The sequence below is a fragment of the Ammodytes marinus genome (assembly GCF_949987685.1).
Source record: "Ammodytes marinus genome assembly, chromosome: 14".
NCBI classification, from domain to species: domain Eukaryota; kingdom Metazoa; phylum Chordata; class Actinopteri; order Uranoscopiformes; family Ammodytidae; genus Ammodytes; species Ammodytes marinus.
The window spans coordinates 7,838,763-7,982,941 of NC_137218.1; the positions used below are offsets into that span (position 1 = coordinate 7,838,763).

The 144,179-nt window shown below is 40.3% G+C and overlaps 1 protein-coding gene across 1 annotated transcript; it reads left to right on the top strand.

Annotated features, from left to right (window-relative positions):
* Positions 1 to 5,832: 5,832 nt before the first annotated feature.
* sgcd (sarcoglycan, delta (dystrophin-associated glycoprotein)) lies at positions 5,833 to 114,807 on the top strand. The gene is made up of 8 exons (XM_080041036.1): positions 5,833 to 6,169; positions 24,559 to 24,744; positions 49,677 to 49,778; positions 58,662 to 58,749; positions 60,599 to 60,718; positions 94,757 to 94,829; positions 103,637 to 103,760; positions 110,448 to 114,807. Exons 1-8 carry the CDS (start codon positions 6,167 to 6,169, stop codon positions 110,631 to 110,633), a joined length of 882 nt encoding a protein of 293 aa, XP_079897162.1. The 5' UTR covers positions 5,833 to 6,166; the 3' UTR covers positions 110,634 to 114,807.
* The last annotated feature ends 29,372 nt before the right edge of the window (positions 114,808 to 144,179 follow it).

Here is a 144,179-nt window from a genome sequence, read left to right on the forward strand (position 1 = left end):
GCTTCTTAAAAATACATTTTCCCTGAAGCAAACCCGGCGGCTTCCTAGCTGCATCCATGTGAGCACGTTACGTTTGATGTGGTACACAGGTGCGAAGTCGGACTCGTTCTGACTCGTGCACTACAGTGCAATTCGGCCAGGTATACATCCGCGCTAAAATAAGAGGAATAAGAGATTAACGGCGATATTTTTTTTATCGCCGATAAGAGTCTGGCGTTAACGCAGCACGTTAACGCCGTTATCGGCCCACCACTAGAAAAAATATACCTCCCGGTGAAGAGGAAGGCAAGAAAGGGGAAGAGACAGAGAACATAGAGCACCACCATCAAACCTTAGATGAGGAATAATGTATGTAAATGCTTTAAATAATACAGCAACATTAATAAATTAATAAATATTGAATATTTTTTCATAAAAACTTGCATTTATTATTAACATAGCACTTTACATCACTTTACAACATATACATTTTCTTCACATTCCCCTGTCAGGCATATCTAGGTGAGCTGTCGCCACTTGCGACAAAAAAAATAAGTTAACTTATTTTTGGTGAGGTGACTTTCTAGAGGACGCCATGTTGCACTGCCATGTGTCTACAGTAAAACAGAATAGACACACTTAATCTTATGCATTATACTGTCGGAAATACTTTAGAATCCATAACTAAATTAATCTTCACCTCACCAGTTGATATTGTGGAAAGACTTGACACAGTGGTAGATAATGCCGGACTTGGTAAACTGCTTCTTGTCCTTGAAGGTCACCATATATTCTGTAAATTCTCAGAAACAGAGGGGTAAACACGGAGCTTTGTAATCTAGAACTTTCCCCACTAGATGATGCCAAAATACACGTTATTACACACTGAACCCTTAAAGTCTATGCAAGAGATTTTGGTTGGGTACTATTCTGCATTAAATACATATTCACATTGGCTCACTGAATTCATTTTATGGCCATGGACACAGGAGTCTTTTTATTGCAGGTCTTAGATCCTCCTTTATTTAAAAAAAGAAAAAAATAATCTGTTTAGAATCATCAAATATACAGAGCGAGGATTATGAGGTAATCATTTTCATCCAGAATGAAAATATGGATTTACTTTTGGAATAAACAACCACTTATGCCTCATGCTCAAATAAGATTGAACAGTAAAACTCAAGGACCCACAAAAGATGTTTAGGATAATCAGTAAATCTCCACACCACTTCCCATGGGATTATGATAATCACCTCTTCTCCTCCAGTGTCGCTTCGTGTTCTGGCAACATTTGATCTTTTCGTTATCACAAAAAGGAGAAAATGAGAGAAAAGTTGTCATTTTGATGCATTTGGGTTCCTTGTCTTGTAACACTGTCTGAACTGCGAGTCCAAATTTAAGTAGAGAGGCGGATAAGACTGTCACCTGAAGGAAACGTTTATTTTTTTCGATTTTAGTTGGAGTTTGAAATAGAGCGCCATATTTATTCATGATGACATCTGTGACACAATCCATATTCAAGCAAGGTTACCTGCATTTGGACCGTCTATCAAACCCAGCCTTCTGGCCTTCCGACTAATTGGCTGTTTGCATTCAAAGAGTGAAGCAGGCTGGATATGATCCATGCACTGAAACTGAGGGGAAGGTTGGGGATTTTCTGCCTTTTGGTAGGATTCACATGAGTAAACAATACAAAACAACAATATTCATTATATATCACTATGGGAATGGCGTACAGACATAGCTGGAGGGACACACAGACAGATGGGGGAGCAGACAGTTGAATGATGGACAAACAAAAGAGAATGGAATGTAATCTCTGACATGCCATCCCATTAGCACTCCAACATATACACTAACAAACAGTGAGACAGCCTTTCTGACGGACATGGATTTACAGAGACTGACCAAACTGCAAAGACAGAGAAATTAGTCTAAATATGTGTTATTCTAACGTTTCTCAGCCACAAACGTCAAAAGGGCAGAGCCTTAAAAGCATAGGGTTTCCGCACGAGCAACCTCAGATTGAACCATGCGGAACTGTAGCTGTCCACTGGACTTTAATGGCTATAATGAGAAGGCTGATTAAAAATCAGGAGTGACTTGTGTAACTGTGTTTAGTTTTTTATCTTTTAAAGCGGATACGAGTAACATTTAAATATCTTTTAAACAACCTCATGTTTCCTCTGATAATCATAAATTACCTTTAACAGCAAACGAGACCATCAGTGCAAAGAAAGACGTTTTTATATAGTTTTTATTACTGCTTTTGGTCTGGTCGCACACCCAGTCCGATTTTCGGTTCGCTCGTGCAGGCTCTATGGTCACATATCCGTATTGGTTGCAGATTTCAGTGTGGCGCTGCAACGCGATTTGAGAAGCCTATCCCTCCAGGTGAGGGAAGGGGAGCGGGAGCCTTGTTTGAGACAGTTATTTGTCGTCATAAATGACTGATAACGGGGCTGAACCATCAAAGAAAAAAAAGAGAATGCAATGAAGAAAAGCGAAAAGGGAGAGTGAGTGATAGGCGGGCGGGAGGACGTTGCCAAGCAACGTGTATACAATTTCACGAGAGCGAAACTAGACTGCTAAATGAATGAGCGGTTGGTACTAACACAAAGTTTGCTTTGCTTCACCATCATCAGATAACCATTATCTGAAATAGTCATTATTTACATCAACAACACAAACACATTACCTCATCGTGATCCATAGTCTACTAACTGCCGTCTCTCATTCATTCGCTTTCTGTGAGGACACAGCTCCGTGAGAGAGAGAGTAGTTAGGTGACGCTGCTGAATCAACTCATTGCAAGCAGGTGTGTGTACTGACTGGCATTAGTTGATGCAGTGTCAAAACCACTCTCACGGAGCCGAAAAGAGTCCTCACACTTTCAACACACGAACATGCACTATATTGCGCCCTTCTCAGTCCACGCTCACGCGCCTGGCACGAGCATTTGCGACAGCGGGCGTCGTAAAAATACTACCGCTTTTGTCCAAAGGGGACGCCAACGTGCCATCTTACTCGTAGTGCCTTTAAGTTCCATTGTTGCTATCTTGAAAAATACTATGTTTAATACGAGTATAGGCGCTGTACTGGTTAAATGAGGAACAGGCATACCTAATTTTGGATTAACCACATTTGTTTGTGTTTTTTAATAACCTATAGTGTCAACCAGACTAAGCATATTTAGCTGCCATTGACCTTGTGAATATTGTAAGTATTCAACACATTTAAATTCTGAATTGATTGTGGTTTTAGATCAAAAGTCCATGAATTTCACCACATTTCATGGCAATCCATCCAATGGTTGTTGATATATGGCCCTAGTGGTAGACCAACCAATCAAGTATCAGACAACAATTGTCATCCCTAGAGACATTTAGATTTTACAGTTTAACAGTACATATTTCCCAGCATTTGCTGATGGAATATGCCACCATTGCCAAGGTAAGCCAGTTATACCAGACATACAAACAGATACAAACCTTTAACCATATTTTTAATTTATTTATTTTTTTTCATGCTGCATTCATCTTTTAGTCTACTGACTGCAAATACCCTTGTAATTATGAGTAAAAAGGGATTTCTGACTCGTATTATTTTCTCCCAGTTTGAAAGAAATAACCACATGAGTGAATATAAAAGTGTGTTTTTACATGCCATACTAAAGCTGGATTTATTGTGTTGAGCTTTTTGGACCTTTTTTTATTTATTGTTTTATTCTGATCGCTTGTATTGGAGCATGAAAACAGAGCCCAATTAATTGGACTAATGACTTGTAAATACAACATTGGCCCACCGCAGGCACTACCTTTTTATAAACTGCAGTGACCAGACGGAAAATGTAAATCTTTCAGATGGTACTTGTACTGCCTGGTCAGTCATATTTCTAATTTAAAAAAATTAAAAATAAAATGTACTTCAAAACTTAAACAAAAATTCCAGTGTGCCTGAAAACAGGCTGTTGTTTAGAAATGTGCAGATATATTCGGCTTAGAACAAAACTACCCCCATTGACATTTAACTCAAACAATGAGTCTTTTTATTTTTCCCCTACACGTCAGCTCTGCTCAGCTGCTTTAAATACACCCCTCCTCCCGCACTATCCTCCATCTGTTTTTTTTTAACTCTTGTTTAAAAATCTATCCGAGTATGAGATCTTCTGCCTGGCCTCCCCTGCGTATTGGCTTACAGCACGTCTTCATTAGGAAGAGTCTCGTCAGATGCCTATTAGGGCTTTTCCCTTTTATTCATTGATTAATACATCATCAAGTGGACCTCCAGCCGCAGCCTAGAGAACAATACTGAGTTTCTCCTGCTGACTGAAGCCTACGCCACGGCTGCCCACTTAAAATTCAGAAGCTGGCTCTCCTGTTACACAATGATTGTTATTATTCCTTCCTTCTTCTACTTTGCAATTTTCGTAGTGAGAGAGTGGCTGTATGTTCATTGTTGCTTATGGAGAAGATCACAAAAAAATAAAAATAAAAAAACTTAGAACAAGAATCAGAGTTGTTGGACTCATCTGGCTTAATAATGTTGGGGGAATTTGGGGCGCTGACATATATCTGCAGGTACTTGTATAGGCATGTAAAAGGATTGTTGACCTCTTTTAATGTTACAGCACCTTGTTTTGTTTGTATCAAAGGCGCAGTGCTGGGTGTAACATCAAAGCATGAAGTATTCCCCAAACCTACAAAGTCAGTCTCACCGCAAACAAGCAGGCAGGGAGAATGGGATCAATGTGGCAGTGAAGAGAGGAAGGGAAGAGAGGAGGAGAGAAAAGAAAGTGCAGCTTTGTAAGAGAAGCTTTGTGAGGCTTTTTCCTCCTTCACTGGCAGGCCACAGAACCTCAAACTGGAGAGAGGAATTTGCACTCTAAATAGCTCCCGTTCTCTCTCTCTCTCTCTCTGTCTCTCTGAACACACATGCTGACTGTCATGCACATGCAATCACACATGCATGATCTCCTACAGTTATGTAAATGTACATATATGAATGCAATACATACACACAACTATAGGGTCAACTGAATATCGTAAACTCAAACTACAGTGTCCCATACGCAACTATAAGAATTGACTCACTTTAGAGGCAAAGATAGGATTTGTTCGGAAAGCGAGCAAGTAATAACAGTTTACAGACTGTGATGAGTACAAAATAAGTCATTTTAAGAAGTTGTCGGTTTAAACACACCTAAACCTAACTAAGAAAGTAGCCTTGCCAACAATAACGACACAAAATACAAAAACAAAACCAAAAAATGTCTGCAAAACCAATAATCCTCCACCTTCTCACCCATGGGGCAGAAAGGACAGGATGAAATATGAATAAAACATATTTTCAAATTAATAAATAATCCGTCATTCACCTTAATGGATGAAATGTGTAATGAAAAAAATATATTTATTTAATAGAACGTATTTCAGCACCACCGTGAGCCGCCATAAATAGTGCTGGAGGAGCCTGGAACTTGATTTAAACATAAGTGCCATTCGCCGGGTCTTTACATGACAATGTAATATTTTGGCCTTCACACAATACACACATGGAAAAAGAGAAGAAAAAAAGCATGCCAATACACTCCTCCTATATAGTGAAACCAAGGAGGGGCAAGGCTCAGGCAGCTGGAGAAGGAGGGGTCGTCATAACAACAAAGCACTCTCCGGCAATGTCTCCGCCTCTTCCAAACTTCAAACCAGAGGCCCACATGTGTCTTTGCTTCTAAATCTGGCAGGAAGGCTGGGCTGCAACGTAGACACCCAGACAGACACACAGAGGGCCGGAGCAACAAGCAAGACTCTCCACAGCAGAGCAGAAAGCTTAAAAAAAAAGGAAAGAGGTAGACAGACGGGTCATAGGAGTCCAGCAAAGCGTCCCGGAAACAGCTCCCAGCTCAGGGGGCTCGGCCAAAAGAGGCAGGCAGCAGTTTGTTATTGGAAAAGCTGACAGGAGAGCAAGGCAAGCGAGCGGGTAGAGGGAGAAAGAGAGAAAGACTTTTGACTTGGTCAGTGAAGGCCTCACGCAGCTTCTAAGCAGCAACTCAATTCCATTTTTATCTGCCTGACACACCTCAACTTTGAGGCACAGCTCACCGGGAGTCCCAAACAGAGGGGAATAGTAGAAGTACAGAGGAGGACAAAGAGGATATAGGAGGGAAAAGACAACAGGAAGAGACAAAATGGTAAGTTTTGTTTCACACTCTTGTTTGGATAGCACATTGAGTGAGTGGGAGGTTCGACTGAGCCTGGCTACTACTGTATTACTTCAACAAAGTGGAGCAAGTTATTTTGGTTTGCTAGCTTGCTGTTTGATTGTCTCTTTTGGTAGTATTGTATTTTTTATTCCACTTTCTGCGCGCCAGCCTGGTGCAACAAAATTAAAAACATTTTAACTTATTTACAAATGCAGAGCCCTCCGAGACTGAAGCAGTTGAATACATGAATAAGTTGGGAAGAAATGAAGATACAAGAAAATGTATTTCAAAGGTCGGATTGCCCCTAATCATACCCCCATTCTAGGATCTTTGTGTATGGAGAGAGAGAGAGGGAGAAGAAGGGTGTGTGGGTGGGTTGGGTGGGCTGACCGCCATATTTCCCCATATCAGTCCCGGCAACACATTTGGTTTCAATTACTTTGTCCCTCTGGGGAACAAGCTGCTATAAATAGCTAACAAGAAGCTGTGTGGACGGACTGCAGCCTACTGTTGGGTTCCACTGTAGAGGAGGAGGAGACGCATGCCTAAACATTGACTCTGGTTCTGCTCTGGGACATGGGGGGAGTGGTTGGCTCAGTTGTGGTCAAGAGGCTTGTGTGTATCGGAGGCCAGGTCATTCCAAAGGGGCCAAATCATTAAACTGTGTGGCTAAGCAAGGTCAGCCTGTTGCTGACTTATTCATGGATTACTCTCCTGGGATTGTCTAAGAGCCAATCTTCAGTCTTGGCCCTCTTTTCCCTACAGATTGTAATTGGCTTGAGATTTGGAAGCAAAACATTCAAGTCTCTATGCAGGTCAAGTGTTCAGTCGCACAGTAGTCAAATTCAAGTTGGTCCTTATTGTCATGCTTTACCTAAGGCTTGAGTCCATGTCTTACATGTATGCACATATACAATGTTTGATTTCAATGTGATCAGTTAAAATGATTCCAAGTGTGACAGACACTTTTGAACAGTTGGAAAGTGTCTTACAAACAATGACGATCAACAATTAAAATATTGTTTTTTAAACTCCACTGGTGAGAACTTGTTTATATCCAGACAGAAAACCAATGAGTAAGGCCTTTCCCAGAAGACATTTCAATCTCAGAATCGCTGCCTCATGTTTTTCAAAGGTCTCATTATCCAAATTTGTGTTGACAAGATTTTCTGCAGACTGCCATGAGTGTGACAAGACAGCAGTCTGGCTACTTTTGATTACACTTATTGAGATGCAACAGATTTGCCCTTTTTGCTGAGAATGGTCACAAACATAACATTTACAAACATATCTTCTGTTTTGAGCTCATGTTCATAAAAAGCCATATTCTGTTGCAACATAACATTACGTTTCACTGCAACATCAGGACTAGACACGTTGTGTTTTCCTATTGTTGGGATAAACAAGGGGTTGCAAAATGTTATACTGTATTTTTTTTATACATTACTCGATAGTTTTATGTTTTTAGGTATCTAAAAAAATTAAAATTAAATAAGTTATATTACCCTTACATGTGTGCTTTTTTGGACTTTGGGTTCCATGTAGACATTTCTACATTTATTTATTTATATTGTCAAACTCTTAAATGTCCTTTCCCAGAAAGTTAGACCATTCAGCCTGTTAGTACAGCAATGTTTTCAGTGAGGGGCAGTTATTCAAATGTTTCAATTTAATATACATATATCTTTATACATTTATTGAAATGTCACACCATTCACACAAATAAGTGGTTGAAGCTGTGATTACCAGCTGTGAGTTTTTACAATGACTCTGTAAACAAAGTCCGGCCTATAGGATCGGACAGGTTTCATTTTTGTTTCACATTCATTGGAAACAAAGAACATCAGGAAGCGATGACGGAAATTGGCAGCAACCCTGTTGTCTTAGTGACAGCCAGCAGCCACTTTCAGTCTCTGCACTTGTTCATACATTGATTACATCCATCTGAGGTATCCTCTGCCACAAGGAAACTCCTGAGTCCATTCCCTCACACTGTGCCTGTGATATGTAACACAGCCCACCTGCTTCATGACATAGAGCAGCTGTCGTTTCACACAAAGTTATATCAGGAACAGAGCTCCAAATATCCCTAGACCTTCCGGCCCCCAACCCCGACTCTCTGTCTATTCATAGGCTTTTAACTGTCTGCCTGAAGCTTCCAACTGTTTACTGTTCCCTCTTAACATGCGTTGCCAATAGTGTGCCAAAAACGACAAAATAGTCATAATAATAATACTCTTCAACGTTTGAAATCTAATTTGTTTCCTAGATGCTTGAACTGTTGACACTTTCAAATAGATTGCCATACGAGTTAAGCCATGATGGCAGCATGTTTCTAAGGAAGGCAGTGTTGGTCAAATGGTCTGTCCGTCCAACACTTTTGTCCGGACTGAACTGAAACTAACTGGATGGATTGCCAATGTGCCACATCAGCATCTTAGTATTGTTATTATAAGAATATTGGTGTATCAGTGCCGTAGCGCAATGCCATTACACACTGCCTTTTACTGTGTTTACCTTAACTAAATCACATGCAAGCGGCTACAAAATAACCACACACATATCAACGCAGTGGTCGGTTATGACTCGATATTCTGTTGTTTCATGTAGTTTCAATTCCATCAATCAATTTGTGTCATTGTGACTGTTGAAAAAAACAACACATGTGGTGCTCTGTGTTCACAGTGTACAAAGTCTGCACCATAGATAACACTTTGATTTCCTGGACAAGAATCTTTCCAATCGTTGAACCATTGTTGTCCTGCCTCGCAGTGAATGGCATAGCTGTTTGATGAGTTTCCTCACCATCTATATTCACCTCAAGCAACATTTTGCACATGAACCAAAATAGCAGGTTAATATTAAATATGGATGGATGTTGTATTATTATTGACTGTATATACAATATTTTTTTAATAAACCCCAAACTAAGGAGCTTTGGACATACAATGAATGCTGTATTAAGGTCCCTGATTTTAACAAAGTGCACATGCAGAAGCTGTGGCGACTCCATGCATCTTTTCACTTTTTATTTGTTGCTTCTTTTATGTAAGTCGTTCGCCAGATGGTTTGTGTCAGAAAGATCTCTGTTGCTCTGTTTCCTTGGCAGTGTTTCCACCGACTGAGCTTCACAGGAGAACATTCCAGCACAAGCGCTATAAAAGTCAACAGAGTATCTCCTCTGTTCACTACTGAGAGCTGGCTTCTGTTTGCCGAGTGTCTGGAGGCTTTATTCTTTCCGACAGATCTTTGCAACAGCAGTTTGGCCCATTAGAGAAGCACTGCTTTTAAATATTAGCCCTTTTCCCAACTGATCAACATTTTGCATCCAAACATGCGCTCTGCAATGAGGTTTTTCACCACTCTGCTGAACCGGTACAACTATAGTTTTAGCTTTCCAAAAAAATATATCTCCAGAACCATTACCATTAGTACAAAACTGCTTGGTTTTGCAATTTGTTGAAGGCTGTGAGAATGACTGTTTTTTTGTGAGTGCAAGAAAGTGTGAGCTGTTAGCAAGAACAAACTGTGAGAGATATAAGGGGACTGGGATGGAGACAACACAGAAATCCATAGCATCCATAGAACTAACGACATAAGCAACATACTGATTCAATTAATTTAAACAAATTTGAATGAAGACTTTGACTTCTGCTTGCTCAGACTTTGTGTATTGCATTTAGGTTGAGTTTAATCATACAGTCAAACCATACCACACATCTTCCATACAGTACCTCTGAGTATGGACCATACCCCATGTGACTCTGATCAAGGACACCGTCACCATCTTCAGGATCGCTTTTTAAGCAACATGGCAGCCCATTCACAGGTCTATATTTAGCAGCTGGCAACATGCCTTGTCCCTTGTATTACTCATACTTCAGCTTTCTGCGGCCATAAAAGCACTACACATCTGGAAATGATGAGGAATGACTAATCAGACCTTTAGATTTAGGTGCTGGTGAGAGTTGACACCTTTTGCTTATTACAATTTCATGTCCATGCAGGCATAATAGTGTTATCAATATTATCCTCCAACACATAAAAAAAGAGAATTTGTGTATTTCCCAAATTGAAATATATTATGTTAAAATCTAACAAATATGATATATGCATTTCCCACCTAATTAAACTATTAGCTGGGCATTTAATGTGTTCTTCCTTCTGCACTTGCTGGTTGAACAAATGATGCAAATGACACAGAACATTTTCTTGAAAACATTGCTCACCGATGGTTTAAGATCTAAAGGTTACATTTTATTGTCCCTCCAAGAGAGATGTGTGACTACAATGCATCACCATATCAGTTTATCCTTTGTGTTAAACATCGTCACAGTTCACCAAACTCTTTCTTTCACCCAGTTAGATGAGTTTTTTGTTTACTTGGAAGACTGTATACTTCATTGGAGGCGACTGATTGAAATTTGTGTCATGGCATTCAACGAAACAACTCTGGGGGATTTATTTTACAGGTAGTTCTTCTTTCACGCTGTGTTTCTGTTATTTTCTCCACCCTCCTGCCGGCAGATAGATAGGTAAAGCTGTGGGGGGGCCTTTTTAAATGAAAGATGAGAGTCAGATGAGTCTGAGAAAAGGCGTTGAAAAGAGCGAGACAAGTAAGGAAGGAGTGGAGAGTGGGATTTGCTGTGTGAGTGATCATTTGGGGATAATACTTTGGCCCAGGAATCAAGCTGTGATGAGCCAAACACTTCCCACATCTGCTTGGCATGGCGCTGCAAGGTCATTTCAATGGGAATTAAGACCCCACTCCTGTTGTGTGTGGCCATTTTTTCTGTAAACCCTCGAAAGCAGTGTTTATTACAAAAAAAAACAACAGGTACACAGACTCTGAAATTATCTTCCATATATATCTTTGTTTGCATGATTCCCTCTGTGGGGGTTTTACTCACCATTTAATGAGTGACATCTTTAACACCGACTGGACACACAGGGTTCCATCTATTACTGTCTTCTTAGTATTTATTTTCTTTCAAAATGTGATCCAGCCATCAGGCAGGTCAATTAAGAGTGCAAGTTATAATTCACAGGGACTCACAGAGCCTGCTGTCTTTTTACATCATTACAGGTTCTGAGACCTCTGTCAAACTGAGAGATAGGTATAATTACCACTGGTCAATCAGTGTCTCTGGCTTTAATGGTACAAGATGCCTCAACAAAATTATTCTTACAGAAAGGAGTCAATACTGAAACACGTTGGGAACAAGTGTTGTTCCCTTAAATTCAAACTGTAATACTCAAAGTGTTGAGTGTTTTTCGTGATTGGGCTTTGTCTGCTTTTTTTTCAGAAAAAATATATTTTTACTTATTACTTACCTGATTGTCCACAGTGTGTGTTCCCAGATTGCGACTTCACATTTGAAACATGAAAATCATGTATTTAACACATTCAATGTAATTTATTTTAAAGATGCCTCCATAAGCCTCTCTCATATTCTTAATTGAGGACTGCAGTATTCTAAAACTGCAGTAAAAAATGTATCATCTGCATACAATATATTGTGTACTAACTTCACTCTGAGCAAAAACAGTTTCTTATGAGGCAAATAAGACTGACTGAAAATATGTTGTTGGTTGCCGACACCCAGATGAACTTGTGTTTGATTGAAATGTGCTTGGTCTTTTGGTTTTATTATGCTAACTGATGGTGTTGCTCACTGTATCACCTTGACATTTGGGTCCAGGTTTTAGCAGCTTGATTCATTTATCAGACAGTTTGTTAAGCATTCAACAATATGGTAGTTAAACAGGCTACAAAACGTCTCAAAATGCAGAAGCATTCTCTCTAGTTGTTGGACCGTCCCTTAGTTTCTTCACATAACCCACACGATAAGATGATGTCATGTTGAGATACAGCTTCCTGCACCGTGACGACAATGAAGTCCAAAGTTAACAAGTTGGCATCTGTTGTCTTGGGCTTTTGGAAGTCATTAACGAGAGTCAAGGAAAACAGTTTTGGCATTTAGACTTTACTTTGCTGTTAACATGACTTTGAGGCTGATTACAGTCACAGCCTAGCACAATAAGGGATTTCAAGGACTGTGTTTAATTGGCAAGGTGATTGTCATATTTTAGTACCAATTAAGAGCAGACAAGTGTTGTGTTAGGGGGTAGTTTGTCCTCTACGACAGATGATACGAGTGTTGGGGAGTGTCTCATTGGCCAAGCAGTGGCCAACTTTCTCTGTCTGTCCATTTCCATGTTGTCAGGGCTTATGAAGCTTGATATCCGTTCGTACCTGCAGGTTTTGAAGAATAGTTTTGGACTTATTTAATATGATAAGTTTGTCACACAGTCATTCCCGGTGGTAATGGTGGCCATCAAGCTACATCCCTCCCTAGTGTTAGGAATAGATGACAACATATGTACGTGGTCGCATGTACAAGTAAAGGACATCTGTTGATTGTGGTTCACACCCTGCTTGGAGTTACCTAAACATAAGTTGTTGATAGTCGTTGATAATGTAATACAATCAGCATAATGCATGTTTCCCTAAGATATTTAGGGTATGTTATCATTGTACTATGATGGAATTTAAAAAAAAACTTGCAAATATCCCTTTACTGTCTTTCATGTTCAACTTCATGTTCAAGGTTATGCTCTCTTTGTTTCTTTACTTTTCTATCTAACACTCTGATGTAGCTTTCTCTACCTCTATCTCTATATCTGACTCTTTGTCTTGCCTCTTTCATTATGTCTCTTGGTGTCTCCTCCCATGTGCAGTCGCTCTGTCCTCTCCACTCCCTTTTGATTTGTTTATTTTTTATCATTCTGCAAGTTTTCTATACAGTATTTCAACCTCTCCCTCTTTACCTCTCTCAGTTTATCTCCCTCTGTCTCTTCCACTTTTGTCTCTCATTTCTCTGTTTATCTCTCTCTCTCCCTCTCTATAAACTTATCTGTTGTTTTATTTTTTATTTCCTTTACTCCATCACGTCCCTGAGAGAGTACAGTGTGACCGATTGGCACTTACCATAAACATTGTTGTTCTAAATAGTCCCAGACTACCAAACAGCCCAGTGCTCTGCATACATATGAGTGTTCAGTGTGCATCAGAGAAGATGGACAACTGCAGCCAAGCATCTATAATGATGATGCTGTGGATGAGCGCTGTGTGCAAATACCACAGATGTTTACCGGAAGCCATGTTTGAAGTGCAGAGAAGTCAAAGCCGCCATCAGTCAACTTGTAACTTGACTGCTGAGGAAATGAAAGCAAAGAAGTTAAGTCTAAAATGATATTACACATCAGATGTACAATCCTGATACGCCAAGTTAGACTATATGGATGTTGACCTATTTTATAAATAAACACGTAATTTCCTGGGCTAATTCCTATCAGACTATAAACTAGACAATGCAAAAACAGTGAGTTCATAATGTAAGTCACAACCCGTTAGTTGGTGTGGTTGGTCACACAAATCCTTTCCCCAGCCCCTGACCTAAACCTTTCTTGATTATACGCTAGCAAAGAGTTAGTGCCACACAAGTTTTCCTGGGCGGCAGCAAGTTATTTTGCTGTCAACATACAAAAAAGAACAGCCCTCAAACTCCCTGGGTGGAAAAGGGGTTAGTATTGCCCTGCGTGTCTTTCGGATATATCCATTCGATTTTGTGATATATTAAAATAACTACATACTGTGTTGGCTCATCTTTAATTCCAATGTAAGTTGCTCACTGATATGTGTATGTTGGCCCTGTGCATGTAAGCCTTGGGAGTTCTTGTCTGACTGAATAAGTTGTATTCATTGCACAAAATAATTTACCACAACAATTCTTGGAGACCTAGTGGGTCAAACTGTGGTAATGCAATGAATTAGCTCGGAATGTGTGTGCTATGCTTTTAAGCTCTTCTATTCTTAGCGAATATGAATGGGGATACAATACGCACACTTAGGAATTCCTCGTCAGATGTGTCACAACATTCTACTTGGTATCATCTAAGGGCTAAAAATAAATTGAAACTTCAGACGAAGGTCACCCAGGGTGGTGAAATCTTCAGACGACAACATCGTCAGTATCTCACCATCATCTTGAGACATATTTCGATCTTGAAGGACTTTCATACTGCAGACTTCCTTTTATTTTGTTGCATTCCACTACAGCGTCTTAATCCCTTTATTATGTACTATTATGTCCATTTGTTCCTGGGCAACACTACAGGGTCAGTGGGTTCTTTATTTGTGAAGGGAAAGTTGATGTTGGTCGATTTTCTGCTTTAGGTTTTTTTTTCCTCAGGCTATTTCTTCAGTTTATGATTTGAGGACTGTCAAATTGTAATTATACAAGACTTACTTTTGTACCACAGTGACTCATTGCAGACATCAGGGGGAAACAACATTTCAGTTTCTATTTGTGGTGAACAATGAGTATTTGTCCGATAAATGGTTATTGCTATTCAAGTAATTGCTATTAACTAATAACAGACTATTATATGTTTTGACACAAGTGTATCGCGTGTCAAATTGACAGATCATGAAACCATTTCAGACTAAACTCAAAGCAGTTATTTCAGTGGAGAGTCATCTTTCTTTTTTTCCTATGGTAGCACAATGTATGAAGGTAGTTAGCGCTTGGTTGGTGTCAATCAACTTTCCAATTGATTCACAGTGGGTATGTAGCAGCAGCCTGTACTGTTCGCTTCAATTCATAACCAGTCGATGTGGCTGCAAAACTGCATCTTGGTGCATAAACCAGTGCCGTTTGTTGGCATCAATAACCTCAGTGACTATAGACCCATTGCACCAACACCAGTGGTTGCAAAATGTTTTGAGAGGCTTATGACTCATCACATAAAATAATGCCTCCCTCCAACCTTTGACCCCTTCCAATTTCCATACAAAGCAAACCGATCAACTGATGATGCCATCTCCACAGCCCTCCACACAGCACTCAGCCACCTAGAACACCTGGGGTGTTCTAGGTGGCGGGGGGAACCCCTGGATTTCCTTGGGCAATCAGGACACTCAACTCTCATAAAACATTAAACAGACATACACATAGGCTACCTCACTTTCCACAAGTGCAATATGCGTTCTGCCTTTTATATTTATTTATTATGACATTGCCTGTCCTTGTCTTGTTTTTTTGTTATTTCTGCGTCTTGTTTTTATACTGTTATTAACTTACATTGCTAAGTAATGCACCTTCAGTTGGCACTTCCAATTTCATTGTATAGGTGACTGTACAATGACAAGTTATGGAGGGATATATGGATATGGATATGCCCTGATTAAAAGCCATAGACAGTGTTTTTGATCCGTGAAGACCCCAGCTGATCTCCAAAGAATTGCAGAAAAAAATGAAAACACAACAGACTTGCTTCCAAGGATCTGTCTCCAAGAAGCTTCTTTTTGGCAGTGGGCTTAATGTTTATTTACTGGGCTTTTGGAAAGTGAAGTTGCATGCCATCTGGTTGAGCCCTAGAAAATCTACAAGCTTCCTCTGAGAAGTCCCCCACAGACTCTTCCAGTAGGCAGAGAGATTCTGCTAACGAACGGGCAGATAAGCTAGTAGAAGCTGCGTGATATTTTTTTGGATCACCGACAAACCCTGTGTAATACAGAGGAAATACTGATAAATCAATGAGACGGGGCAGTGAACCAAACACATCTCTACTAGAGAGGATTCTTTATCATAGTGCCAACAGTACCTTCATCTAACAGCTCAGAGCAAAACTATGCCTCGTCGTGCAACCACATCAGATTATTATTATTTAGGTCATGTTGCAGTAGCATTCATATTTCAACCACTGAAGGAATGTGAATAATGATGCTGAAACATCCTCTGACTTAATATGTACAGCATACAGTGGATGGATCTTTATCGATCATCCAATGACAACTAGACACAAATATAGGACTGCTTTCAAAGGATGCTGCACAACAAACTACTGCATTTCAAAATAAAAACAACATTAAGACCTAGGCTACAACAAACCAAGTGGCGGGGAAGCATCACAGAAATATGGAAATCTAATATGTAAAGCACATTTAGTGGATACTTTTTTATTTTGTATTAAAACAACTATACAAACTCATATTGTATGAAATTGAACCCGTCATTCTGAAATGCAAAAGAAAAAAAAATACAGAGACCCTTGACTATCGGCACCGTATTGAACTCATAAATACTAGTGACAGCAGGTGAGCAAACATTCCCTACCTCTCAGCCACTGGATTTCTATGAATGCAGTTTTTTTAATGTATTAGCTCTGTCTTGTCGTTCTTCATTTTATTTGAACAGAAATAAGCTGTGAAAAGTCCCTACACAAGTGGGTTGCAAATAAAGTTATTGTTACAATCCAGCACCATAACTTCCCCCGAGGCTGCCTCCACAGCCAAGCGTATGAGTGTTTATGGCTCATGACACAATTATGATTAAGATGTTAGCCTCTCCCAGTAAGGGAAGGACAGAGGGAGGGAGATAAAGAGAAAGGGAGGGGGAGAGAGAGCAAGGAAAGGAGACAGGCAATTTAGCATCAGTGTCTCTCTCCTGGGATAAAGGCGAGCAGCCCAGCACTGACCTGTCACTGTGCTCGGTCTGATCGAAGAGGGCTCTTTACATCTCTATCCCTCTCTCTCTCTCTCTCTCTCTCTCTCTCTCTCTCTCTCTCTCTCTCACTCTCACCCTCAAACATAAGGCCCCTTTCATTGTTCTTTAACCTAACCATTCTACAGTCCCCATCTCCATTTCTTGAAAGCCATATTTTTCATTAAACTCTGATGTACTGTAGATGCAGGCAGTTAACTGTTATTTCAAATTTATTGTCGGCGTAATTGTGTCTTGGGGATAATTTTGATGGATCGTGACAAACAATTTTATAATGTAACGACATAGGGCAGTCGATTGTAGGCTTTGGCACAAAGGCTAGTGATTAATGATTCGATTGATTTATGTCCGTCAGTACATAGTGCCAGTCTGTGAACGTACAGAATATTATACAAGAAGTAAATAGAAGCTACGCAATGCACAGTTTCACAAACTCAAAAAGAAAACTTTTTTTAATAAAATGATTGACATAGAAATATCACATGGTACACCGTCTCGGTCGTGATGTCTTTTTTTTTAAAGATCTTGAATGAGCAAAAACCGGCCAATTAAATAGCCAGCTAAACACATTAACTTCTAAACTGACCAGGTACATGATTCTGATAACATAACATTTCAAAGACGACTGAGCCTGTGCAGTTTGATTGAAAGAAAACAACGGGGAAAGGAAATGTTTTTCCACTAAATCCTTTGAAAACTTAAAGTTACACAAGTTTGTTCTCCTTTTGAAAATAACTTCCTATTTCAGGCATGACTGGACTGTGGATTCTCTCTTTAATGTTCTCTATCTCTGCTTTCTTACTGCCAACAGAGACATCATGTAACTTGGGCATCCGGGGGGGAAATGGTGTAAATTTAAGGACCTCTTTGTTATTTTTTTCGAAATATGTGCAAGCGTGTACTGGGCGGTGAGAGCAGTGCATGTCGTTCCCTGGAGCCTCTCTGTACAGCAGAAAGGAAGTGCCTCCTTGTCTTTATCTCCTTCATGATTGTTTCTCTGTCTAATTTCTGCCATCTTCTGAACATTTCCTGTATTCTTCCCTTCATTCCTAACCTTGATTCAAACCTCACCAATTTCCCCCCTCCCTAAACTCTCTTTGCCATTGCTGCCTGTGTGAGTAAGCTATGGAGGGTTGTCTGCTCTGCCTGGTTGAAGTCCAAAGAATCGGCATCATTTGGTGGTGCCGATCCAAATTCTGAGCTTGGCAGAGTTATCCCCACTACCTTCTCTCCTGCTCAAATTATAATAGTTTTTTTCCGTTATTTCTTCTTTCCTGTAATGTTGTGCTCTCTGGTTGTACATTGAGCCTATGATTATTAAACCCTTTCCTATTTAATAAAGTCATTCTAATAGACACTTTGAAAGCTCTGGCGACATTATAATTAGACGTTAATCATACTTGAAAAGTATCACCACAGGGTTCACAGGAAAACAGCAAAAAAGATAGGTGATGGAAATCCGTTCTGATTGGCTTGAATGAACCTTGCCTTAGGACACTTTTTCAGCTACCGTCACGTGGGACTCATCAAACTATTCAGGGACCCCTCACTCTGTTTGGCAGTGTCTGCATTTGAGATGGTTCTCCAGTCATTTATTCAGGATTTTCGTAACATTGTTCACCCATCTGTTTGTAATATTTGTAGACCAAGGAAAAATGGTACATGGTCAAATGGACTGCAATTATATTGCTCCAAACAGACAAGGTATTTGTGTGTTGAACTTGTGGCTAGAAAATTCCAGCAGCAATATGTGTCATGTTTCTTAAATTTTTTTCATTTTGAACCTGTGCCTAACCCGATCTGACTGATATAATTATGATCTGGCCTGACTTGCGTCCCTGGGTAGTTCTTAGTCATTCGGGGCCAAGTACAATGTTTTCATAAGCGATAGAAAGACAAATATATAAAAAAATAAACTAAGAATGCACATATATTCAACCATCAGTTCACTCCGTCCTTAATGTCTTCTTAAGGATGCTTCTTGAACTTCCTTTCTCTCTCCACCACTCACTCCTGGTCATGACCTGCTAAGTGTATTTCAAAACCATTTTTAATATTTAAAAAAAAAATTATGAAACCTGATTATAGCAACACATATTGGAAGAGATTCTTCTCTCCATTTCAAATTAGTTCAGTATCACATATGCCTACCAGGCCCTCCAAGCACAAGTCACAGTGTAAGTAATGTTGTGAATATGTTTTGATCGAAATAAACTGAAACTGAATTTGTTCTACAGGGCTGTTGACGAGCATGCCACTTACAGAACAGAGAAAAAAAAAGAAGGCTTTTCTACACTGGTACGCAATTGAAAACAAAAGAGCCTAAAGTTACTCAGCTGTTTAAGTATTCATCACGCCCTCCAGTCTGGCTTGGCCCCAGGCCTGGCTTCACGCCTGCCCGGCAGAATTAAACCAGCAGAATAGGTTGTTTTCCTATGTGTGTCTCTTTTTTTTGTTCAATGACAAAAAAAGGAGCTTTGTCAGATACTGAACAGGTTGGAACTCTCATTAAATGTGTTTACTGTTATTCTGTGACCTTTTCAGTATCTGTAAGTACTAACCACACTTGTCTCATCTGTAATGGGCCAGTAAGCAGCCACAGCACACGACAATGAAGCACTGTAGCACTGTACTGAGATTGTGGTCTTAGTGTTAATGAGGGCCAACAAAATGGTACAGAGCTGCTGCACTCAGAATAAGTTGTAAAATAAAAACATGTATTTACCAAGTACGATAAATACACCAGCACTTGGTTGGTTTTGGCCATCATTCCTAGTGGTAATATTCTTAAAGTTTATTTACCGAAGATCTTGGAACAAAGGGACCTTGCAACAATGAAGTCAGAAGATATAGCAGTAGACAAACGGCCAGCAAGGCTGTAAAGAACCCGAGAGTTTACTCAGATTATCTAAACCACTTTATTTGGAGATAAAACTGAAAGTGAGAGCACCCCAAATAGTGATAATACATTTTTGTAAAGGTGAAATGTGAGTACCCACAACCATAGAAAGTAAATTACAGGTTAAAAGTTGCATTGTGAAAAGGTGAGCTGGAATTACTAGTGTCTTTAAAGCAACAATTTGCTCAACCATAACAACATATGAGGTTTATCATTGCCACCCAAAATAGTGGCAGTGGTAGTAGTATAATTAACAGCAATAGTGGGGGTAAAGGTAGTTTCTCATCAGCTTAACATTTTGAACACACTAAAACATATATATGTTAATGCATATTTTATGAAGCATTTGATCTGTTCTCCTTCTAAAAGGGTTTGCTGTTTAGATAAACAATGTGCAGTTGTTTTGGTGAGGAGGCTGTTTTCATCAGGGTTTCATCAGATTTCTTCCACTCATTGCCTCAGCTGGCCTGCAATGCTTTAATGCTACAGTCTGTTGTTGTTGTTAAGGGTAATAACAGGGGATGAACAAAAAAAAATATCTTGGGAGCTTTGGTGCTTCAACCATACAATAAAAAAATAATTGCAGTAGGGGCTCTCAAGGCGAAGGAACAAGACAGTTAATGGCAATTGGTGGAGTGGTGGGGAGCAATTCAGGACTGCTGTAGCATGCTGGATCTTTTCTCTTCCCGGTCAATAACAAAGGCTAGTAAACACTGTGTTAAAGAAAACAAGCACATAAGAATGAGCAGGAACACATCCCAACAAACATTCTGTTGTGAAACGACAAGTAGGAAGGAAGCATGCCTTTTAGCGCAGTGCATTCCAATAAAACGTTAAACCAATATAGCTTCTGTCTCAGCCTTTAGCTACTGGAGGTTATGTTCAATCACCCTAAACCAACAGTCAGTGCAATGTTTAGCAACTTTTTCTGTCGGCTGATTACATTTCCCGTCACTTGCCTCATTTACCCATGCATTGCAACAGCCGATAAAAGCTGGCTGGCGGACATTTTGTATATTCACACATTTGGAGAGTCATGCGGGCCCCAGTAATGGCATATCCATTGGCAGCAGCCTCCGGGTACTGGTACCGATCCACATGTTGTCTATAAAAGTCGTAATGGGGAGCGGCCGGGCTATTTGGCAGCAGGAATAACCAATAACATTTTGTAAAACCTCATTTCTCCCGCTAATCAACGACAGACTTTGTTTTTGGACCGTTGGGCTTTCTTCGGGCTCTCTGGATGAATAGTTGGCTGAACAAGAGGCACGGTTGGATGGCAACAGTGGAGGGAAAAAGACTCAAAGGCCGATGATTTGATTTGCCTCCAATTTGCCACTTATTTTCTTCCTCCTTCGCTCTTCAATTCTGCTTTCCTCACACACACACACCTCCACCCTTTTGAGAGTGGCCATTATTTAGCTTGGAACCAAGCACCGTTTTCTTTTTTCAGTCAGCCGGTAGCCTAAGAGCTTATTGGCAAGCTATCAGTACTCTTTGTGCATGGGCGAAGGGTCTGTGGAAAGCACAGAGGAGTTATATTTATTTTCTGAAACACATTTATGAAACACTTTGTGCGGCAAGTGAATCCACAATGTCATACAGTGAGTGCATGGAAATAATTTTTAAAAAAGCAATAAGAACACTCGTACTACTCTGAGAATCGTTATCAATTTGATATTGCGGTCGCTGTCTGTGTGTTAAGCCTCTGTAGAAGATGCATATTATTTTAGTCAAATATTTGTTATATAGTTGATGAAAAAAAATAAAAATAAGTTAGAACAGCTTACGTTCATATATTTTGAGCTATAAATGTAGTTTCCAAATTGTGTACATACATTTTTGCTACATAAAGTATACAAGCTCAGAGTTTAAAAGATTGATGGACATTGGAGCTACTGATCATATTAGATATGCGGTATATGCAAACCACTTGTCTGTCCCTTTAAATTCATACAGTATGTATGCAATGTTGTTGAGTTTACACAACTTCTCCTTAAAAAGTGTTTCATGTTTGAACCATAGACAGTGTATAATAAAAATTTGAACCATAGGTTTGCAATAGAGGCTACAACTGCCCCACAATGTTTGTTGGTAGGCCCACTGCATTGTAGTCTGAATCCGCAAGCTTGCAGAAAACGTGATGAAAACATGCAGACATGCCGACAAAATTAACGCAGAGTACAGATAAAAGGCTCAGTCCTTGTTAGTGAACACATTTTGTGGAAATATGAACATAATTATTTCCCGCTTTCTTATTTTGGGATCACATTATGTATTTATTATTATTCTTTCGGACAATTCTACACAATACACAATTTTTCTCTTTCGCATATTCATACATCTTACTTTGTGTTGTCCGAAGGGTGACGGAAGAAGCCTAAGGCTTATCAGGTCCCGCCCCCATTTTCATCATTAGGAAAACTCGTCACAATTCAGGATGAAAAAAAAATGTTCGGGGGTTTTGTTAAACACAATGGCGGTTTACTTTTGACCCTTAACACTCCACAAGGAATTTAAACTGCTGCCTCTTGCTCTCAAAACTTAGCTCTTCAATATATGCACTGAGTAGATTGTTTAAATTAGTTTTTGTTTTTTTTCTCACTGCCAATGGCGTACCAAATTTGCCGGGATCCATTTCATTTTGAAGTTTTCAGTTTCATATCAGTTTCAGGGTCAGCTATCTGAGCCTGTCACAACAGACAAGAAAATAATCCCAGCAAAAAAACTAATCTAGAGAGAGGAAATGGAAAACCTGTCCATCAGTCTTTGTACCGTGTGTACCGTTTTTCATAATCAAGCTTCTTGGTGTAAACAAAAGTCCGGGTAGCTCTGTCAGCTAAAATGGATCCTGTTCAAACGGGTGATTGGACAGGACAGCAGTTTGTTCCAGGGTGAACACACAGCGTGTTTGGAGGGTCCGTGTTGTGGCAGTTGATTGCAGATGGAAACAGAAGATAAAGTGTGATGCAGGATCAGCCTCGTTCTAAAATCCCCTCGCACACAAGGATTTTTCCAAAGTGCTGATCAAACAGGCTGGGATCCTTTTGGCTTATGTAGCTGTTGTCATTGCATTCATGTTTGTATTTGAATAAGTCTGAACTAAACACACAGCTTGAGTTCTCAGTCGCTGCAGCTAAAATGTGGGATCAACCCTAGACACTTCTGGGTGACAAGTCATACTGAAATCCAATGTTGAACTCTATTAAGAATTAGTTTGAAACAGAAGACGCCTTTAACAAACTTAGATCAAATTTATGATCATCTTCACATCCATTGCCATGACCTTAGGTGTATTCAGTATATTCACAATCCTGGAGGCACACATTACATGCGCATGCTCCCCAGAATCATGTCATGGCATTATAGCAGATTTTCTTTAGAAAAGGATCTGTCAACCTTTCAGTTTTGTACATTAGGTAACTTCACTGAGCAAATGATCTCTATCACCAAAAGGAGGAATTAGATTAATTTAGTCAATTGTATCAGCCCAATAAACCTTTCTTTATTTCATGTACTCATAAATGACTGTTCCACTACAACTTAACATTATGAGCAGTGAAACCGATAAGGTTCTGGAAAAAGTTTTGTATATACTGTTCTTACTTCAGGGCAATTTAAAAAAAGTGGTTAGTTGGTTAGTTAAACGTAATCTCACCCAGGTGAAAAAAGTCTCTCCATTGTAATGCTTTTGTTTTTAAGCTTTGTTTTCCCTCACAGCACTGATTTCCATTTTTTCCCATCAGCCAATACAAAGGCATTCCTCTTCATCTTTCTGCATCTGCCTGTTTTTGCTGACTGGTGCTCTGGAGTCTCATCTGTAGCTTTCAGCACTTTCTCACTGGTGCCCTGTCTTGTGCCATTTGTTTCAGTTAGATGGGAAATGTGTGTGGTTGTCAAAAGCGATTGTCTTTGGTGGTCTGAGGCACGCACTCTGAAGCATGGATGACAGTAAATTGTATTTTTCCAGAGTTATTAGGCCATTATTATGGCGCTTGAAGGGAACAATGCCTCCTTGTCTTCACAGGCAGACAATTAGAATCATCATTAATCGGCACTATCAGCACATCAATGGGGCAGAGGGTGTATAATGGACTTATAGGCCACTTATGAAGCAATCAATCAATGTGATTGCTAACTAAACTGCCTTTCATCGTGCCCAAACTGAGTGGCTGGTCAGTTTTGAAGTGGGATATGTGAGCGGACTGTTTATGGCATGTTATTTGCACTAATGTCCAGCTGTGCCCCATCTCTTATCTTCAGCTCTTTGTATCCAGAGTCGCTGTAGCTTCATCACAAATGTCCAAGCAATCATGGGTGGCTCCACTGTGGACGCCCAATGAGTTGCATAATGGCTGAATACATTAGCTTGGAAATCCAGACCTGCCGTCTGTTTTTTCTACATTATTTGCATGTGAAGAGCTGTAAAATGATCCATATCACTGCTTGAAATGGTGATTTGATTTGATTTTGATTTTGATTTACCAGTTATAACCGATAGCCACTCACTAACAAGTGAGCCGCTTGCTAACCAATAATGCTTGCTGATATAATAGGTCAACCGGAAAAGGGTCAAACTGTAAAATGCTGAAGGGGGACATATCGCCAAGTATCGTAGCAGTGTACGGAATACTTCGGTCAATACATCGATTCTCATCCCTTGCTTGTATACTGGGACAAGGACAGTATAGTCCCAATTAAATGACCTAGTCGAGCTATAACAGTAGCTTACCTTAACTATACATGTAAACCTACTGATTGAAAACCAGTCTTCGATTGTTCAAGAACCATTTAAATGATTGAAGGCAATAGTCAACAGCCTTTTTAATCCCTATGTAACCCAGGGGTCAAGATGTTGCCCCTCAGCCATAATCATTGATTTTTCTTTGTCTCTCTTTGTCTCATCTCAGATGACCCAAGAACAGTGCACTCATAGGAACAATGTCCAGAGTTCAGAGAAACCACAAGTGTACAAAGTGGGAATATACGGCTGGAGGAAACGCTGCCTTTACTTCTTCGTCCTGCTGCTGATGATCCTGATCCTGATCAACTTGGCTCTCACTATCTGGATCCTCAAGGTCATGAACTTCTCCATCGTAAGTCACCTAGTTTTATACTCAATGGGATCTTGGTGTGTGTGTGTGTGTGTGTGTGTGTGTGTGTGTGTGTGTGTGTGTATTTGATCTGTTAAATTGGTGTTGCCATTGAATGCAAGACAAAAGGGGGTTGTTACTACATGAAGTGGTAGTTGTAAAAGTGTGAGACTTGTCTTGGAAGCTGGCAGGGGAGGATTTGTCCAACCAGTGTATCATACAAGTACATTAACCCATTTACTGCAAGATGAATATTTTAGTTGCACACTCACATGTTCCTCTGTGATTTATCAAATGTTAAACATTGACCCTCTGAAAACATGTTCACACCTGCATCCTTAATGCTCCTATCTCCAGGCTACATTTACACCTCTTAATGAAATACATCTAGTTCACACTAGTGCCATATTTTGTTTATGATACATTTACACATATGTTAGTTTAATTGTGCTGTTTGGATAATGTGTGAACGTTTGTTTTGATGTTCTAACTGACTTTGTGTGATTTACTTGGTTGACAATGTAGTCATGTTCTTATAGCTTGATTTCTGTTGTTCTGTAGTTATACAGTTATTGACTGATACGTCTAGATAACTTTGTAGGTTAACGTTATGGCCCCGTCATTGTGCCTTGAATGTGTTTACCAATAGGATGCAAATCATTAGAAAGTAGACATTTTTATCATCCAATTTTCCAACTGTCATGCTCCTCTTTGCCAGTCTACTGTATGTATTATGTATGTAGTTCCTTGTGGATTGTATTGATCTGCACCTGGGATTGGTGCGATTACCGTTTAAGTATAAATCATTCCTCTGGACCCTGTACCTTCTTCCTTTGCTGTTTGTCAGTCTTCTAAACAAAGAAATAAGACAGCACACTTGTTTGAAATCTGTGGAGCATTTAGTCTCAGTGAACCAGAACTGAAGAATACAACCTTCATTATGTAGCTGTCACCCTCCTGCTGTCCTCTGAGCTACACCATGGTAATTCAACAGTACATCAAACCTTAGCAAAACAAATGGTGGGAGCTGAGCAGATATGCAATGTTTTAAAAGAAGATCATGGAATAGATGCTTTTTTAAATTTATTCCCATATTTTCCCTCCGTTGTGTGTGGTTGGTTATCACTGCTGGGTACTTTTTAAACTGCTCAACATGCTGAAAACAGGATCCTGATCCATAAAAGCAAAAAAAAACTTGGAAAGGGATTAATTTTAAACGACAAAATAAAATCAACATATAAAGGTAAACAAATGCTTCCAATTAAAAAAAAAAAAAAAAAGTATCCCGGAACCCTAACCAAAAGGTTGTTTATCAAAAAACTTGGTTTATAGTGCAAATTGAAAATCAATATACACAATTAGAATATACACAATTAGATGAAATCCTTAAACAAATAATATAATGGGTAGAGACGTGGGGTTCACTTCATGAAATACAACTAATTAGTCCAGCAATAGAAGGGCAAAATAAGCATTCACTCATATTACAGTAACATTGTGTTGTATTTACGATCAAAACTGTTTTACTCTCCATCCACTTGTGCAGTGCTACTGTCTCTCAGCCTAGCCATTTTTCCTCTCTTTTTTTCCAATTCTGCATCATTTAAGTCTCACCACTTTCTCCTGTCCCTGTCTGCCTTACACCCTGTCTGCCTGTCAGACACAGATGCTCCATTGCATCTGTGTCTGACACATCACAGGCCTAGTGGATTATCAAGCAGAGGGACCGAGTATGAAACACACACACACACATCCATATAGCACATACGTACAAACACACGGACATGGCCGCGGCTGTGAATAATACATGAGGTCTGCTTCACAGCGGGGCTTTAATAAGAGATCTACATAAATCAGAGAGCGTTTTCTCAGATGCTGCGCCGTATGTTCTGACAGAGCGCTCGACAGGGGTTGTAATGGTGTTAATGTGACTGGGAGCAGATGATGGAATGAGAGAAAAAAATGTGACGTGGTAGGTAAGTCTGAAAGGATGGGTGTCAAAGTCAAAACAAAGCAAGAAGTGGCACTTCTTCTTGTAGCACCGCCCATCACCAGGTGACTTTCTTTAGGTAATTTATAATACAAAGAATCACCTTCCATTACAGTCTTCTTCGCATGTCACATGGGTTTCCTTTCAGTTTAAAATAAGGACAGGAATGCTGCCATTTCCCTGTCTAAATAATATATATATATATATATATATATATATATATATATATATATATATATATATATATATATATATATATATATATATATAACATATTCAATACTTTGGTTTATGATAGCTCAAGGTATGCTATGCACAGTATTATGAAGCAGCTAGCATAGACATTGTAGACTCTTAGGCTGTGTCCAAATTCACCCCCCTGTTTTTTTTATACTCCCCATACGTTATAATGTCTCTGATGTTCCTAATGTTTACACAGTACCACCACCCTCTGAAAATCTGCAGTGTCAATATAGTTTGCTATTGGCATTAACATGTCCACGTTCAGCAATGTTATACCTTGCACATATTTCCCCCTGCTTCAGTAAGCTGGCTGTGTGGTTCAAAGCTTATGCACCTGTGATCAAAAGGGTGATAATGACCCAGCACTGGAGCTGTTTGGCAGAAAGCACAGCAGTAAACATCAGCCTACTGAAACACTAACGTTACTAATGAGGCACAATATCTCCTCTTTTCAAAGCAACTAAATATAAAAGCGGAGGAGGACGACTAGAGGTGGGAGACTTTAGAGTTATGAAGAGATGAACCACCTGCTATTACAGAGATGAATGTGAATAATGAATATGGACACTCAGTGGTCATTAGGTAAAGTAGTGTAGGTGTGGGAGGATGTGAGTCAACTGCATTAAAAACAATGTGTTTTCAAAAATGTCATCGGATGGGCTTGAACTTAGTTTGACCTGTGTCTTAGATCTCAATGCATGTATGTGGATGTGAAAATACCACTCTTGAATTTCAAAAGTTATTTAGAATATTAATGTGAATTTCCCATCGGCGCACATCCATTCAATTATTAAATATAGTTGTATTTAATGTGTATTCAATTTATCAAATGTTAATGTTTTCCATTTAAATTAGACCGGTCTTGGATATGTCTACTACATGTGAAGGTAAACACAATCGCTTCCGCAACATGTTTTATATCCGGAGTGCCACCTATATTTCAAACTCACAGACAAACACGCACAGAATTATGCATACACTTTTAAATGAATGCATTTTTTAAGTATCTCCTGCAATTACCCAAACTAAATCGGATCAGGCAGTTTTATATTGTGATAGTTGATTTCAAGATGCAAGTCCCAAACGTTTTGTCTGTTATCAAAGCAGGATTGCGTAGCCTCAAGTGCTTTCTAGTTTCAGTATGTGTGGCAACATGGATGAGCTCTCTCGCTATTGTCAACCAGCAAACACAGGCAATTGCGACTGTCTGCACTCAAAAGTGAGTAGAAGGTAGCACTTTGGGTAATCACCATGGTGGTGGATAGGAACTTTCAGCTGCAACACCCATGTGTCATGTGGCCTTGAAAGGTCCTTTTAAAGACAACAATTGGCTTTTTCAGCTATGTGTGCGGAGGCTTCCCGGAGGAAGCTTGAGTGAGAAGAAACCACAACAGCGTTCTACATGAATCTCCTACATGAGATTGAAGAAATTAGCAGTGATCCAATACATCCGTTAGAAAAATAAAAGCTAAACAAGCTAAACCCAAAGCATGAGCATGGTTGTGACACACACACACACACACACACACACACACACACACACTGCGTTGTGTCACAGCTGACTGCTATTGACACGTTAACATTATTTGACAATTATCCAAACTCTGTCTTACCTTTTAAACTTATTCTGTAGCTGCAAATACACATAATCTATTCTTCTTGCTAACGTTGAATCCATCCAGCTTATTACAGAAAGACCAAAAGTGACATCTACGAGCGATGCGAAAAGCCATTTCAATGACTGCACTGTCTATGTGTAGGCTACATCTGTTTCTGTGTCCCACTTTCATTAACAGGTTACATTTAAGCATGCACAAGCTACAACCTGCTTCCCAGGGGCACTGCACTAGTATTAAAAACAGCTACATGTGTTTTTTTTTCTTTTTCCAAACTCAAAACACTTCAGTTATTATGCATTAATTTTACTGTAGCAAATATGCAACATACAGTACAACTACAAGGTCCAAAGTTGTAGGGTTTTAACTTCCTGTCTGGTCCACCTTAACCACACATAAACAGCATCCCTTTTTTTACTTTGTATAAACGCGAGCAGCTGCATGTCAGATGATCAGATCCTTTATATGCAGATGAAGGTTATTAGACCAGAAACGGACATGTTGCATTTTCTCCATCCGGGGCCATGTTCCCCACTTGTATTTTGGGCAATTATGAAAATGTGCGTCAAGTCCAACGTTAAAGCTCCCCACTCTCCAAACGGCTTTTCGGAAATGTGCATTAGCATGGGTCAACAGTTCATCAGCTGACACTCACTGTGAGTACCGCAAAGCACACGCAAGCTGTACCAATACATTATTAGGGCCGTGCATGTGCTTATTCATGCACACTGTTTCTGTGCATTTAAATGGTTGACACAATGATTCAAAACTATGAAATAATTTGTAATGTAAATACGATGTTTGTCAAATGCACTTCATGCGCAGAAATGTAAGTGAACCTCTGACCTTTACACAGATGGAAACACACACATGTAGACTTTTGAGAGGATTAATCTATAAATTAAAGTGTAGTTTCTTTACTGTGTAAAAAAAACTAAGTATATACGAATTGTCAACATTTCAGAATGTGCAGAACTTAGATATCTGCATGAGTGAGGACATGATCCTGAACATAAAAGACGGTTTGAGTATGCAAGAGGAATTATACCAGTAATATGGATTATTTAGCTTGTAAATATTAAAGCTGCTAACTTTTTGCTGTCCAAAATGTAAACTTTTAAACAAGGTGACCCTTTCATCCGAGTGGATGTGTCCTGTTTCAATGTTCTTGTCACAACTGTTTAGCAAATAACTTTTTTGGTATCTTATAATAGCAGGAAACAAGTGTGCACATGATCGTACTAGGAGATCCGACTGCTTTCACTTATCTCTGTTTGTGTACTCTGAAATGTTGAATCACAGGATGAACAGTTGATTCTAGGAATTGTTTTGTACTTGTTTATATACTATCTAGTGTATATCATTCCATATTTTACATGCCTGAATAACTGTAGAGAGCTAGTTTGACCTGCTGTATTCATACTATTCATGTTTCAGTATATTCAACCTATGTGAAGTAGTCAAAACTGTTAAGAGTGTGTAATTGAAATAAGATTTTCTTTGTTCATATTTAGCTTCTCAAGGTTCAAGTCGTAGCCTTGTGGATAAGAGGAAAATACAAACTGTGCATGTGTATTCACTACGATCATGCACCAACAGAATGGTAGTGCCGGCCAAGACCTTCTTTGGAATTTATTTGCTTTCATAAAAACATGTCTTTGTCTATGAAATTATTAATTTTGGTACATCTATGCTGTTGGAAATGTGGTTATTTGACTTCCTTTGATAGCCCACACAACCTTTTCCACATAAAGCAGATCCTCCAACAGGCCGAGTGTAAGGCTGAATAGTAATACAGTTAATTAAATCAAGCCTGCAGTTGGGCGCAAAAGTCAGGGTCAGAAACTGAATGGAAGTTAAAATGAAGAGTTAAAAACATTCAAACTGACCATATGCTGGCACAGTCTTTGAATGGTTTCAAGTAGTGGAGATACAAGATATGTTTGTCTGTAGGATCGGCAGCTTCAGTCATAAAGTCAATCTAACTTTGATCTGTGGGTTTGTGTCTGTGATGAAAGTGTAGGTGCAGGTGTGCGATCCTTGCCGCTGTCTTCAGAGATCTACAGCTCATCCTGGTGCATTTTCTAGCCTCCCATCATGTTAAATAGGCCGGTTGTGGCAGCCGAGACAGCCGGGTGCCTTTAGAGTGAGACAGATTAGAGAGGCTGCACCTCATGTACATGGTGGACGTGTGTGTGTGTGTGTGTGTGTGTGTGTGTGTGTGTGTGTGTGTGTGTGTGTGTCTGTGTGTGTGTGTGTGAGAGAGATGTATTGGCTACCCTCTTTTCTGGGTCCTTCCACCTGGCTGCACCAGGCTTCTTTAGCAGCCAGGAAAGCGGCCTGGAGGGAGGAGGGAGCCGATGCAATGGTGAGATGCTAGTGCTGTTAAGATGTGAGCGTTCCAGTTGATTAGCTGAATTTGTCCGCTCTTTATCCAAACCTGAATTAGAAAAATACAAAGGGTGAGGACCCGATCCAATGTTGATTGTTGCTTCAATCACAGCTGATAGCAGGGCAAATACAGTATGTGATCCAATAATGTTCAGATTACACTACTTTGGCCAACCAGTGTCTGGTCAAAAATCTAATTGGGATGACCATAAAGAAATGTGTTCAGAAATTAAAAATAAACCAATGGAAATGTGAATTTGGCAAAAAATATTTTACATCACATTTTGTATTGAACATTTGTCAAATCAGCAACACAATTGTGTTTTTGATCCTTTTTCAACTACTTTTTTCTAGCAAAATTACATTACGAGCTGTACTCGGCACACCACTGACAAACTTTGCAAATATGAAAGCACTCGGCAGGAGGTGCTGGCATAAATGTGCGGATGCCCAACGTTTTTCTCTGGAGAACAAGAGGTGCTTTCCATTTTCAGTACCTATCCCCACTGGTTTTTGTTAGGTTAACTGTTGTGACTTTGTGATAAGGCTCACTGCTCCAGGGAGACAGGCGGAGGGGGACCGGGCTGTTAAACCAGGATTCCTCCCAATGAGTCCCACTAGGGGCCAAAGCCAGGTCAGCGGTACCAACGGCTGAGCCTCTGCAGTCCCAGACTGACCTTTCCCTTTTCGGCCAATCTGTCAGCTCTTATGACTCCCCAAATTCCCACTGCCGGATGTTGTTTATTCATGTTCACTGAATGCAGATTTACCAGAACATTTGGCAAGGTAAAGGTGATGTCTGAATTTGAACTATATGCTGCTGTCATATTTAGATTAAGAAAGATGTGATATGTGACATATTCCGACCCGGTATTCACAACATGCTTTTGCATCCAAGTGTACTTAAAGTGCATTAGCGCCCCCCATCTCCCGGTGTGTTTGAACTATATACACATTCTACAGGTATAAGGTGGTTAAGCACACAGTAAATGCATTAACCATTACCTCCACTTTTATGTAATGACTCATACTCTGATATGACAATACAGGCTTTGAAATGGTTTGTAATGTAAGCAGTCGGGACACGAGATAACCTCAGAGCTGCTGAAATGTTGAGAGGAGTGCCACCTATGTTTCAATCTCAGAGACAAACACGCACAGAATTATGCATACACTTTTAAATGAATGCATTTTTTAAGTATCTCCTGCAATTACCCAAACTAAATCAGATCAGGCAGTTTTATATTGTGATAGTTGATTTTGAGATGCAAGTCCCAAACGTTTTGTCTGTTATCAAAGTAGGATTGCGTAGCCTCAAGTGCTTTCTAGTTTCAGTATGTGTGGCAACATGGATGAGATCCCTCACTGTTTTCAACCAGCAAACACAGGCAATTGCGACTGTCTGCACTCAAAAGTGAGTAGAAGGTAGCACTTTGGGTAATCACTATGGTGGTGGATAGGAACTTTCAGCTGCAACACCCATGTGTCATGTGGCCTTGAAAGGTCCTTTTAAAGACAACAATTGGCTTTTTCAGCTGTGTGTGCGGAGGCTTCCCGGAGGAAGCTTGAGTGAGAAGAAACCACAACAGCGTTCTACATGGATCTCCTACATGAGATTGAAGAAATTAGCAGTGATCCAAACTCAATAGGTAATTCCTACAGGCGGTAGTTGTAGTTAATGATTAGTTAATGTGTAGCAAGCATTTCAAGCGTTGACTGTTAGGGGGCAGCATTTTTTTTTCAAAATGCCACTTAATATAGCCCTTTGAGTCCAACCCTTTTTTTTTACATTGAAAATCTACACAGTTATATCTTTTTTTATGTGGGGGTGGAAAAATGACAAGCGAGACCGTTTTTCTCTTTGTAGATAGCAGTTTAGTCATAATGCATTTGAAGGCTCTCTGTAGATTATCTGTTCTGTGGATTGTTGGTGAAAGGGTGAGGGGAAAAAAACTGTATTTTTTCCTCTGATTGCAGCCTGCCTTTCTTCAGGCAACTTTGATAAGCTTTTTTCACGGGTTTCACTCATGGAAACAAGGGGTGGGTAAAGAGAAGTCAAACAAAGAGAAGATGGAAGAGGAGTAGGAGGAGAGTAGGGAGCTGATGATTGCTTTTGACTACAGCGAAAATAATGATGTCCCCATTTTAGGGTTGCCAGACTATAATTTTACTCTGATATTACTGGCGTGGGATATTTATGATCCTACTGACTATTGGCTTTATATGGCAGCTGTTATCTGTTTTGTCCTCAGACATCAATCTTCTGACTGATTCTTCTGACTGAACCTTCTGAAAATCATCTACCGGATAATTTTGTTTTAATATACCTTAAAAAAAAAGGTGGTGAGAAAGTTGCATTTTAACAGTGAGAACTAATTTAAATAAAATAATATTTAAAAAAATAAAACTGACAATGAGCCAGGGTCAAGCCTATCAACAATGTTTCATCATTTTCACAGTGTTGACCTACCCCCATGAATGAGTCCCAAGGTGCTTCCAAACAGTCCATTCTTACCACTAGCCGACAAAATGCACAATTGTCTGCTGGGGAATTACATCCCCATGCTGTTGATGAGATTGGAGTTTCCGGCTCTCATTGTGGACAATTAAATCCAGTACCTCTAGCAGCCTGAACTGAAAGGTCAACAGAGATGGAAGATATAGCCACAGGGAATAAAAAAAGTCTAACCAAGGCCATCGATAGGCTGTGTTCACAGTTCTTGTGCAATTTATTGTACCAAATAAAAGGAATAATGAGTGTGGGACAAAAGGCATGCAGTGCATTCCAGGGTGTGAAATGGAGTTACAGTCCAAGACACTAATTACATTCTGAGTCTGCTAACTTCATGAATGCTTGTGCTCATGGGATGACTAATAAAGCTTAACTTCAAGATGTTATAGTCCCTAATGGGAAAATTAGCTCACTGCAAGGCACCCAACAAAATGCATAATTACAAAACATAAAGAGATACAAAATCACAGAAACATATGGAAGTGTCAAAGAATGGTCCAGCAACTTGCTCGCTGAGAGATAATTGAATGTTGCTGTGAAAATATTTAATTTCCGTCCTGCTGTTTAATGCCCCAGAATGAACAAGCAGGGGTTTTAATGAAATATTTAAAAAATAAACTAAATGAAGATGTGTATATGTGCTAGTGTTGTGCATTGGTAATAAGGCAGATGGGTGGACTGGATTAATTAACCACAAAAAAGTTAAAGTAAAAAAAAAAAAAAAAAGTTGATATCAATTTCAAAAAATAATCACACCAATGAAGATATACAGACCCCTTACATTACACATTACATAAAACATTAGGGAATACAATAGTTTTGTATCATGTCCAAGGCTTTATTGGAGACAGAGACATGTTGTAAACAGGGGTAGTGCAGCTCATCAATATGTTATTTGGACTCAACTCATCAGATGCCAAGAACAAATACAGTCTGGTGTCATCAACAGAAACCAATCTGGTCTTGTGTCCTGAGAATATGATCCGTACAGTCAACCATGTCCCTGTAGGCCTGAGAAGTTTGCACGATTTACCTTCAACAAATTACGCCATCACTGATCATTACACCTTCAGACAGACAATCACTTATCAGTGCAATCACCTGCAGATGGGATTGGCTTGGAGTGAATACCTGCAGACAGTTTGTCCCCTGGCACATGCCATTGCATACCTCTCCAAAAGAGAGCACATAAGAATTAAAAAGGCAAGGGATAGGATGCAAGCCTTCTGGCACAATGCATGTAGATGTGTTATTTCCTGGAAGTGCAATTAGCTGAGCCACTATAACAACCACCCCAGTCAGAAAAGACCTGAACAGTTGGGGAGCCAGTCAGGGAAGCTCAAACTATTTAGTCGGCCAAACAACAGTCAAGTGGTGATCTAAAGTGTTCTGAGACAGTCAATGAGTTAGTATTTGATTTCAATTTATGCTCTGGATTAGTCCTAGTGCTTGAATAAGAGCTGTTAATATGAAGGAATTAATTACTTATGTGTAATACAAAAACTATTACAAATGTATCCCTAATATCTATCAGGCTCTTTGCAGATCATGGAGAGGGGATTAAATTCCAAATTGGCACCATGAAATGGTGTGCACAAGTCTAGTATAACCAGTCTAGTAAATGCACTGGATTTAGGATTGATTCTCAAGTCACAAATGTAACAGCTGCCATCTCTGAGATCCATTGAGATGGCCCTCAATATGTCAACTTGTTTCCAGAGGTATATTGAATGCAGCAACTTTCTCCACTCTCCACTTTATTATTTTCCAAAAGTGAGAGTCATGACTTCTTCTGTCACTGTCTATAACAGATGGTTCCACATTACTTTGTTTGAGTCGGAGTCTATTTAAAAGGGTTTGGTCTGCCTCCAGGTCAGAGCCAAACGACTGACTGAAAGACATTAATAGAATACGGTTGTAATGGGTTCAAGACCAGTTCAAGATCTAAAAGGCATCAGAGTTTGTTGAAGATGTTAGACTCCAGAAACGATACATCCATCACACTGTCTGCTGTGGTCTGGATAGTTTTAAGTCTGGTATTGACAGTGCTGTGCTGTAAAAAAATAAATAAAATAAAAAATAAATCCCGTACTGAGGTCATTATGGTGTGATGTTGGAGTTTTATCACTGACAAAAACCATGCATACAAACACAAATGCTCTGCTAATGAGGCATCAGGTGGCTAATCTTAGAGATGAAATGATTGGGACCTGAAAGTCATTAGTTTGAGACTGACAGCCTGAAACAGCAGCGTTCCCTTTTCATAATTACTACTCCTGACATACCCTTGAGCAAGGTCCTTCACACCCGCTCCTGACATAATGACGTGTGACCAAATAACCAAACAAATATGGAATTGTTTCCTGCACTCTCTGTCAACCTGTCTTGATCAGGTTTCTGCAATGGGTTGATGCAATGTTTTCCTGGGTTAAGCAATAAATAGTTTATACTTAATGTTGAGACTATTTGCAACTGAAAATTGACCATGTAGTATAAAACAAAAGGTTTACCACCAAAGAAAACTGCGGAAATTGCGCAGAGGAAACACAAACAACAGGCTAAAATACTTTATGCTTTATATGAGCCTATAGGAAAATTATAGAATACACATCCCAAAGACACCATAATTAAAATCTCTGTTGATATAGTCACCGTAATGAGCAAAATCAGTTCAAAATATTTATTAATAATGCAACATTTTAGAAGTGTATTTGTTTCAGCATATTGTTAATAATTAAATCCTGTAATTGGACAGTGGTCGGTGCCGCCAGACAGTGGTTGATTTATCCATAGCTGCCAGACACGATACGTGGATATGATGTGCTCACGGCTGAAAAAAAATGACATGACAATTCTGGGCTCTGCAACTTTCTTGGCAAAAGAAAAATACGTAGATAAACCTAAGCACACAGCCTGCATCAAGTGGAAGAGCATCCATTTTACGAAAGTATCAAAGTCATAGACCTATTATCCAGGGACACAACTCTTCTCCGGCACTCTGACTTTGTCTCCTCTCTGTTATTACACTTCAAAAGGTATTTCGGTGTTATGCTTCGCAGGTAATGGTCAGAGTTACATCAGCCTTCCTTTTTTGAAGAAGTAAACCTTGCACAGCACATTTTATTCAGCTAACTGATGAGGTAAGGCTCCAAAATCTTACTCAACCACACGTCAAGAGGATTTGATGACACAAAATCCTTGTGCCTCGTGCTACATGACAACTTCACTTACTTATGGGAACCTGATTGATGGTGTTGTCTCACAAAACAAAGCTAGTTGATTAAACCTCTTGTTTCCATGAAGACAATGGAAGATACAAGCACAGGGGAAGAAGAGGGACAAATAAGAGGTAGTGGGCAAAAGACACAAGCGAATTGACAAAGAGGAAAGAGCTTATAACGTTTTTTTTTTTTGCAAGATTATGCAATAGGCATCAATCAGTGAGTCTAAAGATACTTAAAGAGGTTTACACAGCAGTAGAAGAACAGCAGATGAAGAGGAAAGGTTAGAGTTCCTTTGAAGTGGTGTGAGACTCCCGGTGGACTACAAAGCTTTTGCTCTTAATGGGGTGGATTGTTCTACTGCTGTGCTTCATTTAGTTTTGGTTGTTATTCAATTCACCTCAAGATTAACAAGGATCATACAAAGCAGTCTTCCATTTTTTTGTGGAAACACAATTAGTGTAAGTGTAAAATAACCACTGTAGGTTACAAATGTACCATATGCCCTGATATATTCAGACACACATCTACTGACTTTGTTGATGGTGTTGAAGCTGCATCATTCAATATTGCCTATGTTTGAATGTATTGAATTCAAAGGCTCTGCAATGTGAACGGTGGCTTATAGTGATGAACCCACATTGAATGATCACCAACTCTCCGGCCCTACAAAGCCTGTTAGCCTCGTTTAGCTCATAGTTTTGTTTTTTATGGCACACTTACTCAGTACGTCAGTCCCAGCACTCTCGTCAAACTTGTTTTCAGCAGCAGCAGCAGCAGCAGGCAGCTGTCTTCACAAAGCAAGCACTGATTGGGGTTCAAAACAGATTTTGAGATAAGAGAGCTTTATTCTTTTGCAGCCTTTTGAAAGGTGTAATGGTGGTAGAACCTGAAGTAAACAATGTGGACATGTTGAGGAGCAGTTCTGTCGTTATGCTGGCTGTGAGGAAGTCTTGAAAAGGGAATCTTATCTCCGGCTTCTTGAAGTGCCTCTGTCTGTGTTGCAATCTTGTTTCATGCAGTCAGTCTTTTTGACCCGCTGTGAAGATCGATATTAGCATCCACTGATTGGGCTCCTATTATGTTCAGCCGAACAGGGAAGACTTGACGCTTTTTGTGCTTCACACAGCAGGCGGTCCCTGTCAGAAAGAAGTCGAGTCTGTGAGTCGATGACGAAATGTCATGAGTGCTCAGGTTGAGGCGAAAGTGTACCTAAGATGAAAGCAGTTTCTTCTATTTCTGCCTATGGAGAAACAGCCTGTCATGCTGTGAAACTCGCTGAGTCTCTATCACTGTCTGTCCTATACAGTCTGTCTTTACTGTGTCCCTTACTTTGGGTGCAGTTATGAATGAAACACAAGGGGGGTGTGTGTGTGTGTTTGTGTGTGTGTGTGTGTGTGTCTTCGATACTGTTACTTTCACTTCCTGTCTCGATGCTTTCTCATCATTCAAATTCCCTCTCAAACGATTGTCTTATTGATCCTACCTTACTGAGATTATTATTGCCATTGTTTGATCATCCATTCCTGATTTATCTAATCTAAATATATTGTGCTTTGGATATATATATATATTTGTTTTGTTGCAAATACAGTTGTGAATAATTTCCATAAAGAACACATGTGATTGCTCCCCATTTTTGTCAGACTGTAAGCATTTTCCAGACTCCTAATCAGAAGATGACCAAGTTTACTATGCATTAATCATTGTTGTATGGCAGCAGGAAACAAATAAAAAAAAACTAAACGTAACTATTTTGAAAATGTGACATATATTGTCTAATGCCTCAAGGCTTTTACCTCAACACAAGCGAATAGTATTTGTGTTGCAAAACCCAACCTTTTCCGTTTAGCACTCTACTCACATCCCTCGCAATCTGACTGTGTGAAAAGTACCAGGGCTAGGTGGAAAGCAGAGGAGATGGCATCGCCTGTGGACCTGTTGGGGCAATTTGCAAGCCGCAGGGGGTTAAGTGAGGTTGTGAGACAGCAGTGCACGTTTGCTCTATAGCTTTGCTCCGATTTTAGACTTTTCCCGTGTGAGGTCATCTCTCTGTGTATGCATGCCTTCCTTTCATTCAGTAAAGACGCATACGGGGGAGATGAAAAAGGCAGGGGTGGCAGATAAAGCCGACAACTTCCAGTCCTACTCGCCCGACATTTTTCCCAGATCGGTCTTTGGAGGAAGATAACATTGGGCGAGTGCACATAGTATTCACCACACAACCCAGAGGACAAAACTGAGAGGAGAATAGGCTGCCAGGAACATTTTTCATGCATGACATACACATTTCAGACATATTTAATAAAAAGTCAACAAAGGAAGAGGGAAATAGACTTAACTCGTTGGCAATAGGCCTATCTGTACATTTTTCATATAAAAATAAATATATTGCAGCACTGCCACATGGCAAACCATCCGTTGGGACGCTATATATAAATATATGAATACCTAAACAGGTGGGCGGATTGGATATTTTCACATTTTTCCCACCCCATATCCCTGCAGAATGCTGGATAAAGCATCACCAACTCTCTCTTATCCACTTATAGATTTTTTTCCCGATTGAACTTCTATTCATCTAAAGAAGCCTCGCTCCACTGTCCTGGCCATATTTACAACTGTGGGCACTGAGTTCTTGATGTTTCCTTGTAATTTAAATTGAACATCCAACACCTTTTTTATTCAGCTGTTCCTCACAGTCAAATTGAAAAAATAAAATTATACTGGGAAGACGCACCAATCTTTTTCTTACCAGAATACCAATCTTGATAGATATTTGTCATTCACAAATGCTATTTGTTCTATAAAATATTGAATAAAAAGTACAGACAATTGTTTGCACTCCACACCAACATCATTTAATTCAACTTTGCAAAGCATCTATCCACTCCAAGAAATGTACATGTATTAGTGGGTTTACTTTTCAACACATTTATGATTCATCATACACTTGAATAGCAACTTGCACAAGAAAGCGTTCACATATGCATTGCACATCTGAATGAAAGTTTTATTCTACATATAGTTCTCAAGAAAATGTAGTATATTGACTGTGTAGCCTTTAAAAACTGAAAAGAGAATGTGGGAGAGTTGCTTCTGAGCAGTTTAATCTGTGCAGCAGTTGCAGCAGTTTCAGTTAAAAAGTCAGAACAAAAGGAAAAAAAGATGAAAACGCCAGTAAGCTCCTCTTGACTCCCGTCTTTGTCTTTCTGTCTCTGTTGCTCCCATCCTCTGTCTGAGCAAGTAAGACCTTCTAGGCGTCGGCGTGCCTTTTGATGGGGCTTGTGCCTTGAAGACAAGGCCATTCAATCTGAGCAACCCTGAGCTTCTAGGAAAGTTTGTGCGTCGTAAATTTCTAGCGCAGAGAAGGGCAGCATTTTTTTTTATTGAGGACCTTCGAAAGTGTCTGGAGCTTCAGGCACAGCACACAGACCTCATTTAAACTGTCTCTTTCAAAGAAAGAAAAAAGGGGAAAGAACTGGGGAAGAGACGTAGATCAAAGGGAGAGCTGGGTTGATTATGCAGTGTGACACAGCTAAAGGGGGACTTCCAAGAAGGTCAGATTTTGCGTTTATGTGACAAACAGATTCAAACTAAGTGGTATCCCTGCACAGCCTGGTCAAACTGAGAAGTTTAAGTAACAACTGTGAATGATACTTAAATGACCCACATGCTTGTTTAGCTGAAGTTGAAATTCACCATCTGTAGTATAAACTATAGCAGAATCACTAAAATCTCGATGTGTATATAATATATGGATGGGTTTTTAGTATAATGGTTGTTTTAAGCCTTCTCTGCTCCATCACTATGATCAAATTAAAAGAAAGCTAATGAGCTTATCTCTTGTAATGGAAAAAAAAATCTGAATAAAATCTCAAATATATGGTTAGTAAGCTATTCAAAGTCTGCTTACAACACTTACAACATCTAGATTTGTATTCCACAAGGAATGGTATTATCTTAATGAGACATTTTGTAATTAAAATAGAAAAGTTCACGAATATCCACATTCTAGCTTTTTCCAGGGCTTTGAAACACACAGTCTTAACTTAAGTGGAGTTTTTGTCGTATGGTGTCTGCATGGAAATGCAGTGTTTTTTTTTCTCTTTCGTTTGAACGGCTAAATCCAATTTTGTGTATAGAACTCTTATTAAGCGTGAGGGTTTTTGCTGCAGCACATCACTTCAGCCTAACACACGTTAAACTGCACGCTGCCTGGCTCTGACAGTGACTGAACCTTGCCTCTGTCTGAAACTTGAAAAATTAAACTTCATGACAAAGCTGTTCCAAGAACCATAAAAACAATAAACACCTCCAATTTGCCCACATTAATTACTTATGGACAGGAGATAATTGCACCACTTTCACTACTGTCACAATGTATTCATAACAGTGTAGGTGTCTGTGTGTGTGTCTGTGTGTGTGTGTGTGTGTTTTATGTTGTGAACGTCTATCTCCATGGGGACTAAACGTCACCACAATGTTTGCAGGTAAAAAGTACAAGACAGTAAGTACACAGTGCAGTGTTTGCTCTGTTTGTTTTTCACGCTTAGATTTAGAACCAAGCTTACACTAAAAATTACTTGTGTCAAGCATAGCTAAACAGCTTAACTAAATAAACACTCCATTCAAAGACATCTGAACCCTAAATGATGTTAATTGCAGGGCAACAAATAAAAGACGTAATTGCTGAGCCCTGAAAGTCAACACAGTAGGGCAAATGCGTGCACAATTCAACATTTGGATAATAAACCTGGTATTGCAGCCGTTTTCATTCCATCAACATTTCAAAAACTGCATATTACAGGCAACCTTGATGTCTGTGTGTTGGTGAATGCAGCAGTGCTCATGGCATCTGGTGTACAATCCACAGCCCTTGCACTCTTTGCGTGCTCTTATCCAGCACTGTGAGCCTGCAGGGTTGTGTATTCACACGTCAATCACTGCCGGTGTGTAGACCTTGATGCCGCACTGCCACGGGCCTCTGAAGGCCAGGCCGTCCGTCCCAGATGAAGATGAAGTTAATAGGAAATCTATCGGCCTGTGACACTGACATGTGGCAGCCGCAGGCACAGAGAGCAGACATGGAGTCTTTGAAAAGTCTTCCAACACTCTAAGCTGCTCCTGTTATTGTTCGCAATCATTAAATGAGAGCATATAAAAACACTGTGAACCCTAACGTCCTCTTCTCTATGTATAGTGCATGAGGAGACAGAGAGACAGAGCTGCCAGTTAAGAGTTGTTTCTTTACACTGCGGAGATGATGGAAGTTGACTTTCTATCGTTTACTGCCCGTGGTATCCTAGGAACCATAGGCTGCTGAATACCTACATTAGTACGACAATTAAGATATGATCTCATTCGAAAGAGGGATACATTGTTTTTGTAAGACAGCACAATGTCACAACGTGTCAACGAGACCAATAGTCTACAGCTGCACTACAGCTCTGTGATGCTGCACAGTGGTACAGTCAGCCACATTTAGCAGGTATAATAATTACAATGTATTCTCAACCGTCTGTGTCGGTGAAGGCTGAATTTACTATCGCACCAAAAGGCTTTATGAAAAAAAAATCCTCTCCATCCACACTGCAATGCGATGCAAGCCTTTCAAAATGGTACCTTGGATAGCCCTTTCACAAAGCATAGGTTTTATAAGCCATGACTTAAAGTGGATGTTAGACTCAAACGAAAAAAAGATTGCTTTTCAAATCCCTCCACATTAGTGTTGACATGAACCGGCTCTATCATGCTATACTTGCCTCCTCTTCTTTTCTCAGCCTCTTATTCAGTCCCTCACACACTTACTTTTCCACCCACCTTCCAATGTTTCCATCCGAGTCTCCTTCCTTCCCTCTGTCTCCCCTCTCCTCTCTTGACTCTACTTGCAGTCTTCATCTTTCGCCTCATTTACACTCCATCACATCGTCGGTCTCATTTTCTCTTTACCCTTATCTTGCTCCGTGTGTTTATCTATCTGTTTTAACCCAGTCTTATCTCTGTCTGACTCTATCAAACCCCCTCCTACTCTACTTTCTTTCATCTTTCATTCCTTACCCCCCCAATACCCTCCTCCTGCCCCCCATCTGCATTCCCATCCCGTTGATGGATGATGTGGTGCTGCGTCGAGGGCCTCAATCAGAGGAGTGCGGGCTTTGCTGTGAAGAGCAATCTCAAAGCCAATTCCACCGATAGCCATCGCAGGGTGTTGCAACATGACGTCGCAGCTATCACCTGTGGAGCGGGTAGAAAGAGAGCCTGCCATTCAGTAGGGGGGCTGCCGCTCCAGGAGCTAGTGCTGCTGCTGCTTTCACTCAGACTGTAGGGAAAACTTTTTTTTCTTCTCTTGTTATCAAACAGATCAATTGAAAAAATGTATTAGTTTGGAGTTGGGCCATATTGGCACCTGGCCGCCACACAGGGCCAATGGAGGCTGATTGAAAGAGCACTCAGTGTTGCAGGATTTGGAGAGGGAATGGATTGCAGGAGATGCGCGTTGTTGCTGCTCGATGGTCCTTCATTTACCTCACAGTGCTTTTTGGCAAAGGGTACGCAGGTGGCCAGAATGCCCTTTTGTGTAATAATTTGCATTTGAAACACTAACACAGGTTTTGCTGGTAAACGAGAGAACAGACGAGAGAACAGCTTTTCTGGGTTCCCGTATGTTTACCATTGGCTAACACAGGCCTCGGTTTTAGTGTGAGCCACCCGTCATTATTTGTCAATGTGTTTAAGCCGCCTGGAGGGTGGGACTTGCACAGGCTGAAAATGAATATTGTAGTCCTGCAATGATGAAGTATTTACAATTCCTATTTTCTGAAGATACTGTTGTCCTGATATCTGACTGCCTACCATGGAAGTATACATCAAATCCTACAACAGATAGTTGCAATGATGTTTAAAGAAAAAAGAGTTTCCTGTGAAGACGAGTCTTGGCATCTTCTGGTGGAGCTCCTCAACAACCGATGGTTCAGATTTGGGGACATTTTACATTATTTTTACTGCTTATCCAAAGTGAATACACATTAGTTTTGGGGGAAATGCTGGTTGGTAAACTTGAATGCACCATCAGTTTTGGTTTCTGTACGTTAAGACAATCTCTTCTGTGAATGACGGTTGGTCTTTAAGATCCAGCTACTGAGTTTGGTCTCAGTGCCTGTCTGCAGATTGAAGTTAGCTTTGCAGATCTTATATAAACTACTGAGAAGTCCATGGGTTAGGACGTTTCAAATAGTGAAAAAAAGGACATTTTGTAGAAAAAGAATCCACCCACTTTAAAACTTTTGAAACAGCCTTTGGCAACATACAGTCGCTTTTGATGTTTTTTTTTGGTCACTGTCCAAACAACTCACGCTCGATGCCAGAATAACTTGAACTGTGTAGGAGTATCCAAACAAAGATTTTGACCTTTCAAGATGCATGATGCAGAAGTTGATATTATTAGGTGTGTGTGGTATAATATTTTTTCTTTTCCCAGAGCTTCAAGACGTCTGTATATATGCTTTCGCCTCGGGTGGTGGCTTGATGCATATTGATGCAGACGCTCGGTAATAGGCCTACATTATTGACAGCAGCGACTCTGTGCTCTCTGAAGATTGTCTAGTTCAGAAAAGGGAGATGGAGGGAGAAGGCAGGCACAGGGAGATTATATAGATAAGGAAACAGATAGAGGACAGATACGAGCATAGTGATTCAAAGATCCGGTGTTACATCAGGCCTTTTATTTGCCACTACCACTCACCGATCTGTTTCCCCACATTCGCTGCCGACCCCCCTCCGTCTCTGCTGTAGCACGCACAGCTGGGCCAAATAAATCTGGAGAATAACAGAGGGAACTGAAGGCACCAATGCTATTTACAAGACGTGTTCTCCGGCTCTCACACACACACAAAGAGCCAGGTAAACAGAGCAGCTACTTACACACACACACACACACACACACACACACACACACACACACATATTCGTGTACTTCTATCTTAGTGAGGACACCCATTGACATAATGCCTTCACTGGCCCTAACCCTAATCTCAACCATCCAAACTAAATGCCTGACCAGAACACTAACCCTGACCTAACCCTCATTCTCAAAGGAACCTTAAATCCATGTCGTAACCCTCAATAGGCCTTTGAAGAAATGAGGACTTTGCATAATGCCCTCACTTCACATAAATGTCCTCACTCCGATAATTACAAGCTAAAATTGGTCCTCACAAAGATGCCTCTACAAGCCCACTCTCTCTACCTCTCTCTCTCACACACACACACACACACACACACACACACACACACACCTATATATCTAGCAAACAAGCACAAAGACCACATACACAATCAGTCCAAGAAGCATGTATTCACAAAGAAGCACACACACACACACACACGCACACAAACACAGTACATTCTCAATAACTATCAAGCTAACAGAGTAGTGACAGTGGAGGCAATGTTGGTTTGAGTGTAGATCAATTTAGTCCTTGTTGCAGCAAATGCTGGAGAGCGAGAGGTTGAGAGAGGAAGAAGGAGATTAAGGTGGGGAGAGAAAGTGGCGAGGGGGGGAGGGGTGTTGGTATACGAGCGATAAATTATATCCTTATCTCTCACTGCTTCAGACTGGCAAAGGAAGAGAAGCATCTAAAAGAATCAAGCCTAGCTAAACACCTTTATACAGGCTGTAGGGGTCATTGCACACGACAATTCAAACAACTACACAAGAGGCTACATGAAGGGACAATACTGATGAAGGGCAGGACAGTGCCTCTTGAGGCTGTATGCATAGTGGTGTGGGTCAGAGTTTCACGACTGGACAAGCGGAATGGATGGTTGGATGGGTAAAAGGATGGCACGCCTTTGGAGCATGAAAGTGCTCATAAAATTACAATCTGCTGATTAGATTATGACATGGATGTAGTTGCCTGTTTATTACATACACCTTTCTAAAAGTAATACAGTTGAATACAACAGACCTGAAGGTTATTACCAAAATGAGAGACTGAAAACAAAACAGTTGGTGAGAGCAAGCAAGTAGGAGAGAGAAGTAGGGGAATAAAATCAAGGGAGTAAAGAAAGTGACAGAAGACCAACAGTTGTGGAAGAAAGCAAAGTGATAGGGTGAGAAGAATCACAAACTGACAAACAGGATGACAGACAAGGATCGAACCAGGTTGAGTGTTTTAAGGAGCTGAAAGACAGTGGGTCAAGATGAGGATGAAGAGGACTTAAGGACTCTAGAGGAGAGGGGAAGAGAAGAGGTAAGCAGGCACACCTGAAGTGTTCAGAGGCCTCTGTCCTCGTAAGCGTGGTCCTGAATTATTCATGACTGCTTGCCTTGACTCATCAAATAAAAAATAAAACATTTAGGCTAGAAACAAAACAGTAACCAGTGCAGCTTTGCTCTGTGTATTCAGTCAAATCTAATCGAACATGACGATCGTGATGTGATTGATGGATGTAGCTCGAAATGAACAGTGTGCCTGTAACCACTACTATTACCTTGCATTATTCGTTGCATTTTCCTTCTGACTTCTGCCACCGTTTGCTAGATTTCGTTCTGTACCTCGCATGTCATTGAAGAGTCCCCCCCCCCCAAAAAAAAAATCTAAATATTTTATATATTTATATATTTTAAGATGTCACGGCCACCTCCCCTGCTATGAATACATCTTGTTTTTATTTCTGTCCATAGCTCAATAGTCATGTCTCTATAGGCTTTATATGTTTCTGTCTCATGGTAATAATGCCGTCAAACCCAGTCTGTCTTTGTATCTCTCTCCATGGTGCTGAAACAGTCAAGCCAAGTTCTTTATGTGTCTCTCGGTGATCCTTAAAACAGTCAAACAAAGTCTCTGAATGAAATCACTCCCTTGCTCACCGATTCACTGCTCCCAATTTAATCATCATTCATGTTTACTCTACAGTGGGCAGTACATTGACATTTTGGCCTCTTATGAATCTCAATCACTGTGCTTCATCATTGTCGCGTGGTGTTGCATACTTATTTCCACATCATGTTGCATTGTGGAACTTTTATTTTTTATTGTTTTGTTTGTTAGCACTTATATAATGCATTCATTTCACGCTCAGTAAATAGGGAGTGACTTTTGAATGGTCTCCCTCTCTGTGGTGTTAAAACAGTGAAACCCAGGCCCTTGCTCTGTCCGTCTCCGACGTTGAGACAGTTAAATTTCATATCTTAGTCGTCTTTCTGTACTCGCTTGTGTAAATTTCAATTTATACAATCACACACTCCCATCAAATGGAATGTGGTGCATATCAAATGCTGCATTTTACACTCCTCCTTTAAGTATCTCTCACTAAATTTGTACATAGCTACTAGCTCTGTAATAGCACTATCACTCCTGCTTTTTGAAATAAACTTTGTGTAGCTCAAATACATGTGGTTCAGTAATATGGATGGATGGAGAAACGGTAAAACCTTTTCCAGAATTACCAATGCAGCCAAGGATGGGGTAATTGGATCAAATTCACCTTCATTTCACATACACCGTAAACTTCTTAAGAGCATTTTTACCCTTGACCATGTTAATTTCTGTTCCTGACGCCCGTCACAATAAGTTTTTTCTTAAGGTGTCCTTATTTTACTCTTCCTATTGTGCATCGACAGTGACACAATTGTGCCCATTGGACATTATTCACACAACTAAAAACAAAACCTTAACGTCTTAAAGCAGACTAACTGTTCTTATATCATGGTGCTGTTATGTATTTTTTTAATTAAACAGACACAATTTAGTACAGCATTCCAAAGGTCACCATGAGTTGAATTTCATAAATGTATTTCTATGCAAGTGTGTAAGTATTACCCAACTTATCTCCAAAGAGAAAAAATGTGTGACATGGAAAGGCAGAGATATGACGGAAGCACGACTTCTTTCAAGCTATTATGCATCCTCAGCGATTATCCGGACTAAGATATGAAGTAGCCAGCGGGGGGGGAAGCCCTTAGAGTGTGTGTGCTGTGCGTTTCAGTGATGAGGGACTTCAGGAATTTGTAGACATATTTGATTTGATAGAGATTAATAAGTCTTTGAGGACCTCGATTTTAGAATATTCTGTTGTGAAGTGAAAAACATGTCTCCTTTTTATTTATCTTTAAACTTGATTTTCCGTCATCAAAGTGGCGCAAACTGAGTTTGAAAGAAAACAAAAAAAAAATGTCTGCCGGCCCTTTTCTGACAGGCCTGCTGATTTCCACCTGGGAATGATTGGCAATCACGAAACTTCCAGGACTCAACCCGCCAAACCCCCCTGTTGACACAACAGTGGCAGAATTTTAATATGTTTTACACAGTGGGGGGAACGGATTACATGGAGGAGGCTTGAAAACAGTCCTCAGTTACTTTGGGGATTTGGAGGGGTCTTGATCTCCATTTGCTCGTAGAAACCCGAGGGATCAAAAGACGACGGGAAAACAAAAAAAATAACGTATTTGCAGGAGGAGATCGCATTTACAGATTGCCGGCTAGTTTTCTCTCTCTTTCCTCCTTTTCTATCACGCTGCCTTGGTTTTATCTGGGAAACCATCCAGCGGGCAATTCCATGTAATGTATATAATGACTATAACCTCCTCTTATCGCTGGTTAATAATATCCCTTCGGTCTGGTGCTTTTCTGGTATACACACTGAGGCAATGGAAGCATCTGCAACAGCTCTGCAAAACCTTTTGACTGACTGGCAAGTTGTTGCGCTGCATTCCAATTTAAGAGTTGAGGATGAAGGGTCAAGGTGAAAGCAGCGTACATGAAATACAACGTGTTCCTCTCAGACACCATGATTGTTTTTGGGGTAAAGGGAATTAAGTCTGCTTTGCTCCTCGCTCCTGATGAAGAATTCCATTCCATTCAGTGACCAGCCTGTCACTAATGCACTCGTCTAGCCTCTGGGTTGCTGTTATGCTAATGTATTTACCCAGTTCCATAAATCATATTATATGCCTGCTGCCACCCTAAAATACTACAGCATTTATAAGCATTGCAGTGTGTTTCGCCGTGTTTATATAATCTTGGCTTCCAGAGAGGGAAACAAAATGTATCCTTTGGCTGCATGTCTAAAGAAGTAAACAAGAATAAGGAGAACAAATATAGAAGTTTTAACTTTAAATTACATTAGCAAAGGATTGAATTGCATCTCAGGCTTAACACATTTGCTGTTGGAGTTATAATTAAGTTGTTTTGTACAATAAAAAAAGGAATTCATGGCAAGCAGGTGAACTCATTTATGTATATGTGAATGTTGAGAGAAGTTTTGTAAGATTGCACATTAAATCATTATGCAGACATGCCCATAAACCATTTTGCCTACAGTTTGTATTTTTAATGCTGAAGTCAAGTAATAACCATTTTCACTGCATTTAAAAGGTTAAAAGACAATGGGGTCTAATTACTTAGTCTAATATTTATACTATTTTTAAAATAAAAAATATATAAACAATCTCACATAACCTCAATCTTAGTTTCCACTTTAAGACACATTTTTATAAAATCCCTGAACCTGCTGAGAATGCTTCAACTGAGCGTGTACCTTGTATAATGTCTGTTTAATGACATAAATTATGTATCTTGGAAAGATGAATATTGTTGACGCTCTCAAGGTCCACTTATAATCTAAGCAAGGTATAGGGTACAAAACACTGGTTATGTAACAAGAGATGGTTGGGAGGTCATTGAAAAATGAATAAGTGAACATGGAGTGTGGTGTTTCTCATCAGAAATAGCTAGCATTTAGGAAAGTTGGTGCCCGGTGTGGTATGTGGATGTTAAAATATGTGATTAGGTATTGTCATGATGATGAATTGTTGTTGTGATGTCTACTTCAGAAATCTGACATCAATGATTTGTTTGTTACTAAAATATAGTTGAGGATGGTATTGTGTGTTCATGACCAAATGATATGTACTTGAGAATATAAACTAACTGTGTCTGTGTCTCTGCTCCTGACAGGACGGCATGGGCAACCTCAGAATCACAGAGAAGGGCCTGAAACTGGAAGGGGACTCTGAGTTCCTCCAACCCCTCTATGCCAAAGAAATCCAATCCAAACCAGTAAGTCACTCGCAGAATGACACAATAACATTTTGATTTTATTTTATTTTTTTGGACAATCTACATTAATGATCATTTAATGAAATATAAATGCACACAGTGATAGCCTAATGCTATTTTGTTATGCAGTCTCTATACGAGAAGGTACAAGGCCATAATGCAAAACCTTCCCTTTGTTAACTCAATTTAAGTGCATTGTAATAACTTCCTAGCAAACACTTTTTTTTAGTTGTTTTACTGATTAGGCAAAGCTGCAAAACATAGAGTGGTGAATACAATAACATTGAATGACAACACTGAATATAAGAGGAGAGCATGCAAGGGTGTAACATGTCTATTGACCGTGGGTGTGACGGTGGGGATTTGAGTCTAATGCTTACATCAGTGGAAAAAGCATGTGTAATGATTCTGTTGGGACCCATACTGGAAGTATCAACCTAAAAGGGCTTTTTATTCCACTTGCCTTCACAACTTGTATTGATTAAATGAGTATAAATGTTGCTCTTTCTAAAGCTTACAATATGTTAGCCGTTGATTCCCAAGCCACCCTAACACAGATTGTGTGGAAGGAAAGGCCCTACACCGCTTGTTCTCTCAAGGGGAGCTGAAAAGCATCCATCCGTTGCCTGCCACTCATTTGGGTCAGGTTGTCGTGTCAGCAGACTAAGCCCGAGAAGCCAAAATGTTCTATTCTGTTCCTCCTGGGGGATCTTGAATCATTGCCAGGCCGATAGGATGTGTAGTCTGTCTAGTGTGATGTGGGTCTGCCATTGTGTCTCCTCTCAGAAAAAAAACTTCTACAGGCAGGCGAGGGAAACGTTGTTGTAGTCATGGCTTCTCCCTGTTGCACTAGAGCCACAGCTTCTACTTAAAGGTGGAGTCAGCCATTCTTGCTGTCAAAATGACTGCCAAAATGATTTGTTATCTCCTCACGATCCGCTACCTGTCTGTACTGCAATCTCTGTAAACAGCCATGTTGTTTGCCGCTGTGGGCATTACGAGTTTCACATTAAAATAGCAAAAAAATTGTGGTTTAAAAAAAGCATCACTCAATCAAAGAAAAATATCCATGACATAATACATCGGTGAATACATAAGAAAAGCCATTTAGAAGCAGCATATGTGACTCATTTGACGAGATGCTGCTAGGAAACACTTGGTTCAAAAGATGTTTTAAGTGCCGTTTAAACATGACAACACAGCCTGCCTCTCTAATGGGTTTGGGAAGACTGTTCCACAGTTTGGGAGCAAAGAGCTGGAACATGGTGCCTTTCCAAATGTTCTCTCTGGTGGGGTCTTCAGTAACTGGATACCCAGCAAAGATATAAGGGCTTGTGAGAGAACTTAAGGGGGAAGGTAATGTGTGATGTAGGCCGGTGCTAAGCCGCGGAGGGCTCTGTATACGAGTAAAAGGATTTTCAAATCAATTCTGGAGGGAACAGGGAGCAAGTGCAGAGCAGCCAAGACTGGAGTGATGTGTTCTCTCTTCCCTGTCTTGGTTAGCATTCTAGCAGCAGAGTTCTGGATACATCATATTGCCATGGCTAGATTTGGCAATTTGGCAATTCTTACCAAGCCAATACCAGACATGGCATGATTTAATGGGACTATACAAGAAATTGTATGTCACATCAGGACAATATAATTATTTTTACATTTCATTACATGTCATTTAGCATACGCTTTTCTCCAAAGTGTCTTACAATTAGCAGTAGGCACTGGCAGACAACATAAAGGGGCTTGCCTAATGACCCTCACTGAACTTGCCCTGCTAGTGTTACCTACTAAGCTATCCAGCTGTCACAACAGCAACACCAAGACAATACAAGACATGTGTACTTAACAAGTCCTATTGCAGTAGGACCAAAACATATTGTGTAATGGCATATTACAACCTTAAGTGCTGAGTCACCTCTCACATGTCCCAGAATTGAATCAGATGTTTAGTGCCATTTAATGTTATTCCATATGTCATGTCATGCCACATCAAGAAAGACAAGCTAAGATTGGCTCTGATGTGACCTGACATGTGGGGTCATGACATGATGTGTTGTGTCATGCGATGTCAAAGCAAGACTTGCCTTGCGGTGGCATTTCTTGGCAATCCGTGTTCTGACGGGAAGATAAGACATGACATCATGACAAGCACCATATGGTTCCATCAGAGCACCTCTTTCAGACCAGAGGGGTATACTACAAAGCAAACTCAACAGAGCCCGGCTCTCTTTTTTTGATCTGGTTCAACATAACACATACCCTCGCTCAGAGCTAACCGGTATCACGAAGGCAGTTATCAACCTCTTATGTTGAACGAGGGTTTCGGCTTCAGGCTCTGTGCGCGTCCCCATGAGAGGGGGCGTTTGACCGTCATTTGACTCTGCTTCCGCACAGACTGGACTGATCTTTTGCCGCTAACTTTACACAAACGGACTGATTGTGAGCAGCTGAGTAAAACAAAAGTGTGTCGCCAACTTCATTCAAGAGGAAGAGTTTGTCAGTCTGAATTATTACAGCAGAAAACAGAGAGCCGAAAAAAACTCTTACTGCAAATAGGCTAAGGAGAGTGGAATGCTGCCAGCATTGAAATTATTTATGTATCTTGCCGATCGTTCTCGCAGTGCGTAACGTGACATTATAAAACAATGAAACGTTGAACTCGGATTTAAACACTATACCATTTAGCCTAATATATATATAGGCTACTTTGCTATATTTATAGCACTACGCCTATAGTCCCACACTTAAGAATGTAATTTAAGTCTGACACTGTCCCCAAATGAATAGCCTATGGAAAATCAATTAGTTTTGGGCCACATCATAATGAATACAATTTTGATTTAGACTATTAGCCTTTTATTTGAATCTTACAAATACCAATAGGCCTACATTAAAAAACCTGTAGTCTGGATTTTTCGGACAAATATGAATCTACTGTGAGAAGCTTAACCTGCGAGTCTGCAGCGATGTCCGAACTGTCACGTCCCAACTGTAATCGCTACTGATGAAAAGAAAGAAGCCTACAGTGAAATAATGTTGCAACCTGTGATTTTATAGAACGCTTTATTAAGAGCCAGTGTGTGTATATCGCCAGGTAAAATCATTTGAGAGGAGAGCATAGAGTGTCGCTGCATACAGTATAGGTGTGGGCTATTTTACATTTTCAATAACTGTATGCATGTGGCAAAAAGCCCCGGCGCGATGTTACAGTTCACTCTGTAAGCCTAATGTCACGGCTTCGTTTCGTTCATTAACTTACTGATCAATAAGTTTAGATGTAACAGTTTCCTCAGTGAGAATGTAGCGCTCAGACAATATAGTCAGGTCCGCGGGATTTCTAAATGTGTAGTTTCCTTGAAGGGCAGCGCTCTAAGAGCCGAATTTAAGCTCAAACTCTGAAACAAAAACTGGTCTGAGCAGGTTAGCCGTGCAGCCTCTGTTACCACGGTGATCTAGCCAGGTAAAAAGAAAGCCACCTTTCGTGATACTGAAAACTCTGGCTTTAGACCGCTTTAGACTCAACAGACCTCGCTCAGCCCTTAATCTCGCTTCGTAGTATACCCCTCAGGTGGGGCTGGTGGCCGTGTGCCAGCTAGCAGTGTTAGCAAACATGGTTTCTACAGTCTGCTGGACAGAGCCTCAAGGATCAGTTTTCTTGAAAGAGTTATTCAGCATTAAGGCGAGAAACTGCAGGGGAATAGGGGAAAAATGTAACGAATGTTGAGATAATGGCCGTTGAAGATGGTTGTATAGGAGAAATATACAGATGCAAACAGACAAGGTTTTGGGCTATTTATTTATAAAAGAAAAAGAAAAATCGACAAAAAAACTTGCCATTTTGTTTTCGCCTGCAGTATCTCTCCTTCCCAGAGCTCCTCAGCATTAAAAGAGTCTGGTTGAGATCCCCTGGTATGTTCTGTTTACAAAATTAACATTCCGATGTGCTTCCCGCTGTCCTCATGACAACCACAGGAGAGGTATCAGAGCCGATAGATGTCAGAGGAATGGAGAGATGGGCAGACACGATAAAGTGATGAACACTCTCTGCCTCTCTCTCTGTCTTTTCTATTCTGGTAGTAATAATAGCTGTGTGCATGTGTTGGACGGATGGCTTGATAACGCAGGAGAGCAGCGCGCTTTATCTATTCTGTCTAGGACGCAAAGCTTGGAGGATGAGCGATGCAACTGAGATGGGAGAGTAGAGAGAGGCCTAAGAAAGTGAGGGAGCAGAAGATGGCAGAGTACGGATGGGGAGAGAGAGAGGGAGTAGAAGAAGAAGAAGAAGAAGAAGAAGAAGAAGAAGAAGGAGGACTGGAAATCAGTCTGGTTTGGCATGGTATAGCCCTAGACAGGGTCAGAGCTTTTTTGAAGGGCGCTGGCCGTGGCAGATATGTGTCCATTGTGACGTTAGCAGCAGGACACAGTTAAGCCCACTGATTATTTCAATGAGGAGGGAAAAGCCACACAATAAACAAAGAGCTGCGTGCCAACATCTTCCGCTAAACACAAGACTCTATACTGCCGAGGACATTACACATGGCGGAAATTATTCTGTCCACCAATAAACGGACAGACTGCAGTGTGTAGCTCCACCCTTATGGGACCCTTTCGGACGGCTTGGTACCCCAACAAAAGGATCCCAAAAATAGGTGCAGCTCGACTCCCTTTTTTTGGGACCCTACCCATGTTTTGATGGTGGAAATGCAAATAAAAGCGTTCAGTGGAAACGGGGCTATAGAGACAGAAACAGGGAGGCAGATGGAGGATGACTGAATTAGAACAAGAGTAGCCGGAGAAGCCAACAAGCTTGTTTGACAGGTGCAGACGTGCAGAAGGCGGCCAAGTTCAACACTGGCCATTAAATCCAGATTTCACCAAGAAATTACCAGAAGCAAGCAGCTATAAATAACCCAACGTTATTCTAGTGCATTAATTCGGCACGACGTTCGTCAACATTTAATATATAAAAACAGACCGATATAAAAAAAGAATTCTGGAGACAGGTGTTTTTGTCATCTTTGCTCATAGGAGACAAACATTCAGTGGTGCTAGAACAGTATCGGAAGTGCAAAGGATTTTTTTTTCTCTGAATATTTCCATCAGTTTTCTTAGATTAGCCTATTAGCATTAGCATTTTGAGTGTTACAGATCAGTCGCATAACGTCAATGCACTTACGAACATCTCATTATTATCACAGTTACCAACTATCTTGTGAGTGCAGTGAAGCATTTAGCTGCTAACAAGTTAGATATCTCCTCGTCCAAAACAACAGCAAAGAGGGTAGACGATATTGGACTTGGGTCTGTCCGTTGTCACTTTGACATTTGCTAGATAGCTTGTACAGTCGTATCATTCCTAATGATGCCAAATGTACTGTAATCCTCAATGAGAGTTTTGTTTTTCTTTTTGGATTACGCATCATCATAAAATTGTTAATCATCATGTGCAGTCCAAAAATAAAATGACTCTACTAAATTGGGTTTAATTGGAGCAGCTCTGCCTCCAAGAAGTGTTCTGTATCTATATTTCATAACAAATCCACGTCGTTCTCCATATATGTCTCGTCTCTCTCTCTCTCTCTCTCTCTCTCTCTCTCTCTCTCTCTCTCTCTCTCTCTCTCTCTCTCTCTCGCTCTGTGTGAGAGGCATCCTGCTGGGTGTAATACGGTCTGTTGCATTAGTAACGAGGATAGGAGCGGTGCGCTGTGGATCAGAGTCAACACCCACAACAAACTAAAACATGAACTGTACACAAACGGCCCCAAAGGACGGCTGCAATCGCCTTGGAGGCATTTCAAGAGACTGTTAAAGTGGGGGTAAAAATATGCTGAGGGATGAAACAAGGAGCTGGATGCTATTAAACAAAGCACTGTGTTCTCTGAGGGTGTGTTCTGAAGCTTAAGCCTTGTGCTGTGAAGGAAAACAAATATGTTAAACAGTACCTGAGTTTGTAAGCATAACATAGACCGCCCGGGCTATCTCTGAATATGGGTGATGAATTAGATGGATTGTCATGCATAGCAGGTATGATCTAATACAATTGAGGTAATAGAGACAGGCATTGTGTTCATATATGACTAATTATAATCACATTATCATGGCAGCATAGTATATGCCTGGATAATGTTGACTGGGAAGGTTCTTCAATTCCAATGTACGGACACAAATTAGGTACATTGTTTGTGAACGTATTGCAGTATGCTGTATATTTCCGAATGAGAAAAAAAAAAAGTTAAAACCAGATGGCATCACGTTTTCTCTCACAGTGTTGCTATTTACCCATATGCTAAAGTTATTTCAAGTTTCCGGGCATAGCTCCTCCTAATGAAGAGGGGGAGTGGGAGGTCAGAGGACAACCACTGCTTGTTGCCGTTGCGTTGGCTGATTAATTTTAAGAATGGATGGATTGAGTTGTCCTTGGGAAGCTGTCCATTTCTGCTACTGGATTGTTGACAAATGAGACACATTGTTCATGTTGTCTGTCATTGATCTCAACACAGCTGCAGGTCACGAGAGCTAACGAGTAGAAGTGACTCCTTGGCACAGTGACGCCATGTTTGTGTGAGCATTTATGCTATGTGGGCAGGTGTAGTGAGTAACTTGTATGATGTCAAACATATACTTTTCCTGTCTTTCTGCTGCTAGGTGCGTGCATCATTACTGTATGTATCCAACTATTAGTCCAACAATATAATCAATGACCAACCTGCCCAGGGATTTATCTCATAAACTGACCCATCTTATACAGTTTGACATTCGATAAACCAGTATGATTGCTATTGCAAAATGTAAGGAAAGGGAATAGGGTTAATTTGCCAAAACAGATATATTTTATTCTGAATTAGTTTGTTCATTTTAACAACACATTAAGCATTGCTCTTTGTATTGCAAATGCACTGTTCAGTACCTGTAAAGAAACAAGTGCAACTAACAATGATGATTTCAAAAACCTTGCTTCATTAGTGACCTTTCACGTATACAGTAAGTAAATCCCATGTATGCGCCATGTTGAGAACCCAATGCTCACTCTGTTTGCCTACAGCTTTCATAGAGCCTTGTTTTCAGTTTGTGTACGACTTGTGTTGTGTGTTTTGGGCAGCTTTGTCCAATCCCCCTAGAAGTTGAACTCCTTTTTTTGATGTCTGGACCCAATGTACAGTTTGTCAGAAAACTGCCTCACTGTTGTTTTGAGGAAGTTTTAGTTGGCTCCCAGTCGGGTGGCTCTAGCGACTGTGTTACTTGAGCAGTAATAAAAGCTGGGCTCTGTGTGGTCGTGCACTGGTGTTAGACACAGTGTGATTGAAATAAATGAATGTAACACCAAACAAGGCTTCTTCTACCCAGCAATGATTATTACCCACAAGATTTAACCTGGGAAATGTTTGCAAGCATTTATGGTACATGGTGTTTAAGTATAGTGGACAGCTTTGAATATTACAATGATTAATGTTGGAAATAAACAACAATTCGGAATTGCGGCCACATCACCTTTGTGTTATAATAACAAAACATAATTCAAAAAAAGTAAATAGTTTAAGTCACACACACACACACACACACACACACACACACACACACATGCACACATACATTAACCTCAACCTGCATAATACAGTAGCTTGAAAGATAGAGTTCATCTGTCAAACCTGGGAACCTGGTCAAATGGTTTCAGATGATGTGCATGCAATCACCATGTACTGCAACTCTTTCTATGTATAAACTATGTTCAAACTTCCTATTAGTGTTCAATTTAGTTCATACTCCACTTTTATATAAATAACTCCTTGTATATCATACAGTTGGTGTATTTACTGTGGGAACTTCAATAAGTTTTGCAAGAGCCATAATGTTATCAGTAATATACACACAAGGCATATACCCCTATCCTCGGCAGTGAACGAATCACAATGGTCAGGCCGTTATCTCTAATTAAGAAGCTGACTGAGGCATGGAGATTAGTCAGGCACAGAAAGAGCAAAATGTCCGACGTGATCAGCATTACAGAGGTGCAGGGCACTCTGGGAAATAGAAGTTATCAAACGGAGAAGGGCACCGGAGTCTCTGCACTCGGGCAGTTTTCTCTGTGTGCGTGTTTGAAAGTGAAGTTCTACATTTCTATTCATACTTCTGTGTCTGTATGAGCTCTTGAACTTTTATAGTATTAAAGCTGGCAAAGCATATTTAAGGCCAGTCCCCCAAGCAGGGCAGTACAGGTTTTTAGAAATACTAGAGGTCTAGATGTCAGCCTCATTCTCCGTGTCTCTTTGTTTTACATCACCTGCTCCCTCTCGTGTCATGTCCTCTTGTCTCTCTGCCTCAACATCACATTGGTCCTGTTCATTTATCTACTCTATTCTTCTCTGAGTTCTCTCTCACACTGTATTCACTAACGGTCCCTTTCACTGGGGCTCCTCAAGTAAAGGTATATACATCTTTTGTTTTAATACGATGTATTATGTTATAGGGGTTCCTCATTGTAACGTGAATTTAAACCCATTATAAAAACTGATACATATGAAAGAGAATATGTTCTTCTTCAAATAAAAGCTTATCAGTCCAACATTGGTTCGATGAATTTAGATGGAGCTTCAATGCAACACACACACACACACACACACACACACACACACACACACACACACACACACAGTATGTGTAGGTATATGCGTAATACTGAGAAACCGTCTTAGAATAACCTCAGTGTGCAACTTCAGTACCTACGTACAGTACATGAGTGAGGACATTGTGGAACGAAAGGGCATATGATGCTGCTCTCTGCTTATTTCTCACATCGCGACGCATACTTGTTGTCCATTGAACACAGTTAGAGTTTAATGACCATTGCACCCTGAACTAAATAACTAACCTTGTCCATCTCTTCCGCAGGGCCGCCCGTTGTTCCTGCAATCCTCCAGAAACGTGTCGGTCAATATCTTCAACAGCAACAACCAGCTGCTCACGCAACTTGTAACAGGTACGGCACAAGACGAAAAATCAAAGTGCTTTCATGTCGGCCATTGATCTTTTCTTTTGATATGATGCATATCTTCAAAAACATGAAACCTGACAACACTGACGACATCAGCTGCAACAGATGCACACAATGTAGAAATGTAGAATTTCTTTATATGTTTTAGTAAACTATTCACAGAAAGAAAGGGAACCTAATTTATGTAGCAGATACATTTTATTCCATAATTTTCCAATTTTAGAATTATCTCCGTAGCCTCTGGGGAGTCCAGACTCTCAGATTAGTTAAAAAACCCGCAGCTCCAAACTGTCAGGAGTCATTGCCTCATTTTCAGGATTAAACATTAGCACATCATAAATTCTCCCTCTGTTGTTAACTGTGCCAAGCGGAGCCCTCCGTCGCACCGCCATAACTCTGTGATTGCACTTTCTTCTTTAAGTCCCCCCACCCCCCCCCCCCCTATTCTCCGCCTGTCACACTCCTAATAGAGTTGGCACGCTTATGTGAATGGAAAATCACTTGGTGTAAACATGCACAGGCAAGTGTCTCTCTCACGTTCAAAATAGGGCCACCGACATTTTTCCTCCTGGGGTCTGAAGACTCTGCAACCGTTACTTCCCTTGGATGACTAAGCGACTTTCACGTATGGGTTGGAACTACACATCCCAGATGGAGAGTGACAGAATCAATTGCGCGCGTGTCAATCAGTTCCCCCTACCCCACACCCCCTGATGCCGAGTGTTTTCCGTGTCGCCGCATGAGACAAAGCAATTTGAGTTGGAGGCAGTTGTCTACATTTTCTTTTTCTTCTTTGTGGTGACAGCAGTGGCGCTTTTGGCAGCTCTAGTACGGGTGTTTGCCCAAACTTCCTGCAGATATTCATGTGTTTTTTTGACACTCATGTTGTGGTGGAAACCTCTTTCATCTATTTCCCTAGCATTTCGCCACAACCCTTTCCAGGTTCATTCTGTTTTATTATATTGCTTTTTAATAATGCATTCACTATGCTTTACATCTTTTGAACCAGCTGTCAATATGCTGTATATGAGTGTTTGTTATGTCATTGTCTTTAAGTGCATAACCGTGCAACACTTACACAACTTTGCTAAAGATAAAATAAGGAATAGATTTTATTCTGATCGATGGCCCTCAAAACAATTCAAGGTTTCATCAAACATGGTCACCACTGATGAACCCACCAAAACGTGGACCCTGCAAACATTTGCATCTTGCTCTTTTGTGCAAGACAGTGGCTGTATTCAATCTTGGTTTCATAACATACATTGATTCCAAGGGAGACAGAGAGTCATTGTTTAAAAGGAGAGGGAAAAAACAACTATGGAAAACTTTTCAAATGTCTCCAGCACTAGAACAGGCTTCCATGTGCTGTCCATCATTTTCACCCAAATATGTCAAAATGACTCAATAGTCAAGTCCAAGTAAATGCACAGCCTCTGCTTGGAGCTAGTGATGGCTAGCTAGCTGTTTGACATGTTTGCCATCTAATAAGTCTACTCTCCGTTGCAGTTTATTCAGGTGACAATTTTTGGCAAAATACCATGATCCTCTTTCACTGCAATGACACTTCAACCAGAACATGTGGTGGTTCAATATTCAGCTGTGTCATGGAAAAAAAACATCAAATACACTCTAATAGGTTCTGGTCCCAAAGTAAGGATGGACTATTATTTTTGCTTAAGTCAGCAAGTCCCCATGCAGGACACCTTGAATGTCTTCCCCCTAAGGTGACTTTTAAACTTGCAAATACCGAGGTCATTCAGTAAGAGATCAGCTTGAGCTCCTTTAGCTCCACTTTAACGTCCCTCCTCTCCCATCTGTGTGTTTGACTCAGGATCCAATGGATTTAAAGCCATGGGCAAGATGTTTGAGGTCAAGTCCACCTCTGGGAAACTCCTCTTCTCCGCGGACGAGCAGGAGGTGGTGGTGGGCACCGAGAGGCTACGAGTGATGGGTGAGTGACCGGAAGGAATGCACGCATACTGGCTGGATGGAATACATAATAAAGTGTCTGCATAGCATGGCTAGTTGTTATGATCCAAAGTGTGAATCAAAGTTTGGATTCATACAAATGGGCACTGATATTGGTGATACTTTGCCAGATAATTATTTTTTTGTTTTAATGACCCAATTTGTTTCGTCAAAGGTTTGTTGCTGTGACTTGTTGCTGGGTTTTATTTTTGGTGTAGTTGGTTTGATATTGACATTGAATAGTGTAAAGCTATATTGTGTAACGTTTTCATATGAATGAATGTAAGTTACTTTCAAGCCATCACCAAACAAGTTGACAAAAAGTTGATTAAGCCTTTCAGCGCCAAACTACTCTCTGTATTTCTGTATTGAGGAATGTTTCAGTTGTTGGTTCTACTAATATGACAACCTGGTTGTACAGCAGAAGGTATAAATTCCATGCATGATCACAAAAGGCTAACCTCATGTACTCTCGATGTGTTGACAGTGTTGTTGTAATTACTCCAAATTCCTCATAGTGGCAACTGAAGTTACGCACTACAGCTTAATGCTACATGATTAATTCCATTAGATAACCATGAAAAGCTTACCTTCCAGTATAACCTTAGCTTTTTAATTTAATCATGATGGTCATATTTTTTCAGGAATCCAACCAGAAATTGTCAGTTTGCATATCTGAAATTGTAATGAACAGTGCATACTATCTATATACGATACATACTACAGTACACTTAAACTGAGCTGATGTGATGTGTAAAACTGACGTACAATTAACGCAAAGTTGAACAACGTAACGTTTATATTAGCATCATAATCAGTCAGTAGGGAGGAGAGCAGGGCAATGATCTGTGCTGGTATAAACTCTGTGTGAGAGGAGTCATATGACGACAAGCAAGAGCCGATGAGTAAGGGATTTTTTTTAGCTTTTAGTGTGGATAGAAAATGAAAGCTTGCTGAAGAGAAGAGATGGCAGAGCGCTCATATTTGCCAACCAGTCTCAAAGGGGAGAGACAGGGGGCATGTAGCCCTTAGACAAATGAGTTGTGTGCTTATGACAGGAGATAAGAAGTGACAGAGCTGCCGTTCGGCCTCTCTGTGCCACGGATGATTTCCTGTGAGAGAACGGGGGGGCGTGACCGAGGACACGGAGGGGCAAAATTAGCTCACAATGAAAACATGAATACGGGCGTAAACAAAGCATCCGCATACAATGGAGGCAGCAGCAGCAGAGGAGATCACAGCAAAGCCTGATGGGAAATATACCCAGCCCAAAGGAAGTGACAGATTAAGGTTTAATATTGACTTTTCTTTTTCTTTTTTTCTTTTTGACCATGTCCTTTTTCCAACTTGGGAAGCCGTGTGTGACCAATTTTGCTTGGCATTTCAGTGGTTTACTTCATGAGAACAAACACTTTTAGCTAGGAGGTGATAACAAAAGAAATGGTCACTACTTTGTTTACCCCTTTGAAGAACTTGTTGGAGAAATAAAATGCAACAAAGACCAAATTACTAAAATAACTTCTGTGACCTAACATTTTCAAAATACTGCCCACATCGCAGTTTCATAAATGCATCATTGGGTTGTTTAGATTGTGGACACTGTATTCCTGTACGGATGGACAGAATTGTTGTATTTAGCTGAGCTCTGGAACATTGAACTGTAATTATAAGAGGTTGTGGCTACTATAACAACGTTGCACTGAATAGATTAAGATGGTGATAATGTTACAATGGAAAATAATAATCTGAAATTGGATTTTGTATTTTCTCCACTACATGCAATTAGCAGGACGTACAAACATGAACATTTTCTGAAATACTCTTCCGTTCATCAAAAATTCTGCATTAAGTTGGTTTAAAGAAATCCACTTGCACAGATCCATTCATTGCTTATTTATGATATTTTGAACTTCTCTTTTACAGCAGGATAATTAAGAGAGAACTAAAATAACTTGCTGTGAGAATAATAAAGATATCAGAAATGACAGAATCCTCTAGATGCCGAGCACCAGCCTATTAACAAAATGCTTGATGATTTTTTCTAAAGTTGTGATGTCCTTTGAGTTCATTTCCTTTTTTAGTTTGTCATGCATTATCTTACATCTATATTTTCCCGCATTCCCTTTCAAATATTTTCAGTCTGTTGTTCCTGTTTCCCCTCTCTGGCATCATTCACAATTATACTTCCATCTGCCACCATCCACTCATCTCACTCATCCATCCATCCATCCGCTCACCCGTTCATCAAGCCACCCATTCAATCTCATTATTAGAGAAATAGATATTTAAAGTTTCTCCCTCTCGACTGGGCCGCACTTTTCAACCTAAGAGCTCCCATGGGTGCTCTCTCTCTCTCTCTCTCTCTCTCTCTCTCTCTCTCTCTCTCTCTCTCTCTCTCTCTCCCTTCCTCTCTCTCACTCACTTTGACACACACCTTTCAGAAGCCTCTGAGTGAGCAATTACTCTTCATCCTCATCTACATTCATTTACATCCGTGCCAGCCTCAGTGAGTCAGAGTTCATTACTGTCACCCACCTCGGCAAAGTGCTCCTCTTAACCGAGGCAGACACAGGTGGAGGGTGGTAAATGGAGGGCTGGGCGGGACACGCCATGACAGGTAGAGTGTTGTGAGATGTTTGGTAAATGAGACTTGTTTCCTTGTCGCTGTATTTTTTATTTATTTTTAAAGTCAGAAGTCTTTGAATGTTCACCCGTCACTGCCGATTTAAACTGTGCATCAAAGTTTAATATCTGCTGACATAAGTAAACACAACAAGGCTATGTGCTTGCGACGTGATTGCCGTTGCATGACATTCTCACTTGCGCCTGAGGGTCCTCGTTTTGATTTCCAACTTGAAACTGGAAAAGGGTCTCAGAAGAGATTTTATTTTTGCACGTCAGCACATCTAAGTAGAAAAAGAGGACAACTTTAAATAAGACTAAAGGGACTAAACAAGTGTTAATAGAACAGACAGCGAGGTCATTGTTTTAATTGATTATTGGTTCTAACTGTTCTTGGATCCTTACCAGCAAATGGGGTTTGAGTCTGGTTAGCCTTGAGGGTGTTGCGAGTGGCCATAGGGTTTTTACATACAATAAGGAGTATACCTCCAACAAGTCCTTGCAATGAAATTACAAAATTACATTTATTTAGTTTTTGCCCTCAGAAACACCACATATAGGCATTTTCAGATCACAAACTGATTACTTACTAATTAACTCTAAAAATCCCTCGGTTGCAGGTGTAGAGAGAGAGTCATTTGGAGAAGAGCAACGATTTGCCAAGTATTCCATTTATCTCCACAGCCGTTTGATGAGGACGCTCAGGGCTATGAGGCTAATCAAACACCTTGGCAACCGCTGCCTCAGTGGACAAAGAGGGCCCCTCCAGTTGGACTAAAAGTGTCTATGCGTAGCACCAGAATGTTTGGTCATGTCTATGATCATTTGAATATAATGCCTATGCATGTGTTCTTTGTATAAGTGCTTTTTGGCCTATAATTAGTTGCTGGAGACAGATATACTGTGTTGTGGCTAATGCTAATGCTTCTGCAAAATGTGTTAATCTAATAAATTAGTTAAACATCTAACATAATCATTGTTTTATATTATCTTACCAATTGTAGATGGACAAGTGTAGTCCTGAACAAAACACAGTCTATAAATGTGCTAAAAGCTTTCATCAATAAGTGAGTTCTTCACGTGTTTCCATATCCAGATGCCAGGATGCTACGGACATGATTTGGTCAATATTCAAAAATTATTCAGTTTTGAGAGCCAGGCCTAGATACAGTATAGGTGTGCCATGTTTGAATATGGACTTACCTTTGTTTGTAGGTTTGGGCTTTTGTAATGAAAAGTACTTTCATTTAAAAGTCCAATCTCAAACAGACAAAATGTAAAATGATTAGTACATCGACCAGCTGAATGTAGAAGGAGAGCAGTGGCAGAGGCTTTTTTGTTTAAATGGTTGGATATTTGACATTTGCAACATAATTTAGATTATAAAACATGAATATGTGAAGAGCATGAATGCAGTCCTTGATTATTATGCACATTTCCAAATAATGGGACATTACTGTGTGAATGCAGCTTAGTGCCGTCTGGGTTACATTTACCACAAAAGGGGATCCCTTGTGTCTGTGTAAATAATGGCTTTTTTCTCTCAGAGGCAACTTTGCAAATAGCATGTTTTTGTACCACCACAAAACCTATTAGACAGAAGGTCCAGAAGGTGTTTTTGGCATTGGGGATGGCACTCTGTCCCCTACCTAAAAAAAACCCATTGTGGTTCATTTTAGCTACCATTTTAGGTACATTGACATTGTTGTTGCAGTAAAACAGAAGATGTTACTCTTAAGTACAAATATGTTTCGATATGTGTTTTACTGCATGCTGTGTGCATTCATTGACATTAAGCCTAAATCTCTGCATGTGATCCTGTCTTTTCAACACATACACCGATGAAACACTGGCTGCAGACCGGACCTGAGAAAGAACTGCTGTCTGTTCTATGGTCCCTTAGCTTGACGTATGAAGGGACTGTAGAGGCTTATAAAGCTGCCACATGTCATTACCAAGCCCATCCTTCCTTCCCCACCAATAAAATACATAATTATACCCTGCATATAACTTTAATTATAGCCCAACTGAGGTCATTGGAAATCCATGATACCGCTATCATTGGCTTCATTATGGCTTCAACAGCTATTTACAGTCCAGTCAGACACGCTGACTGGCTCCCAGCAGACAGACGGTAAACGAGAACACAAACGATAGGCCGGGTCAATTCATAGTTTGGATACTTGTTATAGGTTGTTTCAGCCCACTTTGGCAGCAGATGGGTTTTGTTGCAAAATCCACAAAGACCTGTAACAAAACACACTGCTCATAGGTATGGTATAAAGGCAGATGCTTAATGACTGGACAGCTAGCACAGCTTGTTATTGTTCCAAAAATCAGTTACTTCAAATGTTAGTCTATATGTGAGAAACGGCTTTTAGATATTCTGAGGTGAAACGTGCATGAATCATATCAAAATGTCATATTTATACATTTTAACATTTCAAGTATATTCACCTTTACATTGTATCTGCCTGAAACAATGGAAATCTGTAATTTTAAGGACTTAGGATTGATTGGTTCAAAATGTAATCTAAAGCAGCTCCGAGTAACATTTAAATATATTTTAAATAGCCTCATGTTTCCTCTCATAATCATAAATTACTTTTAACAGCAAACGAGACCATCAGTGCAAAGAAAGACGTTTTTATATAGTTTTTATTACTGCATTTGGTCTGGTCGCACACCCAGTCCGATTTTCGGTTCACGCGTGCATGCTCTATGGTCACATATGTGGCGCAGCATCAATGCGATTTGAAAAGCCTATCCCTCCAGGTGAGGGAAGGGGAGCGGGAGCCTTGTATACACAATTTCACGGGAGTGAACTAGACTGCAGTGTTTACTCCTAAATGAATGAGCGGTAGCCTACTAAAACAAAGTTTACTTTGCCTCACCAGCATCATCAGATGACTATTATTCATCTGAAATAGTCATTATTTACAACAACATAAACACATTACCTCATCGTGATCCATACTAACTGCCGTCTCTCGTTCATTCGCTTTCTGTGAGGACACGTAATCTTTCAGCTCCCTCACACTTTCAACACACGGACATGCACTATATTGCTTCCTGATCATTTGAATCTCGCACACCCGGCACGAGCTAGAAAACAGCTTCACGACAGCTGGCGTCGTAAAAATACTACCGCTTTTGTCCAAAGGGGCCGCCAACGTGCCATGTTACTCGTAGTGGCTTTAATCCATGCTGAATCCTTAGGCAATTGTATTAGAAAACTGAAATATTTAATGATTAATGGTATCACAATAATCTCCATTTTAGCCTATGTAAAGTTCCATTAATATGAGTTAAATACAAACCTGAAGGGCAGCAGCATGCTAGTGTAGCTACCGTTTTGTAAGTCACTGGGTCAGCTGATATTCCCACAACATATTTTCCTTTGAGCTAGCCCCGCTCAGACCAGCCTCAGAGCAAACTCCAGTTCCAAAATAAGCACTGCTCACTAGGGTTGGGCACCGAAACCCGGTACCAGTATGGCACCGGTGCCGACGTAAGCGGTAGTAACCAGACCGAATAAGAATGAAAGTTTCGGTGCCTCATTTCGGTGCCGCCGTCCATAGGTGCCGCCTTTCTTTATATGTCCATGGGTGCCGCCCCCTGCTGTAGTCACGTTTGTATTTTGACAGACTGATCGCTCTTTATGTCATGATCGATGAAGCATGTCCGCTCGCGGATGCTGTTCTGTGAACACCGCAAGGAGCATTTCTCACCGGGCTGTGAGTGACGAGAACGAGCCCGACCGTCTCGAGGAGCGCGCGCACGAGTGCTCAACACTCGCTCACGTTCGCAGTTTCACAGACTGATCGCTCTTTATGTCAGACTATTGTTGAACGTCAATGCAATGCATTTCTTTTTGCAAATAACACGCGATCTAGCAGTATTGTCACGCATGTATTAGGCACGTGTAGGCTGACGATGAGGCAGCGGCCGCCTGCACGCTTCCTCCCGTCAGCTGTTCTAGTGCTGCCTTTACGCACGGCGGTGGAGACAAACCCAAAAAACACACAGCGGAACACGGCGGCCCGGTGATATGGAAACGTTTAACAAGACACTTCATAAAGACACACTTAAAATAATGATCTCTGCCCATACAAAAAGCTCTGACTTGGATAACGTTATGGAGCGATCGATTTATAAAACCATCCGGTAGGCTACATGTGTCTGATGACGGGCCGTTATATTAATAATAAACAGCGCTGCACATTATAACAGCATGTACTTTAAAGATCTCGTATCCATCCTGAAAAGGCAAACATGACATTTTTTCTGCACAAAAATGGTTAATTTGACAAAGTTAATAGTTGTGGTCTTATCTTTACAGAAGACTTCTTTGTATTTTTTATGTCAGTTGAATTTTGTTTCAAGTTAAATGCAAATGAGCACTGTTAATATTCCAAAAGGCTAACGCTCTTCCTTGACTGTTTTCAGTCTGTGGTTCTCATTGGGTGTACTTATTCCCTTACTGTAGATCCAATACTGCATTTAATTTCATATGGGTGTTTTATATGTGTATCTATTTTAATTTTTAAGGTGTTGTATTGTTCAGGTCATAAGGACTCTTTCTTATCAAAATGATTACTTTTAGCTAATGTTTTAAGATGGAGATTAGATCACCTGGTGGTCTCCACATTAATCTCCATTATTATATTGTTTGAAACAGTATTGTTGTATTAGATAGTATGTAAATTGTGTGAATTTTATTTTATTTACATTTTAAAATAGTTTATCTGTAAGTTACTCGTAATTATATTGTTAAAGTTAATTGTGTTAAATTTGGCACTGGATATAAAAGGGCATTATTTTTTGACAAAGTGTGTGCAATTTGAGGCTTTAAAGTACCGGTAAAAGTACCGGTTAAGCACCGGAACCGTTTCAAAAGTACCGGGTAGTAACCGGTATCAGAAAAAACCCAACCGATACCCAACCCTACTGCTCACTCATCCGGTGCATCCATGCTGTTTTCCCCTCAGAGCTTGGTTGAGGAAAGTGCAGAGAGGCCAACTGTACTGATAAATAGAGTATTGGGCTTACAGCAAAGAGTGAAAGAGGCCAGAGAACTAGTGAAAAAGCCCCAGAGGGACAAATACAGGAGTCACCTTGATGCTTAACATCAGAGTCATGTTAACATCTCTGCTTGGGGAGAACCAGCAGGAGAAGGGTAAGTGTTGACTTACACAACACAGAATTAGTATTATTATTTTTTTTAATGAACATTACTGGACTAATGTGGTTACTTACTGGGCTGAACTTCAATGTGGCCCTCAATCCATACTGAATTTGTTTCTTTTGAAAATAGGTTTAAAATGGTGGGGGAAACATATGAACATGGCAGCCTCGCATTGTGGTGTGGAAGGGGAAAATGTGAGCGTTTACAAAATTATACTGTGACAAACTTTGGTTGCTGTGTAGCGGAAATATTACGACTTTTATTTTCAATGACAATGACAGCTCAACACACAACATTACACATTACTGGTGTTGCCAATATCTAGAGGTGTTTACTGTCGGACGACTGAATGCCGCGTAAACTCTAATGATTTGAATAGACTAGAATTGACTTTCTTATCAGCAGATAAGGGAAGTCAATATGTGTTGATTCTGCACAACCCCACAGTACAACTACATTCATTGACATTTTTCAAATACTCGTGTACTACAATAGCTCTGATGGGCAACTATGATATGGTAAAGGTTATGGAAAATCATGGTTATGTCAACGGGCAAGTTTGTAACTGAATGCAACCTCTGGTCTCCTACAGGAACGCCCGATAGACTAAATGTCATCCACCAACCTGACCTCCACGTTTTTCTTTCTTCTCCTATGAAGGACACACTGAACAGACACCAAGAGTTGGTGTGGAAATGACTTGTGAGGTGCAGAATTGTCAAATATCTATGTATATTGGGTTGTCTTTATAAGCTGCGATCATAGCACTTTCCTATATAGTTGTCAGTATAAAAATAACAATTAGGGTTTATTATGGTGAATGACTTCCAGCTCATACATAAATGCTTACATATTTTCGTGTAACCCTATTGGTGTGTTAAACTGAAGCGCACACAGTAGGGGATCAAAAGGTTGAGTCGTGTGTGGTTGGTCAAGTTAACTAATATCATGACTTTAACACCTATATTAGGGTGTGTGTCTTATTTTATTATTTCAGTCAACATCGACTGTGTCATTATCTAAACAGGACCAAATCATTTCCTTCTTAACCTTGAGTTCCTTGAGTTCATTGAAATAAATCATGCAGAGCCTAACTCTTCATTATTTAGTTTCCAGATGTGCATTATGCAATGTGAACATTGTGTTTCCACCCACCCCAAATGACTTGTATATGGATGTAATTTGAAGACACGGTTGACTCAGCCCAACTATGATTTTTTCCAGATGGGTGCCGTTTGATCGGCTGAAACAGTGAGTTACAGACGGTTAGGTAAGAAACTAATTGGTCTGTGTTTGAAATTAAACAGGGGTTGTCAAAGTTGAAGGAAAATGCGTTTGCAAATCGGAAAACTGACAGACGCTTTTGTGGCTGTGAGCTCATCTTGTACTTCTGTTTAAAATGCACATAATTGCCATCGTATTGTGTACAACAATTATGTTGTATTGTTCACAGTTCCTCTCTTTTAACTCCACATCTAACACATTGCCGTGCCTTCAAAAGACTGAGGACTCTTGTTTCCAAAATGACATACACACTGATGTTTTTAGTTTTTTTGTTGTCTTGACTTCTTTGTAGTTGTTTTTTTTCTTCCTTATCCTTTGTTGTAATCATAATCAAACTCCTTTCATTGGCTTCAGTTATGTACCATTGACGCTCCAAAGCCCGGGCTCAGTCAAAAAAGAAAATCGGCCACTGATAATAGTACAGAACAGACTGAAGAGGGAAGAAGTGAGCGGAGGAGGAAAGAAGAAGAGAAAGAGAAAAGAGAGAGAGGTAATTGGAAGAGAGTCTTCACCCCCCTCCTTCCTCCGTGCGAGTCGTGTTATCAGCAGCCGGTCTGCTTTGATGCACTCACCAAGTAATTACCACTCCACATTACGCTCCTCAGCCTCTTTCATATTCTGCAGAGGCAAATCAAGGATGGCTGAATGATTACAGGGAACCATTGTGAACTGAAAGGGTCTTTTCATTTGTTTCTTTTTTGACGACTTTTCTAATATGTAGCCCTTTTTACTTCACCTCTCTGGTCGTCTGAGATCAGAGAGTCTTTTGGGGGGAAATCATGATCAATGATGAATCAGATTTGGCTACATTTATTCACCTCAAAAATACATTTAGTCATTTAGGAAGTCTCACATCAAGAAATTAAACTAATTCATAGGAAACTAATTTGAGGACATCAAAGGAATTAATTTAAAGGCCAGGACACACCAGTCCGACTACCCGAAAATGGAGTTTGCCGATTCAGGCAGCTCCAGTCTTCCCGTCGCGGCCAAAAAATTGCAAAGAATACACCAAGCCGACTGCTGACATTCCGTGCGCTCTGCGCTTGCGCGGGACGTGATGTCTCCATAACAGCAGGCGGCACTAATCTGTATCGTGGCCCGAAAAAATACGGAAGCCGGAAATGATGGGACGGCTCTCTAGACCATAAACATAGATAGAAATATGTATTTATATTTATGGACCATAAAGAGCACCATTTTTAGCAGAGAGTGTCGAGCATGGTGTCGAGCAGTCAACAAGGGTTGATGCATGTGAGTACTCGCTGAACGAAACAAACAAACGCATTAACACAATGGCTAACTGTTGTTAGCTGTTTGTGCTACCCGCCTCACTTCCAGGCTTCACTGATTCGCTAGCCCTCCACAAATCAAATTGCTTCAACTGAAAGACTGCCCGCTCAAAAGAAGCCCGACGACATCTACGGCGACCGATTTCACGGCACACACCAAACAGATTTGTGTCCCCTCCCCCTCCAGACTCTACGATGGCGATTATCGGGCCGGTGTGTCCGGGCCTTAAGGCAACATTCCCAATGTTTTGTAAAGTTTAGAGGATGGCGGCTTCCTACAACTTTTTTCTTCAAAGTATCTCCATGCAATATTGGCACCAGCTAATCGATATATTGCAAACCAAAGCTTTAACAGCAAACAGCTTATCTTTAAACTTCTAGATTGAAACAAAAGCGAAATTCTCCGCCCCTCTGAAGTCAAGGACATCCTGCCAAATCACAGCAGGAGTTCGGCTAACATGCAGTGGCAGTGTGGGACTGTGGCAACATCTTCATCTCCCACTCTGGCCCCTTCTGAGGATGATCTGCTGAAAAGTGGGATCAGAGTCAGAGTTTGGGATTAACAGATGGAACGATGCCAAAACCTTGTAACTCTGTAATGGCGGCTTTGAATAATGTAACACTCCAAAATGAATAAGGGAATTAAAAAAAACACATGAAATGCTTAGTCAACGACTCTTGAGAGAATGAGAGAAAGATTTGAGGCAATTGATTTTATAAACCGCTTTTCGAAGTGCAAAGAACCCCTGGTTGAACTCTGGTGATGATCAGATGATAGTAAAGACTCTCTTTTGAGCCTAATTTTGACCTTTTCTGCCCAAAATCAGATGAATGTGATGCCAACTGCAGAAGACCTAGGGCCTGCATAGAATGTAGTTTATTTGTGTAGGCCACGTACTTAATAGTACAGAAAATGGGGTTACAGGAACAGGTTTAGCTCTGTGTTATTTATATGGTGTTGCATGAGATGACCGGTTGTATATCATACATACAATCATCAGCACCTTCACTATACTTTCTGACGATGAAAAAAGAAAATGGCTTCACATTCCAGATTGTCTCCTCAATGCCACCGTGTCCATTATGTGCTGCCTCATCTTAAAGCAGTTGGAAAGCCGAGGGCATATTAATAAGCTCTCGGGTTAAATTTGTAAACTGAGGCCAAATCATTGTTTAGCACACCTTATTAAAGTGTAGGACGTAAGGGTTTCTGGCTCTAAACATCATTGATTGAGTCCAGAGCTTGCATTTGTGCTATCATTGGGATCATGACCTGAACAAATAAAATGTAACAAGAACTGCCTGAAATAGAAGACATCATAAAAAAAAGAAAAACAAACATCCGAGGAGATAAGAGAAAGACAGACAAAATTAATTGGAAAGTTACAAAGAAAAAAAGAACTCTCCCTTGCTCTGTTCCTCTAGAGTTGAGCTATTGGATTATTTGAACAGCACCTTTGACCAGTCCTTGCTTCAGCTCTGATTCATTCTCAGTCATTAGTGCAACAGCATTTCAGACTAAGCCAGTAACGTACGTGAGTAAATCTCTTCCACAGGGTCCACCCAGACAGACTGTTGATCACTGCCGAGAAAGGTCTCAGAGATCAGCGGCACGCTCGCTTTGGGACGTGTGACCCCCCCCTCTTCCTCGGCTGTTTTGTTAATGGAGGAAGTCTGTTTTGTTTTTTGAATTGTGCCTCTCCATTGCTCAAAGGAAGCTGTTAATATTCTTAGTATGTCTTCACCCTGTGGACCCTCGGTAGCCTGCAGCTTACCTTGCATCAGCCTTTTGGCTCCAGGGTCACCTCTGATGTTATGAGGCCTCTGCTGAAATGTTTGCCCTTGGGAAAGTGCCTCCTTTCAAAATGGCCTTTGAGGACTCTTTCTCTTTCTTTTTAATGGTGCTGGACCATTTTTTCAGTAAAGACAGGCAGGAAGAATTCAACAAAAAGAGAGTGAGATCACAGGACAAGTTTGACCCCAGGACTCACTTTAAATCGTATAAATTGAGCCCCCTGAGAAAAAGAGCCCTTTTGGCTGAATTGAGCCTTCCCACGAGCAATGCTCCAAAGCCCTGTACTGGGATTTGGCATTCAATTATTTTTAAAGTGCCAATATGCTAGCTGAGTTAGCTACCGATTAGATAATGAAACTGCTTTTGAAATCCTTTGTGAAACATAAATCAGAAACTGTCCCATCACAGAAAAAGTAAAGGCAGGAATTTCATGCCAGAACAGACAACATTTGGTCAGCACAGAAATAAATCAACTTCAATATTCAGCCATATTCCTAGAAAGCTCTACCATGCTGTGTCCATAAAATAAAACAGAACCCAACTGATACTACTTTTTTTTTTAGAACTGTGTGCAATGCAAACCTCTCTTCATTGCATTAAATTAATATTGTCTGATATGGACATTATAAAGTGACCAGAAAACCATTGCATTATCAGGTTCATCACAGAAGGGCTGTGAAGTGAGTCTCAACTGTTTGGAGGCCTGTATGAGTTTTAGTGCAACCAAAACAATGAAACATATTGGTCCGTGGTAAACCTGTTCAGCACCTGAGAGAATATCTGTATCCACTTGAAACAACCTGATCTTCATCTTTATGTTCCATCAAACCTCTGCCAGGCTCAGCCATATATCCCCCCGACAGCTACAGGCTCACACTTTTTATTCCCAGTTCTCCTCACCGTTAAGCCATAATAAGACCGTAAAAGACACTTCAGTGTTACTGCGTACTGGGACGACACGGCGGAGAATGTATTCAAGGGGGAGACAGAGGCAGCCTACATTTTAATGGTTTTATCTGGAGTGAATGGGAAATGTGCTTGTGTGCGAGTGGCCATTAGATTCCTGTCAGCTGACCACGTTAAGGAGATGATGAAGAATTCATTAAACCCTAGTGACTGCTGCTTACCTGTGCGACGTGTGTGCGACGTGTGTGTTTGTATTTGTGTGTGTGTGTGTGTGTGTGGGATACACCTGCTCATCTCATCTCTCTTAGGTTCTCCGGTTCACATATTGATGAGTGGCAAAATGAGACTTTGGTTATGTATGGTGTCTTTAGGGTGATTGTTTTGTTGAGTTTGATGGCAACAATATAACAGTAATGGACCATTGTTTTCGATGTCGAATGGACGGTTGCATGGAAGTTTGGCGATTTCAGCTTTTTAAGGAGCCCTTTAACCTCCTAGGACCCGAGCTCTTCCAGGGCATGCATTTTTTATTTCTCTTTGCTATTTGGGCTGATTGGGACCTAATGAGTATACAAACCAAGAATTTTCTTTTTACATGATGTAGTTTCTGAGAAAAATGATGTCCACATATGAGGACCGCAGTTTTAAATCAAGATAAAACACAATAAAGTCAGAATTGAGTAATCATGAACAAAACTAATTTTTTGGTGCCTGAACAGAGCAGCATTTTTCCTGAGTGCAAAAACAAAATGAGAAACAACAATTGTGCCCCTTTGAGCAATATGGCTCATTAGAAAGGCTGCTAACAGTTGCAGGAAGACGTATATCCTGAATTGTAGCCAGAATCCTGGCCTTGGCCCTGGGGATGGTAGTCAAAGACCTGGCTTTGGCCCTTGGGTTGGTAGTTGGCAATCTGGCCTTGGCCCTTGGGTTTGTAGCCAGAATCCTGGCCTTGGCTCTTGGATTGGTAGCCAGAAACCTGACCCTGGAAGCCAGAATCCTGGCTTTGGCCCTAAGGATGGTAGCCGGAAAATTGGCCCGGGTAGCCAGAATCCATAGCTTTGGCCCTTGGGTTGATAGCTGGCTATCTGGCCTTGGCCCTTGGGTTTGTAGCCAGAATCCATGGTCTTGGCCCTTGGGTTGGTAGCCCGAACCTGGCCCGGATAGCCAGAATCCTGTCCTTGGCCCCTAACGATGGTAGCCGGAAAACTGGCCATAGCCCTGGCCCTTGGGTTGGTAATCAGAGACCTGGCCTTGGCCCTTGGGTTTGTAGCCAGAATCCTGGCCTTGGCCCTTGGGTTGGTAGCCAGAATCCTGGCCTTGGTAGCCAGAATCCTGGCCTTGGTAGCTGAAAACATGGCCCTGGTAGCCGGAAACCTGGCCTTGGCCCTTGGGTTGGTAGCCGGAAACCTGGCCTTGGCCTTTGGGTTGGTAGCTGGAAACCTGGCCTTGGCCCTGGCCCTTGGGTTGGTAGCTGGAAACCTGGCCCTGGTAGCCAGCAGCCTGGTCTTGGCCCTGGGGATAGTAGCCAGAAAACTGGCCTTAGCCCAGGCACTTGGGTTTGTAGCCAGAATCCTGGCCTTGGTCCTTGGGTTGTTAGCTGGAAACATGGCCCTGGTAGCAAGAGTCCTGGCCTTGGCATTAGGGATGGTAGCCAGATAACTGGCCTTGGCCCTGGGCCTTCGGTTGGTAGTCAGAGACCAGGCCTTGGGCCTTGGGTTAGTATCCGGAAACACGGCCCTGGTAGCCAGAATCCTGGCCTTGGCCCTGGGGATCATAGCTGGAAAACTGGCCTTGGCCAAGGCCCTTGGGTTGGTAGTCAGAGACTTGGCCTTGGCCATTCGGTTGGTAGCCGGAAACCTGGCCCTGGTAGCCGGAAACCTGGCCTTGGCCCTGGCCCCGGCCCTTGGGTAAGGAGCCGGAAAACTGGCACTGGGGTTGAAATTTACTGAAATGTACTCATTGTAACTGTAAATGAGGGCAACCTAAGTGTCTCTTGAGTGAAAAGTGAAAGGTTATTGATTGATTGATTGATTGAAAACATATAAAAATGTTCCACAGAACTAAGTCCCGCTGTCCACATACAAGGATTTTTCAATAAAACTAACAGAATGAAGTCCTCCCGTCCACATATGTGTACATCATTTTTAGCAGCATGGTAAATTGTTACAATTACTAGCTTTTGTAAATGTTTTACTTCCATAACAAACATTGAACACTTTTATACATATTCTGAACAAGAATCAGCCATGAAATTTGATTAGATTTTTTTCTTGGTCGAAGTTTGGATCAGGATTTTCCATTTTGGGTGTGATGAACTTTTGGGTGTGTTGTCGGCCATCTTGAATCTAAAGTATAATGTATTATACTCTTCTGCCACCACTAAGTGGCAGTATAATGTCCTTGTATGTGGACCCCAGGCCCTTTTTAGAGCAACATTTTGCATTGTGGTCTAGACAGCCCAAAAAGTTGATGTCCACACAGGTGGACGCCAGGTCCTAGGAGGTTAAATTTGAATCAAAGGAATAAAGGCAATATGCCAGTTTACCATTCTTCCGCCATTTCATTACCAGTACTAAAGATAAGCTACTGCGTCAGAAAATATCTGGTTTATTGATTAAAAAGTCCAAAGAACAAGCTGTTTACATGAAAAACTAAAGGAAAGAGGGTGACCTACAACTCCCACAGTGTTTAACCGTAGGAAATGTGTAATCACAGAGCTTAGAATTGTGTTGTATGCACTGCTTACAGAAAACTGAAGCTGAAGATTACACTTTGAAAAAACCTGAGAAAACATTCAGTTCACCTTCAGATTATGGGTCAATATTTTGGAGGAATTAGACAGCTGTGGCGCATGGCTTGGTTCCAAACTGTAACAACGAAACATTCAAATTTGTTCCAGCTCTAGATACCAACCTCTGACCGGGTTCTTCTTCATAGCACACGGGGCATATGGAGGCGTGCACCATACCAAATGACACAAAGGCAAAATAATTACTCTATATTAACCTTACACTACTGTACATTATTACACATTTAGAGCATAATGGCATCATTCAATACATTATGCTAATTCACATTGGGTAAAAGTTAATTAACAGCTTCACAAGAAGCCCAGAGCAGCTTCTCCCACCTGTCTGCTCTATTAGAGAATTGTGTATAGGTCCATGGTGTTGGACCTGATCCAAAACTTTGGAATTCAAACGAGTCAAACTCGTTATGCATACATTAAATAAAATAAAAAGATAGACCCCATCCACAGGAGACATCAGCACAGTCAGATCTGACCTTAAATAAATCACAACATTGTTAGACGTGCACCAAAAAGCTCCTGTCGATCAGACCATGCAACACAACTGCAAACAAGACCTCTATTTTTGGGAGCGTATTTGTTTGAGCAACCTAAGAAAAAGAAAAGTGCTCCTTTATGTATGCTAAGTTGCAGAGTTTTGTATACGTGTGTTTTTGTGTCCCTCACACCTGGCTGGCTTGAAGGGTTCAAGGACATCTCCTGCAGCAGCCTTGTTTCATGGCTGACATAAATCCCGACGCTCGTGAAGCTAGATTAGATTGTAAGCATGGCGAAGAGAAGGCGCTCTCTTCTCTTCTCCCCTCTGCAGCTGGCAGCGATCCCCGACAACGACAAGCCAGGCGCGTGTACAAGAGCCCTGGCAACGCCGTCTGCAAAGATCACGGCTTGCATTGTTTGTTTTCCAAAGGCAGTAATGTGTCAGTGACAGGCAGCCTGCGTTCCTGTAGGCAGTAAGGAAGTGTAATGTGTTCCATGTCTTTATCCACCCCACCAACAAGTAATGGGCCATCTGTGTGAGAGAGCAGGCGAGTGCAGTTAGTGCTTAATGTAGTCAAAACATCTATAGCGCCGAAGCAAAACCGACAGCCATGATGCCATTCTTACATCAGCGATGGCTGGATTTACTCTAAGGTGACTTTCTCAGGCTTCTAAGATATGTATATGTGGTGGAGTGGAAGTAGGGGAAATGACAGAGGTGGATTATGATACTATTCTTGTTCATCCACTCTCTAGTGTAAGTTTTTCAGATTTTAGTTCTTGTAGTGTTGTTGAATGGCTCAGTAATGCCCATTCCACAAATTACTTATGTTGTTTAAGTCTATGCAGACAGGTGAAAAATGAAAGAAAACACCTAAATAAATGAGTGTGGATCATAAATCCCAAAATGATCTTTGCTTTTGGTCTCAACACACCTGGCCACAGTCTGCAGTGCACTGTCAAGAGAGTCCCAAAATGTGTTTCTTTTCTACTATACACAATCATTTGAAAACCATGTTGTGTCTGTAAAAGGATGAATCTTTTTTTTGTTAGCATAACAAACAAACCAACATTGATTTTTAAATGTTTAGAAAAGACGTATCATCACTTTTAAATAAAAAATAATAATTTAATTACGTATTTACATATTTCTTCAAATGTTTTTGAAAAAATTATGGTACAAAAAAATGATCGCTTTCATAAAAAATGCTAGTCTTGAAGCTCGATGCATATCAAACCTATATGATTCCCAGTATAATCGAAGCCCGCACATTACCTTCCCCTCCCCACCACTTGTTTCACTTTGCCTGGAACAGCTGCAGGGATTGTGATTTATGCACTCCTGTGAAAGCAAATATGAACACGACAAACACGAGTCGTCCCACCTACACATCCTGTTCTAATTGTCAGGATGGATCTTTTTTTATTGTTGTGTAAATACTCCGCGGCTTGTCAGTTGCCCGATAGCTGCCTTCATTTGTATTTGTATATGCCATATGGCTCTCTCATTAGCATTGTAACAGGCGCTGATTGAACGGGAGGGGTACACATTGAGGATTTTACCCTAAGTAAATCCAGACTGTAAACTACCTCTTCAGTGATGCAGTAAGGTGTGTTGTATTCATTTGTGTAGAGTTTTATTTTGTATGAAGTTGAGTTTTGGAGTATTTCAGTCTGAAACCAAACCTGGTGGGCTGTTAGGAAATGTCTTAGTGGCCAAATACAAAACTGCAGGTCACGTGAGGCTCACTGAAAATCAGTATAAACACCCCACAAGTTTCTATTTATGGACCAGGGTATGTAAGTGTCCATGTAATTGAATATGGATTACATAATTGTTTTAACTCATATTATATATATTTGTGGGGCTTGATATGGACCAGCACCTATTTTGATAACTGTTTAACCTTGTAATCCATTGATTGACAAAATAAAGAAATAAGTAGTTGAAAGCCTATTGCAACCCAGGTAGACAGTGGCACATGAACATCCCCAGTTACCATCAACCTCCAGCACAGAGAGCATCAGTGTGATCTGGGATGTGTCATGCAGCTGCATGTTCTCAGCCCCGCTGCTGCTGTGATAGATGGTCTGCTAGCCCATGACAATGTTATCTCATAAATGTTACACTAAACAAACTAACACACACTTCCACACACACATGCTCCCACTCCTAGATTGTCCTCTCTCTCTCTCTCTCTCTCTCTCTCTCTCTCTCTCACTCACTCACTCACCTCACTCACTCAACTCACTCACTCACTCACTCACTCACTCACTCACTCACTCACTCACTCACTCACTCACTCACTCACTCACTCACTCACTCTCACACACACACACACACACACACACACACACACAAGAGGCTACGAGAAGCTTTCAGTTTTTGTTGATTCTTGCACCACCTTTGAACAAAAGTGATGGTGGCGCATACATTTGTTTAGGAATCAATAAGAATGGTAATATGACGATGGTGAAGCAAAGTCAACTTTGTACCGTTCGGTTGGCGGGGACAACAAGTTTGTTGTTTTTACTGATGGTCTTGTTTGCCGTGACAGGTCATTTATAATCATCAGAGTAAAAATCCCTTGTAGGAGGTTTAAATGACTATCAGCTTATATATCTTCATCAAGGTTTTTTCCCCAAATATCAATATCAGCATTGATTCCAAAGCCCTGTATTGGCGTGCTACTAACAATAGTGTATTTTTTATCTCCATATAATCAAATACAAAATGTATCCTCGCTTATTGCAAAGGATTATAACCAACCATTAGCGCTGCAGACTCCTCTCCCCCCTCCCCTTTTTAAATGTGTCCAGTGGCTTCTTTTTGCTCTATTCTGCCCAGATCCTCCTGCAGCTCTCTTTGACCTACTGTAATGAGATAGAGGAGAGCTAAATATAATTCATGATAATGTGTAATTTCACTGTCCTGTTGTGAGATGGAGCCCCCTAGGCCTGGTGCAGCCCCCTGACCCTCATCAGCTCTACATCAAGTCCAACATGCGCCTCCGCTCTACTCCTCCCAGCGTTCAATCATCAGGGTTATTAAGAAGAGATAAAAGACAAAAAGAAAGAACAGATAGAAACATACAGAAGGGAGGAATGAAAGTAAAATATATATTTGTTTTTAAATAAGGTAAAACAAACTAATACATGGCGACTTTGAGGTGCTAAAAAGAGGCGAGAAATAGAATAAGACCATATAAGACACTAAAGTCTCATTTCGACTGAGAGGTTACATGCGGCTTGGCACACTTTTCTTTGCGTTTCCACTGTCAAAAGTATGGAATGTTCCCAAAATAAGCGTGCAAAGACGCACCTTTGGGACCCTTTCATTTGGGGTACCAAGCTGTCCTAAAAGGGTGGAGCTACACACTGCAGTCCTTTGATTGGTCGACAGAATAATTTCCCTTGTTTTTTTTTCCTCTTCATTGAGGTAATCAGCTGGCTACACTATTTTGCTGCTATGATGTCACCATAGTTACGAAGCTGCCACAGTCAGTGCCGTTCAAAGGCTCTGACCCATAGACTATGGATACTCTTCGGCATTAAACCCGCCTACCAAGTAAAGGGTATGTCGTCAGTGGAAAGGTAAGCCCTATGTAGTGTTACTGTGCTCTGCTGTGCCGAACCGAAGTGATCTGCTCAGTGGAAACGAGGCATAATAGAAGGAGGCAAAGCTTGTGGATAAAATGGCAGAGGTTAGGGGAGAGAGGGGCTGAGATTATAGGGTAGAACTGCCAGACGAGCCAATGATAGAGAAAAGGACCTGTAGCGAATTTATTTCAGTGGCTCTCATGGCTTCCTCAGTTTCAAATGTATGTAATTTTGTTCAATAATGGATCTAGATGCACAGCAGTCAGACTGATGGCACCAATTTCCATGCATTGGGCCATATGGAACATTTTAGAAGAAACTAGTAGTTCTTTATTTCAGAGGATCAATTGAGAAGCCTATCTTGTAACAGGCGTGCAGCTTATAGCAATCGGTGTACTTGATACATTTAAAAGGCAGGAATCAATGGGGGAATAGATAGTTTCACATTTAGCTAAATTGCCCTTATTCATTCACCGTGTCACAAAGTGCCTGCTGAATAAGATATAGTCAATGGTAGAAAAATTAGTTCAATTTCTGAACTAGTAAGTAAGGCTCTTTTTACTTTTGGTCGATTGTCAGCCTGAAACGGCAGTAAAGAGTTTCACTATCGAGAAGTCATCTGGTGCCGATTCCAATAGTGTTCAATTTATACTCTGCTTCTAATCCTACAAAAAATATAAAGAATGCATGCAATTATTTATTAATTTCAATTGCTATAATATTGAATTATTCCATAAAACATTAGTTCAAAGTAAAAAAAAAAAAAAAACTTTAAGTTTTTTAATTATTTTCAGTCGACCAAAAGACATTTAGTGGATACAGTTAAATGAATACTTTTGTGATTAATGATTTCCAAATTAAAATAAAAAAAAAATAGAAAAAAACAAGGCTTGAAGAAAAGACTTGTTGCCCATCAATAAATCATTAAGTCGACTCACCAACCCATTAACTCATCAATATTCAGTATACATTTTTTTTTATCTAAATGGACACCAATAAAGAAAGTGATGTTGTACAAATAAGCACAGAACACTGTTCTCTGTTAATGCCGCAGTTAGCTGTTTGGATTGGTGTTTACTGAGTCACAAAGTTGTTCGACATCATTTTCCATTTAGCATTCGTTGTAAATTATGTAAATTATAGACTAGCATGTGGGCTGACATTTGCAGTTTGTCGTCTTAGACAATTACATTTGGATGGTGTTTGAATTGCTCTGACATATTGGAAACCATGAAAGAAAGTGACTCACCATGGTCATATCTGATATACAGTATATCACAACTTTTCAAATCATAACTAGTCACTGTTAACTTTCACTGGAGTTTTGTATTTAACACATTCTGAACTTTTTCTTGCATAAAATTGTCTTTCATATATTTGATTTTATTGAGCAATATCTTCACCATTCCTTTGCTCATTTGTCTTCATTAAAATATACCACACCATACATTATTGGCCTTTCTCTACAGCCACGGATTTATGATGATGTGACATTACCTTTATCAGGAATAACTGCTGCTTTTTTAATAATGCTGTATGGTTCAGTGTATGCTCAATGTTTTGATAGCATTCGGTGGAGGTACTGAGATTTAGAGAGTGACTGTAGCGAGATCACATTCACTTTATTTTTTTACTGGTGAGGGAGGGTGAGTCAAGACATTTGGGATAGCAAATGTTGCCTTTGAGCAGATCTACTGTGTGTGTGTGTGTGTGTGTGTGTGTGTGTGTGTGTGTGTGTGTGTGTGTGTGTGTGTGTGCGTGCGTGCGTGCGTGCGTGCGTGCGTGCGTGCGTGCGTGCGTGCGTGCGTGCGTGCGTGCGTGCGTGCGTGCGTGCGTGCGTGCGTGCGTGCGTGCGTGCGTGCGTGCGTGCGTGCGTGCGTGCGTGCGTGCGTGCGTGCGTGCGTGCGTGCGTGCGTGTGTGTGTGGAGGGAGGACAGCTCTTGTGAAGAGGCTTTTAGGGTGGCAGGTAGTTGTGGCCTAATCGCCCAGTATAGTCTCCCAGAGGAAAGTTTTTGGAACAGATGGTTGGTTGGGTGATAGACCAAATAGAAAAATACATCAGAGGCTCAGCAGCGCTTTAAACTGCTGCAGCCGTCACCTCCCCCTGCAGCTAGGCAACCACCTCACCTGGCAGTCTGAAGAGAAAATCCTGTTCTCTATAGACGGCCTATGTGGGCTGAAAATGTGTGTTTATATGCATGTATATTGGAGTTCTATTTGTCTGACGAAAATCTCCATTGCTGAGTAATGAAGACTTAACTTGCACACAATATCGTTAAAATTTAAGATAATATAATGTATTAATACAAAATAATAATACAAAAATTCCAGTTTATGGCATGAGTATCCAGATTGAAGTTACACATTCGATTTCTGAGAGAAAAACACGTTGGGGCGTCTTCAAATTCAAATAATTTCACACACTACTTAATATACAAAGCCTTACAGTACATGGTTGGCATATTTTTATTTCATGTTGTTTTGTGCAAACAGTTTATTTTGCTACGGGCTGCATAATAGGCTGCTGTGATAAAATGGCGATCCACTTTTTACTGTCATTTTTCACATGAATTACCTCATGAATTAGCTACGGTGGCCTACGGGGAACAGTAAGCTACATCAATCAACGGAGACGCTAAGCCTGGTCTTATGCAAACATTGTCATCAGCACCCTGCTCGTCCTTCATTTTTAATTGTACAGGCATTTTTATGAACTTTCTCAGCCATTTATGCCCCGAGACCTTGTAAGCACTAAATTACTCGATCTAGCGGTCTCATCCGTACAGCAGTACACTTTCATATTCCACTCTCTGTATCAGCACGTCACTTTGTTATTTCACATGAATAACTGCTGGGAAAGGTTTAACTAAAAGATGGAGTCGATTCTGGAGAATGCTGGAGAAAATCGGTGAATGTCTCCACACGTACCCATCCGTATGTGTTTGCACTGAAAAGATTTGAGGGTTCATGCACAGCCTAGGCTTGGTAAATGGGAATTTTGCTAGATACTGCCCACTTTAGTAACACACCCTTTGTTTATATCCCTGTTTAAAGAGCCTAGGCTGCGTATTAATACTGGATTTTTTTTTCAGTGCAAACACAGTACAGGCAGGTAGTAACTCCAGCTTTAACACTGCAGGACTGGCTCTGTTATTTTGTCTGTCTTTATAATACTGCATTTTCTCCATAATACCAATAATTCATCACCACCAATGGCTCTGGATAAACAAAATAACTTCTCAGTGGCCGATAGCCTGAAAGAGTGTGAATTCTATCTTTTGGGGTTTATAAAGACTGTTAATCTTCCTTCTCCAATTTGGTTTTGTTTTATTTACTCCCTTCACTCTGGGCGTTTTTTTCTTTATCCGCCACATTACTTTCTTCACCCTTGTTTTCCTTTCCACCTCCTCACCACTATTTATTTCTCTCTCACTCTCTCTCTCTCTGTCTGTCTGTCTCTCTCTCTCTGTCTGTCTCTCCCTCTCTCTGTATGTCTCTCTCGGTCTCTGTCTGTCTCTCTCTGACTCTCTCTCCCCGACGCTGCTGTTCCTTATCAGTGGCACTCGCCCGCCGACATGATGATATACCATTGAGTGAATCTTCACGAGGCCTCCAAACGGCCCTGATTTATCCCGCTGCATGCTTCATAATTTCCTGATTGATCTCGGCCACAGCGACGACGAAAGACTTGAGCGAGGGACAAGAGCGATATGCAGCGACAGTGAAGGAGAAGGAAGGAAGGAAGGGAAAGGAGGAGAGGAAGTAAAGGGAGAACCAAAGCCAAGATGAACAGAGGACGCACCAGGGAGAGAGATGTAGAAGCAAGAAAACGTGTCAAGTGAGGGAGGGGGGCATGTGAGAAGAAGAGCTTATGGAAGAGAAAGGGAAGGAACTGAGGAGAGAGGGGAGAAAGAGAAGGATGGGTTATAAAAGCAAATGAGGCAAAGAAAAAGGTTCAATGAAAGACTAAGTCTAGACACTCCAAGTGAATAAGGTAAACTGTGTAACGTATAGATATCCTCATGGAACTTTGCCAGTTGATTACCATCATTAAAACAATTATGATTTGTATAACAAATGTTCCAGAAATGTTTAAATCAATATGCTAAGAAAAGAGAGGTAAAAAGGTAAAAAAATCATTAAAAGATGAGTGGAGAAGGTGAGGCAGAGGGATGAAGAGGCAAGAAAAGAATGGAGGAGTGTATGCAGAGTCCAGAAAGATGGAGCGATGCTTGATAGAGGAAAAATGGAACATTTGAGAAATAATAAGGTGGGAGAGATAGTTGGAAAGAAATGAGGTGAGACAGGAGCAGAGAAACAAGTGAGTGAACCAATGAAGGAGGAAAGGAAGTAGAAAAAGAGGAGTATAAAGTGCTATTATCACTGAGGTCACTTATTTTCTTTTTTTTTTAAACACCTGATGAAATAATTCCAAGAGAGGTGGAGGAGTAATATAATATTTTGGCCTGGGAGGAAGTCGAAATAAAACCCTGGGATGGGTTTTATCGATCCCACCTTGCAGTCTGTTTGTACATGTTTACGAGGCAGAGAGACAGAGAGAGAGAGAGAGAGAGAGACGATAAGAGGATGGATGGATGGAGAACAGAGTGGTAAAGAGCGAGCGTGTAGGCGGCCGGCGAGCAAGAGAGAGCGGTGTGTAAAATGCAGGTGGGCCGTATCGATCGGAGTCTGCGGGCTCCTCATCGACTGAGCCGCAGATGAGGACTGATTACACTGCAGTTAAGAAGCACATGAAAGGATGCGGCGCTAACGGTCAGACAGGTCCCCCCCTCCCTCCCCCCTCCCTCTCCCTCTGCGACCATTAACGGCTTTGAAAATAACTCCATGAATGCAGCCTGTGTGTCCCATGTGTGAACCTAGAGGCCTTCCAATCGAACTCACGGGTGTGAAAAGTCACAGATAAGAACGATGTTGGAGTCTCATTCGCACTGCTTTGTGGTTTGATCAAACCCGGAATTGATTTTTTTAGCAGCTACATTTAACCTGTGTGTGTGTGTGTGTGTGTGTGTGTGTGTGTGTGTGTGTGTGTGTGTGTGTGTGTGTGTGTGTGTGTGTGTGTGTGTGTGTGTGTGTGTGTGTGTGTGTGTGTGTGTGTGTGTGTGTGTGTGTGTGTGTGTGTGTGTGTTTTCATGAGCCAGATGTCTTAATCTTCCCACCCAGTTGCACCATTTGTTTGTGGGGTACGCTTCAGTCCAGAGGGCGCTGAAGTTGTCACTGTTATGTGTTATTTAGGAGAACTTTTGTTTGTATACGAATTAGAAAGCTACGTGTGAACCTCTTCAATAACCCTGTGGTGTTGGATTTAAAACAAAACCATACAAAACATATATTTTTTTTTTACTGTTTTTCTGGAAATAATCAGACTTGCCGTTGACTTTTATTTAATTCCAGTGTAACATATTGTAAAAAAGTACAAAAATAAAGGCAACTTAACGTTCAGCGTGGATGGATTAGCTAATCAAATCACTGTGAGCTTCACACTGTCACGGAAAAGATTGGAAACCAGTTGCTGCCTCCGAGGTAGGAAATCAATGTAAAGCTCCGTTTGCTTTGGAAAATGGTCAGACGGGATGTAAAATATATATCAGCCAGTTAATGGGCTATAACGTTAAAGTATAAGGCTTCCATATAACATGAGGTGGGAATCATACCCCTGAGATCTGCACGCACCTTGCATCGCACTATTTCAGCGTTAAACTGCTGCCTTCCTACATTTTTGTTGTGCATGGGAGCACAAGTTAGCTGAAATATTGTTCCTGGTATATGCAATTTGGCACATCACCGACGCCCCAAACACAGATTTAACAGTTAATCTCTGCACAAACATCCCCACACAGTCTTTGCCTTAATTAAATTTGAACAGATGATTTTCATTCTTTAAAGGCATTATCAGATTTGTCCTATTGCCACATTACTGAATGATTTACGCTTTTGTTGACTGTATGAAAACCTCTTTAGTCTCACGATAATTTTAAACAGGCACTCCTGTAGAATATAGGATGTTGAGTGAATATTGATTTGGTTTTGGCATTGTGCATTAGTCCAAGGTCCAACACATATACATATATAGCCATATACAGTATTGTTCACTGTCTGTAATATACCTAAGTAAATTCCACTCTATATCCATCCATGTATTATGTCATAACACAACCCTGTCCTGCTTCTGTAAATGGTATATTATCGAAAAGCAGGTGGGATGAAAAGGGACACGTCTATAAGCTACGGCTGTGTCGGTTCAGACTCATTAGTAAAATCATATGTGTTTTGCTGCGGGCCGTCAGACACTATTTCATGTGTATGCTTCTTTGAAAGTACAAAGTGCAAATGAACACACTGAAAACTGATCCTGAAACACACACACACACACAATCTGTCTCACTCTCTCCCACACACACACACACACACACTCTCTGACACAGTAGCATTGCCATACTAATCATCTCGGCCCAACACTCTTCCAGTCTGTGTCCCCGGCAGGCCTATTTGCAGTGGAATATCAAACGCCCCGCTCACTATCATTCTTTCCAATTAGAGGTTCAGGACTTCATTACTGCCACCCCGCCGGCTACTGGGTTCCATCACATAAAGACAGACAGACAGACAGACAGTCAGTCAAGCACAGAGAACAGATATCAAGATCCAGGCTCTTGACTTATCCGCTACAATCTCTGTTGAAGATTGAAGGACATTACCCACTGTGTGCTCAGCAAAGTCCATCCCTCTGTCTGCCTGCCTGTCTCTCTTTAGCTTGTTTTTATTTTCATCCCACATATGCGTCTACACTACACGCCATAATGTTACTTTCTAGATTACTGCGCATTTGTATGTCTTCTTGTTTGTTTGTCCTATGAGAGTAGGGATGTTTTTTTTTTATTGCATTCCGTGCAATATCGTTGACATTACTGCCGCTATTTGCTAAGAGTGATAGTAAGACGACATGTGCAGAGAAACTATAAAGACATCACATTCATTGTTTCCCAATAGTGTGTCTCCTTTGCAAGGTAATAGCTGTTTGGTGAGTTTCATTGTTTTCATTTTTACAATTTATTTGTAATGTCATCCAAAATGTATCTTTTGTGATCAAAGACGCCATTTTAAGGTAAATGTTGACCTCGTGAAGTGAGTACAAATGAGCTATATGAATTTTTTTTTTGGATTCCTCCTGTATGCATTTAATTGCACTGCAGATGTTGAGATACTTCAGTCCAAACCAAAGTGTTGAACTAGTTGACGACATACATTGACATTGCCATCCCTAGATACTGGACTCAGTGAAAACTGCGAGCAACTTTTTGATCTGAAGCTTATTGGACAAGGTGTTGGCTCTGTGACGCATGCCGGAGATAAGTCTAAATCAGGACACATTCTGCTGCAGTGTGAAGAACATTGATGAGCTCCTATCTCTCTGATCCACTTGTTCTTGTGTTTCCTGATGACGGTGTGTGTGTGGAGTGGAAGCATGTAGATGGCAGTGGGAACAGGTGATCAGATGATCACTTCATGAAGTCACTTTAATCATCTTTGTCCCTGGGTGCTGACTGATTACTACTACTAGGCTGTGATGATTGTGTTGCGTGGGTGTGTGTGTGCGTGCGTGTCATAGACGGAGGGGGACATAGAGAGAGAATTTGGAATGGATAGATGGCTGACTTTGTAAGCCGCATAGTTCTACTTCCTAAGAATACATTTAACCAGAGAAGAGAAATCATTCCTACACGTTTTGAACACAGATTACTGTATTCATTTTCACAACTACTTTGTGTCTAGAATCAAATCTAAATCTGAACAGAGGCAGGAGCAGAGTTCACTTAAATAGTAATCGTGTGAACGTACAAAAGACTTGACTCTGGCCTTTTGGTTGGTCTATGTAGTTTCACACATTTGCATGAACAAAATACATTTAAAAACAAGAGGAAGAAAACATATGGAAATAAACCTGGAACTGTAATGTACATAAGTTAACTTCAATGTTTTTGAATACAGACTACTAATAACTTTTAGTACCTTGACTCTTGTTCCTTATAAAAGCCAGGTTAAGTTTTGCGTTAGAATAAATTAATCTTTTTGGACTATATTGTACACACAGTACAAGGAAGGTGGTTGAAAAACATGTGAATGAATGGGAAGTCAGAATGTAAGCAGCAATTGGTGTGGCAGTATAGAGCCAATTTATTGAATGTCTCCAAGACGGAATTAATAGTGAGCGGCAGAGTCTGGGCGCGAGACTGAAGGTGTGGCATTGACAGATAGGAGACCTGCACAGACCTGGGCTCAGACGGGTGACAATTGACTATTTTCAGCACAGTGTTTCTGGCCAGTCTATGGTGGGCATAGTTTATAATGACCAGACAAGCCTGGTGTATGCCACTGTGAGCTGCCTGCTGTCAAAAGTCTCTGTCTCTCTCTCTCTCTCTCTCTCTCTCTCTCTCTCTCTCTCTCTCTCTCTCTCTCTCTCTCTCTCTCTCTCTCTCTCTCTCTCTCTCTCTCTCTCTCTCTCTCTCTCTCTCTCTCTCTCTCTCCTGCATGCCCACGTCTCAACCTGACTTCTACTATATTCTATAACTACTGTGACAAATTGAACCATTATTCCAAATAAAAAAAAAATGCTCTGCAATCTTTCATAACCACTGGTATTGCCTCCCAAAACAAAATGCACAAACCACCATGTTTTTCTATCGTATTATTACATATGCGATGACAGCTCGTCACATGGATGTCTGGGCTGACACATTAGATGGTGCTGCTATGTGTGTATCTGCTGTCGCTGATGCCACTTCGGCATTGTTAAAGTGTCTCTGGCTTTCTGGCCGATCACTGTCGAGACTCAGGAGCTCTGACAGCATATTTAGACCAGAGAGAAAAATGGTAAAAAGCCCAAGTTTGGGGAGTGATACAAACCCCAGGTAAATCATTTATATTCACCTGCAGTGTGTGGCAGAAAAAAAATTGTCGTGGCCTGTCACGTCTTGCGCTGGCTGTAATACACCGGCTGCATACTGTATGTGACTACTGGAACTTTGGCTTGAGCGAGAGAGATTTCTCCTGTCACCATGGCTGCCATAGTTAGCGTCACTTTCTCCTCTTTATTTCTTGGCCCGTTCACTCGAAAATGTTCTCTTTTTTCTCTCCATCTCCACTTTAACTTTTTTAGTCCATATTTTCTTTTATGATCAGGACTTTTTTCTCTATTCTCTCTTGATCGTGTCTAATCCGCTGCCCACCTGCATTATTTGAAAGACTAAATGGACTGTTGACATGGAGAATTGTTTCCGCCCCCCCCTCCCTCCTTTAAAAAGTCCTGCTGATTTCCTTGTACTTGCATTGCTTCTCAGCAGGGCACATAGGCTATTTATTAGAAAGTGCTGCTGGCTACTCCTCCAGTCTGAGTGAAATGCTAAAATGGGAGAGTGCTATATACTGTACTCTGCAGCGGAGAAAATGAGAGCAGGCAAACGATGGATGGACTGAGAAAGAGAGAAAATAGAGGGCAGAGAGAGAGAGAGAGAGAGAGAGAGAAGTATTGAATAGGTGAATATAAAACTCCCTGGCCATGCACACTTCAGGATGTTTTGTTCTTACCTCCTGTAGTTTTGTTGTGCTAACTCTGACCCCAAGTGCAAAGTTCTGCTCTTGCTGAGTTGAAAAAAATGTGCAACTCGTGGGATGGTGGATGTCATTGTGGCTGTGGCAGTTTTTGACCAACTCTTCTTGAATGGATTGCAGTGTTTTTCTGGTCATGTTTTTTTCACTATGCGGAGTATGCGCCACCCTCAGGACACACTTTACATTTGTTATGATCTGCCTGAATAGTCTAATGATAGTTCAAACTTGTCACTACAATTTTTAACGTTCCTGTTTGTCTGAATTGTCTCATTTGTAAAGATAGGACCTTTTCTTCCTCACAGGGAAATTCACTGAGGACTTTACGTTTTCAGGTATGATGCAAAAATAAACCCGATGATGATGTGACCTTATATAAAGAATCACTAATGAGAGATGTCTAAGATTTTTTCATTCATTAGTTATAGGGTATCAAGAGACTCTCTCTCTCTCTCTCTCTCTCTCTATCTCTCTCTCTCTCTCTCTCTCTCTCTCTCTCTCTCTCTCTCTCTGGACTTGAAATAGTGTAGATTAAACACTCATTCAGGGAGGAAACCATTACTGAAGTTGTAGGTGCACAAACACAGACGACAACCTTGTTCTCTCAGAAGTCTCAAAGTCAATCTGACAAATGTAGGCAATCAGCAGTTGCAGTGGAGGTGGTTGAGGCTGACTGAATTGAAGTGGATACGCCATGATAGTAAATGACTTCACCACAACATCACTATAAAACACACCTCACATCACAAATCGTTATTAGCTAACAGCTTAACAGTGAGAGTTTGTCTGAAAGGATGAGAGTGGGTTTCATGCAGTTTGATGTGCCGAAAAAATCGTGTGATCGGTGTGTCGGCTGTGTTTTGAAATCTATAAAGACTGCTCATAGATTTGATTTCCTACTTTTGCCATCATCAGCTCAACGGCAGCTGTGTATTTTCACTGTAGCAGTAGATTTAACAAGCTTCTGCCCTTTTTAAAAGGGACCTGGGACAGATCTGCAGCGACTTTATCTGAATTTATTTTCATTTGAAAGTTACTGCGTTTAAGCTGAACAGTGGTGGAAAATGAAACCCAGAAGGAACATAGTGGCAGTAAAATCAAAAAGCTTTTTGGGAGTTTGCTCTCTAGTGCCAACTTTGGAATCTTGCATAAATGCAACCAAAGTCTACAGTCATTTTCAGAAGCATATTGCGTATGTATCATTCTTATTTTTTCACTAATGCTATTTTTAAATTTCCCTAAAATGCATGGAGGTTCCCTGCTAGCTCCATCAGATTCCCAGTTTCACTTCATAATGTAGAAACATGGGTGTGATGGAGCGAACCAGCATGTACATCATGTTACCTTTCTGTAGGATAACAAAATGTATGTAAAAAAAACTGATCGGACATATTTAAAAAAACTGCAGAGCTATCTGCATGAAGCTTTACGCACCACACTGCCTCTAGATAAATGCAGGATTTGGGTTTTTGGTTATTGATGCTCGTGTATTAGTCCACGGCCGTCACCAATCATTGAAATTATTCCCGGAGGGAGCTTCTTCTGTCTCTCCGTATTTCATCACCGCAGACAGAGACACTTCAGGCCACAACTGATGGTATCTGCCCCTGATCTGACTATTGTCTCATAAACACACACACACACACACACACACACATACGCAATAATAAACACACATTCACATATACACATGGACACACAGCTACTTACGCAGACACATCAATCTTTAATGGCATCATTTATTTTCTCACCCTCCCTGGCTGGTTCATGCACCAGTCAGGCTGTGTGACGCATTGCTGCTCTCTGCTCCGTACTGGTGTGGAGCCTGTGGTGATCAGAGGGGCCCATATATGGAGTCCTCAAGCTCTGGTGAATACAAATGAAGACAGCATGGGCAAAAACATATAAACATCTGCAGTGTCACAATGTCAATAATCTGCGTCATTTTTAGTGTGTTTCAATATCTTGTGTTCAAACCCTTCGTCAACGTCTCACACACAACTAAAGTCATGACGGATTCTGGATTCCTTAGGCTGATATACCGATATAGATATTTTAAAGTTTAAATTTCCTCTGAGGGCAATCTCCTCCTTAGAAATGCTTGCTGGGATTCAAGGGGCACTATTTTGTGTTCATAAAATCATACAAATATACAGGCGAATGTGATGTTTCTGTATGGAAGAATACAGAATTCTGCATTAAAAATAAACTTTAAAAATGTTTTGAATTCAAATTATTACACACACACACACACACACACACACACACACACACACACCGCTCACTATGGTAAGTGCGTCAGTGTGTTTGAACTTTCTAAATGTGTGATAAAAATAGTGGTTTGCATAAAATAAAAATGGTTTTATCCTATAAACTAGCGAGTTAAGGCAGAGTGACAGCCGGAAGCAAAGTAAAGAGCGTTTTGTTCTTTTTATTCCAACACAGCGCTGGGATTTTTTAATGTGCGGCTTCTGTTTTATCTTCACTCACTTTACTGCAGGAAAGAGGCACTGACATGCACTGAGGCTTCCACTTCACTTTACATCCTCCTCTCTGTACCCTGGCTCTTAACTGACTGCTATTTAAATGTTGCCAGAGCTTTAATGCCAGACTAACTGAAAATAGAGATTTTTTTTTTTAGGCCCTCAATTGTGTTTTGCCTCTCAGATGAAAAGGATTATGTTTAAAATAATGTTTAAGATTTACATTCAGAAAAATATAGCACTTGTTGACACTTACCCTAACAGCAACTTTTGATTGCATTATTTTCTGGTAAAAATATTTCACGTTATTTAGTGTTGATGTGTATTTTAAAGGATTAACCAGAAAGTATAAAACGTTTGGTACTAAATTCTATCCTATTGCTATAAGCGAAACTCCTACAAGAGTTCAATTTATGTTGGTTAAAAAAAGAGGAGAATTAATGACTGTATAAATAACTATTGCTGCATTGTTGTAATGTAACACAGGGACGCTGATCTTCACATAAAACTCCACCACTGTACTACCGTATACCGTCATTAAATATCGTTTTATGTTCTTTAACATTTTCCAAACAACATGGAAGGCTCAACAATCAAACTCCACTGTCACTGGAAAATCATTTTATTCCGCTCTTGTAAAGCAGAATTTGACAGTTCCATTTGGGAGACGTCAAAGGTTGGACATGTTGACTGAGACGAGGGGGGGCCGTCACCTGTACAAACACACCTGATCACTCCGGATTACGGGCTGAATGCCAATACATATTGCATTTGACAGGGTTGGAACTTTTTTTTTTTTTCATCTAGCTTACTCAATGGAGAAAATAGTTCAATGTGTGTCTTAGTGTGAAAGGTGTTTTGATTCCCAGCGGTGCCTCAAAATGCTTTGAAAGCCATTTAGTCATGGCCATTGATCTGCACCTGTTGATTTGATGGAGCTGAATGCCTCAGTTTACTCCAGGTGAACTGCTGTTATGATGCTGCAGTCAATCAGAACTCTTTTTTTCTTCTTCAAGTGCTGTAAGCCTGTACTTCATCACAAATATATACCTCTGGCAACTCACAAACTGGATATTTTAAAGTATTTCAGAGCATTTGTTTTATTTTTTTACTATTCTTTGATGAATTAAATTGAATTAAATCAATTTCCATAGTTTGAAGACATCTCAGGCTCATCTTATCAGGCACGGCTCATGTTTCTTAGAGTCAACATCCATTAAAGACTGCCTTTGATTCACATTCACTTAAAGCTTTGTAGAAACTTGCTGTATGATGCAATTATGTTTATCTGTGTGCGGAATATATTATAGCATTTTAGCTACTTTTTAGTCCAAATTCTGGGGTGGATAGACTCCAAATTGGTACATAAAACTCTTGTTATCCTGCTTGTAATGTTGATTGATAAGTAAAGAAATGGTACTGGATAGATGGTATTTTTTTAAACACATTGTATCCTGGCACAGAAAATTGTCATGTTGTTATTGTGAACTGCTATTTGAGATTTTCCCTCACTGCCTTCAGGAGGTCATGAATAAAAATGCAAGATTAAAATCCAGTCTTTAGAAAAATCGGCAAAATGACTGTCTGGCACACTAAATTTAGCATATTTTGAGTTTATGTTTTTTTTTTTTTTTTTTTTTTTGGTACCAGAATCTTTAAATGCACTATTCTTTGCCTTCAGGATGAATAAACATGTTAAGTTTAAAAATACCCTCATTACAATATAGGCCTACATCTACTATTTCTCGTATTATATATTTTCCCCTATCAAATGTGTGTGAGTCCATGTTATCAGTGAGGTGAGGCCGTGCACGTTGACTGTATAGATCTTTGGAGTCTGAGAGATAATGTCCATTGATCGGACAGGACAGGAGAGGCGTGTTGTTTCAATTGACGGCAGCGTGCCTCGTGTCTGATGTTGTGATGTTGTGATTCCAGGGGCAGAAGGAGCCGTCTTCAGCAAATCACTTGAGACGCCACACGTCAGGGCCGAGCCCTTCAAAGAGCTAAGGTGAGTCGGCGTTTATCAAGAGCATGCGACAAATAGATGGGTATGTGAAGTGAATAAAAACATATGTGAGCTCAGCCAGAAACACACACATTGGTGCATGTAATGTGTATGATAAAGCTATCATGCATCCACACAGTATAATCTTAGAGTAACTGGTAAAGAAAGAGGAAAATCAAGCAGCTAAACAGGCAAATAGCTGTAAAAAGACAACTGTTTGGTAGCATGTCGACTTATAAGACAAGAACATATTATTGCAGTTCTTCTACCTCTCATTGGCTAAACAAACCCATGCTTACCACAGCCTTTATTCGTCACGAAATTAGAAGTTAAAGGCTCCTTTTTAAGCTTTAGAATTTGATAGTCAAAAATGTTGGATGGACTATCACTTTGAGGTGGGCAGGTGTCCCATTGCTATCAGCTCCCTGACAGGCATCAGTCAACTCTGACTGACTGTTTGTGGCTGCATCCTCCCTCGTTCCCCCTCCGCTGTGTGCGTGTTAGGCCTGTGTGTGTGTGTGTGTGTGTGTGTGTGTGTGTGTGTGTGTGTGTGTGTGTGTGTGTGTGTGTGTGTGTGTGTGTGTGTGTGTGTGTGTGTGTGTGTGTGTGTGTGTGTGTGTGTGTGTGTGTGTGTGTGTGTGTGTGTGTGTGTGTGTGTGTGTGTGTGTGTGTGTGTGTGTGTGTGTGTGTGTGTTCTACTTTGTGTGGACAGCCAAGGATGTCTCCTTGGTGTAAACGTCTTGTTTATCGTCTCTCTCCCGGCCGTGCTGTCAGATTTGATGACAGTTGATCAGAGCAGAGAGAGGGAAAGAGGCCCATCGGTATGGGGATGGAGGGACGACTGAGTCACAACAACTCCAACCGAAAATTGAAACACCAGCGTTCATGAAGCCTTATCCTTAAACCAGCAAAGCCCTAGCTAAAGTAGAAATCAGAACTAAATGTTTTTTTTTCTGGTTGCAGTTCTGCCTTTTTGATTAGTCTTTCTATCTACAAATCATACGGACATTTGTTTTATTCTGAATTTAAAGAGAAGAAGAGAAAAATCTAGGCAAAAGTACAAGAGTGAAGATCAAAGAACTATAACGAATGAGGCAAAAAACAAAAGAAGCAAGCGAGAATGTAAGAGCTTGTAAGGAGAGAGTATAGAAGTCAAGTCAACTTTATTGTCAATTTCTGTATTATCTGCCAGACATACAGAGGAATGTATGTACGAAAATACGTTTATCTCCAACCCACGGTGCAGTAAGTACAAAGGTTATATAATGAATACATTCTAAAAAGTGCAAAAGTAAGGCAAAACCAAACAATATCGAAAGGATAAAATAAAGGACAAAAACTAAGAGAAAAGCACATTTTTGTTGGTGAAAACGTGAAAGATTAGAAAAAGAGAGAGACAGGGGAGAGATAATACAAGGGAAGAAAAAGAGCTTAATGTGACAGAGAAGAAATGCGAGCGAGACGAGCGTGACGGGACTTAGAGGTCGGATAGCGAAGGTCTTTGATGACAAATATCTAATAACAGTATTTCCATGGTGTGTGCACCGAGACGAGCCGGGATTCATCAATCACTGCTGCTTTCCCTTCACAAAATCACTATTTCAAAATAATAAAAAAAAGTTAAAAAATAAGTGTCCACCGATCATCTTCTGAGCGACGCTTTCAAAGGCCCCTCATCATGTGATGTCCGTATAATTTGACAGTCGGAGTGTACGGCGGTGTTGTTTGTCCCCTTCCCTCTTCCCCGTAGGTTTACGCATCTTTGGTGACATGCAGCCAATTGAAAATGAAATATGGCACAAACTATCCAATTATGTCAGAAAAACGGAAGATGCAAGCTCGCTGGACCATGGCTAAAATCTAATCTTACTCTAATCTCTGCCAGCACCTTGGCAGGTAGCAATCAAGGCTTCAAGGCTTCAAGGCCTAATATTGGTATATCATATTAACCCCCCTCCCCCCCAACACACATCCCCTATACCCAGAGCTGTCAGCTTCTTATCCAAACTGTAAACCGTCATATCCATCTGGGCGGTAATGCCTTGTCAACAGGATGTGCCCTTGCATCAGACGAACGCCTTTGTGAAAGTAAAATGGCAGCGTGGGTGAATTTTATAGCGCACCTTGATTTATGTCCCCGACCCATTCAAAGCACAGATAACAGGAATAAATATGAGGCAATAAGAAGGAAAGTGAATGTGGCGAGAGAGAAAAAAAAAAGCCATGGAAACAGCAGCGATAAGAATTGTCAGGTTTATTTTTTCCTTTAAGGTGAAATGAGATGTGAAGTAGCTCACTCCCTGCTAGGAGCTAAGAAGCCGAAAAGTTTTTACATCATGAAAACTTTTTTGATGGACTCACATTAGAAACTCAATCTGGCCCAAGTTTGTCCCAAGGCTCTTCCCGTATGGACAGTTTCCCCTGGTCTGCAATCTTCACGCTACATGGGAACATTATGGTGCCGAGATCAACGGACGTAAACGCGCAGCAGGGGGCTAATATGAATTCAATCTCATCCAACACCAGTGCAAAATGGTCACAACATGTTTATTTTACCAAACAGCATACAATCATGCTGAAGAAGTTATAGAAACTGTTTTGATCTTATAGCTATGTTTTCAATGTGTCAGATGCTAATACATTGCTGTACGTGCTTCTATGAAATTTCAATAAATCTTGTGTTATAACTTCTATGAGTAGTAGCAAGTTCAGTAAACCTGTTAAGTAACTCAATCTTTCAAAAATATAAGAATGTATATTCTAGAAGTTCTCACACTCTTCTCCAGCCGATGCTGATTTGTTCTGGAACTGTAGAATTTGAAACTGTCCATGATTCAACAGTTTATCATAGCGCCATCACAATTCAGCACACTTTATCTTCCGTGCGAAATGCTTGAAAATACAAGAAAAAAACATGCAAGTTTACGATTTCTTGAGTGAAGATTGTGTCTTGAACTTATGAGTTCAGTGATAGTATCCTGCCTTTTTTACGTTTTTGCCATGCTAGGAGTCTGGGTTCGGCAGTTGGTTTCTTTGACAACTATTGGATGGAATGTCATGAGATGGTTAACAAGTCTCCTCTGACTCCCACGTTTACTGTCCCAGCAGCTGCATCAAAGACAGTGCTGCAAAAAACACATGTCCAATCATTTAAGAGGAAGCTGTTACCCTGCAAAAAACCCCAACCTGACCACTGTGGTCTGCATAGAGATTCAGAGAACAGTGGTTTAAGCTTTTTTTTTTCTTCTCTTTATCCCCTTCTATCCCTGTCCTTGTCATACTCAGCTCTCTTGTCTTCTACAATCTCTTCTGCTCTCACACAATCCAGTAACTCTCACTTAGACTCTCTTCTCATATCCCCTCCTCAACCTTACCCTGCCACTGTCTTCATCTCTCTTCAATAGCCTTGAGATGCTGTTATCCCTGTCCTAACCTCACCTGTCGTTTACCAGCCCTACTTCTGATCTCCTGTCTTTGCCTTTTCTCTCAAACTCACTCTAGTTTCTCCGTGCAAACATTTAGACTGCAGTGGCCCATAGAAGAGCTTAACCACAAAACAATGCTGCAACAACACATATAGGGATCCAGGCCAACCCAAGCAAACCAACCCATTGTCAATGAAAAACAATGAGCAGAATACTTTGCATTATTACCAAAGAGATCACGACCTACTGTATGGTGCAAAATGCACTTTTTCATGGGGTTTCAACATTATTGTTGGTCTCTCGTGTGACCAACGTTTGAGAAATAACAACCCTCTCTCTTTTTCTCGATCTCCACCTTTCTGAAATCCTGTGTTCAAGAACCCCAGTCAGATTTATCTCACCTTATGACGTCTTAAAGAGAGAGGCACCCCCTCATTACCAACCTAACTTAGCACTATGTGATAAGCACACCACCAGATACCCCCGAATCTAACTGGCAGTTTGATTCAAACTGGCTGTTATATTCATGGCCAATCAGAGAAGACTGGGCATTTTGGAAGATGTCATCGTTTCAGACAAAGGCTGAAACAATGAAATTCAGCAATGGTGCTATGATTGATATAAAAGGTTGTTTGGGCACTACGCAATGTAAACAGTTTCTGGAAGGAACCAGAATAACAGTTTTGAAGGAAATAGCATAATATGTGACCGTTAAGGTGGCCTGCACCGTCTGCACCTCCGAGCGTTATCAGATCTAGAAAAAAAAGAAGAAAAAAATAGGGAGCGAGTTAAGGTAACATTTCCATGCACCCTTTCTATCATCTCTTTACTCTCACCATTGCTTTCTGTCCTCATTATTGTCACAGCTGCTCCTGTCTTTTTCACCCTCCTCACCCCCTACACATTCAGCTCACACTGATCTCAGTAATTTAGAGGATGGTATGCTCCCCATCGGAGTGTTTGGTTCATCTTCCCCGGCTGCTCACAAAGCCCCGCGAAGCAATGAGCTGCACTCGAATCGGCCAAGATTGCCATTTAACCTATAATTTGCTGCGTGGCACGACGGCAGCCCATTTCAACTCACTGTAGCTCATGTATTTATAACACCAAGCTGTTCCAACCACCGTGTTCAAGCCACACGAGAAAGGGTGGCGGATATAATTTAAAGCGTGCGTCTTCACCAAGGACAAAGGAGTCCCGTCTAGAGCGAAAGGAGAGTGTGTGTGTGAGAGCTGCCCACAGGTTTCAGACTGACTGTGCAGGTTTGCAATTTCGGTCATCTCAAAAAATCTGCAATCATTTCCGTGGCTATCTGTAGGCGGGCGATATGAGGAGGAAGCATGAAAAGTTATTAACCTTTGATACCAGTTGAAGATATGAAACGCCGCCAAGAAGAGAGAGACAAAGGATAAGGAGAAGATTAACTACTAAAGTGGAATAGAAAACAGGGAGGAGAACACGATGGGACTTTATTGATTGCTGTGCGGAAATGAGGTTGTGGCAGCCATCAAAGTTATAGGTGACAACACTGAATAATAAAAAACCAGAAAGCGCAGACAAGTAATATTAAAACAGGTGCACAGACATTGGAACCACATGAATTTATGACAGCCTTGATCAGTCAGTTATGGGTTGGATTACTTTATCGCGTGAATGTTTGATTCATTTAGAATATAATCAGCTTTACGTGAAAGTTGCATAGGTGAAATATGAGAAACTGCTTATATTAGACAGTTAGAATGTAAGGTAATGGGGGAAAAAATACCTGAGCATTGTCTATTGTCTCTGTAATGTGCTGTTTTCTCCCCGCTGGCATTCTGTGATTGTATATCATTTCATTCCACTTCGAGTTTTCTTTGAAAACGGACAAAAAAACGCTGTGAGCTCACTAGCTTTCCACAGCTTGTTGACTTGAATTATGTAAACTTATTAGCTGGAATTCTCCATGTATTAAGGTTACATCTATTTCTTACCATTAAAAGTACAGTAAGCTGCAATAGCTTTTTTGTGAACTCTTTAGCTCGCGATTCCTTCAAAGGTCTTACACTATCAAGACAACATGCTATTGATCTCCAGGCTTGTAATACCAAAGTTCAAACTGACACAAAAGATGTACTACGCTCATTTGATACTGCTATCTGTATTTTTTTTATATATATTTTGCTATTGTAAAGCTTTTGTGACTAGGCCATAAAACCTTCTTGAACACCTTAATCATGTGGATTGCTCCCTCCCAAGTCTATTGAATGAGTATTTGTGAGGTTCTCATGGCCACATAAGGCCACCAAAGTTGATGAGGAGGTCAGAAGTCTGAAAAAACATCCGCCACTATATTCCACCATCCTCTTCTACTCAGCGTAGGAATGTAACTGTTTTCTGAGGTCTGGAGCTTGTCAGTATTCTCATCACGACCTCCATGGGATCAATATTTGACTCTCTTGTTTTTCAAAGCCCAAGATTAAAGTCTCGTCCATGTTCACTTAATGTGCAGATACAATGCTTTTAAATTGTGTTGGCTCTAATCTCTTTGTATGTGCCGTCTGGTGGCATCGGTTAGCGGGAATACTAATAGACTGTGTCAGCCCTGTTGACGCAGGTGAAAACAGAGAAACTGTAACACAGAGTGAGAAGGCAAGATGCTTGAAGATCTGTTGCAAATCAATCAATCTTCGTTGAGTGCTTATTTTAAATTGTCTTGACAATGCTGAAAGTGCAAGTGTACAGTTTGATTCTGCTAGCGTTATGCTATATTTCAAATAAACCGCCAGTTTTCCTTCTATATTTTTCATACATTTTACAAATTTGCTTTTAAATAAAAATACCAGAAAATAATTCAATGTAAAATAAGATCAATACAGTTTATATGAACAGCTGTAACAATACATTTGACAAGTGCTGGGTTCCTTCTTTTTCTGCTTGTATAGTACACCTCACTTTCTTTTTTAACTTCTGACTTTTTTAAGTAACATCAGCTAAGAATCATGGGTATCGTAGTATTTTAAACCATCCCCCAAGCCAAACTGACAAAGATTGTATTTCTCAAAAACACACTAGAAATTAATCAAACCGACAATAACATGGCATTGTTAGATCTTCAACCTAGTGTGGTGATACATGAGGATTTGACACAAATACATATGCGCACCTACTCAGACCCAAGACAATAGTGCTGCTGATGGGTGTCATATGCTGTAAGTGTGTGTCTACTGTAAGCCAAACCCTTTGACAGCTGCTTTTAGCTCAAAACAAACGCCCACAATCCTTTAGCTGAATACAGGGTGTGTGTGGTATGAATAGAAAGCTTGCCTGTGGAGAAAAGATCACGTATATTATCCATAATCACTGTTGTGACAGGGAGACACAGAGTCTACAGATACCTTCTCTGCAGGTCTGAATCTACTGAAGCATTGTGACACCTATGCTGCTTCCTGTAAAGATCGACTTGAGTGTTTTTATTTTATTATATAGTTTTGTCAAGATGTGAAGAGTGGGCTGACATTTAATCTTCATACAAAAATGCGTAAGCAGCCACAGAATGAAGGTGGGCTGCATTGTTCAAGTGTCACACTCAATTTACACTACAGTCATAGTGGTCCTTTAAGTTTATGTATGCTTCTACGTGTGTGTGTGTGTGTGTGTGTGTGTGTGTGTGTGTGTGTGTGTGTGTGTGTGTGTGTGTGTGTGTGTGTGTGTGTGTGTGTGTGTGTGTGTGTGTGTGTGTGTGTGTGTGTGTGTGTGTGTGTGTGTGTGTGTGTGTGTGTGTGTGTGTGTGTGTGTGTGTGTGTGTGTGTATTTTAGTAATGTATGTCTATCTTTGTGAGGTCTAAATTTAGTTTAATACCTGGGCCATTGTTGGGAGCTGGTAGTGCAACATGACAGTTAAAAGTTCTTATCCTCTCCTCTCCACAAACCGAAGTCTGCACACGGAAATGCAATCAAAGTAAAATAAATGATAGATTCAAAAGGCAAAATTGTGACAATAAAATGAAGCATTCACTGAGAACTCAGGCCAAAACAAATGCTGACTAACCCTAGGTAATTTAACCAAAAAACATTTCCCATACCCAAGCTCCTTAAAAGGGTTGTGTAAGAGTTAAGACTTGTTTTTAAAACGATGGTTAGATATATTAAAGTCAATATTATATTCAGGGGCGAGGGAATGGGTTATGTCAATAAGGGTCCTCACAAGAGTCATTTGTGCGAATCTGTGTAAATATGTGTTCCATTATTTATCATGTATTGACACTGGATTAGAAACAAAATCAAACTGCCCCATTTCAAATAATGATTTTTTTTATATATTTTTTCAAATCGATTAATAGAGCATGACATATCCTTCCCAAGACCTGATTATCTGTCAACTTAACATTTCATGACCAAGCATTGTACCTAATAGCTGCTTGGTGAAATGGGCACAACACCAGACATATTCGAAACGCAGAACAATTCTGAGATGTGGAAAGCGATTCAGAAGTTTGAGACCAGGCTAATGCAGCCCTCAGTAATCCCACAATGCACTGCTCATTGTAAATTGCCTCAATCAAATTACAAAAATTGCAGGTATAACTCTTGAGGTGATCATTTATCAGAGAGAGAGATAACAGAACCTGATAATAACCATGTATCTATGCCCGATACTTTTCATAACTGTCTACTCATAAACCTAAACACACCATTCCATTATAATGAAACTGAGGTGGTTCTCATTACCAGAAGAGTGTTTATATTGTTATTTGCAAAAGTGATAAAAAATCCCTGCAACACAGTGTCAAGATGAAAGATTGCTAAAACAGTCTGATAAACAGGCTGCTCTGCAATCGTGACTTTTGTTTAGAGGATCTTGTTAAATTCTAATTAGACTGTGCGACGATTGAAATAAGAATAAAAAAAATCCAATTTTCTATTTAGGATCATAACAAAGAAAAAAAATGACTGTGGCTGTAAACAGCTTCAACACATGTATTATATTGCTTTCTATCTGTTGTTTTGGAAAAGTAGCTTTCTTACCTTATCAGAACATTAAAGACCTACTTCACCATTTGGAATATGAAGGTGTATTGAACTCGGAGATCCTATGTAGTATAAATGTGCAAAGAAAATTGAAATCGGATCATCCTAGCCTGAGAAAAGGCAGAAAGAGTGTTTTATGGTCTCACTGTCTAACCGTGCATTTTCCTTCTTGTGACATCACAGTAAGGGTCAGGATTAACAGGACAGCTAGGCCAAGGGAAGACTGAGGGAAGTCTGAGGAAAGAAAAACCTCATTTATTATATTATAATAGTGATTTTATAATGATAGAATGCTGGTTCCATATGGGTGAAGTATTCCTTTAAGAAGAAACGTGTATCACTAACAGTGTAATTCTGCCTGTGTGTCTTCCCCAGGCTGGAGTCTCCCACTCGCTCCCTGCTGATGGAGGCTCCTAAAGGGATCCAGATCCTGGCCGAGGCCGGGGACATCCACGCCATCTGCAGGAACGAGCTGCGGCTGGAGTCCAAAGACGGAGAGGTGTGTCAAACAACATTGCAAATGATTACGTATTTTGTCTTGTTTGAAGGACAAGGATAGCATCAAATCAAGAGATGCTACTTCTGGTTAATCACCACGTGGGCCTTGTTTTTTCATAGTTTTCGGGGAGATAATAACCTTGGTACCTTTTTACAAGTTCATTTGAATTATTTGAAGGATAGCCCCTTGAAATGCAGCATCTCATTGTTTCGAGTTAAGAAAAAAAATACATAACATAACGCAACACACATCACCCCCACCCTGATGCAGCTCCACTGGTTACCAGTTAAGTCCCGGATCAAGTTTAAAATCCTCCTACTCACCTACAAGTCCCTGCATGCTCTGGCCCCCCGTTACCTCTCTGACCTCCTCCATCCTTACACCCCCCTGCGGTCCCTCAGGTCCTCTGCTAAGGACCAGCTGGCAACTCCCCGCACCAGACTCAAGACCTTTGGGGACAGGGCCTTTTGTGCGTCTGCCCCCACTCTGTGGAATCTGCTCCCCCTCCATATCCGCTGTGCCACTTCAGTGGAGTCCTTCAAGAAGCTCCTGAAGGCACACCTCTTCTCAGAGGCCTATGACCTCTAACCCGCCCCCACCCCCCTGTGTACACAATCACTGTACTTCCCCCCTTTTTTTTTGTGAAGCGACCTTGGGTACCTTGAAAGGCGCTATATAAATTCAAATTATTACTATTATAACACAGGCATTACAAATTCACACTTAGACATCATCCGTTTAGATCATCCGGTTAAACCTTCTGGCTGCTGGCCTACTCATCGTCTGACTGATTGTATTTCTTGTCACGTTGGACTTCATTGTAGTGGTGTCAACATGTTCCCAGCTCTCTGTTATTACTCTGATGAATACTGCTATCATAACTGGATATAAATAACATCCATTGCTATAAAAATGTGACCCAAATTGCAATAAAGCAGAAATAGCCTCGAAAGAGCCGCTTTAAAACTGCCAAAAATGTAATCACTGCCATTTAATCAGCCAGAAAAAAAAATATATATCTTGAAAATATTTTTGGGGGAAAAAATAAGTTCTCATCAATCATTCCGTAAAAACAGGTGGGAGTTTTTTCATATTGTGCTGTTTAAAACGTAGGTCTCACTCCAAAATAAGGCACTCATCCATTACATTTCTTTTACACTTAGTCTGTCACTAAAGCTTGTCACTGATGGGCTTTTTCTTCAGGGGAGACATATTAACATGTCAGAGTAGTAAAAGCAGAGATGTAAAGTAATAAAAATGAGCAATGTCTAAATTCCATTTAGCTCCTTCAGTTTAAGGGTGCTGGTATTGTGCCTGCTGGCTCACTATCACACCGTCATGACTCACTCTCTTGGCCATTTGAAAAGAACACAGCCATCCTTATTGTTTAAAGGTAACGCCTGTACTTTTCCTATACGGAGACCAGTCTCAATGGGTCCTCGGAAAATAAAATCTGTCTGGCCTTTTTTGTTTACAGAACAGTTATAAAATCATATTTGTAAATATTGGCTAATTGGCATCACCAGTTTTTAAAATGTAAAACATAGCTTATATTATTTAAAAGCATCCATTATCAGAAAGTGGTGAAGCACAATGAGGTGAAACACTGTTGTCTAGAAAATAAGCTAATTTTGTTGGTTTAGAATGCACTCCTGTTACTTCAAACATGCTTTTCACACACACAAGAAAAAACTCCTGTTGTGTTTACTGGCAAGTTGAGAAGTTAACTTTTCTTGTCGTCCCGGCCATACTGGCTTTTGAGGCTTCATCTCAACTCAATATTTCTCCTGTCCAACATTATTATTAGCAGAACAAGAAACCAAGCAATAATTAGCTTCCTCAGCCAACATGGACCAGCATTCTGCTCACTGGCGTGTGGCAATTGTTCATGGCCGTCCACCAGAATCTGTTAGAGATTCAGGGAAATTGATATGAGAAAATCTGTTTGTCTTAATACAAAGCATATAGGCTCTGTAAACTGGTATGTAAACAAAGGGTATGTAAAAAAAATTGGTTATTGTTTACAACAAACAACATTCCAGTTTACAGAGCCTAGCCTGTGTATAAACAGCAGATTTTTGTTCAGCTCACAGTGAGGAGATATTCACCGATTTTGGATAAAAAAAGAGATTCTGTCAACAAGCATTCTCAAGAATCACTCCACCTTTAGTCCACCTTTAAGTAGGCCATATACTTTTATTTCATTTTTACTTTTAAACGCCTTTGCTTCCTGTCCCTTCCCTTCCCTTCCTCCTCCTCCGTCATGTGTCCTATTTATCTCTTTAACTTTCCTTATAAAAAAGAAAAAAAAATCTCTTATTTACCATCTTTACCATCCTCATTCTGCTTCTCTCCTCCTTTCATCTTTTCCTCCCGGCTCCTAAGTTCCTCCACCCCATCCGCTGATTCGTTACACACATCAGTCGTCGCATTCACCACGCTCCGCTGCGCTGATAAAAGGATTCCCCACCTAAGGTTGCCGCAGTCATGTCATGTCAGATCTGTTCAAATCAGCGCGGGGGGGATTAGGGCCAAGAAAGCGTTTAAAAAGTTTCCCACAAAAAAGTGTTTCATACATTAAGACGCAGGCTGCTGATACGAGACAGACGTGGCTGTGTTCAGGAAGGTGCCCTTGGATTCAGGTTGGTCCCATTAAAAGTAAACCGCAGTTAACGGTCCCAAGGCACGCCCAACTCCACATCTTCTTGCGGTTTTCATGACTGTGTGCTCCCAAATGAGGCAGTTGAAACTCCTGATGGTCAATTTATATAATTAGAATCACGTTCTCACACTCCATTAGTGTTGCAAATGTCCATTTGTCAAACCTTTGTTTCAGACACACACACACTCTCTCTGTCTCTCTCTCTCTCTCTTTCTTTCTCTCGCCACAGGCGCCCCTTGGCACTGACACTGCAATTACAGAGTGGTTTTGGTCATTAGACACCCACAGACCACACACACACAGGTTCAGAAATAGACATGCACTCATACACACGTAGGTTCAGAAATATACACGCACACATACACACACACACAAACACACACACACACACACACACACACACACACACACACACACACACACACACTGTGGATTCCTGAAGCCACTCATATCATAAGGCATACCCAGCATGGACTATTACACATGGAAGTTCTCTTGAAGAATACATTCACCCAGTCAAATAATCTGGCTTGCTCTGCCAACTAGTGGTGGTAACATTTTTGTCCACACTGTGTGCATCAGTGATCTGCTATCGCTCAATAGTATCATGCAACTATGCTAGCTGTGGTTAGGGGTGATCTAATGAACCTGTCAATACACCTAGCTCGATGTTACTCTTGCTAAGCAGTCATTGTGCAGACATTGTGTTAACTTGTACTGACATTTTCTCCCCAAAGTTCTTTGCGGAGAGGCTTGCATCACCAATGTGAGCAAGCGAAAACTGTTTGTGCCAGTATGTTAGTTTAACACTGATAATTATATTCCTTTGGAGATTAAAACCATGAGCAACTTTGGTGTTTTGGGTGCATAAAAACCTTGTTCTTTTGCGAAATCAAACAAAAATGGAGATTTTGAATTTTTTGGTTCATCACAGCACGCTTTCAGCTGTCGACTAATTGGTTGCACCCTGGCAGGTCAAAAGAAAAGGAAAGAATGTAAAACATGAAACTAAAATTCAATTAGCACACAAAGGCTCAAATAGCACTGCTGTTAGATTCAGCATATTTTACACCAAACAACTGTGCCTCTGATCATGTGTCCTGGGGTTCATTCGCTTTCAAAGTGTGTATTGTTTTATTGGGCATAAAAAAAATTTAACTTGAATATTACAAAGTTTGAAGTCTGAAATACAAATACAAAAATCCTAGTGATATTTGCTTTTATTCGCAAATCGCTGCACAAAAAACTTAACTTCAACGAGCTTGGTCACACTAAACCATTAAAATATATTTCTTTGTGGCAGAAGCAGCAACTAAAACACAAATAAATTGAAAAACAACTTTTTTTTTTGTTACTCTTACCAACCAATACATACTTCTGTTCTGCCCTCTGCTTGAACAGGCACACTCTCATCTTTAAACACACAGAGATCATCCAGCCACACACACCACATTTCACACCGTCTGCCCCTGGTGGTGATACTGGTGACGGATTGGTTCAACAGCAGCTTGTCTGCAGGAAGTCAGCTGAGACTTTGCTTTAAAAGTGTTCCAGGTCATTTGGTTGCGATGCCTCCCCGAGGTGCCTGATAATGGCCTCTTTACCTTTTTTATGGCTGAAGAGCTCCTCCTCTCCACACCAGTGCAGTATTGAGCCCCAGGAGGCGCACAGGGAGGAGAGGGCAAGAGAGATGGGATTCAAACAGCAGTGGTTTGTGTCGGTGCAAAAAGACAGTTTTGCTCCGATCGATGTAAGGGGTCACAGGGAGTAAAAATCATCCAATGAAGTTTTTTTTTTAGGTTTTTGTGCACGTGTGTGTTTTTGTAGGGCTGGCAGAAGGAATTTGCTGGAGTTTTGTTTTCTGTTATTCCTCAGGGCACAATAGGAATGACCTGGGAGTCAGCGGAAAGTAAACTTTTCAGTTATGTTGTGTTATGTTTTCAGCTGGACAGGGTCTTTGGAATAACCCCGTCTTTAATGTGTATTGCATATATCTGCAAACGCTAAATAGTGAGGGCAGAATACAGGTACATGTTTTCAAAATGTGTTAAAATAAGTATTAAAAGCATTTGAAACAAATAATAATCCTCTAACTGTATGAATCATTTCTCACTCCAAGTTGATTCAGAAACAGATTTTGTTGCATAATTCCAACTACAAATTAAGTGTAGTAAAAAGGGAACTTTAAATTATCTAAGTATAAACTACCTGTCCAATAGGTAACATGACTGGAAGAAACAACATTACTTTATTGTATACACAAAATCTTCAACGGTAAAGGTAAACAGCGTAAATGCAAACCAGAGACCAAAAGTGATTCGGCAGTATTTTTTTTTTTTTTTATACGACAAAATGCTGGCTGTAACAATGTCAACTAAGCAGCAACTGCTAATACAACTATGCCAGGAAGCTTCCACTGGCAACAAAACAATTAGATCGAGCCAATTAATAGAGGAAGAATTATAAGTTTATATGTAAGTCACTGATGACATGTCTTAGTAATTTGTGTGTTGGTCTGACCTCACACAGCTGGTCTGTTAACATAAGCCTCTTTGTGAAAACAGTAATTGTACAATATATTCTGGCCTTTCCATGCTTTGAGAGACTTACTTTCACCCCTCACCTATGGGAGAAAATGTACTGTATACATTGTCTCAGGGACTGGAAGGCAAAAGCCCTTTTACAACAGGATCTGATGCCAGAAAAAGTAGATAGATGGTGTTAGCTGAGGTAAGGCCAAAGATACTATTTGTGAGTGTTCAATACCGCGAGGTAGAGAAAGTCTTGTGGAAGAAATATAAAAAGCCGAGCTAAGGAGAGCAGGTGAAGAGCTTTGCCGCGGGAGCAATTAAGAGTGAAAAGATGAGAAGAGACATATGATTCACCTGGGTTATCTGAGGTAAAGATGGCGGAGGGAAAAAGATGAGTGTGTTTGCCTGTAAAGAACACAAAAACCAGTGACTTGTCTGAACAGTGAGGATCATGAGTGTCTTTACGTCAAACATATTGTTTGTATGAGGTGCTGTGATGTGAACAGTTAAGGACATGGCAGGAGTTACATGGGTGATTTCAGGGCGATTGAAGAGGATTTTTGCCATAGCTGGTTCTCTGCCAGACGATACACCTCCTCCTGACCATCAGTGGAACAGTCCTGTCCAGCTGGCTTCAGTCCAAATGCCTTAATTTACAATCAACAAACAGGACACTCCACTCAGCTTGGACTTGTCCTTTAAACAGAAAGTTTCCAACCTTTCCAGTTACAATGATTCTACATAGAAATCCAAACTTTCTACTTATAGTTTTTTAGACTTTTGGCACCCCTTGTAAATTGAAGTTGATTTTTGTTCTTTTGTCAAAATCTACCATGATTGCAGCAAGATAACTTTTAGAAGAACTTCATATTTTTGACTGTGTTCATACAGAGCTCACTTTCAACGTGAATGGTTGTAACTACGATTGACATTAAAATATAAATTCAAAACCGATATTACTTGAGTAAAATCATGTGGATTATTTTGCTCATATCAGTAGAGCCATCCTTAAGGGGAATTTAAGAATACATACAAACACATTTTCAATAGTCTTTTTTTTATTGTATATTTTTTAGAGATTATGAATAGACCAATAGAGCAACTACTGGACTTGTTCAGGGTTAGGAAAGTATGCAACTGAAGATCAGCACCAGGTCCTGAGAGGCTGCTTGCAATACATGGGGCGGCTGTGGCTTAGCAGGAAGAGCAGTCGTCAACTGATTGCAGGGTTGTTGATTGATTTGATTCGTGCCTCCTGCCGCATGCCAAAGTGTCCCAGGGTAAGACGGGTAAACATTTTCAATTCAAGCCGCCTAAAACAAATTTGCTTCTGTTGCCTTCCCCTGCTTTCTTTCAAACTCTTCTTCAGCATCTATGTATTTCTCCCTCTTCTTTTTGTTTGTCCAATCTACACTCTGCTTAAAGTGTTTCCCTGTTTCTCTGAATCTCACCATGTTTCTCTCCCTCTCTCTCTCTCTTTCCCCCCACACACAGATATCTTTGGACGCCCGGAGGATCCGCATGTTGCGTCTGCCTGAAGGGAAGGCCTCCACCAGCTCCTCAGCCTCTGGGAACAGGCAGACTGTCTACGAGGTTTGCGTTTGTCCCAACGGGAGGCTGTTCCTGTCCCAGGCCGGCACCGGATCCACCTGCCAGATCAGCGCCTCTATCTGCCTCTAGGACTGAATGATAAACCTACAAACATACAGAAACACACACACAGACAACCTGGGCAGAAACAGACATGTAAAACACAAATCGCCTGCCTCTAACGACTTGATTCACAGCAACACTACATACAAAAGACTGCCAGAACTGACAGAAATATAAACAATCATAGATACTCTATCGAAACAGACACACTGGTTGTATACACTTAACAACCACAACACACTCGGATACAGACACAGGCTGATATTTGGGCTCAACCGATATGTTTCAACTGGCCAATACTGGAAAAATGTTTGATTGAAGCTGCTGACAGCTGATATTTTGTGCCACTATTTCAATGCTAAAACAAAAAAATATTTTCTCTCCCTTAATTTTATACATTTCAGTGGTAAAAGCCATTGAAAACAGCATTTGAGCGTCACAGGACACTAAAATGATCCATTGAGTGTCGCGTACAAATCTCTCTAAGCTCTTTACACATTCAGTATACATCAGAAGTTATTTGTGTTTTCAACGGAATTAAGTGTGTTGCAATGCAGGTTTGAAACAACTTTTTAATACAACTGAGGTCAGTAAGGAATCTCCGTCCCATTGGAAGTCTAGGATGCACTGACTGGCTGATGCACTTATATTTATTTAAAGGACAGTATTGGTAATATATCGGTCTGACCCTAGCAATCACACATGGCGCTGCTATTCATTGATAGCATACACACACACACATACAGGTGAAGACACAAGACATGCATTCGCACAGGATTACATATTTGAACATGGTGTGCACACACGCGCTCACACTCTTTGCTCGAAGGAGCCCTCCGGCAGAAACTGACAGACTGATATGTTCCCTTTTTTCCCTCAACAGGATTTCAGTAAGAGAATCACTAGGGTGATCACCCACGGCAACCACTCCCCCGTCCCCTCCGATCTTCTTCTCCTTTTCCCATATTTTCTCTGTTTTCCTCCTCCAATGTTGAGATAATTTAATGATTTCTACCTTTTCTGTTGTTCATGAGGTATTGTAAAGCCCCATAGGCACGCTGCAAGCACCTAATTAGGATTATTCCTAAAATTAATTGGGTCAGGGTATGAGATGGTAGAACGAACATGAGGACTCTTCCCATGGATGTATTATAATCTGGATAATGACTCCATATTGCACCTATTACCTTAAATGGAATTTTCTCGGACAGCACACAAGCTAATTAAGTTTTTAGCTTGAGGACCATCTTGGCCCCTATAGACTTTACATTGGGATGATGTCACTCTATACGTTACAAATATAACACCTTTATTGATTGAAATGTATAATACACCCAACTACTGGTGTTCTTTGCAGTACTGCAAGTGCCCACTGTGGCAAACTGCCAGCAAGGCAGACTGGTAGCACATTATCCAGCTACTTTAATACATCCCTGGGACCTGGATATTTTCAGAGATAGCAATTCAAAAATGAAAAAAGCCATTACATTCAGAACACATACCACATCCAGATCTGAATGTGCAGTATATCTGTATATGCATTGCGTGCGGTTTGTGTGCCTATGAATAATTTTTATTTTGTGAAAAAACATTTAATTCTTAAGTGTGAGAGTGGAAACATATACAACTTAACTTTGTTTTGTGCCTAAGTTATTTGTTTTGGCTCTTAACCGACATTGCAGTGAAGTTTTATTTCAGTTCATAAGTCCACAAAATATTCAGCCCATTCAACCCTTCCAAAGTGTATCATTAAGCGCCATGACTCGTCCCCACGTTCAAGTCCTATCACACATCAAATTAGCCTTCCATTAGAAGCAGCCGTTCATCCATCAGAATCATTTGTTAAGAAATTGTAAACAGCAATTATCTCTCTGTCTCCCTCTGATATGACGTGAACGTGGCACAAGTGCAGTGACACAAACATCAACCATTGATTTGATTTTGGATTTTTTTTTAATTAGATGTTTTGCTTATTTGATGTGAGCTTTTGATTTTAAACTGAATGGAAAACTGTCCTTGTTCTGTTTTGCACAAATCCCGTCCATGTCTCTTTGTGTTTTAAAAAAAAGAACGCACTGACAATGAAGAAAACAACTCAAAATCCTGTAGAACGGTGTAATCGAACAAAACCCAACATATGTCATGCATTTAAATGTCCTATGTAGGCTGCTCGAATTTCGGCTGGTGGTCACCCTACTTGTTTCTTGCACTGGGACATTTTTAAAAAGAGGACTTTAAAAACTATTGCGAGCCACTCTGTTGGAAGAGGGGGACTGTGCCTGTGCCTTATGTCGATGCACTTGTGGCAAGAAGAAGCACATCACACACAGACTTTCTTTGGCATCAACGAGTAAAACATGATCTCTGATTTCAGTTCTGATTCATACCGTCCATAAATCTCTCTCTCTCTCTCTCTCTCTCCCCTCTGTGTGAATGCAAAGACCTTCAGCCACATCTGCCTGTATCTCCCCCTACTGTCAACACCTGACTCTGCAAAAGGATGAGGCCTTTTTTTTCTTTTTATACCACTTTAGCTTGCTGGGTTTGGGATGATGCTCATGTTTTACTTTGCTTTGCGTGATTGAATATCCCGTGTGAAAAACGTATTATGTGTTTCCGTTAACAGACGGGTAGCGGCGCTGATGGGTCTGATTTCCACTGCTTACCACAAACTGCTAGGCCAAAAATATGTTGTTTCCCTAACATGTTACCGCAGAAGAGATTTGTGTCTATTGACATGTGGTTTCATCTGAACAGGCTAAATATCTGGTGGCTTAAGATCTAAAAAAATTACCTGCAAACTGCAAATTTTACTCAATATCAAAGCACTCTATCACTGCTTCCTTTCTCTATTCGAACCCCATTATTAACTTTACAGCCACACTGCCATTGCTATTCTGGCGATACGGTTGAATTATTAAATCTTAGAGCACCTCAATTTTAGCTTTTTTTTAAGAAGCATTCACTTGGCATGTCAAGATCTGAAAGATCCAATGTGTTACCAATGTGTTAACACGCACATGAAACGACCCTTTTTGGCCCTAAAGCTTGTGATAACTCCTGAACACACTGACGGTACATAGCAAAGCATTTATTCACATCTTGTTTAGTGTCCACATCCTTTTCAGGAGTCAGGTGCAACTCCTCTCTGTCTGTCAGCTTCTCTGTCGCTGTATATTAAAGGACTTTCAGAAATATTTCACTACAAAATTGAACCTCTCTGATGTATTTTTTTTCAGATACATGTACACAAGAGATACAAATACACATTTTTTATTCGGTTGTATATGTAAATAATGTATACATAACTTTGTCGGTGCGCATCAGACAAAAAAGAGAAACACTGCTCTTTTGCAAGGATTACCTTTTTTTATAATGTAAACCACTACGTGTTTTTATAGTCAAAGGGCAAAAAAATAAAATAAAAAATGTTTAAAGATTTTCATTGGGATAGCATGTACAGCAATGTATACAAGATGTTGCCTGTGGAGAACAAGCTGGTTTTGTTTTTTTATGCCATCTCTTTCCTGTACCTGTCTCTCTCTCTCCTGCTGAGCTCAATGATTCACAACCAACACAAACTTGCTTTCTTTCTTCCTTTGTCGTCGTTTGTTCTCTTGGCTCTAAGGTCTTTGCATTCTCCGTGGCATTCACACTGTGTTGAGTGTAAAAAAACTGTGTGCTACTATCATATGAGTGAGCGTGTGTTCTTTTTTTTCCTCCTGCTCCATAGAATGCGTTGAATGATTCTCAGAGAAGCAAAACACAGAAAACCAATAGGAGATAAAAAAAAAAAAAATCTCTTACTGAAAAACACAATTATCAATCATCAGGCCAATTATCAGATCATAGACAATATTTTCAATTTAGACCCAATAGGTTTTGAGAAAGTAAGTTATTCATTTGACATGGGAATAAAGACTTTGACACACCCGCAGATCAACACCATTATGCAAAATAAAAATGCATTTCTTTCTTTTGAGACAGAGTGGATTGTGTTGCTGATCGATTGATTATATTCTCGACCAGGTCACTTCCTATAACGCAGCCCTGTGTGTTCACACTGAGTCCTCTGTTCTTTCCCTTCTCATGGCTCCACAGTGGAGGGGTTAACATCCATCCTGAATATTCACATCTTTTCTTCATTCTTCAGTCGTTCTACTGCCGTTCATGGAGTAGGTTTTCAAAGATGCCAAAATAAAAGACGTTGTTCAAATTGATTGCAGTGGTCATTGGATTCAGGAAAAACCCTCTCACTGCTGCAGACCCTTCTCTTGAAATCTGTCTGGGTTTAGCTTTCCTCAAAAGAGATGTCAAATCTTGAAATCTCCTAGCAAAGTTTTTTTCAACTAAACCTAAATGAAATGTATTTAATATGGGCACTTTACTATTTAACACGATAATGCAACTTCCGCAATGCTTTGACAATGGGTTGACTCTGTAGTGTATTGGATTATTTAGCATTGTATTAGCACACCATTACCTTAGAAGTCTAGTCTATATACTATCTAGTCACCCCGGGCCAGGCATTAGTGGACTAAATAATTTTTGAACTGCAGTATAAAGGTATCTGCTCTGACTATCAGTGAGGAGTGAACAGTGGACAGGTGAGCTTCATATAAAGATTATTTTCACAAAACCGTATGTAGTTTTTGACAGGTTTTTATTTTCCTGTTGATTTACGACACATAGCCGTTGCTGCATTGTGTTGTAGATATTTCCTTTGCAAGTTTTAGCATCCACGGGTGAAGGAGTGTACGCAATGCAGTACAATAGAAAACTAACAGTTGTTTCATTTGGCTGATTCCAGTTTCTTTTAGGCTCTTAATTTAAAATATTAATACTTTTGACTGACCATGTGGAAAAGGCTTTACTTAAAATGACAATACATTTGCACACAAATTCAAAATCAAAATGATGGTGGGAAAAGATAACTTAAAGATGTACAGCAAACTACCGTTGCGCAAGATTTTTCTTCTTTATCAAAACAAATTAAAATCTTATCTTTCAAGGGAAAAATTCCCCCTGAAACATCGTTTAAATTGTCATAAGAAAAATATGACAGTGTTCACAGCAAACTGTGTGATGGTAATGTTCTTGACATTTCTGGGTCAGATGACATTTTCATTTCAGAGATTCCAACCTATGTCAGACAGGACTAGCCAAATGTGTATCAATCATCATATAGCCGCCTGTTATATGTCATGCTACTTCTATACCTCCTTTCATGATGTGACCTGATCATATCACTGGTGATCCATAGAGAGACTGGAACACTAAGGATAAGAACAGATTTAATCTGCCCTCAAGGTATCATAAGAAAAGCAGTACTCTGTAGTCTGTAGTTCGCTTTGCTTATCACTTCTTAATCATCTTCACAGTGCTATTGTTCTGATGGCCTATTATATGTGTGAAATTGCTTTCCAGGTTTTTTTTTTGTCACTTTGTGAGCGTAAAAGCAGTCGACGTGCGAAAAAATTATCACAATAATGAAGTAAAATAGACTCTTCAGTTAGGAGGAAAAACACACACAGCCTGGAGCTTTTCGGTCAGGTGTTAATGAAGCTTTTTATGACAGGGAAAAATAGCCCCAACTGTCTGTCTGTGTTCTTTGAGAATGAATAATGCAGACGGTTAATTAATTCCGGGTCATTTAGTCCTTGTTTCACACTGTTAGTCAAAAACGCTAACGTCACCCAAATGCCAAGAGCAGCAACAGCTTTTTCCAGGAATTGGTCTAAAAGTCCGATATTCAATCCCTTCACACAGACAAAAGAGTCTGTTTAAGCTGCTACACAGACGGAGCAGCACTGGCCACATTCGCTCAGCATAAAGTTAAATGTCCTCCGGCATATTTTATTCTAATTTGATCGTTTTTTCGCCCGACCTTGGCACTGAGCCCTTGCATAGTTCAGCCTGGGTCTTGCCTCCTCTGTTGTTTGCCCGTGTTATCAGTCGAGTGAACCCCCCAGATTAAGCCGTGGAGCGCTCCCTCGCTTTCTTGGGCTTATGACGCGTTTTCTCCGGCCCGGGCTGCAGAGAGAAAGAGTGTTTGATGTGTGTTTCTGAGCCGCTGGAGGCCTGGAAAATGGGCCTAATTAGCCAAGCTTCAATAAACGACGGTGGCTAACCTCGAGCTACCGATACTCTGCAAATGATATATTCATGTTAGCGTGTCATAAAAGCTTTTGTCCTGCATGCATCAATTTTTTAGATATTTTTATCTGCGTCAGAGGGGGCACTGGCAACAAGTCAAATTTGAATGGGTATAAACCCTGTCCCTTATTTCATTATCGTAACATCACACGTTTGCGGAATTAGCAGCCTCCCCATCAGTCACACATTATCTGGGTTTTTCACTCGTTTTTCCTTCTTACCAGACAGGTCTCTCTTTGCCATTTTCACTCTGATGTTTTTCTAATGATAGTTCGAGGTTGAGTCTCTTTCACCTTAATGCAAATTAAGATTTCATGTGACTTTGAGCTATTTCATTTGGCAGCAGGCCTCTTAAAGCTCCCATATTATACACTTTTCGGTTCTATTATACACCATATTATATGGTCTTAGTGGTCCCTAATACGTTTTTCTTTAATTGTTTGCTGAAAAAAACTTTCAGATAATTTATTGTACTATGCTGATGTTCAGCTAATCTCACAATGGCCTATTTTTTAAAAAAGAGTTGCAGGTCCCCTCGTAAATATACAATCTTTGAGCTGCCCCCGCCCCCTGTCCGGAAGCGAAGCCAGATACGCCTCGCCCTCTGTCTGTCAGGGCCGTGGACCAATAAGAAATAGGGGTGTGGGCTGCACAGTGGAAGCTTCTGGCTTTACGGTTTGTGAGGTCAGAAAAGGGGATAATTCTGACTGGAGTGTTTTTGGGGGGGAGGGGTGGGGGTTTCAGAAAAGGGGAGAGTGAGAAAAGGAGAGATTGTTATTTTTTTTGATATTTTGGCAGTCTCTAGGCACACCGTGGACGCATGGATATGTTGGAACACATTTAAAAAGTGCATTTAGCATAATATGTGACCTTTAAGAAAAGAGCTTCTCCGTCTGCTTCTTCACACAAAGAGCCACTCTCTCTTGTCTTTGATTTTTCTTTGGGATTATTGGAATAAGAAGCCCATAGAGTGAGTTATTGACTGGGGTTTTTGTCTGTGTCATGCCTCAGTTAAAAGGAGAGGAAGGGTTTTTCGTTTTGTTTTGAATACTTACCAAAAGGGCTGCATGAACAGGAGTGGAGTTTGTGTCAGTCGGCTACTTTAACTGACTATGGGAAATGTTGAGCACATATTGGTATGAATGTGGCCTGTTGTTGGATTGGTGAGGCTGGTCTCTGTGCTGTTTGTTCCGACAAGGAAGTGTGAGAAAATGTTGTTTGAAGCTGGTTTGAATATTTAAGTTGTCTCTAAAACAACGAGGTAACATGTTTTTTTTTTGCTATGCCGAAAAGGAACATGCTTTCATTAAATTCTCCGGTTTTCTTATGTTGGATTTGTTTTGAGAACAGGTGTAAGGAGGGCAGCAGCTGTCCTGGCATTTGACTCTATTTCAAAAGTCTGACTTGGACGTTAAAATAAAGATAGTGATTTGAAATTCAGTTTTTCATCTGGCAGATAGAAATCTTCTTCCCTGTTTTTAATTATATTTGCAATCACTAGCTGATTTGTTTTACGTGCTAGTTGCTGGGGTTTCATTACAGGATGTGATATGCGACCACCCTGTATTTGTAATATTTTAGTTTGCAGTGTGTGCGTGTGTGTGTGTGTGTGTGCGTGTGTGTGTGTGTGTGTGTGTGTCTGTCGCTGATGTCATTGTTTTCACATGAACCCACAATGTGTAAATAGGTGCAAGATGTTAGTCCTCGAAAAAAAAATTATAACTTTGCTTGAGGTCTGTGAGACCGAGCATTTTATTTTATTTTTGTGAAAGATTAAAGGATATAGCTTTTTGTGCCATGTTGGACACAAAGGAGTTCCTCATACTTTTTATGCAAACAAATGGATAAAGAACTCATTGTGATAATGCTATGAATTAAGTCAGTAAATTCTCATATGTATTATACTTTCTGAAATAGAGTTTGTATAAATGAACTGAGTTGCAATCTAAACTGTTTCAATAAACTTATTTGAAAAAAAAGTTACTTTAACCCTATACAGTGACAAAGTGTTTACACGTTAGAGTCCTTTCTGTCTTTTACTGAAAAACCCTCAAACAAACAAAAAAATCTTAAATTTACTTTTTCCACAAGTAATTAGTTGGTACATAAATCAACAGCTGATACTGTTGGCCTGTATTTTAAAAATGCGATATTTGACTCATTTCAATTTTGAAAGCCAGAGATGTCAGTAAACAGATACACAATTACTGAGTGACTAGCACCAATCTGCAGAGCCATATGTGACTTTGTCACTTCATGATGAAAATAAACACTGGGGGCAAAGGACACACCAGGGTCCTGGATAGCAGTGAAATCAGCTTCTGCAAAACTGTTGGAAGGATGAATCATAGACAGAGGACCTTGCTTTTACAGAGGAATATTACTTCCTTCTTTGAATATGAAATGTTGTTTTAATGGTTTACTGAAGAGTGTATAAGGGGACATCTCAGGACTGCACATAACGTTTTGGCCCAATACACCAATGGTAAGGGCAATGTCTGTGAGTATATTGATGAAACCAATACTGCTGCTCTGCTAGCCAGGCTAGTGAAAGCAAAAGTTGCAAATTAAATCCCTCCTATAAACTTTTTTTATTGCCAACATTTCAATCATGTATTATTGTTGCCCTCACTGCAGCCAAGCATTATTCCTCCTCCTCTGCTGCTGCTTGTATTATATCACCACACATTTACGTAAAGGATATTAACGATTAATACTTGGTGAGCCAAATTAGCAAAAAAGAGACTGCACATCTCACACTCATTCCCCTAATGACAGCCTGGCCTCATGGAAGAGACCGCAACCAGCCAATATTCTCGCTTTCTTTAAAACCGTTGTGGTCAGTCATTACAGTTTGTGCTGACACAGAGCTTTGTATGATGGTGTTGTTTGCTCCCTCTGAGGGCTCCGAAGTGCCCACAGCCTCGGGCTCTTGGCTGATTCTGTTTTTAAAAAACCCGGCCCGAGTGCACTGGTTTGAATCATAGCATATCCTAGAGTGGTAACACAGTAGCTGTATTTTCAGGTCACAGGGGAACAATAGTCACATTCACGCACCACTTAAAAACAATTCAAAGCCTATTTAATGACAGCAAAGTGCATATTTGTCCTCCTGAATCCTTGTGAATTTCTGATCATAGCGCTAACATGCATTCTCTCAGAGGGATCAAAGTCCTTTTAATGCTGGAGCAGTTTGCTCTGGGGTACTTTACTTTGGCTTTACTTCATCGTCCTCGACCGCACTTTGTTGGAGTTGGGTTACTGAGGATACTCAGCAACTCTACAGTCTTACATATACTTTTAGCCTCCCTTAGCTCCTAGTTTGGTGGGGTATATACTCAAACTGTTGTTTTTTTTTATGGTGCAATTTTTTAAAGGGGACATATGATGCTAATTTTTGGGTTCAAATGTGTATTTTAGGTGTCTACTAGAAGTGCTTTTTATGGTTTATGGTTCATAAAACCCATTACTGTTTTCACACGGTCCATATCTTTATCACCTTTTTCCAGCCTGTTTCACCCTCTCTGAAACGCTCTGTTTTTACACCTGCCTCTGTTTTCAAAAGCCCATTCTGCTCTGATTGGCCATGTCCACATGATTGCTTTGGCAAGTTACCTCTGGAGCCAAATACCCAAACACGTGTGCACAAACACTAAAAAAGTTACTTTTTTCATATTATGTCCCCTTTCAGTTGGATGCAACACCTGAATATACTCAGGCCTTGGCTCTCTAAACTTTGTTTGCTGACGTGATGAGGAGATTTTTAATGGAAAGAGGCTCTTAACAGCAGGAGGTGTGCCGCTCAAGCTGTGGACTAATTATCTGTTCAGTGATTGAGAACTGGAGTGAGTTGTGCTGTTAAAACTTACAGCGCCACCTCCATTACCAGAGGGACAGCTGCAATGTCTGGCAGTTGTTGGACAAAAGTAAAAGTGGATCAGACTGCACAATCTGTTAAAACCATTTTAATGGTCATTTCATGCCCTTTAAACAGCCTGACTGTGGTATTTTGGAAGAGAAGATCAACTACGCAGGCTTAATTAGCATCAAGCTTTGTGTTTGGTTGTGTCAATGAACGGAAGCTGCTGTTTACATGGAGCTGAGAAGATAATGTTTACAAATATTTTTTCTTGATTTTCCCCAGTGTCATAAAACTTAAAATTTAAAAGCCAAAACCTTGAAGATTGATGCGTCACAAAATGACAAAATCATGTTGAAAAATGGTGGCAAAGGTTTGTATTTGTCTAACTGTCAACACATTCAATGAAAAGAGAAACATCTAATAATGTGTGTTTTAGTCTTCCCTCACTACTCTGCCATCCCTTTTATTTCTGGGGAGCACAGTCCCATGCCCATTGGTTCATATACTAAAGACGTAAATCTGTATAAAATCCATATAAACACAGACTGAATGAGAACTGTACACTTTCTAATTCCTATAGGCAGATATTTAGGAAGCTTTGCTGCTCAGTTGGGCTGTAAAGAGCCGGAAAAAAAGATACAAAGGGACAGAGAATGAGTGGGTGAGAACGTGCGCCGAGAGGCTGATGATATCCACTGAGGCTTCCTGACTCGTAGGGACGCAAACAGAGCGAGACAAAGGAGCCCTTTAATATCAACTGACATTAACATGCGCCTCATATCAACACGGTGCACTGATATGATTTAGAGGGCATACATTTACTCCTGGTATTAAAATATGTCTCTGGGAAACAAAATTAGATCAGATTTCTCATTCCCTCGGGAAATACTGCATGAAACGCACATCTCTTTGCCTCGTAAAGAATTTACCCAGAAAAAACTGACGGTAGACACATTGTACTTGTTGCCGCATGATGAAATATAATAATTCACTGGTTGATTTGTGGTTGAATCATATCTTTATTTAGGATATAGAGTGGGTTTATTGGGTTTTGGAGACCTTGTATCTAAATGAAGTAAATAAGCAAATACATGAGGATTCGGGCCACTGATCAAATCAGAACAGAATTGAAAACCATTTCTCAATTGATTATATACAGTAGAATTGAATAAGATGAGCTGCTTGGGGCAAATGTTGGTCACATATGTTTGGAAGAGAGGGATGGGAATATCAATTGATGGATGACTAAATCAATTCAACTATCTTGTTTTACTGGAGGCAGCAGTCCGTTAGATTAGCACATAACTGGACGCATGAAGCTAACCTATAGGTTAAGTATCTATCTATCTATCTATCTATCTATCTATCTATCTATCTATCTATCTATCTATCTATCTATCTATCTATCTATCTATCTATCTATCTATCTATCTATCTATCTATCTATCTATCTATCTATCTGTCTAGCTATCTAACTATCTATCAACCACTGTTTTCTGCATAAATTCGAGAAGTGAGATATAACATGTTAATTATCGGTTGGTTAATTGGTTGAATTAGTCAATTTACAAAACATTCTACATTAAGTTTATTTCAAAACATACAGTAATTGCTGCTGTAAATATGGAGTCTGCATAAGTGTTACTTCTTATAGCGACGGAGTTGGTACAGCCGTGGTTAAATAACTGAGTAACTAATACAACATGACTTTTCACGAAGCAGATTTGTCAAAATGTGAGGGAAGAAAATACAGGCTCAGAAAAACAGGGATAAGTAGGCCACAGCTTTTTGAATTTGAAGCAGCACACTTCCTGTTTATAACACTCACAGCATGATGAGCAGTAGTAGCACCAAAACTCACAGAGCGTAGTAATCCCAAATGGTAATTCCGAAGAATGAAAAATTCATAAGAGTGACAAAACTCCACGGGACATATCATTTTTCTTTAGTTCTGCACTGATATTGTGAAGGAAACAAAGTCACAGAATGTCTTTTTACAACATGGATCCCTTAAGGTTTCAAACTCTCACAGGTAAGCTCCTCACATCTCACACATTTTCTTGTGAAGATGTTGTGGCTGTTCTGCTCTTCACTTAAGATGTAGTCTTGGAGTCTTGGATCATGTTGGAGACGTGCTCGGAGAAGAAAAGGTTTAACAGGGAATGGCAAGGGTATAAACTAGGGCAACAAAACCAGACAATTCAGAGAAATATCCCAAGATGCCTTCTGCATTTAAAGCAACTCAGGTATTTTCACAGAGTGGTAATCAGGTGTTTGTTTGTTTGCAGGCCAACAAGTGAGATAAATGTGGGTAATAAGGAAATAAAGGGTAGAAGGAAGCAAGGGGAAAGGGATGGTAAGAATAAAAAAATAGAGTTAAAGGAAACAAGAGAGAGAAACAGAGAAACAATGAAAAAGGCTGGAGAAAAAATAGGAAATGTAGGATGTTTGGAAGAATACATATGCAATGCAGAGAGATACAATTGGAAGGCAATAAAGTCAAAAGAGAGGACGAAGAACGAAAGAATGGAGGAAATTGATAAAGGAAGGATAACACAAACATAGACTTAATATGAAAAGGCAAGTGACAGTTAGAAACTGCATTCATATTCTGGTGGTGCTTTGTGATGGCTGCCAAATAGAGATGCACTTCAATGCTATTTCATCAGATAATCAAACTGAGGAGACAACAGCAACTTATGGAGATAGATGTAGCTATCTGACACATGCAGTCAACATCCTTTATGACAACATACAATAAGTTGTTTGCTATAGTGCATTCCAAACCAAGTCGTATTGGTGTTTTCTGACTCACTACGTGGTGTTTTTTAGGGGAAATTGTGTTAACAATTTGAAGTGTTGACTGTTGGTACCAGACAAGTGCTTAGTCTTAGCTACTGTGTTGAAATGTGATGTTTTTCACTCCTATTCGTTATCTGGATCTCGCTGTTTGTACCGTGATTTTTTGAAGAATATCAGGCTACTTTCACACAGGGCAGTGATGATCATGACCAGTGCATTGTGTATAACACAGTTTCTGATCAAAGACCGACACATAGGAATTTCCTACATCGTTGACAGACAAAGAGAAAGAAAAAGTAAAAGGTTGTTGTAGGTCATATTCAGCACCAATGTACTACTTAAGCATTCCCAACGCTCAGAGCTGTATGAGCTCTGAGAGTCGTGGCAGGAACAACTGTGATGTGCCACCCACTCACTGTGCTTTAAGACCGCCAGCCAAATAAAGCATCTGGAAAATGAGACGTTCATCATTGATTTCCAACAAGGTCAAAACAAAGCTTTCAAACTATATGTGCATCCTCCGCTCACTGTGAATAGATCTTTTCACATTTATCCACTTGATGCAGACTTCATTATGCTGTCAGCGTGGGCTGAAGAGAATATAAAAATATAAAAAAAAAACGTTCGCAGCATAGAAACACTGCTTATGGAGCTCAGAGAACATCCAGTTTAATGGAGCAATGTCTATTCAAATTGAAAAAATCGTTTTTTTTTTCTGATCTGAATGGCAGTTGTTTTTCTTTGTTTTGAGAAGAGCTGACAGCTATTAACGAAATGTCCACATCTTGGCTCTGGCTCTTGTTTCAAAGTGCCATTTCTTTTATATTCAATACTAAGAGTCTAAAAGCTGTGTCTCCATGTTCAATCTCTTGTCGTCTTGTCAAACTGTAGAAGAGAAGGTATCAGCTTCCCTCATTTATAGAACTGACTTTCTACTTTGTTATTATATTCCAATTCAAAACACAGTGTCAAACTCACAGACTCAAGATAGCGCACAGTGTACATTTCATTGCAGGAATTAAAGTTATGAATTATTAAATTGACTCCTGCAGGATGATTCTGTTACCTCTGCTTCAGCAGCTGCAGAGTCATGTGGAGCTGGTAGGGTGTCTGACTATATTACTGACCATAGGAGCACTCACATTGTCTCTCTATACAATGATACATTATTAAGACATTAACCAGTATTAATCCTGCACAGTGTGTAACACACAAACAATAATCTCAATTATCTTAGTATGAAATGTCTATCTGAAACTGAACTGCATGTACTGGATACTTTGAATTCCATATAGATATTATAGTTGCACCATATACTGGGGCAAAACATTTAACAAAAATATGCTTACAAAGTTACTAGGCTTAACTCAGAACAATGAGCCATATTTTTGGTGATAATAACAAGTAGTAATATCTGCTGACCACCACATATCAAAAAAGAGGAATATATGGCTTATAACATGCTAGTTTTCTATCAAGGATATGGAGCAAATCATTAGAGGGGCAATGCGTTTATAGAGCCCAGAAACCTGTTGGCAATATGCAGCTGTGAAGACCTCATCAGTTCCAGACTAATAATTTTAGCAGAAGTACTGAGCCAAGCTGCCACATTAAGAGTCTACAGCAGCTCAGCTCTGGAGGTATGCATGGCACATCTGTGTTGGAATTCAACTGACCTCCCAAGAGCCAAGATCGTTGATTGTTCAAGTGATTAATAAGGCGTTCAGACTCCCCTCAAATTGCATCAAACCACAACCAATCTGGTATAAAATCAGTTAGAATCCATGCAGAGTCTGCGCTACTTAAGATAGTCTAGAACCAGTACTTCAATCAAAGCCGCAGTTAAGGTGTATCCCTGTGAATCCATTCCCCGATTTCGCCTGGCTAATTTAAGTTGCGCGTTGAGGCATAAAGCAGGCGGGACGGGCTATCTGGCTAAAACAGCAGTCCTCAAAAGTAGATTACACGGCCTCTTATCAAACACTTTGCTCTCATTAACATCCGTCCTTATCCTTTAACTCACTGCTTAAGAACAATCAGAAGAGGCGGGTTCAATTTGCAATCAGAAGCAAAAAGGACTTTCCCCGTTCTTGATAGAAGTGAGTGGAATAATAATATTATAAGTATGTGGCGTATGGTGAGCTCACATAATTCCCAGGAGTAAGGTCTAGTTCTCTTTGTTTCATATTTAATAGTTCCTCTGCTTTTGGTTCTTGTTTAAGTTTTTAATAAATTACCCTTTTTTTGCTTTTCACACCTGGACTGTCGAGTTCCAGACAGAGAGGGTGTGTGTGTGTGTGTGTGTGTGTGTGTGTGTGTGTGTGTGTGTGTGTGCACTCTCATTTCTCTGTGAGTCTTCATAGGTGTGTGTGTGTGAACGCCCCCAGTGTGTTGTCATCGCCTCAAACTGACAGCTGAACTATCCACCCGGCATTAATTGAGTTCACACACGCATTAAGTCGCTCTGGAAAATGGGGTGGGGAAAAACACACACACACACTCACACAAAGAAACAGAAAGAAAACACCCTTCACACCGTAATTTGTTTTTCATATGTCGCCTCCTGACACCCGCGAAGATTGAGGGGCAATATTAGCCAGAGATTATGTCCAAATTAGAAAAGTTGTTTTTGCCGGCGTTGAGCGCACGCACCGACTGACAGACCAAGACGAGCTGTTTGAGTGTTTATCAGCCAGGCGTCGTGAAGCAATGGAGGGGCTCTGATACAGACGGACATGTTTGTGTTGTGGGGGAAAAAATACTTCTGGAAAGAGAGTGGACAGCGACTGAGGAGAGAAGGAAAGAGCCACATGTCAAATGGAGGCATGTATGAATGAATGAGGGATGAAAGAGGAGCAAGGATTTGATTAGTTAGGAAGGTAAGCGGATGGAGAGAGGGATGGCGGAGGAATAGAGCGATTGGGGGATAGAATGGAGTGAGAAAGTGATGAGTGAGTGAGTGATAGATAGAGGGGAGTTGGGGGTGAAGTATGGGGTAAGAGTGAGAGAGAGAGGTAAATGAGTGACAGTTGTGGGAACGAGTGGTGGAATTAGTCTGTGAGATGAGTGGGTGAAGAAGGTAGACTGTGAGTGAGCATAGATTAAGTGTACTTTTTGCAAGCTGGAAAATATTAAAGCATACAAATCTCATAATTTGTGTAATAAACTAGCCATGCCTTAACTCACAGAGGTCAATGATCAAGTGTTGGATGCCAGTGTGTGTGTGTGTTAAGGATTACTTACTGACACTGTCAAGAATATAAAAGTGTACTAACATGGTTGAGGTCAGAGTGGTGCATCCTGGTCTATACCAGCATCACCTGAGTCTTTAAAACACACAATGCTGCAAACACACATGTAGCATGAGAGTCCAGAGAGCAGTTAGAAGATGTGTAATCAAGACAGAGTTCGGCTTGACAGCTCAATTAGCGGTCGTAATTAAAACACTCGCTCAAAGACAGATAGCATGGATCTCTGTTCTTCTCTCTCTTTCACACACACATACACACACACACACACACACACAAACTGGAAAAATTTAACGGTTACACAAAGGGGCTCCTACAGAATCGTATAAATAATGTAGAGACATTATTTTTGCCCACACACTGACACACACACACACACACACACACACACTGAGAAAATGAAGCTGTTCCGTGAGTTCAGTAATGGCAGAAACCAGGGGAAAGCTACTCATGCATGTAATTATTAATCAGCACCACCAACAAACCTGCCCACATCAGCTAATACACTGCTGCTGCCTAGATAATATTGTCCTGTCTCCAAATCTGACCCCATACCAGTTTAATGTACTGCCTCTGTATCAGTGTGGAGGAGAAGGAGGGAATGTGCTGGAGTCTCAATGGCCTTGCTGCTTGTTTATTGAGTGCAGGGTAACGATGATCAGTGGTATAAAGGTTTACCCCCACGCTCACCGTTGTGGTTGGAGTGGTGTGTTCAAGTGCTGATGGGAAGCTCCCGAAACGCTGGTGTCGATTTCAATTAAAAACAGAGAGGGAAGTAAAAATAAATGAATCAATAAAAATACACCAAGCTTTTTTTTCTTGTTAGTGAATAGTTCTCAGGGATGACTTTCAAACGTATTTGGTCCATTGATGTTCTCCTATTCAAACAGTTTGTCCTCCAGCTGCCCAGTTCTGTGAAGTTTGTTTTATGTCCTGTGTTATGTTGCTTCAGTATATCTGGGTTAGAGTCTCCAAATACATTGAATTTCTCCATTTGTATGTTACATTTTAGACCATGTAAAGCTGACCATGGAGTAACTTATTGTGATAATTGTTTTCATATTACTTGTTTATTATTTTTTTTCTATCTAGCTATACTGCCGGGTGCTGATACCTACCTGAGGCAGACAATTACTGAACGGTGAAAGTATGGTAAAGCTATGGCTCACAGGTAAAGCTGACAAAGCTACAATATGGTACGAGGTCACTGCAACCTCCAGTGTAAGTGTAAGGCTGTCCTAAATGTTACAATCCCTCAATGCATTCTTAATATATTCCGCTTGGAATACAAATTAAGTTAAAGTTGAGTTTTGAGTTAAGATTTAAAGACCTCCACAGAGTCGGATTGTCTGAAGTCAGCAGGGAAATTATGTCAGAGGAAAGAGGCCCGATAATAGAAAGCCCTGCTGCAGCCCTCTGACTTCTCTTTCCACTCAGGACTGAGCCCTGTACTACTGAGAGAGCACAGTGCACAGGATGGGGCAGAGGGTATAATGAGATCAGACAGTTATGAAGGGGCGAAGCGCATTTATAAGGTTATATGTCATGAGCCCCGGTTCTTATTCCGTGCTCAGCGTCCATTCACCACGGCAGTTTATGTTTAAATGTTTAAAGCCTCGCTCAGCCTCAGCCGCAGGGGGCTCAGAGGGATGAAATATAACCATTCAAAAGTTTCTTCTAACAAACTCCTGGTTTGTGATTCAAGAGTCCCAACAACCTTAGAGTCACTGGATGGCGGATCAATCATGTGACCCCTTAAAACTAGCCCTTACAACTACCACTCAACAAGACAGTATTTTTTTAACTTTCTGTTCACGGATCGTGTTTTGTTCACTGTTTAGAATTTAAGCAAAAAAAAGATTCTGCCCAAATTGTGAATGTGATGTTATTTGATATTATGTAAAGTTGGAAACTCTAAAAGAATGAAAAATGTCACTTAAAAAAAAATGCACAACCCTCACAAAGGCTGAAGTTAATCACAAAAACAACATACCAAATACAAAAACAACAACCTCAGGGTCCTCGGTCGTCCTTGATAAACACAGTGATGTGGTCATATTTTGTTTTTAATGGGGGAAGCCATGCATGCAAATCAAGGCTTCTTTTTAAATCTGTAATGAGGGCTAGTATTTAGCTTGATGTTAGAAGATGATGATATGAAGAAGATGAAGAACATTGAATAAATTGTTTGCTGCACAACATAATGCCATTGTTTGAAAATGGGATAAATCCGCATGAGCAGCCTCAATGAAAAATTCATGGTAATGCACCGGGGAGCAGCTGTAAAAGTCACCCAGGCTGAAATCGAGATCAGAACAGGACGAAAATGGAAAGTATACTTTGCCCCTAACTTATTCTTGCCAATTGTCTGGAAGTTATGCTTATGATCATTTTACATTCAAGTATCTATCAATTCCTATCCTTTATTGTGTCATCAAGCATATCAAATTTTTCACAACATAACCCTCCTTTCATTTATTTCCCTTGTAGGCTAGAAAACTGCCTTCTCATTGATTTTTTTATTTAGATTTTGTTTAAATTCAAAGCAGAACAGTAAGTAACGTAGCATTTTTTTGTTAATGCATTTTAGCCTTAGGCTGCCTTGAACCTCCACACTGAGCCTCTGTGTGTTTTCCTCATAGTCGGAGGTGGGTGGGTGGATAAGTCAACACAACCTGCGATGTGATTTCATTACAGCGTAATAATCCTTTACAGCTCGTCCCGTCCCACACTGCTGTCTCCCACTCGTAACCACGATAAATCTAATCAACGAGAGCGTTTCGCCGCAGAGGGAGAAGCAACACAAAAACAGCCAGTGGAGAAAAAAAGTGCAATTTTTATTTGTTTTGACACTTTTTTAAGTGTATCTTGGTGTTACTTTATTTCTTCTCTTGTCATATTTATGGTGTTTCCGTCCAATCCAGTGGAGTTTTTATTATCTTGATTTGTTGTTGCTTCTGTTTTATTTCTTACTTTGTTCTTTTCTATCATTGTGCGTTGCTGCGAAAGGCTTTTTGTTTTGGTAGATTTTGCAACTTTTGCTGTTAATCACTGGCATGTCTTTCCTGTGTTTAATCATTCAAAAAAAATGCAACCGTCTGTATTCCACTGTCGAGAGACACATTTTTTAAGTGTCAGGAAACACAAATGCAATTATAATTTGCGGCTTGGAAGGCTTTCAGTTGCTGACAATCCCAAGATTTCCCCTCAAAATTCAAGGATTCTTGAAGTCTTAGCCAATTTTCAATTACAAATGTTCCAATTTATATGAACTGATAAAAGTATTGAGCTTTCTTGTACTGAAAAATGCAGACGCAAACACCACAAATAGATTAAAATGTAATTATTCGTTATTGTTTGAGACTTAATTGATGAGGAAAGCAGTTGAACTGTCAGTTGAGGACCCTGTCCGCAACAAATCACATTAATACAATGCTAATTTGTTTTACGGAATGAGGGAAGTGCCATGTTTATTTACTGCACCAACTACCAGGGGGAAATGGTCAGGGTGGAAAGTGAATGTAACTATATTTTAACATTAGACTGCAAGTGGAATCGTGCATCACATGTTTGGTTTGGATTAAGCAAAACAGATTAGATTAGATGTGTTTAAGATTGGGAAAAAAAGATCAAAGATTTTGATAACATGGTTACATTCACAGTTGGCTTTGTTTTAAAGAAAAAGCATGATCTTTCTCTAATCTTAACCAGGTGCTGTGACTGCCTGACATAACCATGAAGAAGTGTAATCATGCTGCATTTGCTTCAAGCAGATAATGTATAAATAAATGAATAATAATAATAAATGTTACCAGTGACTTGCCAAATACGAAATTAAGTATTAAGTGTAGTTCCTTGGGAAGGGTTATCTGAAATATATGCACTATGAAGTTGAAGAATAACTAAGCACTGAGCACCCACTCATTCTTTCAGACAACATGGAAGTGCCACAGGAGAGGGTAGATCACTGATTCTCTTCGCAGATTTGGTTTCCGTGCCACAAAGATGTTATCTGATGAACACGGACACATATAGTATACAGTATATACTGTACACTCTCCCCCCGAGGGTAAGTGTGACCCCTTTCTCTTTCTTTTTCTGAAAAAAAACAATACAACTTTGAAAAAGTGAGGCTAAAATAACTAAGACCCTTTCCATAAACGGGATCCTGGCAAAGGACAATTGCTTACAGCAGAAGAAAGTGAGCAGAAAATGTGTGTGAAAGTGTTATTTAATAAGTGTAAAGCTTCATATTACAGCAATGCATACTGTGTTCAAATTATAGTTTTTTTCCTCCCGAACTTCTTCATCGGTTTCTTTTCACATCTGACATTTTTCGATATTTAAATTAAATACCAAGGAATTTCATTTTGAAGAGCAAAAGCTAAAAATAATGAGTTTTTGGGTTTGATATGAATGGGGCTCAGGGGCTGAATATCCTGAGCTGAGATAGAGAGAGAGAGAGGGGAAGTGAAATCTGGCTACTGAGTGTCACTGTAAGGAAAGCAGAGCCATAAATCACCCAAACGGACGGTATTGGAGAATCTGACAGTTGCTCCTGTAAAGAAGAGGAAGTCAGGCCTGCAGGAAGCTCCTGAGTGTGTGTGTGTGAGTGTGTGTGTGTGTGTGTGTGTGTGTGTGTGTGTGTGTGTGTGTGTGTGTGTGTGTGTGTGTGTGTGTGTGTGTGTGTGTGTGTGTGTGTGTCTGTGTGTGTCTGTGTGTGTGTGTGTGTGTGTGTGTGTTAATTGGCGCTTGGCTGTGTACACTATAGCTGTGGACACTAGCATGTGTACAATAACTGCCCATGCTTAAAATAAAGCATGTACAGCCATGTTGTTTGTATTACCGATTGGTTCCTTCCATGTACAAAGGCTGGAGAAATAAGAGCAGGAGGCCCGAGTGGAACGGATTAACAAACAAGAGTGTTTGAGAGATAAAAAGTAGGAGGAAGAAAGAAGGTAGAGGTGAAGAAAGGACAGAAGTGGTGGAACGTGTTCTATTAAGCCGCCGCTGACTCACATCGTGCTACCGGAGTAATAATCAGCTCTGGACGGTCTAATTGAGAAATCTCATTGTCTTAAAGAATTGAGGAACAGGGGGCGGCCAAGGACACGAGAGAGGAAGAGAGAGAGAAAGAGAGAGAGAGAGCAATTACCTATATCCTGTCACAGTGTTTTCATCAGTCATTAAGCTGCATTGATCTGTTCCTACTGTGTATTGTATGGGGAGTTTGAAACATTTCAAACAAACATATTGAGAGGAAGCAGCAGCCGAAAGCTCAGAGCAATGAAAAATCTGTTCCGTGAACATGTTTGAGACAAACATAGGTCTGTAACTTTAGATTGTGTTGAGTGATGTCCAGATATATGAAGCTACACCATGTTAGCCTGTTGCTTTGTTTGTCCGTTTTCACAGATGGTCTCGATTGCTGTCACATATCATTTATGATCATCGGAGGAAAAATGTGTCTGTTTCCAAAAACAGTTCAAACTTCCGCATTTTTTTGATGACATGTTTGTCCTTCAAGTCTGATAAATTGACTCGTATACATGTTTCTCCACAAATGATTTGATGAATCCCAGCCCGTAGCTAGAATACAAATATGATCAGAGTTCATTTGTTTTGGCCTGAGCCGAAATGGAAGAGTTTACTTTGCAGGATTTTGACTTTGTTTAGATTCGCACAACACAAACACACGGAACCAGGGCGTGTAAACAACAGTTCATTTTTCAAGCCGTTTGTTTTGTCGGAGATTTTTGGAAACCGGATCTTTAATGGATTTGTCTCTGCTCTCCAAGTGTTGGTGATCAGACGTAAACATCCATCTCACTAAACCAATAAACCCTTGTGTTTTGTTTTGTGCTGTTTTGCTGTTGTTTGAATCCTACCCTGACTTGTGAGAAGCAGCTCTGCATCTCATTTGGAAGAGGATTGACGCCCAAATCTTCTGAGCCTCAGTGAGCCGGAGCCAGATGAGCTGGAACAACATGGTGCCCAATTTCCACAACAAACTTGAGCAGCAAACATTCAAGAACCTAAATACACTCCAAACATGTGAGTTCACCCTTTGAAAAAGCTGTCTATACTATATAATAAGCCATTAAAAGAAAGGCCTTTTTCTTAATAATATATAATATTGTAGTAATGAGCCTGTTTGTTTTCCCATCTGCTAGAAACACTGCAGGGGAATAGGTCAAATGTTTAACCAATATGCATTGGCCTCAAGCAGCAGTGATGAGCCCCTTCCACACTGGAAAACTGGTGAGATGTATGCTTTACCCAAGGCAACTGTGGTTCTTATCAGCTGCATGTTGAAGAGTGGTGTTTCTACTCCACAGCATCAGGGGGCAGTATTCTGGCTTGGTGAAGAAAATGCAGCACTTTGCATTAATTGTCTACGGACTGTGAAGCGCATAATGGCTATATTGGGTGATATTGGTCAATATAAATAAAACTAATTTGATTTATTTCATACTTGATTTGATCAAGAATACCTGTAAACAATGTCAATATCAGGATTATCAGTGAGTGAGAATAGTTATTTTTATAAGAAATAACTCATATATGATTATGTTGGAGTACAGATAGATTAATTTTTTCACTTGCTTTCATTTGAGACTTAATGATACTTCTGGTGATAGAACAGCTATTTAGAATTACACCCAGAGGTGTTAGCTTATCTTGGAACTGTATAAATATTTTACTTTATTATTTTTAAATTGACCCGGGTGTGGTATAGGTTTTAAGGCACCAATCTTAAGCCGTCTCACTGGAGGGAAACTGGACCCCGTCTGTTCATCAGTTTAGTATTTATGCACTGCAGACAGTTCGGGGTCTGAGTGAACTAAAGGCTTTGGTTCAAATTCAACAGCTATTTATTCAACCTAACAATGTTAAAGCTGCAGCCTTTAGGGGGCACACAGTGAATTGCAGGGTCTAGTTTTAGTTGTTATTCATTTATGTGTGTGCTGCATCCATCACCGCTGTAAAAACACCCAACCTATCTGTTCAGTTTGCTCCTCCCTCGACCACCCACCGTTTGTTACAAGCAGCCGGTGAAATATGCTACGCATCGTACACTGTTTAAACTGTGTGTGCATGTCGTTTCTGTGTTTTTTTTTGTGTTATTTGTATTTGTCAGATTGCAATTAGCGCTGCCCTGTTTGTCAAACAAGCATCCGTCAGCACCGCGGGTGTTCACAGAGAGAACGCTAAACAAAACATTAGCGCCATAAAATGTCTCTGCTCTGAGGGGGTCCATATGCAAAGCCACTAAAACCGTACACACAAACCCAGTAATGCCTCGAAATGGTATTGTGCCCCGGAATAACCAAACAAGCACATAAACACACTGACGCACATATACACTGAGTCGTACACAATTGCACACATAATGACACAACAAAACCGTATATTTATGAAGCACTTCTCTAAATATATTTTACAACGTGGTTTGTTGTAAAAAGGGAAAGATAGTTTTAAAAAGAAAGTCAGTTGGCTTGGAGATTAAATGAACTGTATCTAATGAACTTTTTGTTCCAGTATTTCACAGCTGTCGATAACTGATGCTAAGAGTCTGCTGTTACAAACTGATTTCAGAGCTCCTACTAACATCAAACTCTCATGTGGGCCAGAAACCGGCGTTAGAGCCATGTACACTATATGCTTCCATCTACATTACAAGACAGTCGATACCACCCTAACATAGTGTTTTGACTCAAATGGAGCCCTTGAGGCCTTTAAAAGTTCACATAATGCCAGTGAAGTTAATTTCACTGGTAAAAAATGTCCTTCATAATCAGTTGTATTTTCCCCTGAAGTGCACCTGAATCATTTTCCAAGGTGAATTCCGCTAATGTTTTACCAATCTCTTTCTGGCCAGCTATGGTAGAATAGAAAACAACTTAACGACACAGCCTGATGGATTTGTTAAGGGCTTATGCACATTAAATCCATTCCCAAGTATAGGTCCTTGAAATTGTACCAAAGTAGTCATGTTGGTACAGTGAACTGAGTGTATCATTGGTGCTAATGTGGATGTTATTAAAAACTGCCAATGAAACAAAAATATTAAAAATGTAAAAACTCTACAATTGATACTTAACAGAATGTAGTGTGCAATATTTGATAATCTTCTCCTTTTGTTTACGATCCATCACACACACACACATACACCCACACCCACACACACACACACACACGCACGCACACGCACACACACACACACACACACACACACACACACACACACACACACACACACACATACTCTTAAGGTGTGAGCATGTTATTCAATTCAGTATTTCAAAACTTTAAAAAATGTAATTGCTTCCTCTAAGGAAAACAGTGTGTTCCTATTTAGGTCCACTACGTCCATTTAAGTCTAGGTTAAGTATTCCTACATTTGTGAGAACACTACCACATAAACAAAACACGGCTAGACTTAGAACAGGATAATACAACAGGGACACAGCTGTGGAGTCTTCCTCCAGATTCACTGAAAATGAATCGCTCCCTCTGTTTCTGACATTTCTTCCTGAATTCCCAGAGGATGGCTTTTCTTTCACACAGCCTTTGAGTCTGTTCTGTTTATGGCAAACGTGCAACACAACAACACACAACACAACACAACCCTCCCAACGCTAACCCCAGCACCTGAGATTGTCGAGTGGCCTAGGGATGTTTAAAGCCACCATATAGTGTAGCATGGATTACAATGTGCATTCTGGCAGTACTAGTAGTCAGAGCTAACCAGCCATGAGCAGGTACTGTGTCACTGCTGGAAAGACAGAGCTTTGGCAGTCACTAGAAGCACAAGTATGCCCCTTTGAGAGAGTGTTCTGTGTGGGTACATGTTTTGGCTTGGCTAGCAGCTCTACACAAGAGACGCTACTGGGGTGTGTGTGAGTGAAGGTGCCAATACAGACCTACGGTGACCTTGAAGTGAGAACTTTCAAATACAAGCAGGGACATCCAAACGTATTTTGAACATGTGTGTTGTTTGAAAAAGGACATTGAAATGATATGCCAACAAGAATATACTGTATGTAATTATGTGTCCACTGCAAAATAATAAGTATTTAGTCTAGGTTTCTAGGGTTGCACAATGAAGCACTTTTAGTTCCAGAGTTTAGTCACTATTCCTTGTTGGTTAAGAAGGGCCGTGAGTGTCACGCATAAACTATTAGCTCCCTCTCCCTGTCCGATTGTGAGTGTTAAGATCTGGTTGCCATATGTTTATATCGACAAGCATATGAACAGGGTCACATTGGGTGTTTGTTCGGAGTTCCTCACTGTGTGCACTCAGCAAACAACACTCATCTCCTTAATATATGTATAATGCATATCGACCACCGCAGCCATGTTGTAAACGGGGACAACGAAGGCAATGCAGCAGTGTATGTCAAACACAGGACGGCCTATTAAACATGCATTAAAACTGTCCACGGCCTGGTGTGTGTACCAACACAATTTATTGCTGCAAGACACGGAATAATATCTGTGCCAGGAGAGACAGGAGAAGGTCATCAGCAAACAGAGCAACAACGACAACGCTCATTGCTATTCATTGGAACTGGCATGTAAATAGAAAAAAGAAGTGCCTTATGTATATGTGAGGCTCCGCGGCTGCTATACGACTGCTGCCAAGAGCTAATGAAGAACCCTGCTATAGTGGAGGAGCTGAGAAAACAGACAATGGCGGAGCGACGTTTATTAGTTGCTGTGTGTTTCCCGCGGGCGTTGACCTCTGGCATCAATCTATTTCAATCATATGTCCTGGTGAGGGCTGTGTGTAGCATGAAGGGCGGCAATTACAGCTCCACATTTTTACCGCCGAGCGCAAGTATATACCGAAGAGATATGCCAAGTTTTTGACCTTTTTGAATTTCACACAACATTGTTTGTGAGGACCTCTTGGTGCCCCCACAGCCACGTGCACACAGTGAGGGCTCTGTCACATCGTTATTTATTATGGCAGCATTCACTGGGATCACGCTCTCTCTCTCCGGGAGTCCCTCTTTCCCTTTTGTATCCATTTATTCCACTTTAGCAAAACGTGTTACAATCAACAAGAGCTTATTACAGACCAGCAACTAGAGTACCTACATTTCCAAGCTTTTCCGAAGAATGGGAAAAACTGTGAGATAACCAAAGATACTGCTCTCTTAACAAACTTTTAAAGGCAGTGTGGATCAGTGGATCTACAGTCTTTTGTTGGTCTGTTCAAACTACATAGTCAATCACCGTTGACTGTTTTGGAGAGTTGCTTACAGTGTATTGTTCTCTATTCTGTAAATAAAAATATCTGGATCATATTCTATGTATGTGCAGCACCTCTACAAAAGCACTCCTGAAGTTGACTTCAAGTTCAGAGTATCCTGCACTATATTATATAGATACATTTAAAAGCTGTTCTTCCGCTCAAAGCTTCCGAAAGCAAATCTCTCCCGACAACTAGCAAAATCAAGCTTATTGTTGCAACTGAGTAAAGCAGTAAGCATACTGCAGTTATAATTGAGGAGACAACTCTACAGCCCATCAGCCAAAAAACACTGACAGACTCGACTCAGATCAAGGTTCAGTGAACAGTTCATAATGATGTGTGTTTTGCATATGCAGCAGTATCCCTGCCAGAACTAGTTCATAATTCAGTGACCGGCCCAGAAATGTTCTTCTTTATTCTAAAAAAAACTTTTAGAAAAAGCATTGATAGCATCAGAGGCAACATGGTATCTGCTTTGGCCTTTATTAAATATGGCTTTCACCATACAATCTTCATGATTTTCTTCAAGCAGGAACTTTCTTTCTTTTTTTGTCTAAAGTTTTTACACATCTTGGAGACAGCATTTTTCTTCATTTTATAAATCAAAAATACTATGTTCAGGTTTTTTTAATGCATTTTAATGCATTTTCTGCACGTTATAAGAAGAAAATGTATTGTTAATCAGACAATGAACAACATGTGAACCAATCATTGTGTAATAACCTTCAGAATGGTGCTAAGAATGATTACAGTTAGTTGATGTAATTGCTTCAGAAGTTTTTGGTTCAGAGTATTGAAAAAAACTGATGTGGAGATATTATCCTTTAAAGATGGTTGTGTAATAGAAAATATACAGATGCAAACAGACAAGGTTTAGTCAAATAAACAATATATTCTATGTGGAACTGGCTTCCATCATATAACCGTTGTATAAAACTCTTTGCCTTCCTCACAGTGTGGCTGTGCGTGCCTGTACCAGTGTTCTTCTCTCAGCCTGAATGGTCAGAGTTAGAAAAAAAAATCTGGTCGGTGGAGCCAGGGGATATTCTGCTGACAGAGATGCCTTCTCGTTCACACTTTGAAAAAGTTACCAGGTCTGAGTTTTGTCTGCTCTTGAATTATTCAAGAGTCTCTCATGCCTGTTGTGTGTGTGAGCTGTCTTAACACTGCCACTCTCTGTCTGACCTTGTGGCTTAGAAAATATTCAGATACCCAGCATGCCTTAGGGCAACAGTAGCAGAGATGTACACAGCAATGATGCGTGCTCTGAAAATAGCCATTTTTTTGGTGGTTTAGATTCCTGTTACTCGACATGCCATGTTTCAATGCAGCAATCTGAGGAAGTGGGCAGACATCATCATTCAGCAGTGATTTTGCTCAATTGGCAAACTCTGAGCAGATAAAAGCTGTGTCACCTCGAGTTCTTTGATATGGTATGATATTAATTGGCATTTCATTGACTATAGCTGCTGTTTCTGGAGTATCATGTGTAGTCAGTTCTTGTTGCATTACCACCACCAATTGTACATCAGTGAGTGGAGTTTCATGATTTGCTGCATGCTAGCATCTATGAGGTTGCATGACAAAACCAGGACCCAATCTTAAAATCATTGCTTCCTGGAGGTACTGGAAGTCAACACCATCAGAGGAAGGCATAATTTATAGTTTAGAATTAAATTTTTTTTTTTTTTAAATACTAAAACAGGGCCATTTAATGTCTAGTAAATAGTAATGGACATTTCCATTAACCTAGCCAGCCCTTTATAGTTGTTACAATTTATGATGGCCTCATTTTCGTTAAGAAACTGTTTTATTATAACCTCCCAGCAAAGGTTATTTATAGGTTTCAGAAACGTCTTTGGATATGTAATGTATACATTATTTTACTGTGATAAAAGGTCACAATAGACCCACAACATAAATACAACTGACTATTGCTTCCAAACTCCACACAGGGGGGCCAAGTGCACCCCTTTAAAACCTTGTAAAGTTTACAAAAGGTGACCTTTCCGATACTCAAAAGAGAGATATCAGGTAGAGTACCATCTCAAGTCTCTTATTCTCTGTCTACCCCTGTGTTCCCTTATTGTTTTTTCACTCCTCCCCTCCAGACCCCTTCTCCCTTCTAGGCACCTCTGTTTGTAATGGCTTCCATACTGGGGAGCAATCTTTTTTCTTTTTTTTTTCTTTTTCTACGAACCAAGTGTGGGATTAATGTTTGCCAGCAGTGGCAAATGGCCGTCCAGGGAGTTACCTGTCAAAACCCTGCAGTGCACTCGCCTCTCCATGGGGCAATGGATGTTACACAACAGCAGGAGACGTCACCTCACAGGAATGTGGGAAATGAGAGGGGGCGATTGTGTGTGTGTGTGTGTGTGTGTGTGTGGTCAGGGCACAGGAGCAGAGAGCTTCAGTGACTGCTGTGGAATAGAGACCTGTATCAAAGGCAGATAAAATGGTCAGTGGATACCAACCTACCAAGAAATCATGAAAACTGTTACACAAGGTGCTGTAGTGTGCAGATAACTGTGAGTTTACTATCACTTTAAAATGTGTAAGGTGTTTAAGAGTAACAATTTAGAACACCATATTAAAATCAAAAAAGTAATTACACATTATACACTAATCATGCCATTCTAAAAGGTGTGTGTACTGCTTTTTGAATTTGTGCAGAGGGATTGTCTGTGGATGCCTTGTCCGTTCTGGTAGCCTGGTTAAGACCACTCAATCCTCATCACCCACGTTGTCTCAAACAGGTCTGGTGTTTGAATGAAAGCTGATTCTGCTGCTTGGTTGGAGAAACAACTGACCAATAAGACCTCATAGACTGGAAAGAAAATGGGTACATGGTCATGAAGAATAGTGGTAAGAAACAGTTGTATTTTTTTTTTATTATTGATAAAAACATCAAGTGCTCCTAGAAACCCCAGCCACTTCTTCCATGTCAACTTGTTTGGCCTTTTTAGCTGTAATAACAATGAATACACAGGGCAAGCTGCTGGTTGGAGTCCATGCTTGTGACAATAATTGGCATTCTTGCAGGATTTGAGGGTCCTCTATCACCAGAAGTCCTTCGGTTACTAAGCAGTCTTTCAGTGTGTTGTGTAGTGTATTTACTCAGTCCTAAGGTTTTTGGTATTTCCCTGCTGAAGAAAATACTAAATAATATGTCCTGGGCTTAACACTAGAACCGCCACGGGGTCAATTTGACCCGCCTGGCGGTTCTAGGTATAAATGGAATGCTGGCGGTTCTAGTGGGTCTATAACAGAACATGTTGTATTTGTAATAAACTTAGTCCTGACAGAGTGTGAGGATTGAACAGTTATTGAAAATATCGGTGGATTTAATAGAAACATTTGTAATTACTTTGTGTAATTTTATACATTGTGGGACAATAGTCTTTGTTTGGCATATAGGACTTGGCATTCCATCTAAACTTAACATATATTTTAGCAAAGCAGGTTAAATGCATAGAAGATACTTGAACATGTCATGTTGAAGCATTCGTTTGTGGATTAAAGAGGATATGCAGCATGGCAGACATGCATTATGGTACATGACCAAAATAAATCAGTCACTTTGAAGTTGATCCTCACAATATCACAAATGTGAAAGCCATTGTAGTCAAGTCATAATCCATGCACAATTTTATTTAAGGTTAAATAAAAAAAAAAAGTTTCCTGAAGTTACAGACATGACAAAGCATTGCTGACGTTAAGGGTTTAGAGAGATTGTGTTACTGAAGCATCAGTCTTGTTAAACTACCATTGAGCAAGACACAGCTTGCCAGCACTTAGAACAGTTACTTTCTTTTACAATTATTTCAGCACTTGAAATAATAGTGGAATTAAACTACTCCACCATTAGCTAAACAGCCCTGGAAACCCCATACGGAGCGCTAGACATCCCCAAGCAGTTTTTTTTTTTGTGAGCTGATAATTAGCTCCTAAAAGTTTTTCGTTTTTGAATCCAGTCTCACAGGAGAGCAGGGATACTCAGCCAATGGTGGGTCCCTGGAACCAGAGCTCATTACAAAAACTACTTTTGTTAGAAGAAGACCAATTTGTGTCTGTCCTGGGAGCCATTTTGGGTCCTGACCCTCAGCTTAAGAATTGGTTGCTGTAGACTCTGAGGTATGGGCCGGCCCCTGGCTCCCCCTTACACTGATGCACTCACTCCATCTCCGTTCATGAGGTCATGCTTAACATGCTGAAGTTTTGCCATAGGCAGGCAGATAATAAGGAAGTGTACTCTCTAAACAAGGAGTTGGCTCATAAATTTAAGACATCAACTCCATTATTCCAACCCACACTGTTATGGTTGTGGGAGCCGTGGAAGTTCTCGAAGTTCATTTTTATAATAGGGGGAAGCTTGGTACAGCAGCTTGAAGTAATGTGTTCGTTAGCAGATAATAGTCCTTTTTCTAGGCTGTCCTTCAACCAAAAGAACAACACTTAAAAGCCTGAGATAAAAATGCTTTTGAAATGTGTTTATTTTCCAAGTCATAAGGGTTATAAATATATTTATATACTGAATATATATATATATACAAAATTAAGTGAACCAAGTTGTTGAGTGAGTTTTGTATGAGTTTGTATTTTTATATTTAAGTAGTGAAGGCTTTGTGTCCACTCTCACCCCTTTGAAAATGTGCAAACTGGTTTAATCAGGCCAAGTGCTAGGACTGACAGCTGAACAATAAATATTAAATATATAAAATAAATTCTATCTGCATTGTTTCGTGTTTGTCTAACTGATACATTTACTGATTTAATGAGGTAAAAGTATGTTGGCTCCAAAAATCAGTGATGAGATTTCATAATTTAAGTGAGAGAATGAGACCATGGCAAAGTGAATGTGACACTCGTTAGCATGCAGTGTTCCCTGCTCTAAGTTGGTTAGAATTGACTGTGTTGATCGTCCGTGATATTAACTATCTGTACAGTTAAGCTTGTAATTGTCCTAAACTTTTGTCTACTCCATGTGTTGTGTTTATCTGTAATTCATTATTAGTTTGTCACAGACATCAAAGAAGACCTGGACCTCTGAGATGGATGCTTAAAGTGGTGTTAGGTTGTCGCACTGCACTTTAAGGTAAAGCAACTTGTTTATTTTAATGATGCGTTAAAGATATGTTGGTTTGCAGAAAAAAAAGTGAAATCTGAACGCCTTCAGCCAACATATTTATGTGTCTTTGTCTGGTTGTATTTTTCCTCGTTGCAATGTTTACAAGTCATATATTGTAAACAAAAATGCTCTTTTTCATGTTTCTTCAACATGGTTCCTCGGTGTGACTAGAAACTCCCAAAGTATAAAAAACACCTTTATTCAAAAACCCCAGTGAGATTGTTCTCCCCATTTGACGTTATAAGACCCCCACCCTTTACCAACCTAACTTAGCACTATATACCTGCACCTGTTTTTTGCACATTCTGGATATTTCATTTAGTTTCAAAACTTTAATCGCAGGGAGATCAAACAGAACAGTTCCTCTGATGGTGCCTTAAACGGTGCTTCATCACTGTTATAACTGCAATCAAGGACTGCCATGCATTATGTTGTCTGGTTTTTACAGCAAGCAGTAACATGCGGCAACACATGAAAAGAGTGGCGATTTCAAAGCTATACTCCCTGATTGCCACAAACTTTGTCACCGCAAGCAATTAACATTTTTGATTACGATGTGCTGTGCTCCATCGGAATCATCGCCGCAGTTGGGGAGCTCCTTTATGGAAAGACATTACTTTGCTCAAACAACATTAACATCGGAGCTGCTCACAATGGCACCCAGCCTGTCACACTAAACTATAAAAAAAAAGGGGCCCCAAACAAATCCTATAAAAGTCAAGAAGCTGTGAATTTGCCACATTCGTCTCAATTGATGGATTGAAATTGGCGGAAATCCCAAAGTCAGTGAGCTGTGTACAGTTTACTAATGTAACCAAAAAAATAATAATTAAGCTTCAAATTACCTCTGGCCACATACAGCTTCTCAATTTGGTGCCAATACAGGCCTGCTGGAAAGGGTCTACAAAGTGGTCTCAACCCAAATTTCCTGGATTCCACCCTACAAGGCCTTAGACAGGTAGACATACTTTGAAGAATGAGAGACAAACAGAAACACAACCGGAAAAACCGAGAACTGGCAAAACAATCTTGTGTGGAAAGGTTCATTCAGATACAGTGCAACGAGGAGAGAGGGTTATTTTTTTATAAAGTAGTTGGAAATACAGCCCGATTTCACCAAAATCCCTTTTCACCTATTGGTTTCCTTTTTGTTTGACATTTGATCCATACTTTATTTCAAAAAACGAAGCTGCACTGCACACAATTGTTCGATTGAAGTACATGGTATACCCAAGTGTTTCTCTTCTCCTTCTGTAGAAACATATCTACACATAGTAAATAAGACTCATCGATGATGAATCATCACCTGAGATCTCTGGGTCTTTTGGGTTTTTCAACAACTTTTTCATGCCAAAGCTGCGTCCACCTCTTGATGTCTTGACACCATTCTATAGATACCATATATTAATAAATAAACGTGTTATTCTGCTGCCTCTGTGATGTTCCTCATGACCCATTGCTAACCTAACACAATGTTCCCACCTTTCAAGGTCTGGGTATTGATCCATCTTCCTCCCAGCTGTGGCCTCCTCCTCCATAAGGTCCTAACATGGAACAGTCAACTCCAGCAAAGCAGTTTGCCTTGATGTTTCAGACACCTGGACCTACTGTATATCTGTCTGGGCCTGGGTTATCCACAGCATGGAGACAGCCCCAAATGCTTCCCATAGAAAAGCTTAGAGTTAACAGGTAAACCAAGGGTCTTCATCCTTGAAGTATTCTCTCTTTAACAAGCTGCAACATATTCTTTGTAATCACTTATGATGAGGCATAATATTTAACTTAGTGCGACTTGTCCAAGGAATTGGATAGTTTTGCTAACCGTATCCTCCTATGAGAAACCATAATGGGCTTTATTACTGCCCCATGAGGTTATAGCTGTAGCCTTACAATCAGACCCATTTCATTTCATGTGAAGTGCACAACATCTTCATCAAAGAAATTAATTTTTTCCTTCTGATTTTTTTCTAAAGTTCTCCAAAGATTCACATGATTCACTCTTGTCGTGCCTGTATGGGTTGTTTTAGAAGGTAGCTTAGGAAACGTATAAATCATATTTGGTGTAAGGATTTGTTGGGTTAAATAGTAGAAGTAGAAGCAGAAATGCAGCAGA

Bases quoted from the DNA above. Each gene is read 5' to 3' on its own strand.
- sgcd (XM_080041036.1), top strand. The intron at 58,750-60,598 runs GTACGGCACAAG...TGTTTGACTCAG, and splicing joins GCTCACGCAACTTGTAACAG to GATCCAATGGATTTAAAGCC. The intron at 94,830-103,636 runs GTGAGTCGGCGT...TGTCTTCCCCAG, and splicing joins GAGCCCTTCAAAGAGCTAAG to GCTGGAGTCTCCCACTCGCT.